The sequence below is a fragment of the Myotis yumanensis genome, unplaced genomic scaffold, assembly GCF_028538775.1.
Source record: "Myotis yumanensis isolate MYYU_CA2020_CCGP unplaced genomic scaffold, mMyoYum1.0.hap1 SCAF_8, whole genome shotgun sequence".
Lineage (NCBI taxonomy): Eukaryota > Metazoa > Chordata > Mammalia > Chiroptera > Vespertilionidae > Myotis > Myotis yumanensis.
This window is the reverse complement of record NW_027223759.1, coordinates 13,133,675-13,277,853: the sequence shown is the minus strand read 5'-3', so window position 1 is coordinate 13,277,853 and position 144,179 is coordinate 13,133,675. Positions and strand designations below refer to the sequence as shown.

At 40.9% G+C, this 144,179-nt stretch overlaps 3 protein-coding genes, 1 long non-coding RNA gene, 2 other non-coding genes and 1 pseudogene across 9 annotated transcripts; 3 read left to right on the top strand and 4 right to left on the bottom strand.

The window, feature by feature from the left end:
• Positions 1-562: 562 nt before the first annotated feature.
• On the top strand, positions 563-1,494 carry LOC139015443 (small ribosomal subunit protein uS2B-like; annotated as a pseudogene).
• A 23,411-nt stretch (positions 1,495-24,905) lies between these two features.
• On the top strand, positions 24,906-76,021 carry CMKLR2 (chemerin chemokine-like receptor 2). Of its 4 annotated transcripts, none has more exons than XM_070421947.1 (4): positions 24,906-25,118; positions 45,185-45,276; positions 60,120-60,207; positions 70,829-76,021. In XM_070421947.1, exon 4 carries the CDS (start codon positions 70,832-70,834, stop codon positions 71,894-71,896), a length of 1,065 nt encoding a protein of 354 aa, XP_070278048.1. In that variant the 5' UTR covers positions 24,906-25,118; positions 45,185-45,276; positions 60,120-60,207; positions 70,829-70,831; the 3' UTR covers positions 71,897-76,021. The 4 variants fall into 4 exon arrangements, with proteins under 4 accessions (XP_070278048.1, XP_070278051.1, XP_070278049.1 ...); XM_070421948.1 differs by lacking the exon at positions 24,906-25,118 and adding an exon at positions 32,807-33,003; XM_070421949.1 differs by lacking the exon at positions 24,906-25,118 and adding an exon at positions 33,039-33,506.
• Positions 76,022-80,978: 4,957 nt separating this feature from the next.
• On the bottom strand, positions 80,979-84,124 carry EEF1B2 (eukaryotic translation elongation factor 1 beta 2). Its single transcript, XM_070421946.1, has 6 exons — positions 83,945-84,124; positions 83,403-83,525; positions 82,332-82,461; positions 81,985-82,051; positions 81,285-81,410; positions 80,979-81,178 (listed from the first exon to the last, which is right to left on the bottom strand). The coding sequence occupies exons 1-6, from the start codon at positions 84,022-84,024 to the stop codon at positions 81,024-81,026; spliced, it is 681 nt and encodes a 226-aa protein (XP_070278047.1). The 5' UTR covers positions 84,025-84,124; the 3' UTR covers positions 80,979-81,023.
• Positions 81,730-81,862, bottom strand: LOC139015891 (small nucleolar RNA SNORA41). Its single transcript, XR_011472541.1, has one exon. It is a non-coding gene; the product is annotated as a small nucleolar RNA SNORA41 (small nucleolar RNA).
• LOC139015886 (small nucleolar RNA SNORD51) lies at positions 82,132-82,217 on the bottom strand. The gene has a single exon (XR_011472536.1). It is a non-coding gene; the product is annotated as a small nucleolar RNA SNORD51 (small nucleolar RNA).
• Positions 84,125-84,576: 452 nt separating the features above from the next.
• Positions 84,577-110,286, top strand: NDUFS1 (NADH:ubiquinone oxidoreductase core subunit S1). The gene is made up of 19 exons (XM_070421945.1): positions 84,577-84,689; positions 87,352-87,416; positions 87,930-88,021; positions 90,351-90,458; positions 91,149-91,225; positions 91,618-91,699; positions 91,791-91,921; positions 92,559-92,744; positions 94,422-94,556; positions 95,411-95,525; positions 96,294-96,439; positions 96,814-96,942; positions 98,389-98,518; positions 102,389-102,549; positions 104,446-104,600; positions 106,382-106,557; positions 107,412-107,546; positions 107,647-107,719; positions 108,870-110,286. The coding sequence occupies exons 2-19, from the start codon at positions 87,356-87,358 to the stop codon at positions 108,959-108,961; spliced, it is 2,184 nt and encodes a 727-aa protein (XP_070278046.1). The 5' UTR covers positions 84,577-84,689; positions 87,352-87,355; the 3' UTR covers positions 108,962-110,286.
• A 2,633-nt stretch (positions 110,287-112,919) lies between these two features.
• LOC139014954 (uncharacterized) lies at positions 112,920-136,535 on the bottom strand. The gene is made up of 3 exons (XR_011472384.1): positions 135,678-136,535; positions 135,308-135,460; positions 112,920-114,174 (listed from the first exon to the last, which is right to left on the bottom strand). It is a non-coding gene; the product is annotated as an uncharacterized lncRNA (long non-coding RNA).
• Positions 136,536-144,179: the final 7,644 nt, after the last annotated feature.

The following is a 144,179-nucleotide window of genomic DNA, read 5'->3' as shown; positions in this document are numbered from 1 at the left end:
AGAAAATGTATCAGGAATAAAGAATGGCATTAGGGGTCAATTCTCCAAGAAGACATAACAACCCTTAACATGTATGCACATAATAACAGACTGTCAAACTATGTGAAGCAAAAACTAATAGAACTGCAAGGAGAAACAGATGAATCCACTATCATAAGTGTAGACTTCAACACCCCTCTATCACAAATGGACAGATCCAGCAGGCAGAAAATCAATAGAGACATAATTGAACTCAACAACACCATCTATCAACTGGATATAACTGACATCAATAGACTGCTTCATCCAACCACAGCAGCATACACATTCTCCTCCAGCTCACATGGAGTTCTGACCAAGAGAGAACACATTCTGGGCTGTAAAACACACCTTTACAAATTTTTAAAAATAGAAATCATTTGATGTCTGCTCTCAGATCACAGTGGAATTGAACTAGAAATCAATGACAGAAAGATAGCTAAAAATTACAGTTATACACATGTAGCCTTTCTGTGCTACCCAGAGAGGTGTCCATGTGGTGGTGTTCTGTGTTCCTATCATAATATAAAGGGGAACTTCCACAATGTTTGGAGTCTTTGATATTCCACAGATGAAGGAGGAGGATATCCTCCAATTCCTTGCAGCAGGAACCCACTTAGGTGGCATCAACCTGGTCTTCCAAACGGAACATGCATCTACAGAAGGAAAAGTGATGGCATCTTCACCATAAATCTGAAGAGACCCTGAGAGAAGCTTCTCCTGACATTTTATGCCATTGAAATACTGTCTGGTGTCCGTGTCATATGCTTCAGGAATAATGGCCAACGGGCTGTGCTGAAGTTTGCTGCTGCCTTTGGAGCCACTTCTTTTGCTGGCACTTTACTACTGGAATCTTTGCTGACCAGGTCCAGACAGCCTTCTGGAAGCCACAACTTCTGGTGGTTATTGATCCCAGGGTTGAAGGCCAGCCTTTCACTGAGGTGTCTTATGTTAACCCACCTACCAGTGCCCGGTGTAACACACACTCTCCTCTACACTGTGTGGACATTGCCATCAAGTACAACAAAGGAGATCACCCAGTGACTCTAATGTGATGGACACTGGTCAGGGAAGTTCTGTGCATGCTTGGCACCATCTCTCTGCAGGAGGTCATGCCGGATCTCTATTTCCAAAGATATCCTGTAGAGACTAAAAAGGATGATCAGGCCACTGCTAAAAAAAAAAAAATGGCTGTGGCCAAAGAGAAATTTCAAGGTGAATGGACTGCTCCCGCTCCCAAGTTCACTGCTGCTCAGCCCGAGGTTGCAGACTGATCTGAAGATACAGGTGCCCTCTGTGCCTGTTCAGCCATTTCCCACTGAAGCCTGTGGAGCTCAGCCTGCCACAGAAGACCGGCCTGCAGCCCCCACCACGCAGGCCACTGAATGAGTAGGAACAACCACTGAGTGGTCTGAAGCTATTCTTCCACAGACTCTTAAACAGAAAATGGCAATAATGTTGATGGGAAATAAATAGTATCTCAAAAGAAAGAAAGAAGAAAGAAAGAAAGAAAGAAAGAAAGAAAGAAAGAAAGAAAGAAAGAAGGAAGGAAGGAAGGAAGGAAGGAAGGAAGGAAGGAAGGAAGGAAGGAAGAAAAGGAAGGGAAGGGAAGGGAAGGGAAGGAAAGGGAAGGGGAGAGAATGAGAGAGAGAGAGAAAGAGAGAGAGAGAGCCGCACTACTAAATAACGCATGGGTCAAAGAAGAAATCTCAAGAGAAATTTAAAAATATTTTTAACTAAGTGAGAATGAAAACACAACTTACCAAAATGTGAGGAATGCAGTAAAAGCAATTTTTAGAAGGAAATTTATACTATTGAATGCATATATTAGAAAAAGAGATCTGAAATCAGCAATCTGAGTTTCCACCTTAAGAAATTAGAAAAAAAGTGCAAACTAAATCCAAAGTAAGCAGAAAAAAGAAATAATAAGAATTAGAGCAACAACAACAACAAAAATCAATAAAATTGTAAACAGATAATCAGTAGAGTTGGAGTCCAAATCTAGGTGTAAATGTCTTTGAAAGTGCCCAACTCTGTATCTCAATTAAGGAGGTCAAGTTCAGGACTTGTGGTTGTCGTCAATTTTGAAGGCTAGATGCTTTACTAACACAGCAGAAACTACCTTCTGAGACTCATCAGTGCACTTCTGGCCTGATTCATACATGCCTGTGCACATCTGGAAAACCATAGGGTACTTCTTGCCAAAAAATGTAAGCATGAGTCAATGAAGAGGCTCCTGGGAGAAAATTGATCCTAATGGAGAAAGAAGCAGAGATGATGAGCTTTGTCCTATTCAACACAGTACTGGAAGTCCTAGCCAGAGCAATTAGGCAAAAAGAAAGGAAGACATAAAATTGACTCTGTTTACAGATGACATATAAAAAAAACCCTAAAGTACCACCAAAACACTGTAAGAACAAATCAACAAATTAAGTAAAATGGCAAGGTACAGTTTTGTTTCTGAATGAAAAATAAACAATTCCATTACACAGAATAAAAAATAATAATAAAACACAAAAAAATGTAACCTAGGAGATGAAAGATCTGTACACTGAAAATAGTGAGATATGAATGAAAGAAATTGAGGAAGATGAACATAAGTGGAAAGATATCCCATGTTCGTGGATGAGAAGTAATATTGTTAAAATGCCCATAATACCCAAAGTCATTTATAGATTCAATGCAATTCCTACCAAAATTCCAATGTCATTTTTCAAAGAATATTTTTTTTAAATCTTAAAATTTGTATGGATCCCTAACCAGTTTGGCTCAGTGGCTAGAGCGTCGGCCTGTGGACTGAAGAGTCCCAAGTTTGATTCCGGTCAATGGCATGTACCTTGGTTGCGGGCACATCCCCAGTGGAGGGTGTGCAGGAGGCAGCTGATAGATGTTTCTCTCTCATGGATGTTTCTAACTCTCTATCCCTCTCCCTTCCTCTCTGTGAAAGATCAATAGAATATATTTTTTTTAAAAAAAATTTGTATGGAACCACAAAAACTATGCAAAACAAACAGGAAGAGCCAAAACAATATTGAGAAAGAAAAACAAAGCTGGAGGCACCATACTTCCTGATTTCAAACTATACCACAAAGCTGTAGTAATCAAAATGTTACAGGACAGGAAAGGGACTCATCTCCCCCAGTTGCTTTTGGAAGTGGGATTCTTGGGATCCTGCTGGAATAAGAATTTCCAGAAGCGCTAATGGGAGGAAGAGATATCATAGAAAGCCTTATTTCTGTGGAATTACCCCTGGATTTCCAAAGTCCCATACTTAGTCATAGAAGAAGTGTAGCTGGGGGTTCAGCAAAGCGAAAATCAGAGCCAGTGTCCAGAATTTCCTTTCCATGTTGGAGCTGAGTCCAGCATCAGGCTAGCTTAGCTTGTGTTTTCCACTCACTCCGTTAGGACATAGCGTGTGGAGTCTGCATGGTTACAGGCCATCGGTACGAATGTAAGAGAGCCAAGCACAAGCCACAAGCCAAGAGAGCAGCAAGAGTCTGAAGAGAGCCCTGAAATAAACCTAGACACATACCATTGACTAATATTTGATAAGGAAGCCAAGACCACTGAATGGGGAAAAGATAGTCTTTTCAATAAATGGTGCTGGGAAAACTGGATGTTCACATGCAAAAGAATAAAATTGCACTCCTATCTTAACACCATTTGTAAAAATTAACTCAAAATGGATTAAAGACTTGAATGTCAGACCTGAAACCAAAACTCCTGAAGGAAAATGGGGGGAAAGTTCTTTGACATTGGACTTGGCAACAATTTTTTGGATATGGTAATAAAAGCATAAGCAACAAATTTTTAAAAACGAACAAGTGGGACTATATCAAACTGAAACCTTCTGCACAGCAAAGAAGCAACCAACAGAATGAAAAGGCAACCCACTGAATAGGAGAAAATATTTGCAAAGCATATATTAGATAACGGATTTATATCCAAAATATATAAGGAACTTATACAACTGAAGTGCAAAAAAAACCCCAAATAATCCAATTTAAAAATGGACAGAGGTTCCAAATAGTCATTTTTCCAAAGAAGACACAAATAGCCAACAGACATATGAAAAGATGTCCAATATCACTAATCCTCAGGGAAAGCAACTCAAAACCACATTGAGGTACACTTCACCCCTATGAGAATAGCTGTATAAAAAAGACAAGATATAAGTGTGCTTTTGCTCCCGTCAATAAATTCTTACTTGCTTTTCTAAAAAGAGAGAGAGAGAGAGAGAGAAGACATAAGTGTCAGTGAGGATGTATTGAGAAGGAAAGTGTACTAGAAGTGCACTGTTGGTAAGAATGTAAATTAATACAACCACTACAGAAAACAGTATAGAGCAGTGGTTCTCAACCTTCCTATTGCTGCGACCCTTTAATACAGTTCCTCATGTTGTAGTGACCCCCAATTTCATTGTTACAAATTGAACATAATTAAAGCATAGTGATTAATCACAAAACAATATGTAATTATATATGTGTTTTCCAATGGTCTTAGGCGACCCCTGTGAAAGGGTCATTCGACCCCAAAGGGGTTGCGACCCACAGGTTGAGAATCGCTGGTATAGAGGTTCCTCAAAAGATGCAAAATAGCCCTAACCGGTTTGGTTCAGTGGATAGAGCATCGGCCTGCCAACTGAAGGGTCCCAGGTTCGATTCCGGTCAAGGGCATGTACCTTGGTTGCAGGCACATCCCCAGTAGGGGGTGTGCAGGAGGCAGCTGATCAATATTTCTCACTCATTGATGTTTCTAACTTTCTATGCTTCTCCCTTCCTCTCTGTAGAAAAATCAATGAAAATATATCTTTAAAAAATACAAAATAGAGCTACTGTATGATCCAGTAACCCCACTTCGGGATCTAAATATGAAGGCTATGAAATCATTCTCTTGAAGAGTTATCTGTATCTGTCTGCATGTTCATTGCAGCATTATTCACAACAGCCAAAACATGTGTGGACACAAAAGGAGCCACATACTAAACCTGACAAGTTAAGGGGGGGCCTGGGAGGCGGCCTTTCAAACTCAGAGACCTAAAATAACCACAAAGGATGGTCTGAAATCAAAACTTTTTAACTAAAAGCAGTTTACAGTTGGTAGTCATGTCCTACGCCAGAAATATTCCCTGACAACGGTCAATTTTCACTTTAACTAAGCCTGTTAGTTGTCCTTCTGCATCTATGATAACATGCCTTTGGAATGTCAAAGTAAATTTCTTTTTCCAGGCACTACTCTGCAAAGGCCACAAGTCCCCTCGTTGTTATTGAGTTAACTGTTGACTATTACCTATCCTATACTCACCTATGTAAAATAAATATGTGTCTATCATTTTACTTTTTATCCAATCCCAAAGGTTCCCCCTCCCTTGCTTTCTCCCACCTCCCTAATCTATCACCAATGGATTTCATGTAACCCACTTATGTCTTCTCTTTTAATTGTAATGTATAAAATAAGGTGCAAAACTTCCTTTCTCTGGAGCATTATTTCAATCCATTGAGATTTTGCTTTCTGGATAAAAAAAAAAATGTGGAAAACAATTCAGCCATAAATCCTGCCGTTTGTAACAGCATGAATGGACCTTAAGGGCATTATTCTAAATGAAATAAGTCAGACAGAGAACAAATACTGTATGATCTCACTTCTATGTAGAATATGTATTTTAAAGCCAAACCCATAGCAACAGAAAGTAGAATAATGGTTGCCTGGACCCAGAGGGTCCTCACTGCCTCTTTTACATACAGATGCTGATTGAAGAGACGGGGAGGGGGGGGCAGGGGGGGGGGAAGAAGACTGGAATGTTAAAGACACAGCTCCTCTGTGTTGCTAGCCTGTGTATTGAAAAGTAGATGGTCCATTGTTTCAGCAGAGATATTAATGAGATGTCAGCTATAAGAAGAAAGGCCTGAAGAACGAAGAGAGGGTAGAGAATTTAAATTGGTGGCAAGGCAGGGGATAGAGACTGGTCTTGGTTTAGATTTTCCCAAAAAGCAGCCCCTGAGGAGGGGCGTGGGTGCAAGCAGGCTGTTTGGAAGGTGTTACCCGGAAGGAAGCTAACGTATAGGGGTGAATAGTGAGTCACAGGGAAGAGACCGAAGCCTGGGAAAGATATGTTAATGAGGGGATTACAGGTGGACCCCGTGAGGAACATGCCCCCAGCGTTTCACTGCAGGATTGGAAAGCTGGGGTGTTTATCTCTCTGCCTCAGTCGCATCAGTTGAGGGTGGCAGTGGTGCATTAGCCCTGGGCCTGAGGAGGCTCCCCGCTGCCTGACAAAGCCATTAGGCAGTGACCATGTGAGGCCTCTGGGTGAGGAGTGTCAGCGTGCTTGATTGCTAGCCACCCAAGTGGCAGGCGGCCTCAGAGTGGGCAGGGGTGTCTGCAGCAAGGTGGGAAAAAGCTCTCTTGGGGAGGGGGGGGTTAAGCAATATGTTGATGTGATATAATTTCTGGGCTCTAACCATTCAGTCAAATCTGCCACATATATAAACACCTTACATAAGGGTATCTTTGGAAAAAGACCAGAGAAAGAATCATGAGAAAGTCTCTGAGTTCCAAATCTGGGTCCGTGGAGAAGGGAGTGCAGGGGGGCAGGGGGCAGAGTGCAAGGGGAGCAGGAGCCAGAGGTGACCATGGGAACAGCCCACAGGACATGGGAAGAGCAGTGTGCTCTCTGATGAGTCTTCAGAGGAAGGTCTAGCCCTTCTCAGGTTATAAGTGGAATAGCCTTTTCCATTTTCACTTGTTTATTACAGCTCCTTTCCCTTCTCCCAGGACTCAGCCAGGCAGCAGGCAATCTGAGTGACAGACAGCCACCATGCTGTCCTCAGCATCCCCCGCCCCCCACTACTTAACCCTCTCACTGTCTTTGAACCAAATCAAAGGAAGTGGATTTCAACTTTTTCTTCCCTTAAGATGATTCCTTTTCCATGAGGCTCCTTATGCAAAAGAGACCAATCCCTTGTCACCCATCAGCCTTCCAGATCTTGCTACGGCAAGTCTGAATCCTGGACGAACCCAACTGAGGCTGCTGAGGAGGGACCCCGGCTGCATTAGCAAACCTGCCTGAAGGGTAAATGGGTTCAGGCTTCACAGCAGCTAGCCAGGGCGGCCTCGCTGAAACAAACCGCTCTATCAGCAGTTTCATCAGCGCTCTTAGGAACAGACCCTGCAGTGAGCAGAAAGAGCTGTTTTTCTATCTACTGGAAAATATTTCTAAGACAAAGCCTGGTCCTCTGAAGCATTAGCTAGGATTTGATGCCTTAGGCAAATTAATCACATTCCTGCTCAGTGGGGCGCCACAGACAAAAAAAAAAAAAAGGAGAGTTGCTAAGTTACCACTGCAGTGCCTCAGTGATGGTTTCAAGATTAAGGCAGGTAACAAAGTCCAGAAATTGCCTGAAGATGCGGAAGCAGTTCCTAATATTCCGTCATGCTGGGTTCTCAGAGTTTTCAGGCCTGGATTTGGTTGGATTTTCCAACCGTTTTATTTTATTTAATCATGTTGTTTGAATGCTTACCACGTTCTCTACAGACTTCCTAAAGGTTGGAGTGTCTCACCCTGCAATTGCTTCTATTCCTGTGAAAAGATACACAAAAAGCCTTCTCTGAGCCCAGCTGGCTTGCCTCAGTGGTTGAACATCGAACCTATGAAGCAAGAGGTCACCAGTTTGATTCCTGGTCAGGAAACATGCCTGGGTTGTGGGAGCGATCCTCTGTGGGGGGTGTGCAGGAGGCAGCCAATCAATGATTCGCTACTCATTGATGTTTCTATCTCTTCCTCTCTGAAGTTAATAAAAATACTTTTTTTTAAAAAAAGCTTTCTCTGAAAACATAGAAGAACAGAGGTGCAGGTACTGAACAAATGCAGCTATTCCTGGAGTTAGCAAACAAAAGTCAACAATTACTTTCAACCCTTCCTGCCACAGGAGACACAGAGAACTGTGGGACACAGATATAGAAGTCACACTGATGACGTATTTCTCCCTTAGTCACATTGGGAAGGTGTTATCATCAATGTCTCGCTGAGTGGAAGCCACTATCAGAATCCGTTACACATCCTTTATATTTCATTATATTAAAAAGTACCTCTTGGCTGTCATAAAAAATCAACAAGTAACAAGGATGGGCAAAATGGAGAAAAGGTAACACTCATGCACTATTGGTGGAATTTTAAATTGGTACAGCCACTATGGAAAACAATGTGGAAATTCCTCAAAAAATTAAAACGTTATATGACCCAGCAATTCCACTTCTGAGTATTTATCCAAAGGGAAAAAAAAAACACTCATGCAAAAAGATATGTGCACCCCTATGTTTATTGCAGCATTATTTACAATAGTCAAGATATGGACCTAGGTGTCAGCCATAGATGAATATATAGCGAAGACATGAATATATACATATATCAAAAAAGGGGCCACATACTAAACCTGACAAGCTCAGGGGAGGCCTGAGTGGCAGCCTTACAAACTCAGAGACCTAAAGTAACCACAAAGGATGATCTGAAATGAAAGCTTCCTAACTAAAAATGAGTCATGGTGCGTAGTCATATCCTAAGCCGATATCTTCCCTGACAAAAGTCAGCCTTCACCTGAACTGAGCCTGTATGTTGTCTTTTTTGCATCTATGGTAACACACCTTTGGAATGTCAGGGTCATTTTCTCCCCCCCCCCCCCTCCCCCCCACCTCTCACTACACCAGAGGAGAGACCACAAAACCTCTCATTGTTATTGCAATCCTGTTCATTGTTAACTGTTAATTATCCTGTACCCACCTATGTAAAAGAAGTATGTTTCCATTTCTTTTACTTTTTATCCAATCCCAGAGATTTCTCCACTTTGCTTCCTCCGACCTCCCTAGTGTATCACCAATGGATATCATGTAATCCACTTTCGCCTCTTTTGATTGTAATACATGAATTAAGGTGCAAAACTACCATTCTCTGGAGCATTTTCTCAATCTGTTGAGATTTTGCTTCCCAGCAATTGTCATCAGTTTGGTTCAAATAAAACTCACAAAAATTCTCTACAGGTTTAAACATCTCTTATGTTGACAACACACACACACACGCACACACACGCACATACACGCACATACACAAATGGAATATTACTCAGCAATAAAAAAGAATGAAATCTTGCCATTTGGAACAACATGGATGGATATAGAGGATATTTGTTAAGTGAAATAAATCAGATAGAGAAAGACAAATACCATTTGATTTCACTTACATGTGGAATAAAAAAACAAACCAAATGAATGAAAGCAAAACAGAAACAGACCTATACATACAGAGAACAAGCTGATGGTTGCCAAAGGAGAGGGGGTAAGGAAATGGGGGGAGGGAGGGAAGATGATAAATAAAAAAAATACTTTTTAAAAAAGTATCCTTAAGTCAGATGGGCTGAAGTATACTATAATAACAAACAACCCCAAAATGTCAGTGGCTTAAAACAACAAGGGTTTATTCTTGCTTTCACTGTACAGCCATTATACTATGGCTGGAAGCTTTGCTCCAAGTTTCCTCACTCCAGGACCCAGGGGAAGGAGCATACACTCTCTGGATTGCCTCTCAGTCAGAGGAAAAGAGAGAGCATGCTGTTATGGACTGAATTGTGAAAGAAAGTAAAAGAAAGAGGAATCTCATTTACCTCCCTACAGAATCACCACCTTTATTTATTTATTTATTTTAATTTATTTTTATTGATTTCAGAGAGGAAGGGAGAGGGACAGAGAGACAGAAACATCAATGATGTGAGAGAATCATTGATCGGCTGCCTCCTGCACGCCCCCCATTGGGGACCAAGCCCGCAACCTGGGCATGTGGCCTTGACTGGAATTGAACCTGGGACCCTTTAGTCTGCAGGTCGATGCTCTATCCACTGAGCCAAATCCGCCAGGGCTGCAGAATCACCACATTAAAAAAAAGAAAAAAGTCAGCAAACTAACATTTCTCAAATCCCTCTAGTCACTATTACTATTACAATTGCTATTATTATTATTATTTCTACTAGTATTTCGCCAGCCCTTTAAAAATAAAATCTCACTGTCCACTCGCAAACCCCTCCCTCTCTAAACACCAAACCATTCTGTCTAGCTCTCCTATGAACCAGAGGTGACGGTTCAATTCCTGGTTGGGAAAGGATTCTTTCTCATCATTGATATTTCTATCTCCCTCTCCTTCCACTCTGGAATCAATAAAAATATGTTTTTAAAAAAATTATTTGGTCTACCTCTTCTTAAGGTTGCTAATGACTTCCTTTTGCTTAAACCAAAAACACTTTTCCCATTCTGCTCTACTAGTCATCTCTGAAGCATTTCCATCTAATGGCCATACTCTTCTTTTAATCTGTTTGTTTAGTGTTAGGACACTAGAGTATTTTTTTAAAAATATGTTTATATTGGTTTGAGAGAGAGAGGAAGGGAAAAAGGAGAGAGAGAGAGAGAGAGAGAGAGAGAGATAGAAACATTGATGAGCAAGAAACATGGATCAGCTGCCTCTCACATACACCCCACTGGGGAATGAGCCCAAGACCTGACTGGGAATCAAACCAGCGACCTCTTGGTGGATGGGACGGTGCTCAATCCATTGAGCCACACCAGCCAGGCGAAGACACTAGAGTATTTTAAAAACCCATATGTCATATGATGGAATCCATAAATATTTCTGGATGCATTGTTAGCTAATACATTTTTTTTTAGCATGACCACCTTTCCATTGCCATACCTGATAAAATTAATGATTTCTTCACTTGTCTCATCTACTACCCAATGCATATTAAAATTTATCTGATTGTCACAAAGGAAATCAGGATTCAAATAAAGTAGACACATTTATTTTCTTACGTTATCCTTTAAATCTCTTATTTTATACTACCTCTCTTTAACTCTTTCTTCCTACACCATATATTTGTTGGAGAATCATTTATCTTTTAGAATGTTCCACATTTTGAATGTGGCTGATTGCTTTTTCATAATGTCATCTAAATTTTCTCCATCTTCTACATTTCCTGTAAAAGAGGTGTGATTAGGTTCAGTTCAATTTATTTTAAGAAAGAATATTCCGTATGTGAGGCTGTACCAATATCTCTACTAACAGTAACTATCAACTGCAATTTAAAACTTCTTTGCAGCTCTTTTTCCTTAAATTACATCCCACGGGGATGTGCAGGCAAAATATTGTATTTTAAAGTCTTTTGAAGTACTTTTTTTTCCTTGTATGGATATGCTACCAACTTGATATGTAGTTAGGTTCTTTAGCTTCAGTTTGTTTTCAATTCTTAAGGATTGTTCTTGAAGGAAACCAGAGTATGCCACACCAAAATATGCCTTTGACATGTTGATTACTTAAAGGCATGTAAGAAACAGCTGGGACAAGAAGGACACTCTGACCCCGTGTCCAAAAAGCAAAAGATAAATCTCCCATGTACAAAGTGCCCTCCCCATAGCAGGAGGAGGCAAGACAGTCTTATCACCAGAGACAAGAAATTTGGAGCCTCGAAATCTGTCCAAACAAGCCTTGTTAAACTAACTCTTATCTTCCTAGTTGCTTCATCATTACTACCCGGAGTCCAAACCCCTCTGAGGCTTTGCCAGTTTTTCACAAACTTCTTGTTACTTTGTCTAAAGGTACAATAGCTTCCTGCTCTGGTCACTTCTTTGAATCTTCATTCTCTTGTGAAGGCTCCCGTGAACATGTAAACATTTAATAAAATTTTGTGCTTTTCCCGTGTTAATCTGTCATGATTACATCAGTTTACATTTTAGGCCCAGCTGGGGACCCAAAGAGAGTAGAGGAGAATTTATCTTCCCCTTATTTTCTCTTCACTCGATTATACTGTGTTCTTTTAAATATTTAAAACAAACATGGTTGCCCTAGCCGGTTTGGCTCAGTGGATAGAGCATTGGCCTGCGAAACTCCTCGCATCATTGATGTTTCTATCTTTCTCTCCCTCTCCCTTCCTCTCTGAAATCAATATAAATATATTTAACATAAAAAATAAATAAATAAAAATATATCAAAAACAATGCAACCATATACATAACATTTATAAAAATAAAATGAAACAAATATGGTTACCGACAAAGAGTCTTTGACCACTTTAGTCAGGCTTCTGAACCTGATCTAGGCCCATCTATGCACATCCACAAAAATCTGGTATTAGCAAAAACCCTGCTAAGTCAGTTTAGCTAGAGTCCCCCATCCTCCATGGGAAGGGTCCAAACCTCCATTTGTCTAATATTTCCCTCAATTCATCCTTTCCATGGGGAGTCATGCTGTGAAAACCATACACAATGACTGGAGAGAGAGACTTAGGAGCCACCAAGCAGCCATCCTGGTGTTTCCAGAGTCCATCTACCTGGATTAAACTTTTTTCCCAAAATCCAACTCTTCCTGAATCTGAAGCTGTTATTGGACCATGCAATTCTCTTATGATTTCCTGAGGTGTTAGCCCAAAGAAGTTCTCTCCCTCAAGGGAGGGTACATAAACCCACGAGGGGTCTAAGGGACCGAGTGGGACCGAGTGGGACCAAGTGGGACCGAGTGGCATAGTCCCAAGGAAACTGCTTGGATTTCTTGAGTGGTTGGGGAAGAGATTGCCGCTTTAGCAAATTTACCAGCTAGTGATCACTATGGGGAATTCTTCTAAATGACTTAGCAGGATTCTTGCTAAAACTAGATTCTGCAAGGAAACGTCCTTGTTGAGGAGAGGGTGCAGGGGAGAATGAGCAAAGTTTGGTCAAGCAAAAAATTTTTGTCAGCCCTGGCCGGTGTGGCTCAGTGGATAGAGCGTCAGCCTGCGGACTGAAGGGTCCCGGGTTCGATTCCAGTCAAGGGCACATGCCTGGGTTGCAGGCTCAATCCCCACTGGAGGGCTTGCAGGAGGCAACTGGTCCATGATTCTCTCTCATCATGATGTTTCTATCTCTCTCTCCCTCTCCCTTCCTCTCTGAAATCAATAAAAAAATTTAAAAAAAATCTTTGTCAACATAAACACATATACAAACATACATACACACATCCCCTCAAAAGGTAGTATACTATAACACAGCTGGATATCTTACCTAATAATAGACAAACATGTAAATTAAGTGTCCCTCCGCTATGCTCATCAGCCAATCAGGAGAGTATGCAAATTAACCCAACAAAGATGGCGGTTAACTTGCATACATAGGGGCGAAGCTGCGGAGCGAAGACTGAAGGCTCCGTCTGGAGCGAAGGCCCGGGTCCTGGGTGCTGGAGGAAAACCGGTGCCAGCAGCCAGGGGAAGGGAAGACCTACTGCACGAATCTCCTCATGCAACAGGTCTCTAGTATATATATATTAACAAAGTATGTGTATATATATATATATATATATATATATATATATACACATATATACACATACTTTGTTAATCCTTGCCTGTGTGTATTTTTCCATTGATTTTTAGAGAGAATGGAAGGGAAGGGGGAGACACACACAGAGAGAAACATGAATGTAGAGAGAAACATCAGTGTGAGAGAGAAACATTGATTGGCTGCCTCCCACACATACCCCAACTGGGCCAGGGATAAGCCTGCAACCGAAGTGCATGCCCTTGATCAGAATTGAACCCAGGGACCCTCAGTCCATGGGCCAATGTTCTGTCCACTGAGCCAAACCAGCTAGGGTGCTGGACCCAAATTTTTTTTACTAAAATATATCTTGTTGAACACTCCACATCAGTATGTAGATATAATCTTTATTCCTTTTTCATCTGCAGAAGACTCCATTATATGGAGGTACCATAATTTGTTTGATTTAGGTGTGTCTCTCATATATATCATAAAATCTAGTTAGCTTATTTTTTTCATGTCATAAAATGATTTATAATTTTAGAATGTAGTTACCAATTCTACACTATATATGTATGACATTTATAAATGGCTGCCATAGAAAAATGTTTTCTTCCATTTAAATTAGGTCATAGTTTGGATAAGCAGGGAGGAATACTGGGAAAGCAGTCATCTTATCTTTTATGTGTTTTGCACATCGTTTTGGACACTGTAGCTGTACAGTAAGATGTCGCAAGATACTGCCAACAATTTTGAGATTAGCCTCTCCCCTAAATCCAGTGAGAATAAACTTAAGATGAGATAAACATACGTTGCCTGAGAGCTGTCCCTGACATTTTTTTGCTCTTTTACAGCTTAATTAAAAGCCGTGTGATGCTAAAACAGACTAAGCCAATAAAAAAAATTCTCCTCAGCATGTGAATTGTGACTTCACTCAGGACATTTGTCAATGACTGTCCATGTGACAGTTTCAGAGCCACCCATTTGTCACATGGATCACCACAGGTTGGGATGAAGTTCCTTGTAGACGTTTCCATCACTTAAAAACTTCACATAGGGCCACTGAGTTCATTCCTATTCCGGGTTGTGGTATATTGGTTTATCACCTGCAAATAAGAGTAGCGAGTCAGGAAATCATGAGTTGAGCTCTCAGGACTAGGGACGGCTGCAATTTTTCTTCTTCTTTTTTGTTTTAATATATTTTTATTGATTTCAGGGAGGAAGGGAGAAGGAGAGAGAGAGAGAAATATCAAAGATGAGAGAGAATCATTGATCGGCTGTCTCCTGCACGCCCCCCACTGGGGATCGAACCTGCCACCCGGGCATGTGCCCTTGACCGGAATGGAACCCGGGACCCTTTAGTCTGCAGGCAGAGGCTCTATCCACTGAGCCAAACCGGCTAGGTCCAGCTGCATTTTTCTGAGTGTACTAGTACATCTCACCTGCACATTGAACTTGGAACTTAGAGTTCCTTCGTATCCCAGAAACACAACATCAGGAGATTGCAAATTGTTGCCTGCCATTCTCTCTTTGAGCTGAAGGCCACTCCTTTTGTGCTTCCAGTTTCGTGAGGTTTATTGACTTTCCTTTATGCCTTGCCTTCTCAAGCACTTTTGAGCTGAAATCCTCTTGAGTAATGCATTCATCAGTGAGTTTAGGAAAATAATAATAATACAGAATGTCAATGGTAAGCTATAAAAACGATTGTCCCTGGTTTCTATTCCAAGGACAAGACAAGGCTTTCTCCAGCTTGATTCTCTTTGTGATAGTCTCATAATGTTAGTCATTGTAAAGCAAAAAATCATTACATGCTGGGGACTGTATTAGGCAAGTTGGATATGTGCTTTCTCTCTTTTCATTCCATCCTCATAGCAACACTGTGAGGTAGAGTCCCAGTCAGTTTTTTTGTTTGTTTCAAAATAAATTTACCCAGGTTGCCACACATAATGAGACAGTATTATAAAGATACATTGAATAATGAAGTTGTCATTATTTTTCAAGGATGTTAATATGGTGTGGTGTGTGTGAGCTATAATTTGGTTGGGCAACGTATGATAACAACAGACTCAAAGTAACAGCAATCTAAACACAGAAAGGCCCATCTCTCTCAAGAAACAGTATGCTGGGTTGCTCAGTTGGTTAGAGCATTGTCCTGTGCACCAAAAGGTTGCAGGTTCAATTCCCCAGCAGGGCACATGCCTAGGTTATAGGTTCCATACCTGGTGGGGGCACATACGGGAGGCAACCAATCGATGTTTCGCTCTCCCTCCTTTCTCTTTCAAATCAATAACAACATATCCTCAGGCGAGGATTTAAAAAAAAAAGAAACAGTAAATTAGAGGTAGAAGGTTGTTGACATTACTTCAGTGACAAGAGTTTCAAGGCTGAGGTCGCTAGGATTCTGTTTTGTAACTTCTCCATGTAGTCCCAAAAGAGCTGCTGAAATTTCTGTTGTCATGTCACCCTCCAAGGCATACCACCCAGGCATAGCCAGCTTTCCTTGAAGTGTGGTTCTGATGATGTGAAAGAAGAAAGGAATAGATTCTAAGGAGGCAATTGTTGTCCCTGCGGCAAAGTGAAAAGGTAATACTGTGGTTGGTGGAAGTGTAGTTCTTGCGATGTCGTGAGGAAAAGAATTTCCTGAGACTCACGTGGTAAGATGAGGAATGTTTACTAGTGTGGAGATAATAAACCCCTGAGAAGTCCAATCTTGTCTCCAGCAGGGCCAGAGTAAAGGCCACTGCCCATAGTTTCTGCTCCGTATTAAAGTTCAGTCCAGCCCCGACCAGCATCGTGCAGGTGGAGCCTGCATGGCCGTGAGCCATGTGGACGTAAGGCCATGTGGACACGCAAACACAGGGGCGAGTGTGGGCCACAGAGCAAAAGAGAGTAAGAGAGGGATCTCTTTGTCTGGGGATTTTAACCAGGCGCTTCTTCAAACTGACCAATTAACCTCCCAGGGTTTCTGATGGGGTCCACCGCCTAGCGAATCCATTGTTCCCCAGGCTAGTCTGACAGGCCAGCACCTCCCCTGCACCACCCTGACTTCTACTTTACTGTGCATGTGCCAATCTCCCTCTTCTCCCCCAACAATCCAGCACCAGATGGGGGAAGGGAGGGTGCTAATCCCCTTGGAGGAGCAATACTGTGTGAGGCTGTAGCTTCCTGGGGAGGCTTCCCAGATGACCATGCTTACAACGTCTGCGTTCCCTTTGCTCTCTTCCCTTTATGAATATTAACTAGCTAATCATGACAATAGCAGCACGAGTTCTTCATTAATAGATAGGACAACTGGAAAGCACCTGGGTGAACCATGGCAAGTGATCATAACGTAATTATTGATCGAGACCTTACTCTTTATGTGTTTTACATATACTGTCTCTTTTCTTTTTCTTTTTATACCGTCTTACTGATACCTCACAACAACACTATGCTGTAGGCAAAGTGATTATCCCCATTCTCCAGATAAGAAAACCTGGACTTGGAGCATTTCAGAAATGTATTTAAAGTCGTTCAGAAAAACAGTGGGGGAGCAGCTGGAATCAGAGTCCCGGTTCTCCTAAAGCCAAGACTTTGCCGTCAGAATGTGTGATTTCCCCTCTGAAACAACTGACTAGTCACAACATTGCGGGTCTCTGTTCTAGAGAGGGAAGACCGCTCCTGGAAAGATGTGTGGTCAGGGCCTTTCTCAGGCCTTGGGCCCTTTACCGTATGTGCAAGTGCGATGCTAATCAATCCGACTCTGCTTTTCCTCCCAATGAGTAACTTCTTCAGCGCCATTTCCATTTTCTGTTGTTTGCATTTATCATCCTTATGAGCATTGGTACCATAATGACTTGGGTGTTGTGTGTGAGTGTGTGTGTGTGTGTGTGTGTGTGTGTGTGTTTCAGGTAAATTTCCAAGTGTGACATTTATTACAATGTTTTGATAGCTGAAATTACAGGAAAGAAAATAAAATATTAAGTATGCTCTTTTTATTATGCCTTAAAATGCCATAAATTTGTGTCCCTTGGAGAGGGCTGGTGGACTATAACTGAAGCTATAAACTCGCAACTCTGTTGCTAACTGATCTGGAGGATGCAAGCGAAGCTTTCATTTTCCCATTTCAATATGTTTATCATGCAACAAACATTTCTCCTCACTTTGCTTCCTGGGCCTCATAAAATGGAAATGGAAAATATAAAATGGCTTAATAGCTGAGCAACACCAAAAAGCATGCTTGGCATGACTTGACATTTTTAAAATACAGAGTCTCATTATTTTAAATATGTCTCATTATTGTAATTATGCTGCTACAAATGTAGTGGATAACACATCATATCATTACTTAATTTTATGGAAAAGCTTTCTAAGTTGTTTGTTGACAGATAATGCCACGTTCTGGTTCTATTTGCCTAAATGGCAGCCTGTGCTAGGGTTTTATGTTTCACTTTAACATTTCTTAAAAAATGTGCTTATCTCTGCGATCCAGCCTGATAATGCTTTATTTCTGTAGAAGATGTTCCAGGAATTGTTTTTGAAAACAGGTGTGACCGCACTGCACTTTTGTGTTCTAGGATAGCAAGAAGGTCGCTGCTTCTTAAAATGCCTCAAAGAACAGCTGGAGATTGTGATTTTATGCAGTCATTAAAAACATGTTTTTGAATAATATATAATGACATGGAAAATTGCTCATGGTTTAAGCAAAACCGGCAAGTTACGAAATTGCGACTACAACTGAATCTCGCACAAATATTCTTAAAATATAGAAATATGCCAAAAAGCCAAAGGATTTGGTTGCTCAATATGGCCGAGTTCAGGGTGGTTTTAATTCTCATTTTATGCGCTTTGGTATTTTCTGAATATTCTAGGATCAAAATCATATTTTTTAATTGGGAAAAAAAGTTATTTTAAAGTTACTTTGAATGTGCGGGTGGAAGATATGATGGCATGGCATTGACTTGGGAGCAACAAAGCCTAAACAAACAGCTGACGCCTCATTCCATGGAGAGTTTCAGTGCTAGGATGCCAAGCGTCTCTAAGGACTGGTAAAAATAGTGGCCTGGGCCCCTCTCTAGCCTCTGCAGGAACTCCACCTGGACTTGTGCCATCCTGGCAAGTCGGGCTGCCCCTGTCAGGCCCAGCTGGTACTGTCCTTTCTACCCACCGTGCAGTTGGTCCCCTTCCTCCTCATGCTGGATACTTAGCTTAGTGTCCTCCCTCGACTAACCTGCCAGTTGACATTCCCTTTAAAAATTCGGTACAAGAGTGGGAGTTCTTGTCTAACGGGTGTAGAGTTGCACATTTAGAAGATTAAAAAGTTCTGGAAATCTATTTTATGACAATATAAATATTGAACTACTGAACTATATACTTAAAAATGGTGAACATGATAAATTGTATATGTGATTGTTGTTGTTTTTATCACAATTTAGAAAAAAAGAAAGAAAGAAAATTAAGAATTCAGTACAGAGGGCTCCAACCCAGCAGAAGAAGCCCAGTGGACATAAACATATCTTGCTGAGTTCAGGAGGTTACTCAAGGGAATCAGAATGTGCCACCCAAAAGATGTATATTTGGCATAAGGATTATTTTGAGCTGAAGGTAATTTAAAGAAAAGGCAGACATAGGAGGAACTCTCTGCCCTCCTTTTTGGGGGTTAGGATATAACATGGGAATTAGGAAGGAACACACACATTCAGACCACAGTGGTACCGTAATAACAACCTGGTTACTAAATAACAGTAAAGAAATAAAGGGAAGACTAAATAGTAGAGGCAGGCCGTTTATACAGCTTTGCCAGAAAGCTGCAGTTAACATTCTCCAAGCCCTAACCGGTTTGGCTCAGTGGATAGAGCATCAGCCTGCAGACTGAAGGGTCCCAGGTTCAATTCCGGTCAAGGGCATGTACCTTGGTTGCGGGCATATCCCCAGTAGGGGGTGTGCAAGAAGCAGCTGATAGATGTTTCTCTCTCATGGATGTTTCTAACTCTCTATCTCTCTCCCTTCCTCTCTGTAAAAAAATCAATACAATATATTTAAAAAAAATTCTCCAAGTCTGTCCCCCACAAATCGCTGTGAGATGGGACTGGACAATAGACGCATGTCCAGTAAGGTCTGCGTGATGTGGGAAGGTGCTTACTTGTCAGTCACATCTGGGAGCGAGTCATTGGCCAGAATAGGTGTGATCGCTACAAAGGTGCAAAATCTAAGATACCTCTTGAACAAAGGAGCCTCTCTCTTTCTTGCTGCTCCTACCTGATTCCTGTTGCAGGGGGCGCACTCCCCCGAGCTCACGTGGCTCATGGCCATGTGGACGCCACACAATGGCCTGATGGACTGTGATTAGCTAATGTTGTACTGGATTCAGTTCCACCATGGCACAGGCACTCAGGACCCTGGCCCTTCTCTTAGCTCTGCTGGAGCCCCAGCTACGCTTTTAGCAGGACTGAGTTAAGAGGTATGGGACTTTACAACCCAAGAAATCCATGTAATTCCACGCCAATAGAAACCATTCACTCTCCCCAGCGAGTCTTAGGAAATTCATTTTCTCAAGATATCCCAAGAGCCACCCCATTCCCACTAATGTCAGAGAAAGGGGACCCACTGCTTTCTCTTGCAACCATATCACCTACTAAAAATTTGTGTGTACCATGCATTTCCTAGTTGTTAGTTTCCCACAATATATCATCCCTAGAAGCACAGCCACCACTTTTGTCTAGTCACTTCTCCACGATTTATTGTCCTTTGTCAACATTGTTTGTAAGCTCCCAGACCTAACTGCTTCTTTGGATTTTAACTTCTTTTTGTGTGAAATTGCTGTGTACATGAGAAATAAGCCTTTCCTTCTGTTTACCTTTTTCCAGTTGAATTCACAGGTCCCAGCTACAGAATCTAAGACAGTGGAGGGAAAGTTGTTCCTCTCCTGCATTACCTTGACGGTCCCTGTGTACCCTGGCAGTGGTACACCAGTATATTGACATCTGGAACAGATCAACTTTTAGTATCTCCCCTCCTTAATGTGACCCAATTATTTCCAGTACTATCATGAAATGAAACAAAAAGAAATGCGGTTGATGAGCTTTTTTTTTAATTGACTGAGCCTTTGTCTATATAATTACGCCAGGAAACAAAATGAAAAAGAACTAAATAATATAGCACAGAAAGAGGAACATGAACAACTATTTTTTTCAACAATTTTTTATATCAAACAATGTGACTGTAGATCCCTTGGTTGCAGTCTGTTATAATATTTTATGCAAATATGTGTCCAGGGACAGGGCTCAAGACACACTACCCCAAAATATGGCACCTTGGCATAGTGAGTATTTTAAGCCGAAGGAATCTGAGAAGCAGCAGGTGCAGGCGGAACCTGCTGCCCTTCTCCTGAAGCAGATGCCTTGCTGTCATGTGAGAGGCGCCCTACCTATGCCGAGGCAAGCACCGTCTTTATCTCCAAGACACCAAGAGGAATTTGAACGAACAGGCCTTCCTGTTTCCCCCAGTTTACTATCCTGAGCTCAACCCCTTTTTTGTCCTATCACAGTTTCTCATGACTTGCCACGCACCATCAAACCTAGCACAGCGACACTCAGGTTTAACTCTTTCCTCGGGTCTTCATTTCCTTAGGAAGGCTCCTGTGTCATGTAAAATGTACATTAAATAAATTTGTATGCTACTCTCTTGTTCATCTGTATTTTTGTTTTAGGGCCCCTGCTTAGATGGACGGGGGAAGAGATCCTTTTCCCCTTCTACGTCAAAAATCAATAACTGAATTTTCATTAAAACTGATATGTCTGCAGAATATACAATGTAGGCAACTCTTTTTTTTTTAAAATATATTTTATTGATTTTTTACAGAGAGGAAGGGAGAAAGATAGAAAGTTAGAAACATCGATGAGAGAGAAACATCGATCAGCTGCCTCCTGCACATCTCCCACTGGGGATGTGCCCGCAACCCAGGTACATGCCCTTGACCGGAATCGAACCCGGGACCCCTCAGTCCGCAGGCCGACGCTCTATCCACTGAGCCAAACCAGTTTCGGCAATGTAGGCAACTCTTAAAACACATCGTTGCTACAATGCTTTTACTTCTTGAATTTGTCTTTCATTGTAAAACAATTTTTAAATGAAGTTTAATTTTTTAAAATATTATCCACATTCAGTTTTTAAAAGTTTGTAGACTAAATGTACATTTGCCAAAGCAAGGACAGAACACCTTGCAGCTCCCCCTTGGTTTCACCATTTTCATTTTAAGTATAAAGAGGTTGAAAGGCCTTAAGTTCTGTTTCTTTTGTTTGTTTTGTTTGTAGGTGTGTGTTTTGTTAATCCTCACCTGAGATTATATATATATATATATATATATATATAATTTTTAAAAAACATTCTTTTTAATTTTATTTTTATTTATTTACTTATTTTTCCATTGATTTTTTAGGGACTGTGGAAGAGAGAGGGAAAGACAGAGAAACATCGATGTGAGAGAAATACATCGATTGGTTGCCTCCTGCATGAGCCCTGACCAGGGCCCAGGCCGGGGAGGAGCTTGCAACCAAGGAAGGTACCCTTGGCCGGAATCGAACCCAGGATCCTTTGGTCCACAGGCCAAAGCTCTATCCACTGAACCAAACTGGCTAGAGTCCAAGGATATTTTTTTCCATTGATGTTTTTAGAGAGAATAGAAGGGAGAGGGAGAGACAGAGAGAGAGAAACATGGACTGGTTGCCTCCCACACAGGCTAGGGATTGAGCCTGCAACCAAAGTACATGCCCTTGACTGGAATTGAACCCTCAACCCTTCAATCCATAGGGTGATACTCTAACCATTGAGCAAAACTGGCTAGGGCCAGTTCTGTTTTTTCATCTCTACCATGATTGTGCTATCAGTCTGTATTTCAAATCTATCATTTAAATGTAGGGCAACACAAACTGCACCAATAACTTGGAACCATTACCAACTTAATCTCAAAAGAAAGATTAACTGAGTCCATGTGAGGCATGGGGGTGACTCTATAAATGGTAGTTTTTTTCAGTGACCTTCCATGTAAAACACATTGTTTATTAAAAAATATTGTTTATTAAAACATTAAAATAAGAATAAGGAATTAACTTTTATGTAATCCACATTGTCTATTAAAAATATAAGTATATATATGATTAAAATGCATCATTATCATGGCAAATATTTTTATCTTATTATTTTTTAAAATATATTTTTATTGATTTCAGAGAGGAAGGAAGAGGGAGAGAGAGAGATAGAAACATCAATGATGAGAGAGAATCATCCATTGGCGGTTGCCTCTTCCATGCCCCACACTGGGGATCAAGCCCGAAATCAGAGCATAGGCCCTGACTGGGAATCAAATCTTGACCTCCTGGTGGATAATTCAACACTCAATCACTGAGTGACACCGGCCAGACACAGCAATATTTTTAGAATTTAAGCCAACAACAACAACAACAACAACAACAACAAAAATATATATATATACATACATATATATATATATATATTAGAGAGAGAAACATATATATATACATATATATATTAGAGAGAGAAACATCAACCTGTTATTCCACTTATTTATGCATTCATTGGTTGATTACTATATGTGCCTTGACTAGGGATCGAACCCACACCCTTGGTGTATGAGGACAATACTCTAATCAACTGAACCACCTGGCTAACTGTTATGCCCAGATTTCAAGATTCCCAAGAAGCCACCAGGGAGCCACCCAATCCGATGCAAAAGCAAAGAGTCTTTTATTTTAAGCCCGGGCTTAGCTCCTCTACCTTCCTTACTGACGCAGCAGCAGGTGGCAAAGAGAGAGCAGTCTGCTCGAACCAGGGGTTTCATAGAGGGTTGGAGTAGGGGCGGGAGAGGGGGCTGTGCCCCCCGCCGATTGGCCAGGTGCGAGCTGGTGACCCATTACACAGGATGTGGTCATAGCGATGGCGTGCACTTCCCTTGATTACCATTGGTTAGTCCAGAGAAATGGTGGGTGTGGCTAGCAGAGGCTCCTTCCGAGGGGGAAGGAGCCTTCGCTGAGCACATGGTTCCATACAAAATGGAGGTCCCTTAATGGATGGGAAGCCAGCCACTCGGCTCCCATGCAAGGCCTGCTGCCGTGGGCGTCACCGGGAGGCGGGCCGCCCACCACCCCACCTGGCCCTTGGGTCGCCCGCTGCTCGGCCGGAAAGTGACTCGGAGGCCGAGGAGGGCGGCCCGGGTCCTTCTGGGCGTCCGCGGGCCTGCGCCTATCTGGTCAGGCGCTGCCTCGGCCATGGCTGCCCGTCATCCTCCCTGCCGGATGCCTGCGGGGCCACGTGCCCCGCCGGCCCTTTCACTAACAGAAGACTTTTTTTTTTTTTTAATATATTTTATTGATTTTTTACAGAGAGGAAGGGAGAGAGATAGAGAGTTAGAAACATCGATGAGAGAGAAACATCGATCAGCCGCCTCCTGCACATCTCCTATTGGGGATGTGCCCGCAACCCAGGTACATGCCCTCAACCGGAATCGAACCTGGGACCTTTCAGTCCGCAGGCCGACGCTCTATCCACTGAGCCAAACCGGTTTCGGCAACAGAAGACTTTTTGAGGGGAGGAGTATTTCATCACTGACCTTGTTTAGAATTGCTGACACATAAACGCAGAAAGGCCCTGCTTTTTATTACTGTTTTTAAATTCCCTACAGGCGGTGCACTTCTTTATTGCTGGCAGCGGGCAGACCACTACCCATTGCACCTGCATTGGCACACTGCTGTTCCACAGTTAAGCTGGTTAAGTTGGTTTTGTCAATTTCCTCATATTGTATAATGCATTCAGATTTTACTAGGGGATTCATATTTTTTAAATGAGCAAACATAAAATTCCTTATGCATTAAAAATGAGTGCTTGATGACTTAGCTTTCTGTGTGCTCAATTTTCCTAAATTGAAAAAAACTCAACAGGAAAATAATTAAAAAGGGACACAAGGGTTGAAGGTGCAGGATCCCGGAGGGTCCAGATGGATGTTGTGGGTGAGTGACGGGGGTAGGGGAGAAAGGTGAGGAAGTGGAGGTCACACCTGCCAGAGCTGGTCAGGCAGCACTGGGAGCCGCCAGTACTCAGCCTCCTCCAACTGTATCCTTGTGAGATGCAGGCCTGTGGTTACCAGATCTGGCCGTGTTTCGTTTTTTTTCAGGAGCTGATAATCTGGATCTCCTGATTTTTAAATGATGGAAATTAATTCAAACACTAAAAAACACTGCACAGCACAAACAGAACACATCAGCAGCTGCAGGATGCCCCAGGCAACCACTTTCCTAATGAAAAATGCAAGCAGTGCTTGAACCAGTTAAAGAAGTCAAGCAAATGCGCTTTCTTCTCCAAACCTTTTTCTAGCCCAAAATGTGACATTTTAGGAAGATCCAGATACACTTACATCATAACCATAATGTGCAGTTTAACAAGAGAAGTAGCATAATTAGAGTAAATAGTTGGGAGCGGCCTGAACTCCCAGAGCAATCCTTTCTCTTGAGTCAGGGCCAAGGGTGGTTCACCCAGATGCCTGTCGACTAAGTGATACACACCAGATTTATTTAACCACTGGCAAACTGCATTTCTTTTTCTAGAGCAGTAAATTAAGAGATTATTGGCCTCCCTTGGTTACAAAAAGAGGAAACAATTTTTCCAAGACTCAGGGTAGCCGCAACCAGTTCTCCCAGAGAAATTATTAACCACCAAGATTCAGAGAACAGAGCTCTCGGCTTCTGCCCACGACCCTCCCGGCGGCTGCCGCCACAGGCACCTTTCCAGAGGTGAGTGTTTTCTTTGCCTTCCAAAAGCTTCCGGGCCTTGAGCATCTGAGGTTTAGTTAAGAAAACCAGGCTAAATCCTCCTATTTGGACCTCATTTGATTTGGCATTTGGCATATTAAAAGGGAAGGTTTATTCAAATTAGAGATAACAATGGACGCTGTTCCCGGCATTTCTGCAGGTAATTAGAGCTTTGTGTATCTTAATTAAAAAGATGTAGAGCTAAATCCCCTAGCATATTTACTCAGCATCCTCAAGGCTCAGTTCCTGCAGGGGCCATACAGAATTAAAAGCAAGAATGTGCAAAAGGCTTTGTCCTCAGTGGCCTTTAAGAAGTCTCTGGTTTAAAAGGCATGAATGCTGCCCTTTATGGCCAGGTTGGCATGGCTCCTCCATGTGACCTCCCAGGGCCACTGAGTCTGCGCTTGGGCGTCCTGTTTCAGTGCCGAGGAAAAGCTTTGCTTGGTTGGGTCCAGCCTCGCTGTTCAACCCAATCAAGGCCCCAAAGTCTAATCTCCATCCCTGCTTACCCCGAAGAAACAGGCCTGAGAAAGGCACGTACGCAAGGAGACAGTCACCTCCTTGCATGACAAGAGGTAACACATGGAAAGCAGGGAAGTCTTTCCACTTCTCACACATCGGTCTCTTTTATTTAAAAACTGTCCATTTGTATACTATCTCTTTCCAGTGGTTATGTTCTGGGATGATTTTCTTTTCTTTTTTGTACAAACAACAACAAAAGGGTTAGAAATGACCATTAACAAAAATAAATATGTTGACGCAAGACACATCCAAACCTCAGAGGCAAATTCTCAGTGGATTGAGAAAATGCATCAGAGAATGTCAGTTTTGCAGCTTATTTTATACATTAGAATAAAAAGAGGGGACCTAAGGAGGGTTACATGAAGTCCATTGGTGGCAGTGAAACCAAAATGTGGGGTTTAGGTCTGTGTTCTTTGTCTCGCAAAATCGATGAATGAATTTGTAGACAAAAACAGTTAGCAGAAGCAAAGTCTATTGAGAGAAGCCAGTCCTGGAAAAGGTGCAGCTGGGATTCCAAAAGCAGATCCGTGTCCAGAGCTTCCATTTTATGTTGCAGCCTGGATTGGGGGGGGTGCGGAGGGGGGGGGCGGTGGGAGTGCGAGCGAGCGCACTTTTTTGTCTAGGGGCAGACACATGTCTTGCTAGCTCCTGATTGGTTCTTTCTTTCTAAGAATTTTGCCTTAGTAACATTCTTGGGATTGGTTATACGCCTCACTGCCTTGTGATTAGTTATCTCCGTAAACTGCTTGTCTTAGCAACATCCAGACATTTTAAAGTTTATGTCTCCTGTGTGCCCTTCTTTCCCTGCCCAGCTGGGTTGCCTTAGTAACTCTCCCCAGTTGGTTCCTGGGTTCTACTTCCTCTCCCCCATGGCTCGTCCCTGTCTACCTAGTTTCCTTCTGTCTCCTCAGTAGATTAAAGGGGCAGGAGAAAGAAAGGGTAGGGTCTCTAGGTCTGGACACAAAGAGACGCGTACTTATTTTGCATGGTGGGTACAGAGTAGGTAATAATGTACAGCACAGAGAGGTGGTATTCGGGGAACAAGGTGACAATGAGGGGTTCTGTGTGGTCTGAGCCTCCGGTGCAGTGGGTGTGCCCTGAGCATTCTGGGAAATGAGATTACTCTGACGTTTCAAATGTCTGTTATCTTAGATGCAAAAAGACAACAGACAGGTTTGACTTTTCCCTCTAAGGTTATGCTCTTACCCCATCCTAGTGGTCCCCCATTTCAGCAAGACAAATGATGACACTAAGACTTCCAGGAATGCAACCTGAATTCCCTGACCTTATTGCTGAGTTTCTACAGTCACAGAAAACCACACATGAGACAGATAAATCAGAAGTGCGTAAGCGAGCGCGCACACATACACACACACACACACACACACACACACACACACAATCACCTGATTCTGATTCTGAAGCTAAGGGAGAGGAGAGCAAATCAAAGAAGAAGAAAGAAGTGTCATTACAGCCAGGAGGCTTTCCCCAGGGTTTGGAATGGAGCAGATTACTGGAGAGACAGGCTCCATTGGAGAACTCATGTTCCTGATGAAATGGAAAATCTCTAAGGAGGTTGACCTAGGCCAGTGATGGCGAACCTACGTCACCTCTGACACGCGAACTCATTTTTTTGGTTGATTTTTCTTTGATAAATGGCATTTAAATATATAAAATAAATATCAAAAATATAAGTCTTTGTTTTACTATGGTTGCAAATATCAACAAATTTCTATATGTGACACGGCACCAGAGTTAAGTTAGGGTTTTTTAAAATGCTGACACCCCGAGCTCAAAAGGTTCGCCATCACTGACCTAGGTCCTGCAAAGGAAGCCAATGTCAGGTGCCCCTAGGTTGTCATATCCTCTACGGGGAAAGGTTGACGTGGCATTCCTACCCCTCAGAGGATGTGACAAGAATTAATTCTCCCGAGTACCTGCCCCTGTCACATCTGACTGTGGGTTTCAAGTGGGGAGGAGAAGGGAGTTCTACTTGACACAAAGGGGTGGCTTGAGAAGATGTCCTTTAAAGAGCCAGTATAGTTTCTGTGCCCTACAGCAGGCCCGGTGCTTTAAAGCCTTTCCATGCTGTACAGTTTGCACACCAATCCCAGGGGAGGGGGAGGTATGTTTCAAGGCAAACCTTTCTGTACTTTTGCTGAGAAAAGCAAAGGGCCTTCTATGAGGGACACAACTTGCAGAATAGATGTGTGGGAGAGCAAGAAGACACTGTTGATCAAGCAAGTCAAACTCAAAGGCTAACACGGGCCAAAGAAAGAAGGTTTTAGTTTATGTGGGCCGCAAAAAAACAAAAGCTTCAATTTTCATAGAAATGTAGGTTTATTTTGATAGACACATGCTGAATACAAAGGGCTGAAATAAATGAGTCATCGTTAACATAAAATAATAGAACATTTTAATAAACATTAATATTTTTCTTTTCTTTTTTATTTATTTTTATTTTTTTTATAATTTTTATTTCTTGAAGTTTTACAAAGAGTATTACATATGTCTCCTTTTTCCCCCCCTTGACATTCCCCCGACCCCTACCCCCTAGTGTCTTGTGTCCGTTGGTTATTCTTATATGCATGCATATAAGTCCTTTGGTTGATCTCTTAACCCCCCCCCCCCCCCCCCCACAAACCCTCCTCAGGCTTCCCACTGTAGTTTGACAGTCTGTTCAATGTTGCTCTGCCTCTGCATCTACCCCTGTTCATCAGTCTATACTGGTCCCCATTATCTGTCCCAACCTCACTGGAGCAGTCCCAACCTCACCGGAGCCGTCTCGGCCTCACCGGGGCCATTTCAACCTCACCGGGGCCGTCCCTACCTCACCGGGGCTGTCCCTACCTCACCGGGGCCATCCCGACCTCACCGGGGCCATTTCAACCTCACCAAGGCCATCCCGACCTCACTGGGGCTGTTTCAACCTCACTGGGGCCGTCCCTACCTCACCGGAGCCGTTTCAACCTCACCGGGGGGCGTCCCAACCTCATCGGGGCCGTTTCAACCTCACCAGGGCGTCCCGACCAAAATTAATATTTTTCTTGAACATTAACTTATCAGACACTGAACAACTGCACAAATTAATAAGCATAACGCAAATAAACCTATTTTTCTTGTTCTCTGAAAGTGAAATATTTTCTGTTGTGCACACCAAACAAGTCAGTTCAAGACTAATGATGTGGCAATTGGCTACTAAAATATTCGCTGCTAGTATTAGTGGGGAGAAATGGTGCGCCTGTGCGTAACTGTGTGTAAAGCGTGTAAGGTTCTCAACCTTCCTAATGCTGCAACCCTTTAATACAGTTCCTCATGTTGTGGTGACCCCCAATTTCATTGTTACAAATTGAACATAATTAAAGCATAGTGATTAATCACAAAACAATATGTAATTATATGTGTTTTCCAATGGTCTTAGGCGACCCCTGTGAAAAGGTTGTTAGACCCCCAAAGGGGTCGCGACCCACAGGTTGAGAACCGCTGGTATAAGGGAAATGAATGCAACAGGATTATAGTAATCAGTCATTAGTGAACATTGTAGTTCGTTATTAATAATTATGTATAACAGAATATTGTAAAAATTAAGTTATGGAATTTTTATCAAAACGTTTCTTATATACCGTTATATTGGCTGGGCCTCATGCAGGCCACAGGCCACTAGTTTGACATGCTTGTTGTAGATCTTCAGCGAGCATCTCCTTCCCAATAGAGTTAACTGCATTTCTGCAACATAGCAAGTGTGTACTTTTGGGCTATTACTGGCATATCATTTGGGTGTGGGAGGGATGAGGTGGACAGGAAGGGAAATGGGTAGGATAGTTTTTATTAAAATTTTGGGCCTGTTTGGGGAAATGGTGAAACAATGGAAGGAACAAACAACTAATGAAGGCAGGGGGCGGGGGGGGGCGGGGGGGGTGGGGGGGGGGGCGGGGCGGGGGGGAGAAACTTTCCAAGAATAAGCCTTCCTAGTACTGTGGGACCATATTATCCAATCAAGAGGGTTGGATGTTAATGCATCCTTTGAATTGATTTATGACCAAAAGGGGGCAGTGGGGATGAAAAGGGACCACATACTAAATCTGACAAGTTCAGGGGGAGCCAGTGTGGTGGGCCACACAAATGCAGAGACTGAAAGTAACCAACCACACAGGAGCATCTGAACATTATTATTATTATTATTATTATTATTATTATTATTATACAGATACTGTATCTTTTTTAAAAATTGATTTCAGAGAGGAAGGGAGAGGGAGAGAGAGATAGAAACATCAATAATAAGAGAGAATCATTGATTGTCTGCCTCCTGTATGCCTCCTACTGGGGATCATCGACCCCACAACCCCTAATCAGGAATAAAACCATAACTACCTGGTTTATAAGTCAATGCTCAACCTCTGAGCCACACCAGACGAGCTGAACATAATTTTTAACTAAAAGTGAGTTATGGCGATAGTCAAGTCTCATCCCAGACCTTGACAAAGGTCAATCTCTACCTTAAGGGAGCCTGTCTATTGCCTTTTTTTGTATCCAAGATAACATCACATTTGAAATGTCAGCGTAATCTCCTTTACTGGACCCCTCGGGGCACACCCACTGCACCAGAGCACAAGATCATCCAGGACCCCTTTTTGTTATCTTGTTCCCTGAATAGCATCTCTATGTACTATAAATGTGGTGTGTAGAGTCAGTGCCTGGGACTGAACTCCAACTCTGCAACAGACAGTAGAGGCCATCTTACTAGATCTCCAATGAGCTGTCTCACCAGCTTAACCAATGCACCACCCAACATCCTGGCTGATATCCACTGCACTCACTGCACGAAGGGTGGCATTTCAGCTTCAACTATTTTTGAATAATGGACCAACTGTAAGGCATATCTTAAGGGAGCTCCTCAAATGTGCAGCTGAGACATTTGATTTACTGTTCCTGAGTTTTTTGGACCAATTTTTATTTATTTTTTATTTTATTTATTTATTTTTATTGATTTTGTTTTTACAGAGAGGAAGGGAGAGGGATAGAGAGTTAGAAACATCAATGAGAGAGAAACATTCATCAGCTGCCTCCTGCACACCCCCTACTAGGGATGTGCCCGCAACCAAGGTACATGCCCTTGACCGGAATCAAACCTGGGACCCTTCAGTCTGTGCAGGTAGACGCTCTATCCACTGAGCCAAACCGGTTAGGGCATTTGGACCAATTTTAAAGGTAAGTAATCATATGATTCAACTCTATTGTTTTAGGTGGTAGCGAAACATAAAAATGTGTACACTTTCCTGAGTTTCGGTGTGTACTGTGCTTAAACTATGCTTGGCACCTAGTAACTGTTTGCCAAATGTCATTTCTCATCCTTCTCTATCCTTTGCTCCTCAATGCTTGCCGCTCTACCACCAAAAAATAAACTCGAAACCGTGTAAAGTAACAAACACTTAAAATTCTTCTCAAAAATGTCTTTTGTGGGTGAAATTGTGCTTTTGTGTGGCGACAGAAGGTAGCATATAACTAGTAGTAAATGCTCACATTGCTGAAGCAAAGCAGTGGGAGCTGGTGCCTAAGCAGAGTGCTCTACTACTTGCTACTCCTTCAACCAGCACATCTGTGCTGGGGTCATACTGAAAAGAGGTAGGCCAGGATTATTACTGGTGGTTACTTCTGTGGAATCAAGGGATTGGGACCTGAGGGAAAATGTGAGGGAGCACATCCTCATAGGCAGGGGGAAATTGGTAGTTTGAAAAAGCATCCCCCAGGGTCATTCCCATTTGCTCCCACTCCACCCTTACCCACTGCTCAGAGGATCCTGCTTTAAATCTTCTAGACTTGGTCTTGGAGGGGAGGAAAGAGCATTTTCCCTCTACCTTTCATTGTTCGTGGCTAAGACCCCGTGTAAAAAGACACGAACAGGAGGAGGGGGGGGCAAACACAAAACAACTTTAATTACGTGCACTCAGGAGACCCACAAAGATACCAGCCTCAAATGGTGGCCAGAAGATTGAGGATTATATAGGATCCTGAGCTAAGGAAAAGGATAGGGGTCTGGGATTTAAAGGAGGGGAAGGTAATTCACAGGAAGGTGAGAAGAGGAAATGTTTGGGAAACAAAGGTTGCCCTGACAGGCAGATAAGCCTCTGGGATGAAAAAATGATCTCCAGTAGTAGCTCTCCTCCTGATACAGGCCCCCTTTCTAATGTAAATGTCTCTTATAAATGTAGATTTCCCCTCACAAAAGGGTAACTACTGCCTGCTTTCCAAGCTTCTTCCGGGTCTGCAGTCTCTTCAAAAATAATCAGCTCAAAATAAGCCTTACGCCAAAGAGGCACACTTGGGGTGGCACCCGGTGCTCCCGGCAGCCTCGCACAGCAGTCAGACACAAAGCCGTGTGCTCCTCAAGCCATGTTCAATTAGGTGGCCCACCCATGTTTCAGGACCTAATAACATTCGATTTCCAATATCACATGGTCAAGCTGATGTTAGACCTTCCCCAAATAATCACGTTAGCCCTGCAGAGGGAAGCTAACCACATCAAGGCCTGCTCACCTTCACCCCCCGCCACCCCCCCGCCCCCCAAGCTCGCCCTGCGAATTTCTGAATTATGAGTCCTGTTTCAGATACACAGACGAGCCCGTATCTGCCAGGCCCACGAGGGAGATGAGAGATAAAAATCCAACCTTTAATTTCCTCAGAGCCTGGCAAGCTGTCTCTCAACCTGCCTCAGTAAAACACACACACACACACACACACACACACACACACACACACCACAGCTAAAATGCTCGCCTAACTGACAATGTGATTCCAATTCTCTTCCCTCTCAGAAATACACTGAAACCCAGGGCATTTGAAGAGCTCTCCTTTGACATTTCTAAGGTTCTTTTCATTCCATTGTTGAAATGAGATTTAATTTGACTTTTCCTAGGCTCAAGCCCACCCAAACAAAGGAGGCATGGGTGCCTCCCCCACCCCTAGTTCCTCAGCCTGTGGCACTGCAGCCAATGGCAATGATTTCCATTCAAGAAAACAAATCTCAGTTACACACACACACACACACACACACACAGGCCGAGCAAAAGAATTAATTGGGGCAGTATGCTCCTTGCTTACTTTCCTCCAGGAAAGCAGGGTGAATTTTTATGGAGGGTGGAGGAGGAAGGGAAGAGCCACATTTAGAGGAAACCCAGCATCATTCTCCTCTACAGTGTCATTTCAAACAGCCAGATAAAAGCCAAAGGAGGAAGCAGGGAAAGAGTACACACGTAGCAGTTCTGAAAACCACCCTGCGTTCCAGTCTGCAGCAGGGAGGTCACACCCAGGCACCACAATAGCGCCTCTGCTTTCAGAAAATTAACTGGTAAGTGCTTCTTGTTTGTTTTTCAAGGGACGCATTTGCAGCTGACCAGATGAGGATTCCTGCAGACAATGTATGTCTAAAGCAGTATTTGGATTAACTACCAGCTGGCAATAAAAATAAAATAAAAAAAAGAAAGAAAAGAAGAGAAAAGGAAAGAAAAGAAAAGAAAGGGAGAAAAAGGGACTCCTGATAGTTTATGAGACACTTTAGGTGAAGGTTCATATTCTTGGTCCTGATAGAAGTGTTGAGGGAAGATCATAACAGGCGTTGCTACAGCTGCTGATTAGATCTAAACTCCTGAAAGAGAGAGAACATAAGGGCACAGAGAACTTGCTGTAATTTCCTCAGCTTTTACCTAGGAAATGGTTCATAAATGTGGATTTTAAGTAGTTGTGACTCAGAAATAATCAAGCATCATTTCTGGAAAGCCCACTGTAGAGAAATCTAATAGGAGAAAATGGGGCTCTGAGATGAAAATTGATTTTCCCTCCTTAGATCACAAGGTAAGAAAAAGTTCTAAATTGAGTTGTAATGTAGTTTGGTTGTGTGTGTGTGTTTCCCCCTCTCTTTGCAGAGATGAATAGCTTGTGGTTCTTCACAACAAACTTTTCTTTGTTGTTGCTACTTGAAATCTCCTAATCGATTGCCTGTTCGAATGGCTGGTACCTGGGCCCTCCTAATGGAGGACTAATGGCTAAATGCAGAGAAGTAGCTGGGGGGAAAGGTTCAGCTAACTCGATTGTTCCTATGGTGGTCAGATAACTGCGAGCAGCAATTGCTTTCTGCCTAATGGTTTATCATTTTCTTCAAATGAAAGCTAATGAAAACCAAATGAAGGTTTGATAATGGAACTTTCATCAGCAATAACTCTTAAATTGGCCCTTTTCACTTAAAACAAACTCATTCACCCAATCTTCCATAAACTTGTTGCTAAATTAATCCACTATTATTATTTTTTGTTTGTTTTGTGGGAACAATGGCCAAGGGACCTTTTTCTGGGTTTCAAATTACCTAGTCCAAGTACTGCCTTTTACTGGATAATTCTCGTCATGTTTGCACATCTTCCAGACACAAAATGGTTTTTGTTTTTTTCCGTGGCCCTTCTTTATGAGTTTATCTGAGACATAGTTAGTTTATAAAAGAATGTCCTACATTTCCTTTGTTACTTTACCGCTAATTGCCATTTTCCTGAGATAAATACTTAACCCAACATTCCATTTTCAAAGGCCACAGCACTGGGAGCTAACTTATAGAATAATGGAAAGCTTTATGTTCAAAATTTTTTCCCCAAGTTGTTTATAACTTTAAAAAATTAGAAGCAACCTAAATATCCAACAGTAGAAGGCTAGTTAAGGAACTTTTTATGTATAATCTCAATGAAGTATGTTGCAGTCATTAGGAAGTCATAATTTGAAGGGTTATGTGGCATTGTGGACGGGTGCTTATATTGTAATGTTAACGATGATTATAATGATGTAAAAAGTAAACACAGTTGAAAGAATTGTAGGAAATAAGCAAAATTGAAAATAGTTGTGTTGAACTGATGTTGTGTCAGGAAGGAAAACTTTCCCTCTATCCTCTTAGGTGCAGTTCCTGAGGTCTTGTGAATTAAACTGACAAAAGACAGATTTGTAAGAGAAAACACAAATTTAATCACATAGTTTTATATTTTTATTTATTTTAATTTTTAATTGTCTAAAGTTTTACATAAGTCTCCATTTTCCCCAATTGATCCCCCCCCCATTTGTCTCTGGATCTATTCTTGTTCATCTAATTATATTCATCATTATATCCCACATATGAGTGAGATCATGTCATATTTATCTTTCTCCGACTGGCTTATTTCACTTAGCATAATGCTCTCCAGTTCCATCCATGCTGTTGCAAATAGTAAAAGTTCCTTCTTTTTTATAGCAGCATAGTATTCCATTGTGTAGATGTTCCAAAGTTTTTTAATTCACGCATCTGCTGTTGGGCACTCAGGCTGTTTCCAAATCTTAGCTATTGTAAATTGTGCTGCTATGAACATAGGGGTGCATAGTTTTATTAATGTACATAGATGAGTTCACATAAAAATGTGACTATAAAGGGAGGGTTAGAATTCGGGGCTTATAAACCATCTTAATAGCAGAAAAGAAAGGGGGAAAAGGCACTTACAGGAATACAAGTGACTTCTTAAAAAGAAAAGGGGAGGGGGAGAAAGAGTATTTATGGGGAAACAAAACTCCAGAGCTCTGACTTTTTAATGAAAATTAAATGAATCCTTAGGGGAATAGGTGGGCAAGTTTTTGTGACATGCCTGTTTAGGTGAGGTATGTCTTATCTCTGGTGATCAGAGCCAAACTTCTTCCCTGGTTACTCCCAGGGAAGAGATTTATGACAGTTGAGTTCCTCTGAGACCTCAAATGCTTTCTGCTCAAAATAATTTTAATGCCACAGTGGTATATGCTGGACCCCTTCGGGTGATACATCCCCCCCCCAAACTTTCTCTAATAGTCCATTACTTCTATAAATTAGAAACTTTCTAATATTAAAAATTTCTATCTATTATTTCTCTTCAGGTCTCAGTTTTCATATATACCACATAAAGTTAAATCTTTCAATCTGGTCTGGACTCCAGTTCTAATTCACCTGGTTTCTTTGGTGATGTTAACGTTAGTAAAGGTTTCTACCTCAAATAAAACTTCTAATGAAATTAATAAAAGCCAAGACAACAATAAAAGCTGATAGTATAAAAATTTTAAAGGTTAAAAAAAAAAGACTAGTTAAATGAAGATTACTAACATAACATTCTTTGATACTGGACAGTTTCCAACTATGTCTCCAATCTAGGTTGCACAATATTTTAAAATTGCTGTTTTGATTTTATCTGTCTCCAGAGCTCTGATTCAACTCTGTCTCTAACTTGTTTCATGCCTTAAGGAAGAACAAATTCTCGGGACCTCAGTTTCCTTTCCTCTAAAAGAAATCCGGTAGGTTAGGTTTCTTCCAGCTTTTTATTCCCCCTACCGCTTATTTTAATCGCTGCTTATTAAGTCATTGCTCAATGTGAAATACATAGTGGGTACTTAGCAAATACAGTAGGTACCTAATGCATGTTTAGTGAGATACACTTTTATTCAGACTTTATTTTTTTATATCCAATTATCATAGTATGCTCTGATTATGCCACTGCTGCTGAAAAAAAAAATCTCTTCATTGTTGAAGAAAATGGTGCAGTAGGAACAAACTGCACATGATTCGGGCACCACATTTTACTGGAAATTATGCAGTCTTCCTTTCAGGCAAGAGAATATTATTGGTCAATGATTAATTTGAGGGTGGAAGGGTAGGGGTTAAATGAGGCCTGGCTTTGCCTGTGGAAGGGTTTCTTGTTGTGTGAAGCAAACTGACCCCGGGGGGAGCCAACATCCAGCCTTGGTCACAGTGGCCCCTTGTTCAGCAAACACAATCAACCGGCCCATGTAAACCTGCATGTGAGAAACCCTGCATTCGTCCAGCGATTTTCTGCAGGACGAATGCACCTAAAGACTTGGTTTGTGGGAAGGGGCTTCCTGCAATCAAATAAATAAGGCCTATTAGAGCATTTGTATGGTTGACATTTCGATTTGTTCTGTTTTACATATCTCAGTGTTCACCTCCACGTTTAAGCAAAGGAAGAGGGACGCTGGGATATGTGGTTCCTTGTTTGGAAGTCTGTTCTTTTCCATGTTTGGAGGGAAGAGAGGTTGTTTCTCATTAACTAAGAGAAGCCATCTTTATGTGTCACATTCAGTCAAGCAAATATTGACTGAACCCTCAGCCGGTGTGGTGGAAGAAGACGGGAGGGTTTTAATGGGAGATTCTTGTCCTAAGTGAGCTTAGAGTTGTGCTGTGTGGAGGACAGAATTAAGCTATTACACTGAAAAGATTTAAAAGCGTGCATTTCCTACAGGATATGGAGTTCAGAAAAGGGGGGACAGAAGTGTGCAAGTTAGCAGTTCCTGGAGGAGGTGAGACAGGGAGAGAGGTGTGTGTTGGTGTCCCATCGTAAGTCAAGTGAGATGAAAAGATCTGGACTTGACTGAGCAACTGATAGGGTGTACCCAGGAGAAGTCCTTGGCCTGAGGAGCCCACAACAGCCTTTGGCCTCTGCTAGGAGAGAGGGTGTGAGAACAGCATGCAAGTGCAAATGTAAAGCATTGCTTTCCCTAAAACATCAGGGCAAAAACAGCCCTTTATTTTGGGTCTTCCATAACAAAGAAAATCATAATAAGAGAGTTCTCCAGCCCACTATCCTCACTTCATCCCAAAGTTCTACCCAGCTTCAAGGCAAGTGGCCAGTGCTCTGGCATACACCGTATGGTCTTGGTGCCCAAGAGGAGCAAACTTATAATTCACCTTCACCTCCTAGAGCAGCGGTTCTCAACCTGTGGGTCGAGACCCCTTTGGGGGCGTTGAATGACTCTTTCACAGCGGTCGCCTAAGACCATCGGAAAACACATATATAATTACATATTGTTTTTGTGATTAATCACGATGCTTTAATTATGTTCAATTTGTAACAATGAAATTGGGGGTCACCACAACATGAGGAACTGTATTAAAGGGTTGCGGCATTAGGAAGGTTGAGAATCACTGTCCTAGAGGCTCCAGAAATACTTTTTACTGAACATATATTTTTTTAAGGGGGCGGGGGGCGGGGGTGAGGCTGGGGGAGGGAGGGCTTCATGGAGAAGGACTTTGAAAGGAGGTGTATGCAACTTGGCAGCCTGAAAGAGAGAATCCAAGCCAAGGCTAATATGTGTGGGGTTGAATTTTCATAGGACCAAATTATCTCCACTGTGATAAATACATGAAAAATAATTTGTATATAAAGTTAGGCCATTGGACCTAGAAGAAAGTTCTTATAGATATGACGTCTTTAATTCTCACAAAGAAGTTTTCTTTGGTGGTTTATAATGACGTACCTCTATTTGAGTCGGAAAAATCTGGTAGTGGACCATCCTGCCTAATTATACCACTAAGAGTTGACATAAATTTTTTTTTCACTAGCTTGTACCATATAAAACGGATATTATTTGACCTTCACCATTTTTGACCTAATAGAATGGGAATTTCTTATGCTTTAACATAAAACATAGATTACCAATTTAATAAAAGTAGTGAGATATGTTCATATATAATTGTTTTATTATGTAAATATTTGTTTGATGTGTGTATTTTGTTTGTACACATTGTATAGTTAACTATATTTAACATTAAACTATAGCAAGCATATAGTTCTGATATTGAGAAAGCACTTCCTCCTTCATGCACTACAATTTTATTGAGCATCTATTGCAATAAAGTAGTTGAGATATGACGGTGAGTAAAACATAGCCCCTGCCTTTGAGGCTTTCACAGTTTAGCAAGGGAGATAAACACATTAACAGAGAGGTTGTGAACAAGGGTTAAGAAAGAAGTGTCTGAAGTCAGACAGCCCCAGAAGCCATGTCTGGACTTTACCACTTTTGCTAATTGCCCAACCACTCTCACCCTCATAGAAATATAATAGTAAATAATAGTACCTCACAGGATTGTTTTGAGAATTAACTGTGAAAAATGCATGTAAAGTTGCTTAGACACTTAACAAGTCCTCAGGAAATGTTAGGTGTTACCATAATGTGTTAAATGATATTATGTAATTAGGTGTGCATGGTATTTGCTTACTTTTTAACGTAGATAGGTGAACTGGTTTTAATTATAAGCAATACATGATTAGACAACCATGTGGTTTACAGGAAACTAGTTTGCCCTTAATAGCAATTTGAAGAAAATTCTCCATCATCTTCCCTGTCAATCAAAAATCCTGGTCTAATGAAGTGGCTGAACAAATTTAACACCTCTCAGGAGTGAGACTAGCTTTCCTAGGTAATCAGCATTCTTTTAACACCTTTCATAAGAAGAGGTTCTGAGCACAGGAATGAATGGAGTTGATGATAATTACGAACTTCTCAAACTCACCTTTGCCTTCTCAGACAAAATGAAATATTGGTTATTGTTGAGATGCCCATCAGCATGAATGCCTTTTATCAAAACCCACTGTACTGTCTTTCCACCAGTCAGTGGATATTATTGAGGTCCGCTCTTCGCCAGAAACTGTGGTAGGCTCTGGAGTATAGAAGTAAGCTAAACTGCAGCCTGGTGGTGTTACAGGACATAAGAGGGACTCATCTTCCCTGGTTGCATGTGGAAGTGGGGTTATTGGGGTACCGTTGGATAAGCATTTCTGGAGGCCCCCATGGGAGGATGAGATATGGTAGAAAGCTTTATTTCATGGAATTATGCCCCCGGTTTCCAAGTCCCATTTCCCTTAGTCCACTCATAGAAGAAATGTAGCTAGGGCTTCAGTAGAGCTAAAATCAGAGCTAATATCCAGTTTCCTTTCCATGTTGGAGCCGGGTCCAGTCCAGCACCAGGCTAGCTTAGCTTGTGTTTCCCATTTGTAGTCCATTAGTCCACTGCATGTGGGGGTCCACAGGGCTATGGGCCATAGGGGTGAATGCAAAGAAGCAGGAGCAAAAGGACCCCACAAGCCAAGAGTAAAGTGCAACAAGAGCCCAACTTCTTTGTTTAGGGGATTATGTATTCCCAAATGTTTGAGCACTTGCAGTGGCTACACCCATTCTGGCCAACCATCCCTGACCCCAGGTGTGATTTGCAAGCAAGTGCCTTTCCTGTGTCACCCCGACTTTACTGGGCATATGTCTATCTTCCCTTTGTTGGACCCCTTCTCCCCCATCCTCCCATGATCTGCTGGAAATGGGCCAGGATCTCCTGGGAGTGTGAAATTGCAGCTTCCTGGTGGAGCTGCCCAAATGACATGGCTATCATGTCTGGCCTTCCTGTTGCTCCTTTCCTTTTATTAATAACTAGCTCATTACAATGGGATCAGTGGGAGAGAGACATTTAGCAAATAAGCATTTAAGTATATAACTAGGAATTATAAGTGAAGAGTATAGGGATCCAGATTTAAAATGTGGGATAGGCTTGTGGAGGTTAGGAAAGTAACATGTAAAAACACAGCTTACCCTTTAGGATTGTTGGTGATTTTCTCCTTAATTCCAAAACCACTAGAAAATTCAGAAAATTAAAGCGTAGTCAAATCAGTTGTTTGGTTACCTTATGGAAAATACTAAGTTGATATAAATTACGCATTATGTTGCCCAGGTGCAAAGATAATATTAAACAAGACTCTGCTGCTTGATTGTCATTCTCCCTCCTACGAGCTTTCATTTCATTAACTCTATTCAAAATAAAACCAGTCGCCTCTGGAATGATTTTACATAATCAACACACAAAACATATACTTAATTACAGTTGCTTACATGCTCTGACCAAGAAGATGGGGGAAATGTAGTAAAATGGCTAAGCTCTTCCTACCTTGTCAGGGAGGGATGCCTAGCTCTGGAACGATATTTCATGTATAAATATGGCATTTCTCTATTGTTTGCCTTTTGTTCTGAGAGACTGCATGGGGAAGGGGAATGTCAGCACACACATGAAATTGCTTGTCTGAGAGGTTATAATGCACCACTCTATGAAAGTGGTATTTTCGGATTTTCTCAGAAATGGATTACATCTCCCCGAATACAGAAAGGGGGAAAAGCGATTGTAGAGAGTATTTCTCCATTTTAATTTTACATTGGGCTATTTACAGAAACATTCAGTCATTTGTTTCAACCTTAAATAAACAGAAGTTTGGTTGAAAACAAATCAGCTCTCTTTTCTAGCCATGGCAAATGGAACCTGCTTGAAACCTCTGGCTGCCGTTCAGTGATTTCTTTAAAAATGACCATTTTCCTCTTTTTATGTTTTTCTCAAGCCATCGGTAAATAATTTATTTATCAAATTTAAGAGAATGCCCCAACGGAAAAATTTTTTGGAAGAGCTGATGTTTTTCTTGCTAAGGCAGACAATCGATGTGTTCTCTGGCTAGCTGGGTTAGCCGGCAGGGAGATGACAGCAAGGAGCCCAGCCATGTTGTACTGATCTTCCTCACAAGAAATGAACTCATCGACACAAATCATTTGATGCAAAAACAAATAAACTCCTTTAGTAGAACATTATCACAGGATCAGAATGTCCTACGTTTGGACAGGAAGCAATGAGCACAGTTCAGCTTTACCGTAACAGCAGGAAACCACTAGTTTGCTGCTCACCGTGGTGTCTTTTCTGCTGATGTTTTCTCTTAGGATGAAACATAAATCCAAAATGTTATCTGAAGTAATCACAAATAATATCATCAAACGAACTCTCTGACTAGAGCCATTGGTCATTAAATTAGCTAGAAACCCAAGAATTTGCTACCTTTCAACAAAGTCATATGTTAGTTATGTGAGTTATTTCACAATCCACCCTAACAAAAAGACTGATAAAGTGAGGTAACAGCAAACAGCATCTCACACTTCTTCAGGCCTTAGTCTGAGCCGGGCACTGTCAATGGTTTGCTGATGGATTTTCTCCCCAGATCATTGATGAGAAAACTAAATCGATTGTAATAATAATTTTAAAAAGGCCCTAACCAGTTTGGCTCAGTGGATAGAGCGTTGGCCTATGGACTGAAGGGTCCCGGGTTGGATTCCGGTCAAGGGCATTTGCCTTAGTTGCGGTCACATCCCCAGTAGGGGGTGTGCAGGAGGCAGCTGGTGGATGTTTCTCTCTCATTGATGTTTCTAACTCTCTATCCCTCTCCCTTCCTCTAAAAAATCAATAAAATATATTTTTAAAAAATGATGCAGTACATGTGACCACTGCCTTTGCTTTTCCTCCTCTCCTTCTGAATTCTCAGCCAGAGCTCCTGTAACAAAAGGCAGATTAACAGATTTAATTTTTATTTATTTATATTAACTATAAACCATTAAATGCATACAAATTACATACTACAAATATAATTCTATATAAAGTTTATATTAATTTTTACATAAAAGACAGAAAAGCATCCACAATTAATATTAGTGGTAAATGACCCGAGAGCCTTCCAAAAGAAGGCTTTATAATGAAGGCCCGAAGAAACGGTTAAAGGTGAGTGTTTTCATGCGTGTTTGATGAAAAGTTGAGAGTCATGGAAAAATGTGGTGGGACCAAAGGGTTATGAGCTGAGGGTAGTATGCGGGGGAAATGTAGCAAGGCCTGTTTTTTCAGATTCCTGGTCCCTCGGCTTCTGAGATGAGCACACTCCTTTCCTCTGGCTATGGGAGAGGCACCTCTCTCATGCGGGTTTTATGACCTGCTTCAGGGGAAATCCAAAGGCCTCTCTTGACCCACTGTTTTCTCAGATTCCTTCAGCATAAAATACTTAACAGGCCAAGGTGCCTTATTTTGGGCACCTGAAACCTGGTAGTACCTATGTCGGATGGAGGGGAAAGCTGTGAACCTACACGTAAGAAAATGGGAAGTAGAAGAACCCTACAAATAGAAGTAAAACAGGAAATCGGAGACAGAGATGGAAATTGCAGTCGTAACAGATGACTGCATCAAGCCGGGAGCTTCACTTAATTGCCTCATTTCATCCTCGCAGCTGCCCAATAAAGTAGATAGTATTATCCCTATTTTAAAGATGGAGAAATTGACGCTTGGAGCTTTTAACTCAGTTCCCGAGGCCACACAGGTGAAAAAAATGGCACTGCAATTAGAAAGCAAGGTCTGGGTGACTCCAGACCCTAGTTCCTAACTGCTGTAAACTACTGCCCGGAAATGCTTGTGATCGTTCACATCCAAACACTTTGGTGAGAAGGGACTGGTGGGAAAGAGGGAGGTCGAACAACTGGAGAGACCAGGCAACAGAAGAAAAAGAAGACCGACTGCAGAGGGCTATGTAGAAATAAGCCTCAAGTCTACATATCTACATAAACACCCTGGAAATATTTAGATACCCCAAGGGAGAGATGAGGCAAGGACGGTCACAGATTAGATATAACTGCACATTCTTTGGGGCTGCTGTGAATTCTCTGTATCCCACGGTGCTGAGGCAGATAGTATCCTCAGGCCAAGGAGGCATTCTGTGTTCTCAGATTGCACTCAGGCAAAGCAGCACGTCTAACCAATTATTTTGTTGTTTGGGGCTGGCTGGAACATTGGTTTAGCTCCCTTCCTCTGTTTGAGAAGCTGCAGCAGGGATTAAAGTGGCCTCAGTCTAACTGAAGAGAGAGAGAGAGAGAGAGAGAGAGAGAGAGAGAGAGAGAGGAGGAAAGCTGAATATATTTGAGTGCTGCGTTAAATATTCTAACTATGCAAAACAACTACATTAATCTTGCTTATGCGTCCTCAGTTTTTTCCCCAGTGACAAAAGATAATTTTAAACAGGTAAATCATGACTCATACAAATACGAAATTAATATGTTTCAAAGGTTTTAATTAACTCATTAGTAAATGAGAGAATCAGTAAAAATATTACATGAATTAAAAGGCGAATTCAAAGTATCACACATACATAGGCCACCAAGAATGTTGAAGTGAATTTATAAACAGTTGCAAAACTGGCCAATACTCACAAGGCAATAATCAATTGCGTTCTACTAGATACAATTCATTTGTATTTCTGTGGACAAAGATCATTTGCAGAAATATCAACTTATACAACTATAAATACCTCAGAGACAATGACAGGCAGAGAGAAACTGAAAAGACACACCAGCTAGGGTGCCCAGGGAGCTTTTTGCACATTGTGAAGTCCTTTACAGTATTTACTGACAGACCCTAAATATACTGGAAAAACAGTTATCCTTCTGCATATGTAATTCAGTATAAAAAAATACTAAACCAAAACTCACAAATTTCATAATGAAAGTAAAAATAGCTCCTTTCCAGAATTTCTTATTGCATACTTTTAGATGAATCCCTGGAAGCTAATGTTTAACTGCTTCTGCTTTACTGTACTAACTTAGTCTGCTTTTGGAATAATACTACTCCCCAGCCCTCAACTTAGCTGTTGGCCACACTGGTGACATCTGTAATAAAGTTCTCTTAGAGGCCAAACCTTAGTACAGGCCAACAGCTGAGTATTAATGAAATAATTCTAAGAAGAAAATGGAGAAACATTATATAGTACTCTCACTATAAATGGGGAAAATATCTGAAATAAAACCCAACCATTAATCATATTTCTCAGAGCACCTGCATATCATAAATCATGTCTTACAGTGTAAGACCACGGTACTGATTTTAGTTCTAATATTTCACTACAATGTGTCAAAAATTTGGGCAATGTGGTCCTTTTTAAGCAGTTTAAGATGCCACCTTAAAAACACTTCAGATGTTTGCTGGGTGTGTTAGTTAAAGAGATAATTGTTATTATTCCATGCAAAATAACTAACTATAAATCTAAACAAATTATTTTAAATAACAGTTGCCTAGGGAGCAAGCAGCTCTCTAGATTTGAAAATGAGGTGAGCCCTAGCCGGTTTGGCTCAGTGGATAGAGCTTCAGCAGGCAGACTGAAGGGTCCTGGGTTCAATTCTGGTCAAGGGCACATGTCCAGGTTGTGGGCTCAATCCCCAGTGTGGGGTGTGCAGGAGGCAGCTGATCAATGATTCTCTCTCATTGGTGTTTCTATCTCTCTTTCCTTCTCTTCCTGTCTGAAATCAATAAAAATATATTTTTTTAAAAAAATGAGGTGAGGGCCAGACAAGAGGATAAACATGAAAAATTGAAGGCCTCATGCCCTGGCCGGTTTGGCTCAGTGGATAGAGCATTGGCCTGAAGGTTCTGGGTTTGATTCCTGTCTAGGGCACATGCTCAGGTTGCAGGCTCGATCCCCCAGTGTGTGTGTGTTGGGGGGGGGGGGGGGGGAGGCATGCAGGAGGCAGCTTTCTCATCATTAATGTTTCTATCTCTCCCTCTTCCTCTCTGAAATGAATAAAAATATATTTTAAAAAATTGAAGGCCTCTTGGTTATGCTTTGTTCAGCTTCCTCTGATTCTGAGCTGGAAGTAGAAGTAATGAGTAGAAAGGTAGAATATAAAGGATGGCCTGAAATAACAGCAGAGTGTGTCTTAGGATGACACTTGCCATTAGGACTGAGACCTATCAGCCACCAGCACCATCAGCAAGCCCCCAGTGTTTGCCAGGAGGTCAGGATCCTGGGAAGGCTGCTGTTTTGTGGTTAAAACACACATCCATTAGGTCGAAACTAATGCATCCTATTTCCACATCTATTTAGGTTCCTCTCGGTTCTTGCTCCAATTCTGATTTCTGCATTCTGACTCCTGGCTCATCGTCTCCTGCAGCTGGACTGATTTCCAGGCCCCTTGAGTGAGTATTGACACTTGGCTAATAAATATGCGATGCTTTCTGACACATGGCTTCATACAGCCTTACGATCTCTTTTCTTCAAGTGTGGTAGAGCCTGGGTTCTCCTGCTTTCAAGTTAGCTTGGTTCTGTGTGGTAAGACCTCCCCTCCCAGGCCCTCAGCTGCAGCCGCACGTCTTTCCTCAAGGTCACACTATACCTAAGTGCCCTGAAGGGCTAGCATTCAAAAGCTCTCTGCCGCTCCCTCCTGGAGCCCAGCAGTGCTATCTCCAACTACTTCCTGGCTCAGGTCCATCCAAATTAACAACTTGATTGCTAAAATAATTCTAGAATTCATATTCTCCCAATTTGTGGTAAGAAAGAGAGAGCAAGCAAAAAGTCAAATCAAATTTAATTTTGGTCATAATGGTAGGCGTTGATGTTTAGTAGGTAAAATTATTAACTTATACCCAAATCATATTTATTTTAACTCTTCCTCACGTGTTCTTTATTTTATTTTCTCACTTGTTGTTTTAATAGATATTTATTGAGCAAATTCCATGGTCTAGGAATTGTTCTAGCAAATAAGGATTCAGCAGTAAATAAAAAAGAGAGAAAGTTTTGGAACTTAAGAGTTTACACTGTACATCTAATTGGGTTTCTTATAATGAGGAAGTAAATAATTAATGACTTAAAAGAGGGCTACTTTATAGAGGGGAAAACTTTAAGAGTCTAATTGATATGCTAATCTATGTTCTCTCAGTTAATCACAGACAGAGTAACCATTAAACATGGGGCAGCAACTTGAAATAAAGACATAGTGCTCCAGAAGGTATAGTCTTGCATAACAAACATCCTGGCCCCTATTTCCCCCCTCCCTCCCCCCCTCCCCCCCCCCCCCCCGCAACTTTTCTTATGAACAAATTCAAACATTCAAAGAAGTTGACAGAATAGTGCAGAGAACAACCATTTCCCTATCATCTAGATCAGTTGTTAACATTTTGCTATATCTGGTTGATCTGTAATTCTTTATATGTAATATATAAATATACATTTCTTATTTGAAAATAATTTCAAGATGACAGAAAAGTTGCAAGTAAAATACAAAGAATTCTCTCATATCCCCTCTACTTAGACTCACCAATTGTTAAAATTTTGCCCCATTTGCTTTTTTACAGTCTCTCTGTATATAGTTTCTCAGAACCATTTCAGAGGAAGTTGAAAATATTATGCTCCTTTCCCTTGTATATTTCAGTGTCTAGTTGTTAAAACAAGGACATTCTTTTACATAACCACTGTACACTTATCAATTACAGGAAATTTAAAATTGATTCAATATTTTTTATCTAAACTACAATCCATATTCCAATTTTGTCAACTGATCCAATAATGCTCTTTGGGCATTTAATTTGTCTCCAGTACAGGATGCAGTCCAGCATCATATGTTGCATTTAGTTGTCATGTCTCTTTAGTTTATTTTAATCTGGGACATTTCCCCAGCCTTTCTTTGTGACATTGGCATTTTTCAGGGAAACAAAACTTTAAAAAACAAATTCTTCATTTGGAGGTTATTTGATGTCCATCCGTGTTACAGGTTGAGTTATCCTAGAAGACTCTGGGACAGAGTTTAATGATCAAATATTTATTAGATATTGCCCTTAGGGTCTATATCTATGTGTGAAAGGAAGGTGGGTGGGTGGGTGGGTGGGGGACAACTGGGCAGGGGGAGAAATTGAGCTGCAGGGTAGGATTGACAGCCATAGCCAATTCTAAAGCTAAAATTGACCCATCAGAATTGTCTCCCATTGGGCAAAAATGGCCAGGCCTTTGTACTTCCATTTCAATAGTCATTGAAGAGCATGACCTTGGACAAAGGTGGGGCACTATATGTAGTAGCAGCAGTCCCATGAGATCTGCTAGCTAGAGGCTGCTCTTGACTGCTCTCCCAGCACCTAGGGCAATAAGTTTTTCCTTGAAGGAGGAAATATATTACTATTCACCACATTTCATGATAAAAATCAGGTTATACATTCCCAGCTTGACAACTATGATATGTATATTTTTTCTGAATCTTTTGAAAGCAAGTTGTAGACCCAGCCCTAAAAACTTCAGCATACACTTTCCAAAAAAGAATGTTCTACAAAACAATATCATTAACACTCCTAAGAAAATACTTAAAAATTTTTTGTTTATTGATTTTTGAGAGAGGGAGGGAGAGAGAGGGGGGAGAGAGAGAGAGAGAGACAGAGAGAGAGAGAGAGAGAGAGAGAGAAAGGGAGAAACAGAGAGAGGGGAAGGGAGAAACACCAATTTTCTTGTCCCACTCATTGCTTTCTTCTTGTATGTACAACCAGAAATCAGACTCTTAACTGAGCTACTTCGCCAGAGCTGAAAAATACATTTTTTCTTAGAGAGAGAGAAACAAACATTGATGTGAGAGAGAAACTTATCGATCAGTTGCCTCCTGTATGCTCCCTGACTGTGATTGAACCTGCAACGTAGGTATGTGCCCTGATCAGGAATCAAACCTGCAACCTTTTGGTATAGGGGACAGCACTCCAACCAAGAGAGCCACCTGGCCAGGGCTGAAAAATATGTTCTTAACGATATCCAACTCATATCAAATTTCCACAATTATTCTCAAAATATCTTTCATAAATTTTAAAAATTAGTGTCTAATCAGTGGTTACATATTACATTCCGTTTTTGTATCTTTTCTCTTTTAATCCGGAATAACCCCTCTATTTGTGTTTCTGTGACAAAGATTTTCTAAAGAGACCAGGCCTTATGTCTTGAAGACCCTTCCTACTTTTCCGAGTGTTTTCCAAATTGGAAAGTCATATGATGATGTCATAAGAACTGAGAGAAATACCATTTGCCTTTTCTTAGATGATGTTAAGTACTTAATGAAGATACACCAATTTTAAAAGATGTAGGCTATGTTTGCTAGCGTACTAATTGAAGTCCTGCTTTTATATTCATTATTAATTAAATAGAATCATTAGAGAAGTAAGGATATAAAATGATTTATTATAACAATTTATTGCATAAAATTGAGTTAACTCAGTGTGTGTGTGTGTGTGTGTGTGTGTGTGTGTGTAACCAGGTTCTATTTCATCTTCACATCTTCTGACAAAGAATGAAACAAAATTAAAAGCCACTTAGCATTTTGTTTTGTAATTTGCTTGTAAGAACAAGAAATGGAAGAATCACGTTATCTTATCCCATCATATTATATTGTATTACAATCATATTATATTGTTCCTAAAGCTTCCTTAGTCCTTTAAATGTAGCACTCTCATTATAAGCAGCTTTAATCCTCTTAAAATATTATGACTCATTCATTATAACAAATTAAGAAAGACACAACAATCTTTTTGGATCCTTTCCAAATAGGCTTCTTTAACTACTGTCCTTCAATTGAGCTAGTTAAGAGTTTTCTGATGGAAAATAATTATATCTCTGCTGCATATTAGTCAAAATACTTTTGCAATTTGCCAGTGGCCAACACCTTGACACCTGGCAAGAATATCTTCTTTCCTTCCTCCTTTCTTCTGTCCCTCCTGGTTCCTTTGTTCCTTTCTTGTATGGAAAAAATTTACTGTTAAAACTATATTACAGGACTCATTTTCTACCCAAACTAAGATATACCCCATAAAAATTAAGTGGGAAGCATTCATGATAAAAGATTATACAATTTTATATGGGATAAATATAAAACTGGAGGTTTAATGTTATGAGCAGGATAAGATATAATAGAGAAGAGAAAATTTTTGCCTATTTTGAGCCAATCTATTTTGATTCAGCACCATTCCTGGAGTGCCCTTTCTCTGTAAATCCCTCTACTAGACGTTTTAGTGAGCCACAAATGCAGTTGATTTATTGGCCCATGCATTCATTCGTTCATTCGTTCATTCATTTTTATAGTCTCCAGACTTAAAGCAAGTTTAGGAAGGAGAAGGAAGTGGTAGAACAATGTACATTTTCCACAGGAGTTTAACTATTAGGTGGGCTCTATTCCTCTTCTTAAATTTCATAAGCCTAATTTTTTTAAAGAATACCATGCTGCCCTAGGAGGTTTGTCTCAGTGGATAGAGCATTGGCCTGCAGACTGAAGGGTCCCAGGTTCGATTCTGGTCAAGGCCACATGCTTGGTCCTCAGTGTGGGGCATGCAGGAAGCAAGCTGATCAATGATTCTCTCTCATCATTGATGTTTTATCTCTCTTTCCCTCTCCCTTCCCCTCTGAAATCAATAAAAATATTTAAAAATAAAAAGCACCATGCTATTTGGGCTGAGTGGTTTCCAGATACATAAAGTATGCCTATTCAAACTCCCTATCGAGGTGACATTAGTGAAAAGAGCAAAGTAAGGACCTCAAAAAAAAATCTTTCCTCCACAAAAGCAACAAGAAACTGGCAAAACAATCAGAATCAGCTTTTTCAGAACTCTGGAAATTACCCACAAGCTAGCAACAATTGAGGAGTGTTAATTTAAAAAGCGAGAGAAGGATGGAAGGAAGGAAGGAAGGAAGGAAGGAAGGAAGGAAGGAAGGAAGGAAGGAAGGAAGGAAAGAGAGAGAGAGAGAAACATCAATGATGAGAGATGTGGGGCCTCCTGCATGCCCCACAATGGGGTTCGAGCCTACAACCCAGGCATGTGCCCTGACCGGGAATCGAACTGTGACCTCCTGGTTCATAGGTCAGCAATCAAGCACTGAGCCATGCTGGCCGGGCTGCTTTGGGATATTCTTTAAAACTAACAGCCTGCATTCTAGGTGACAACCAGCAGCCTGGCAGCCACTGAAAACAGGAGCTAGAGCTCCATCAAAGCTTCATTTCCAGAGAAATATTATATGACCTGTCTGGTGGCTCCCTGAAAAACCTCACTTGCAAGCTGTCTATATTTGACCTAACTCAGAGCTTAACCAGTGTGAAAAGCTTTTTAGCCATAAGCATTTGTCAAAAATAATTACAGGCAATTACTTAACTTTGCAGCTGCCTGAGGTGACGGATACCAGTTGGGGCAAGGCATTAAACTAACCAAAAGCTTTGAAAGAAAAATTGGAGAATGAGACATACAGAGGGGCTTTGAAAAGCTCTGACATATACCCTGGAATCAAGGCCACATTCATGTATAGTGGTGTGCTCACGTCGAGGACTCTGTGCATTGCTGAAACCCGAAAAGGCCCTAACCCAGCTGTGGGCAAACTACGGCCCGTGGGCCGGATCCGGCCGTTTGAAATGAATAAAACTAAAAAAAAAAAAAAAAAAAAAAAAGACCGTACCCTTTTATGTAATGATGTTTACTTTGAATTTATATTAGTTCACACAAACACTCCATCCATGCTTTTGTTCCGGCCCTCCGGTCCAGTTTAAGAACCCATTGTGGCCCTCGAGTCAAAAAGTTTGCCCACCCCTGCCCTAACCCCTCCCTCATCTCTGGGTAACTTGTGACTCTGTGCAAGTAGAAAGTGATGTCTAAGGCCGAGTTGAAATTGGGACCCTAACATGCACATGAGCCCTTCACCAAACGCCTGGAGAGTTACTGGTTTGAAGCATTTCAGGAAATGTCCAGGTCCAACATTTTACCTTCTGCACTTTGCATGGTGGTAACAACAAAGGAAAGGCCACATGGGCCCTAGGACAGCCAACGGCTTTGGTATTTCTCTGGATTCTTGCTCCCCTTTCAGTTCAGGCCATTAAGGATTTTACTTCCTTTCTTGCTAGGTCAGGTATACATTTAAAAAGATGGTTTTACCTCCTTTCCACTGCTATTAGAGTTTTTAGAGCATATCTAGATAACCATATTGTAAGAAATGTAACTTCACCCAGCTTTTGAGCTACTACTTTCCTATCCTAGCCTTTAGGAAGGATCTACCTGTACTCTCATTTGATACTTGAATATAGTAAGGAGCAGAGTTGTGCAGACTGCAGTGACTGTACAGTTGGGGAATCCCACTTGTCTCTTTCTATTCAGCCTCAGAGCAGGCTTCGACCGGCTTCCATTGTCTTCTTATCCTGGAGGGGACCCAGGAATTCGAGACACTTCCCTCTCCCTCAGAAGCTGACTCTCCTACCCACTTCTCTAGTCACAAATCTTTCTGACCTCTATATTCTTTTTTTTTTTTTTACTCCTTACCTGAGGATATTTTTTCCATTGATTTTTAGAGAGAGTGGAAGTGAGAGGGAGAGACAGAGAGAAACGCCAATGTGAGAGAGACAAAGCGATTGGTTGCCTGCTGCACGGCCCGACCAAGGCTAGGAGCCTGCAACTAAGGTACATGCCCTTGACCAGAATCGAACCCGGGACCCTTCAGTCCACAGATTGACGCTCTATCCACTTAGCCAAACCGGCTAGTGTCCAACTTCCATATTCTTTGCTCCACAAATATTTATTTTTATCTTAAGGACTTTACTATAAATCATTAGGGAAGAGTCAATAATGGAAACATGATCAATATGAGACATTTACAAGCATTTCATAATTCTGCACAAGGTCTCATAACCATGGTCATGATTTCATTCTAAGATGAGTTCCATCTTCCAATTTTATTCTGTTATGGTGTTAGTTGCTCCATATTTAGGTGAAGACCAGAGGGACCCCGTTTTCAAGATGACCGTTCTTCCCAAACCAAAGATGTGACCACGTCTCTGGGTGCTATTGAGACATAACAGTGTGCCCTTCTGAACTCCAGAGGACATTTTGACACATCTGAGAATTACCAGATTGAATGAAACCCAAATCAGTCGTCGTTCTCTGTCTTGATCAGGAATATTATGGGCATTGTTTCATAACTAGAGGCCCAGCTTCTGATTGTGAACTCATTTTAACCACCTGGTAACCAAGGCTTTATCCCCTTTTGAAGTTTTGGTTTGATTTGCTATGTTAGACTTTCTTATTTTCTACTCCTCAATTTTTAGCTTTTACTTTCTTTCATATTTTCTATATCATTGTCTCTCTGTGTTACACTTTGGGTAACTTCTTCAGATAAATCTTCTAGTTTACATTCTTGTAGGGAGTGGCTCTGGAGTTAAGCCTCAGACTGACCTGTGGCAGAGTCACAAACAAGTCCCAGCTTAGAGGGCAGAGCCCTCTTAGCATAATTAAGCTTGACCTTATGGCTGCCCCCTAGTTCCTTCCTAGGCAACTAATGGGCTGTGGGAGGTGCAGCAAGTGCTGCCAAAACAAGTGAAACTCACAAGAACATGGTAACTATGTTGACCACTACCTTGTTTTTCTCTAACTATAAAATAAAGCCTCAGCGTGCTAGCTGGATCCTTCTCAGAGGCCTCATCTAGGCACAGGAGATCCATCGAGCCCCAGCTGTATTCTCTTTGTCTGTCTTTTCTTTAATCCTTCACTACCCTTCCTCAGGCTCACTGAACCCTTGGCTGTGCTGGCACGGCATACGTTCTCTCTTCATCTGGGTCTAAGCTACTATTTTGTACATCCATTAAATTAAATTTCAATATTAACTTTGCAATTTCTAAAAGTTCTACTTCATTCTGTATAAAAGTTTGCTGTTCCAAAGTAGATATTCTGCCTAAAATACCAGTTGTTATTAGTGCTTCTATCTTTAGTATTCAGGTCTTTTAAAGTGTTTGCTGACTTTTTGTTTTCTCATGTATCTTCAACATCTCATCCAGTTAAACAGACCATGAATCTATGATATTTAGCTATGCTGAGTCCACCCTCTTTCAAAGAGAGAACTCACATTCCCCAACTAATAATGGCAAGTTCAAGAAAAAGAATAAAAGCAACCCTGGCCAGGTGACTCAGTTGGTTGGAGCATCATCCCAATGTACTAAGATTGAAGGGTTGACCTCCAGTCAGGGCACATGCAAGAAGTAACCAGTGAATGTATAAATAGGTGGAACAACAAATCGATGTTTCTCTCCCTCTCTCTCTCTCTCTCTCTTCCTCTATCTTTCTAAAAATCAATAAATAAAATTTAAAAAAAGAATTACAATGAAAAGAAAAAGAATAACAGTAACAGAAATGGCAACCAGTTCTTTGGGGATAAATATTGGACATGAGGAAAATTGTTTTCCTTCTCTGTTCATTACATATGGAAGAAATTTTCTAGTGTCCCTCTCTTTACCCTCCATGCCACCCAATCTCTCTAAGAAACTTAGCAGAGGCATCGCTGTGTTATATGCATTGATTGATAGAAGACTGGCTAAGCCACATAACAGAACTGTACATCCTGACCAATAGCCAGGAGAGCCATCAAACTTTATCACTGTAACATTCGAGTAACCACAACATAATTTCAGGGTTGGCAGAACTTTAGATATCATCAAGTCCAGTCATGTTTAATTCCTCATTTCCTTTTTCAAAATCCTCAATTTCTAGTTGCCTCTTTAAACATCTCCAGTTATAAGAAATGTGCGATTAGCTGACAGTTTTGTCTGAGAATGAAAACTCTATGGGTTCTTTTCGCTGCTACTCACTACTATATCTCTAGGGCCTAGAACACATAGTAGATGCTCAGTAAATATTTATTAAATGAATAAATGCCCATTTAAAACAACTATAATCTTTAGAAAGTTTTGCCTTATATTGAGCTAAAGGTTTCTTTAGTTTTACACTCTGGCAGATAAAACCCTCTTCTCTATGCTCGCCCTTGAAACATTTGAAGAAGTGACCCTGCCCTTTCTTTTCCAAGGTAAATAGCTTCCACCAGTTCATTCAACGCTCCCCACATGACATAGTTTAAAGTTTTCTCTCCATCATGTTCCCTCTCTTCTGGACATGCTCCAGTTTATCATTGTTCCTCTCACATTATAATTCCCAGAAAAGAATACAATACCCCCAGGTGCAGTCTTACCAGTTCCAGGAGAGTTGGAGAAATACTCCCCCATTTCTGTTAAAAAGCTCAAGGAAAATTTACTTTTTTCTTTAAATCCTCACCCGAGGATATTTTTTCCATTGATTTTTAGAGAGTGTGGAATGGAGGGAGGAGGGGAAGAGAGAGAAGCATTCAAGTGAGAAACACATCGATTGATTGATTGCCTCTCATATGCGCCATGACTGGGTTGGGGATCGAACCTGCACCCAGGGTACCTGCCCTTAACCAGGAATCAAACCCTCCGCCCTTCGATCCTCGGGCCGAGAAAAACCAGCCAGGGCTAAATTTACTTTTGATTATGATTATGATTTAAGCTGTCACATCTCTTTCTTGACTCACATTGAACTCATTCATGGTCAAGGAGAAAGCTTGTATTTGGGCAGAAATTTAGCATGTCTTATGGCAGAACAGGTCACCAAAGACACTAATCTTTGCCTTCCATGAGTAGTAGTGTACATCCCATGGAAATGCAAGTGAAGGCGGTTGATTGGCACGCTTCCCGGGCAAATCACATTGACTTCCTTCTCATGCATGGATGGTTAAAAGGCACTGAATAAGCCATTAGTCCTTATTACGGATCTCTTTAATATAGGCCTACCAAATCCATTTTAGCAAAATAATTCAGGGCCTGTAACTGTTGCTTAAGCATATCATCAGCTAGGAAAACCTGTCGGAGAAGATGATGTGCTTAGTGCTGTAACTGGCATAGAGTTCAGTGCAAGTGTTGCTTAACAAGTGACTTTTGAAGTGGCCGAAGACAGGTAGTTTCTGAAGAATCCTCTGGACACTGCCTTCCCATCCCATTCTCCAGGTCAGTACGGGAAAATTGGATTTTTTTTTAGAAGTCTTAGACTGGCCATTGTGAACTTCTCTTTTCAGAACCTTCAAAACATTATCTTGAAAGCAAGCTAAACTAAAGTGTCTTCAATTTAAGATGTCTGTGTTTACTATTAATCTGACTCTTCTTAGGTGGTTTTAAAGATGAGCTTAGAATTGCCAAGCTTTTTTGCTTTTTAATAACTAGTCTGAAGTTACTGAACACCGTTTCGGGGAGTCAGACTTTAGATTAAAATGGTTTGTCTGACTTTGCCTTGTTAAGAGAAAAATCCGTGAAAGGCAGAAAAGCTATAGGAACTTTAAAAGTAGAATTTTTAAAAAGAAATTTTATTGTATCGAGTGGATTGTCACTGAGTTCCTTCCAAGTGTCCTATCAGGAACGAGACTGCTTGCAACTGTGCTTCAGTGAAGGAATATTGTATTACTTGCACAGGTGCCAAGATATTTTCTGATTACTTTCTTGGACTTGAATACCTGGAGAAACCCTTGGCTTTGACTTATTCAAAATACTGAGACCATCGGGACAATACAGATACAAGCCTACATCCATTCTTTCTTATAAACCACCACACTTTAGTGACCTTTAGAAGTCACTTTTCTTTTCCTCAAGTACCAGACCTCTATTTCTGAGACAAGGTCACATGGTATCAAATATGAAACAGAGATATTAAATAAATTAACATTATTTACTGCAAATGTACTGTGTCCAGAACCAATTTGCAAAATAATATAGTTAAGGGGTCTCAGAAGTGGTTCTTTCCTTGAATTTCTACCTCTGGTCAGAGTAAGTAAATGGAAAAGATGGCAAAAGTGAAAATGAGCTTACAGTATAAAGAAAAGAGCTCTTAAAATACAGTCATGTGTTTCACCATGGAACCAGTATCTTTTGCTCCCTCCCTTCCTTCTTCCTTTTCTTTCTCCCTCCTTTTACTCTCTTCCTCCCCACCTCCCTTTCTTTGATAGTCAAGAAAGGAAGAGGAGAAAATAAAAGGGGTTTGAGCTATATGCACAAATGTCCTCTCCCCCTACTTTCTAGTTATGCAGACTTCAGTAAGAATAACTAGTTAAGAAGTGGAGATTCTGTTGCTTCTGCAGCTCTACAGCTGTTTTTTGGGCACTGCTGCATGTTTATAACCTTTTCTCACAGATGTTACATTTTATGAAATGTGACTCATTAGGGTGGTACTGGTATCTTTAAATGAAAAGAAATCCCAGAGGACTGAGTGATTACACAAGTCCGGTTCGCTCATAACCTGAAGTATCTGAATAGAATATATTCGCGGGGGGGGGGCGGGGGGGAGCAGCCATACTTAAATGAATTAGATAGAGCAATGACCTAAAATTCATTCCTTTCTCAGGGAGGAATGAGGGAGGGACAATATTCTTGTTTGGGGAGGTTTTGTTTTCATTTGCAGAATGTTTTTAATCTGTGTAGGCCTTTTGTTTTGGACCTTGGTCCATATTTTGGATCCAATGTGCAAAAAATAATTATTAATACTAGAAGACATTTTTTGAATGCCCACTCTGTGCAAAGTACTGGATTTAGTGCTACTGGGAGGCACAGAGAGTAGTAAAAGAGCTAGAATACATTGACCTGTCACACTTGAGCTTCTCATAAATGCTTAAAACTGCACATCAATCTGTCTTTTCCAGATGAGGCACCCGGGGTCCCACATGGGAAGGTGACTCATCCAAAGTCATGCAGCTAATGGCATTCAGAGCTAAAACTTAGAACCATCTCTCCTGAGGTCCAATGTCCTTTCAACAGACCAGGCTACTTAGTACCCATGGACTTAAATGTGTCAAGTGTCATGGCAGGTCGAGAACTAGGGTGAGGTGATCAAGGCAACATTTTCACAGGTGCCCAAACGCTTAGTAATCACACTTAATGCAAAAGAAATCCATGCTGAACAATAGATCAAAATCTTCAATGAAGTCAGAATCAGACTATTTGCATGACCCAACCTCACTTGCCTCACCCTAATCTTGGTCCTATGTCATGCAATCTGAACTTTTGGGTGGACCAAGGGGGAAACTAACAAGAAAATATTCCCACGGCTGGGAAAATTGTAAAGGAATTCCTGAATGTATAGAGTGAGGTGCTCAGATTTTCAGAGATGGACCACAAACTACCCACAGTAGTATCCTGAGATAAAATAGCTCATTTTGTTTTGTTCTTAAATTTTTATTTATTGATTTGAGAGAGAGAAAAGGAGAGAGAGAGAGAAGCATCAATTTGTTGTTCCACCCATTTATGCACTTATTGGTGCCTCCTGTATGTGCCCTGACCTGGGATTGAACCCATAACCTTGGCGCATTGGGACGAAGCTCTAGCAATTGGGCTACCTGACCAGGGCTCATTTACTTTATTTTAATAAGAAACTGAGACTGAAGAGCATGGGGGAAATCTCAAGATGTGACAGTGGGTCATGCCAACCACTAAAGGTCACTTTTCCCATAATGAACCCAGAGTCCTGAGGGCCTCACAGTGGGGTTTGATTGGAGGGCTTTGACCGAAACTAGAAACTGAGTTACAAGTTTTCTTTCACTTCTTTTATTTTCTTCACTCTCATGCGTGTCCTGTGCCTGAAGTGTTAAGCCAGGACCTGGATATTATACACTATTTGAAAGTACCCTTGCCCTTCAAAGGCCAAGAAGAAGTCACAGTGGGTTCCGGGAGGAAAGGAGAGGTGGTTGGGCAAATGCAGGCCTGGAGGTTCATATTCGGTCGAGTTCATCATGAGACCAAAAGGAGACTTGCGGTTTAACCTGCTGTGGAGCAGTAAAGACTATGCATGCGCCTGAACATCTTCAGCTTCCAGCTCTTGTGGGCAAGATGGAAATTGGTTCAGGTCCCTGGCCTGGCAATGTGGTTCTTCACTTCCCCACATTTTGCAGTGACTTTAGCAGGAGAGTCAGAGCCAGCCCCAGGGATAGCAGAGATTCGGGTGAGCGTGGGCCTCTGACACAGGTGTGACAGGAGCACAACGTCCAAAACTGTTCTCCAACGCTGGCTCCACTGGGCCTGGAGGTGAAGAGTGGTGAGGAAGAGTCAAAGAAAGAACCACGTAGCTTTCTCTTTTCTAGATGATTCTCAGCTTTCTCCTATCTAGTCATCCTCATTTGCAGGGAAGAGTGGTTCATTTTTTTTGTTTCAGGTTTTTCTTCATTAAGCCATAGGGACAGCTCTAGGGGGAAAATACACAGTAGAAATATTCTCTTAATCAGCATCCGAGAGGATTTCTGTGCTTTGGGTGCTTAAAACAGTTAAGAACCTGAGCATTGAGAAATTTGGATAAGAATTCTAAACATGTCAACTTGCCAACTAAGTGGCCTTTGCAAGTTCTTTAATTTTCCTCACCTTCAGTTTTCTAATCAGTAGAGAATAACGGCTCAAAAATAATATCTGTTGTCACAGATTCTTGTCCCTAAAGGATGACGTTAAAGGTCCCGTTCACACATGCATCAATGCCTTCTGTAGTATTCAGCAACCATTCAGTGCCTGAACCCCCGTAGAGCCCACGCAATGCAATCTGTCTGTTTGGTTTGTTGTGCTGTAGATTTTTAACATTCTCTAATTTGATCAGTTCTTGCTTCTAATAAGCCAACATTTTCCTGGGTATTAGGCCAACATTTTTGGCCCTAGCTCCAACACTGGAAAAACACAGAATAAACACCTTACTTTTTCCTTATCTTCAAGTGTCTGAAAATGGCTATCAGACTCCTCAAGTCTTCCTTTTTCACTGATTTCTTCCACCATTCCAACAAAGCCATCATCTCAAGTCCCTGCAGTCTCTCTACTCCTGTCTTTTTCACTGCGTTAGTTTTCCAGTGCTCTTCTCAAAATCAGTTTTGCAGAACTCAACAAGCTAGTCCAAATATAGACTGACCGTGACAAAGTGGAGGGCTGAGGTGGCTCCCTTTGTTTTCCTTACCATAAAATAACTAAAAGTGTTAATGATGACTGTCTTCTAAACTATCACAGTGATAATTCTCGGGCCCAATTGTTTGATTGTTACTTTTCGACTTGGTTTAACTTTATTTTTCACGTCTACATTTCATCCTGTACTCCCTCCTATCTCCTCCTAAGGGAGAAAAAAGGCAACGATATTTTCAGGCACAATCTTGTATGAATGGGAGGAAGTTTTAGAAATGTTGCTTTTCCCTCCTCCCTCCACTTTTTTTTTTTTTTTGCTGTCCTGTTGAATAAACATTACTGTTGCTATCAAAACAAGTTTCCCATCTGCCCCCTCACCAAGTTCACTTACTACTTCTTTGAATGATGAACAGTATTGTTTTGTGAAGTACCTATAACTTCAATATGATCTGTAAGTTCCTTGACTATTGTTCCTTTTCCTTTAGAACAAGAGCCTTCTCTTTAAGAAAGGAAATACCTTGCCCCGAGACTTCTGTAAATGTCACTGACAATGTGTGATTGAGAACCAAAACATCTTTAGTGCCAAGTAATGATGAAATAGAAAACAAAGGTATATTGTGATAGAGGCACAAACTTCCACTCTGTGCCCCTGACTTTTCTGAAGCATATCTGACTGCAGAGATTTCAGGTCATGGTAAGGATTCTAGACTTACACAAACATAGTCATGGTCAACTTTTAAAACAATGTTTAAGCCATGGTGGTATCTATCTATGAGATGTTTTGTGAACTGTTAGGGACCCTGTTGTGTCTGCTGCTTCCAAAATCAGTTCTTCAGGAGTCATAACACTGCCCAGAGCCATTGAAAAGGATTAACTCTTTAATTCTGATTGTCTGAATGAAAAGATCAAAAATATAAATTGAGATCTCTAGTAGCTATCAAGTCATGCCCCATAAAAATAAAGGCCCAGAAGTCCTGTGCCATCAAGGTTTTCAGATTCAGTGCCCACATTCTTCCTGCTAAAAAATTACCCATCACATAGAAATCCTTTTTCAAGGAAATACTGATTTGGGGGTTTCTTGTTGCGATAAACAAGGCTTTGAAATGTATCATCCATGATGGTGGTTCTTCCCCAGACTTTGGAGAGGAGTGAGCTAATGACCTAGATTATATCCTTTATTTATTTTTTTAAAGATGAAATTACCTTTTCATTTATTGATTTGAGGGAGAGAGAGAGATCAATTTGTTGTTTCACTTATTTATGCATTCATTGGTTGATTCTTTATGTGCCCTGACCTAGGATTAAACCCGAAACCTTGGTGTACTGGGACAACGCTCCAACCAACTGAACTACCTGGACAAGGTTAGACTATATCCTTTAGTCCAAGGTGAGTAAATTGCTCTTTTAAAAGAGAGAACTAGTCCTAGCCAGTTTGGCTCAGTGGATAGAGCGTCAGCCTGTGGACTGAAGGGTCCCGGTTCAATTCCAGTCTAAGGGGACATGCCTGGGTTGTGGGTTTGATCCCCAGTGGAGGGCATGCAGAAGGCAGCCAATTAATGATTCTTTCTCATCATTGATGTCTCTCCCTCTCCTTTCCTCTCTGAAATCAATAGAAAATATATTTTTAAAAAATAGGAAGATGCTGTAGATTCCCGGGGGGGGGGGGGTGGGGGGGTGGGGGGGGTGGGGAATAAATAAAAGAGAGAAGTAAGAGAAATATAATGCAGTATTCTTTTTTTTTTTTTTTTTTTTTTTTTTTTTAAATATATTTTATTGATTTTTCACAGAGAGGAAGGGAGAGAGATAGAGAGTTAGAAACATCGATGAGAGAGAAACATCGACCAGCTGCCTCCTGCACATCTCCCACTGGGGATATGCCGGCAACCAAGGTACATGCCCTTGACCGGAATCGAACCTGGGACCCCTCAGTCCGCAGGCCGACGCTCTATCCACTGAGCCAAACCGGTTTCGGCCAGTATTCTTTTTTCTCACCAGTCTTGGGCAGATATGGGAATAATAACGGCATTTGGGGGCTAGGCACAGGGTCCCCCAACTCAAACACCTTCAGAAGGCAGGCATTTTTTATTATTATTATTGATTTTAGAGAGAGGGAGGAAGAGAAACATCAATCTGAGAGAAACATCAATTAGCTGCCTCCTGTACACCCCTCCTGGGGATCGAACCAGCCTGTGCCCTGACTGGGAACCGAACCCGTGACCTTTCAGTGCCTGGGACAATGCTTAACCAACTGAGCCACACCGACCAGGGCAGTAGCTGCAATTATTGAGCATACTTTATTTACCCGATACTGAGCTGACCACCATTTTTTGAGGACTTCCTTATGTGATCGTCATAGTAACTCTATGACTTAGTACTATTACTATTCCCATATTTACAGTAGTAATAGTACTATTACTATTTTCAGGAAACGGAGATTTTGAGGTAGTAAGTGGTTTGTCTAAGATTCTACAGCCAGGAAGAGTAGAAGACTGGGATTTGAAGGCAAGCATTCTGATTCCAGAGTCCATATACCACTTTATTCCCTGATATTTAAATTATACCTGTGTTTATTATCTTATAGTCTTGAAAAGGAATAAAGCCTAAAAATTTCTCCCTGGCCCAAGGTTAATCATTCACTCTGTTTTCTCCCAGCAATCAACAGTCATCCCAATTGTACAAGTGGGGACACTAACATCTGGGTGGAGCATTAGTACAGCTGGAACTTAACTAGGCATTGACTCTTCAAATACATGCTGTGTCTTCTTAAACTGTCCAAGTGAAGCATGGTCAGCCTTCAAGTGCCTTTTATGAAAAGACCTTGATCCCAGTAGAGTGAAAATAGGTATCATTTCATTTCCACTGGATTCAGTTGTTCTCACTTTTTATTCGTAAAGGAAAAACTCCCAACCTCGCTGCCTTTAAAAGTGAATAAAACTATTGTATGTCTAAAATTAATTAGCTTTTCTATTTGAGGTTGATTTTCAATGCCAACCCAATAAAGAAGTTATTGTGAGGGATATACTTCGTTCAGCTAAGCTTCCTGAAAACTTCTGTTAATTTCCTAAGCGAATGTCTCTCAAATATCCCTCATTTCCATTCTCACTCTCACTGCCTAGGGCCCTTCCATCTTTGACTTCAGTGGTGACAACATCCTCCCAAACTGCTACCAGATGATATTTACAAAAACAAAGATTGATGATGTCACTCCCTCCTACAAACCTTTTTATTTGCTCCCAATTGGCAATGGAGTAAAATCCAAATGCTGAAGCATGATATTCAAAGGATTCTTTACCAGAACACTCCCCTTTCTTGTTGGCTCTTTTCCAGCCAAACCAAAAAGTTTCCATTCATCCTAATATGCCAAAGAATATTGTCATTTGTTTTAATGTCTGACATTAAGCAATAAAGGACATGGGAGCTACAGTTAGGCAACATTCTTCTCTATTAAAGAATAGGCTATGCCTTGGCTTGGGGTTAGAGCAGGGGTGGGCAAACTTTTTGACTCGAGGGCCACCATGGGTTCTTAAACTGGACCGGAGGGCCGGAACAAAAGCATGGATGGAGTGTTTGTGTGAACTAATATAAATTCAAAGTAAACGTCTTTTTTTTTTTTATTCATTTCAAACGGGCCGGATCCGGCCCGCGGGCCGTAGTTTGCCCACGGCTGGGTCAGAGGGTACAATCTATAATCACTGTTCTCTACCTCTTACGAACCAGCAATAGCTGTCAGTATCACACCCAACCTCCAGTTTCCATTTAAACCTCCTTGGCTTCCCTTGGCATCTTTATAAAACACTGCTATGCCTCAACACCTTCCAAGCTGAGATTGTTCACCCAGAGGACCGCCAAACATTCTACTGGTGCCAAACATACTGAGTGCAATCTGGAGTGTGGTATACAGTTTATATTTGATAGCTAGTGGAAAACACTGAACAATGCCTCAAAAATAACCCTTATGCCATATATATATATATATATATATATATATATATATATATATATATTCTTTTCAAAAAATGTCTCTTCCCTAAAAAGACAGCCCTTGAGAAATTAAGTTTGCTTACCACATATGTTTTCTGGGTCATGGATCTGTGGTTTTCACCAGAGAGTTTCTCTCTCATGTCCACTGATTCATTCAACTCGTTCCTGTCATCAATCAGAAGCAAAATACATGTTCCCTCAAGGACCCTTATGGTTTTCACAGGAAACACATTCAGCTCTTGAGTTCTTTTTTTTTTTTTTTTTTAACCAGGGTGTCTAGGGGGAACCCTACACAGGCAATCCACATACCCAAAGGTCAATCACATTGAATCCTTCTCTGTTCAAAGTAGATTAAAGCCTAAATTTTCTTAAGATTCTGTTAGGCATACATTTTAGCAATGGTCCCTGGAAACCTATCTGACTCAACATTATGGAACTAAATTAAACCTCTCTGCACTCACCAAATGTTCTGCCAGAAGGCATCTTTGTGTTCGTCAAGGTAGATAAACAAAATGCCTCCCTCTAAAGCCAAGCCTCGTTTAAAACCACATCGAAAAGTTTAATGATACACATTTCTACCAGATGTCCTTTCCCCAAGTCATCTGGATTTCTTAGACTATTTATCACTACACTTTCTGCCAGAACTCTTGCACGGAAATCTATTTACTCAGAAAAGAGTTTCAGCTTTACCATCCAGTAAATCGGAATGGATCCGAAACCAATTTGTTTAATTCAATAAGCAATTCTGTGCTCCAGAACTAGACATTTGCCACTTGAGCATCTGGGTAAATGCTGCCCAGGAAAGTGAAAACTTGGGTCCTCACTGCAGCCGAATCCCTGCAGTAAATATGCCTCTTCGCATTCTTGGGAAGCCAAAACCACAGATTTCAGGGATGCTTCTCTGAACTTTGCTCCACCCCAAGCATGTCTTACACATTCCTAACAGTCTTGGGCGGATCTGCTTATATTCATGTCCACATTGCAGCCTGCCACTTACTGAAGTGGCCACTCAAAAGCTTTTATGACCATGTAGACCTTTATTAGTCTTTATTTCTGTCAGAATTATTTATTTGCCTTTCAGCAGCACATATGGTTTAAGACAAATACGGTAGCTATTTTCTCTTTTTAGTCAAGTCTAAAAACTGCATCCTGGCATTGTTACTGTGTTTCTCCACGTGCTTCCAAATTGATAAAACCATACAATATCTCAAGGGAAAGTCACTGCCAGCCAACACGGTTTGACTGTTTAGTAAATGACAATGGGCCTAGCTGGTGTGGGTCAGTGGTTGAATGTCGACCCATGAGCCAAGAGTTCGTAGGTTCGACTCCCGGTTAGGACGTACGCCCGGATTGCAGGCTCAATCCCTGAAGGGGGCATGTAGGAAGCAGCTGATTGATCTCTCTCTCTCTCTCTATTCTTCTCCCTCTCTTTCTAAAATCTTTTAAAAACATATTTTAAATAAATATCTTAAATAAATAAATGACAATGTTTCCTTCAAGTCTGCATTTAAAGACCTACCTACTTTGGCTGCTGTCCATCCTCCTTCCAGTTACTACCCAACAAAGCTCCTTTCCATTGCCCAGAAATCCCCCCAGTTTCACCTGAGTCTGTACTCACATCCCCCCATCACTTCTCCAAAACACATATGCATGTGCCACATGGTTAAACTGAATAGATTTCCCCCATATTTTCTTTCTGTACCTCTTTTTGCCCTTTCTTATCTCACCAAGAATGAACAGGTAAGTATAACATGACATGATTGATGATACAGCAAAATATCAATTTTTAAAAGTTTGAAAACAAATCTCTTTCAGTTTAGGCCTTAAATTTAAATTGGCAGAAATGCACAAGGTAGTAAGTTTTTTTGTAGATCATATTTTTACTTTGAGGTTGCAGATATTATTTTGAGATTTCATTTTCACACCATTTGCATTCTCATATGTATTGTGTTATTTTTTAATCCTCACAAGAGGATATTATTTTTAAAAAATATATATTTTATTGATTTTTCACAGAGAGGAAGGGAGAGGGATAGAGAGTTAGAAACATCAACGAGAGAGAAACATTGACCAGCTGCCTCCTGCACACCCTCCACTGGGGATGTGCCGGCAACCAAGGTACATGCCCTTGACTGGAATCGAACCCGGGACCCTTCAATCCGCAGGCTGATGCTCTATCTACTGAGCCAAACCGGTCAGGGCTCCAGAGGATATTTTTATTTAAGAGAGAGAGAGAGAGAGAGAGAGAGAGAAACAAACATTGGCCGAAACCGGTTTGGCTCAGTGGATAGAGCGTCGGCCTGCGGACTGAAGGGTCCCAGATTCGATTCCGGTCAAGGGCATGTACCTGGGTTGCGGGCACATCCCCAGTGGGAGATGTGCAGGAGGCAGCTGATCGATGTTTCTCTCTCATCGATGTTTCTAACTCTCTATCTCTCTCCCTTCCTCTCTGTAAAAAATCAATAAAATACATTAAAAAAAAAGAGAGAGAGACAAACATTGAGTTGTTGTCACATTTATTCATGCAATCACTGGTTGATTCTTCTATGTGCCCTAACTGGGCATCAAACTGTAACCTTGGTGTATCAGAGTGACACTCTAACCAACTGAGCTACTCGGTGGGGGCTACTTCTGTTTTAATGTGTAGATTTCCCCTTCACAAAGCTCAAAACTTTTACAAATTTGCCTGCCCCAAGGGTCACAAACTTGCAGCTGGACTGAATGTGGCCCATAGCTATTTTGTTTAAAACAGTAATTTAGAATTTGGAAACTTTTCACATTAAAAATATAAATATTCAGCGAGTCTTCAAAAACTCTGGCAACACTAAATGCTCATTTTCCACATGGAAACAGTTGGCTAGAACTGAGAAGCTGCTGTTCACTGAAAGCAAGTCCGCTGCTCTTCGGTTCACCCAAACCCCATTATCTCCGGATCTGGACTACTGCGCCCATTACAGCCACCACCTGCTCCTGGGACATTCAGATGATGAAATAAAGGGCAGAGGACCTTCACTCTGCCAACACAGTATAGCTCCACTATCATCACAACTCAAGACCTGCCCCTCCTTTTCTTATACAGCAGGAGACATACCAGCCAACCATAGTCAATTGCAAAAACTCCCATATTCAGTCTCATTGGTTAAAAGAGTGTTCCTGAAATGCACTGGCTGTTTCCTCTGCCTTGAAAACTTGCCTGAAAATATCCACATGACTAGCCCCCTCACCTGGGTAGGACAGGTGTTAAATTCTGCCTTACTTTGCACTTTTCTCCATCTCACCCCTACCTTTAGCATCACCTCCACACAAAAACATCTGCTCTAAGTCGTGGGGGAACGCCAAGCTTATATTTCCCATGAACAATTCAGCTGGGCAGCACTCAGCTCCCCTTGAAGATCTTTCCCCTCGCCTAAACTGGTCTGGGCACCTAGTCAGCTTATCTGCCTTCCGGAAGATTAAGAACCTTTCTCGTACAGTTTTTTATTTGAAGAGATTCTGTTCAGATAGATCCCTCATCCTCAAGGTACTGCCTCACCCCAAGAGAATTGTGAGGGTGTCCTTCATCAGGCCCTGTGATCATTTGGATCAGTAATGACATTGGAAGTGGGAGGCTCCTGGATTATGGTGAGAATAGTGGTTGTGTGCAATTAGGGGTTTTCCACGGGCTTGTCCATGCCTGGGGAATGAGGTTTCTTCTACTCCATGCTTGGGGTTTGATAAGGTGATTTAGTCCACCACCTGGGCCATTTGGTGTAGAATTGCTAATAGCCTAAATACAGGTCCTAAGCACCAGAAGGTAAGGGTGTCCTAACATACAGGCAGAAAGACAGGACACGTACGTGAAGGAAAGAACTTAATGTTAAGGAACAGCCGAGATCCTGGGGATAGAGCTGTGGATCACAGCCAGAGAGATTCTGGCAGCAACGTTGTGAGGTGAACTCACAAACTCTTTTTTTTTTTTTTTTTTTTTAAATTAAATCTTTATTGTTCAGATTATTACATTTGTTCCTCTTTTTTCCCCCCATAACTCCCCTCCTTCCAGCTCCCACCCCACCCTCCACCCTCACTCCCCACCCACTGTGTTCATCCATAGGTGCATGATTTTTGTCCAGTCACTTCCCGCATCTCCCACACCCCTTTTTCCCCCAAGAATAGTCAGTCTATTCCCTTTCTATGTCCCTGATTCTATTATAATCACCAGTTCATTCTGTACATCAGGTTATTTATTCACTTGATTCTTAGATTCATTTGTTGATAGATGCATGTTTGTTGTTCATAATTTGTATCTTTACCTTTTTCTTCTTCTTCCTCTTCTTAAAGGATACCTTTCAGCATTTCATATAATACTGGTTTGGCGGTGATGAACTCCTTTAGCTTTTCCTTATCTGTGAAGCTCTTTATCTGACCTTCAATTCTGAATGATAGCTTTGCTGGATAAAGTAATCTTGGTTGTAGGTTCTTGGTATTCAGCACTTTGAATATTTCTTGCCATTCCCTTCTGGCCTGCAAAGTTTCTGTTGAGAAATCAGCTGACAGTCGTATGGGTATTCCCTTGTAGGTAATTGAGCCTCTTTCTCTTGCTGCTTTTAAGATTCTCTCTTTGTCTTTTGCTCTTGGCATTTTAATGATGATGTGTCTTGGTGTGGTCCTCTTTGGATTCCTTTTGTTTGGGGTTCTCTGCGCTTCTTGGACCTGTAAGTCCATTTCTTTCACCAGGTGGGGGAAGTTTTCTGCCATTATTTCTTGAAATAGGTTTTCAATATCTTGCTGTCTCTCATCTTCTGGCACTCCAATGACTCTGATATTAGTCCGCTTAAAGCTGTCCCAGAGGCTCCTTACACTATCTTCACACTTTCGGATTCTTTTTTCATTTTGCTTTTCCAATTGGGTGTTTTTTGTCGAATCTTTGGTTTGATTATTGTACTCCTCTGGTCTGCTATTGGGTGTAATATTCTTTATTTCAGTCCGTGTATGCTTACTTTCTAATTTCTTTATCGTAGCATCGAGGGTCTCATTAGTTTTCGTGAGGCTCTGCACAAATTTATGGCAAGCCCTCAAAATTGCGATTCTTAGCTCCATATCCTCCATTTCTGTCATGTTTTTTTGTCTCCGCATCTTTTATGCTTTCTTGGTGCACCCCCTTGTGGTCTCTGTGCGCAGTCTTGTTCTAGCCAAGCCTTAATTGTTGTAGTTAACACTAGAGGGGTTTGACCACCAGGCCGGCTGGCTGTGGAAATCAGCTGTGTGGAAAACGTCTGCCTTCTGGGGAGGTGCTAATCCAGCCTTTGCCTGAGGCAATCGGCAAATGGCTGTGCGCAGGTTTTGGGCGGGGCGGGATCAACAGGGCGGGCGGAGGGAGCAGTTATGGCCACGCTCAGTCCCGTTCCCAAAGGCTCTGCTTCTCAGAACCCCGGCAGCCACTGCAAACCTCGGAGAGAAAGCTGCCCTCAGGTCCCAACTGATGCCGGATAATCCCGCTTCTCCCGTTTGAGTCTGGGTCCCTAGAGACTCGCCCGGATCTGGAGCTCAGAGTCTGAGACTCACTCCCGGCAGAAAACGACAACCGCGCCCTCAGCCACCAGCCCGCTTTGCGCGCGCACCTCGGTACCTTTGTATTTTCCACACTGCGCCGCCTCTGAGCCTCGATTTGCTCTTCTCTTTCCTTCTAGTTGTAGAGTCTCTCTTCAGCCAGCCTTCCTGTGGTTCTGGGTGATGTCCGTTCAGTCTTTTAGTTGTATTTTTGAAATGGTTGTTTGCGGCAGCGGTCTCCGGTGTTTACCTACGCCGCCATCTTGGTCTCTCCTCTGAACTCACAAACTCTAACCTGAGTCTTTAAAATTCCATTGGTTCTAAACAGGATTTATAGAGAGCCAATTATGTGTTAAGCACATGTTAAGCACCTGTGATATGTGAAGACTTTTATTAGGCACTGTGGGGTTATAGAGATGGCATTGTTTCCAAGGGGTTCACAGTTTGGTAGGGCAAAAATTAAAGTTAAGTAAATTATAATAGTGTATCAAATATGTTAAGAATAGGATGACAGGGAAGGGAATATTGTAGTGGTTAAGAGCTTGGGCTCTGGGTTCAACAGATCTGAGTTTAGATGCCGATTCTCCAATTAGAGGTTGCATGATCCTGGGCATGTCACTATGCTTCTCCTAGCTTTGGTATCCTTTCTTATAAACACAAATAATAATAGCACTTACCTCCTGTATGAGAGACTTTTGATGATCAGATTTTTTTTTTGCCTGGTACTTAGTAAATTCACAATAACATTGACTATTATTTGTAATAAAAGTTATAATTATCAGGGGGAAGCTAACATCAGAAATGTTTCCAAGAAAATGTGGCATGTGAGCTGAATATTGAAAAATAAAGAGAAGTTGGCTGGGTCTTGGTTTGGGAAGACACTAATGAATTGCATTTGTTTTTTAATTGTGCCCTGCTCAGTTCCTCGAATGATTTTAGGTAGGATGATGAATCCAGAGTTAGTCATTGAGAGAGATGCCAGTGAGCAAGCAACACAAGATGTTTTCACTCTTCATTCCTAACCCTGTTATAATCGTACATATTTGCCTCATTAATGATTGTAGCTCCATGAAATGAATACAACTATTAATTATTTTTCTACTTGATTTTGAACACTAATAGAAATAACACAAAATAAAATGGATAATGCTAAAATTGTACCCAGTAAACTTTGTTTTGATTGAAATATTGACATTTAAGTCTCAACCCAGGAAAATGGGCCTTGCAAGGAAAAAAACAAACAAAACACCTTTACTTTGGGCAAGATTACAATAGATAAAATTTGGTATGGACAAAAAGAAACAAAATAAAACCAATTAATAGATCAAATCTTTGTTGTAAATGTAGAAAGGAATTAATTGAAATTCATTGAAAACAAAGGAATTTTAGTCAAATAAAAATTTAGTAAAGCCAAAATTGTACTCTATAGGCAATTAATGGAGAAATTAAATGTCCAGAGACAAGTTTACTCCAAAAGACTCCCTTTGGTTGAAAAGCTTTCCATACTGATATGATGCTGATGAACATGTTTGCATCCACAAACATAAGATCCATGGGTGCAACATAGTGGTTAAAAGTCTCCAGTGCTTGTTTATGCACCCGGATGGAAGGGTTGAGAAAGCAGTTGAAACTCTGTCTAGAACTTAAGAAGTCATGTTACTAATAGGGATTTTGAAGTCATCACCACGTAAGTATTAATCTAGTTTTTGGGGGGGATTTTTTTTTGCATCTTCCATAAATAATACATGCCTAGGAATCCTAATATACAAAGAGCCAGGGTCTGTAACATCCAAAACGACCAAATGGATGACTGAACGCCAGGCTAGGCATGCAGCAGCAGTCCTGGGTCCCAGCCGCCGCCACGGGCACCGCGGAGATCCAGCACTGACTACCACCGCTGCAGGCACCGCGGCAACTAAGCACTGACTGCCACCGCCAAGGCAGGTGCAATGCGATTGGTCGGGGGGGGGGGGGGGGGCCCCGCCATTGCCCTGCAGGAGGCCCAGGCTACCCAGACGGCGGTGGTGGGCAGGGCCTCCCTCTGTGGGGTGATCAATCACGGGGCTCCCAGACTGCGAGAGGGCACAGGCCAGGCTGAAGGACACTCTGCCCCCCAGTGCACGAATTTCGTGCACCGGGCCTCTAGTAACCTAATAAATGTCTTGAATGTCAGCCCCACAAGCATTATGAACAGAGGATTTGCACCTGTACAGTCATTTTAACTTAGCCCTTACTGAATACCTTATAAAAAAACGAACTCTCAGAGCTTTGAGAATAATCAGAGTGAAGCTGAGGTCCACCAACACTTGGACATCTAGATATAATCACAAATACTGCTAAGAAATACACTCACTCCAGTTCATAGATGAAATATTTTTATCCGTATGTTCCTATTCACTGAACATGGCTTGTTCTTTTAAAAATTGTTTTGTGTGTGTGTGTGTGTGTGTGTTTTTCTTTTAATTTGCTGCTATTGATTTCCTCATTCTCCACTTTTCGAGGTCATGGAAGATCTGGAGGAAACATTTGAAGAACTTGAGAACTACTCCTATTCCTTGGACTATTCCTCCCCAGCGTCTCCTTTGGAAGAGAAAGCTCCCCTGGAGGTTGCTCACTGGGTCTCCCTGGTGTTGTACTGCTTAGCATTTGTTCTGGGCATTCCAGGAAATGCCACTGTCATTTGGTTCACGGGTTTCAAGTGGAAGAAGACAGTCACCACTTTCTGGTTCCTCAATCTGGCTGTGGCGGATTTCATTTTTCTTCTCTTCCTGCCCCTCTATATCTCCTATGTGGCCATGAATTTCCACTGGCCCTTTGGCCTCTGGTTGTGCAAGGCCAATTCCTTCATTGCCCAGTTGAACATGTTTGCCAGTGTTTTCTTCCTGACGGTGATCAGCCTGGACCGCTACATCCAGTTGGTCCATCCTGTCGTAGCTCATCGGCACCGAACGCTAAGGAACTCCCAGATTGTTACTGCGCTTGTTTGGCTTTTGGCTTCTCTAATCGGTGGTCCTTCCCTATACTTCCGGGAGACTATGGAGGTGAATAACCACATTTTTTGCTATCACAATTTCCACGAGCATGATTCTGACCTCGCTTTGAAGAGGCACCATGTTCTGACCTGGGTGAAATTTGTTAATGGGTACCTTACCCCTTTACTCACAATGAGCATTTGCTATTTGTGTCTCATCTTAAAGGTGAAGAAGCAAAGCATCCTGGTCTCTAATAGGTATTCCTTGACCATCCTCGCTTTGGTCCTGGCCTTTTTGATTTGCTGGACTCCTTATCACATATTTAACATTTGGGAGCTCACGATACACCACGGTGGCTACTACCACCAGGTGCTGCGGGCTGGCCTCCCCCTCTCCACCGCTCTGGCATTCCTCAATAGCTGCTTGAATCCCATCCTTTATGTTCTAATTAGTAAGAAGTTCCAAGCGCGCTTTCGAGCCTCGGTTGCTGAGATACTGAAGTACACGCTGTGGGAAGTCAGCTGCTCTGGCACGGTGGGCGAGCAGCTTAGGAGCTCTGAAACCAAGAAGTCGGGTCTCCAGGAAACAGCTCAGTGAAATCCTTCTCTCCCACAAATCAGCATAAGGCTTTCGTGTGGGTCCCCTGACAGATGCTTTCAGATTATTTGGTTCCAAGATACAGAGCTGACCATAGCTTTTCGTTGTTGTTTTTGGTCAGTTTGTTAGCATCACATTTTTGTGTGGATATAAAATGAAGGAAAGATCTCCATTTTTTTCGCCTGCAACTTATATTATGTGTCATTCTTGCTAATTATACCATAGTGGATTAATGACCACTGTGGAGGCGAGATCAGTTATTATTTTAAAAATCTTAATAACTTTCTCCAAGTCCTAAATCTTAATATTAAATATGTGATCAACTCATTTGAAAAATGGAAAATTAAATTTGCTCAAGTTCACTTTAATTTCACCTATTAGACAAATTCTTAAAATGCAACGTGTACTTCTTTATTTCATGAAACCTTTGTATATACATTTATGAATTAAACTAATAGTTGGTTATAGTAGTTTAAAACAGTCTTCCAGTTGGTTATTAATAAATTATCTTTATTGTTGAAAGTATTACAGATGTCCCCTCCCCACCCAGCCAGTGGGTTATTAATGCTTCGTAAACTGCCCCCAAATCTAGTTGCTTAATACAACAATTTAGTAGTATTACATCTCACAATTCAGAGCCAGGAATTCAAACAAAGCACAGAAGAGAGGGTCCTCTCTGCTTCACAGTGTCTGGAGCCTCAGCTGGACTGGGAATACCCAAATGGCTGAGGTTTCCAACAGCTGGAGGCTGGCTGAGCAGCTCTCTTCCCTTCCCTCTTCTCTCCCCATTCCTGCCCTCCCTTCAGCCTCTCTCCCCTCCTACCCCCACTCTCTCCTTTTTTTTCCTCCCTCTCCCTTCACACAGCTGCTCCCGCATGGCACCTCAGGGTAGCCAGACTTCTTAAATGGCAATTTAGAGCTCTGAGAAACCAAGGTGGACATTTCCAGTCTTCCTAAAAGCTGTGCCCTGCACACACACAGTATCACTTCCCTTGTACTAGTATTTTATTGGTCAAAGCAGATATAAGCCTTTTATTTCTATAATGATCTTTATATAGACACCAATAAAGCAACCTTTAAGTCAGATGAAAATCTGTTGCCTTATAGACTGTAATAATATTCTGCCCTGTTTTCATTTATTCCTTTAGCAGATAGGTGGGTATTGAAGAGATACGCAGAACCATGGTATATAGACATTGAGAATGCCAAGAATCATAAGGTACTTACAGTTTAGAGAGTGAGATTTAAGTTACATAAAAACAATCACAGAACAAGGCAGGTAGTAATAAGGGCCATAGGAGAGCCAGGAAAAGAAATGGCATCCAGGTAAAGAAACATTGGAATTCTATGTCCTTGCCTTTGAGGTTCCCTAAAGATTCTGCTCCTATCTTTTATCCCTGCTGACATCCTCGTCTTTTATGAGTATAAATTCTGCTATTCACTGCAATTTAAAAAATATGCTTAATTATATATAATTTCTCAATTCTATTTTGAAAGTTATTAGGGGAGCTATGTTATTTCTTGATTTAACACCCTTTTAAAAAACTATTAAGGTATTACTTACGTGTCCTTATCCCCCTTCACATCCTTTTTTATTTCATCTCTTCATTTTGGAAATGCTAATATCAGGTCATTTATTGGCTGTGTTCTTTATTGTTAGCCCCATGGAACAATTAGATCTGGCTTTGGAAATTATCCCACCAAAATGTGTGGCATAGCTCAGCCTGTCCTCAACTTGATCATTCCCAAACTTCATGGTTTCTGCCCTATCCAGTGTGGGTTAAGGAAAGGCCGGGAGAGAAAGGCTCTTTGTGCAGCCTTTACCCTTGACCCAGCCGTGGGCAAACTACGGCCCGCGGGCCGGATCCGGCCGTTTGAAATGAATAAAACTAAAAAAAAAAAAAAAAAAAAAGGCCGTACCCTTTTATGTAATGATGTTTACTTTGAATTTATATTAGTTCACACAAACACTGCATCCATGCTTTTGTTCCGGCCCTTCGGTCCAGTTTAAGAACCCATTGTGGCCCTGAAGTCAAAAAGTTTGCCCACCCCTGGGCCCTATGACGATATTTGAGATCTTAAAAAATATTATTGGATCTAGAATACAAAAAGGAAACTGAAAAAGTAAAAATGAATACTTAATTACATGTCTATAAAATATACCTTCATGTCACTTGGTCAAAGGAAGTATTTAATAATTATCTAAAAATATATTTTACATGGATTTCAATATGTTTCAATATTTGATGTGAGGAGAGGAGCTTCCAAAAAGAAAAATGCTTTAAGGAAGGTTTACAAAGGTCTTAGAGGAATTCATTTAAGAATCTAATGAAAGTTATGGGTTCTTTCTACAGAAAAATGCTTTTAAAGAAAATATCAGGGAGGCCTTAGGCCCCAGGCTAAGAATTCCCCTATTTAGTAGCTTTTAAAATAGCTGCCAGTGGGAATGTTGATTGGGACTCACTAGGAGAAAGCAATAACCAGTACAGGTACTTTCCAGCAGAACAATTTTTTGTTCTCAGTTTGAGGGAAGATCCAAGGAGGAAAATAGAAGGACCCACACGTAGCCCGAGGACTGCGTACTCCAAACCTCCTCCCCGGTGGTTGGAATCTGGTCAATGAGGCTTACTAGGGGTCTCATAGCCAAGAGTAGGATGAATGACTAAAAAGACAGAAGTGGGAGGCTGGACAGGCACTGCGGCAATTTGGGGAGGAAGCGAGGGAGTTCAGTGCCTAGTTGGCAGGAGGGTAAAGAATCCCAGGCAGCTCAGGGGCTTGAGCACAGACTTATTGAGACAGACCTGCCTCCTCCTCAGTGATAGGAAGCTCTTAGGAATAGCTCTAGGGCAAGTCCCAAGGCCTCCGGAAGCTGAATATCTAGATTTGGATTATGGCTCCAACACATCCTAGCACTGGGAGCTTGGCTAAAGTAATTCATACTTCTAGACCTCAGTTTTCCCTATCTGTGAAATGGGTATAACAATAGTATCTGCCACATAAGGCTATTGGGAAAATTAAATGAGTTGGTGCAGGTATTTACAGGGCGTCACCTAAAAGCACTTACAATGGTATTTAGCCCTATAAATTCCTGATAAAAAATTAGCTAGATTAGCTAGTATTATCCTTACTCAGTGAGATTCGTGGCATGTTCTGACATTGGAACTGCTTAGGAAATGCTAGATCCCTTCCTCCTCTCCTCTTGAATGAACATCAAAATTTCATAGGAAGAATCAGGTAACTACACAGACAACTTTAAAACAAGACAGTTTATAAGTACTGCAAAAGAATAATGTGCTGGGAGGCTGCAAGGGGCAGGAAGGAACAGAATTTTTTTTAAAAAAAGACCTCTTGCAAGAGGTAGTTGAAGTGCATTTTGAAAAATGACTACCATTTGACAAAGTGCTGTGAGGAAAGAGGCTATTTTAGATGGATGGCACAGCAAGAGCAAATGTGCAGAGATTGGAAAACACGGGCTGTGTTCAGAAAAGACAATAGTCCCATTTTATAGGGACAAAGTGAAGATGGGAGATTTGGAATTGATGTCAGGCGTGAAGAGCAATCCATAGTTCTTCACTATGCTTACATATGGGCAATGAATATTTATAAGTCTATGGACACTTCCTTTGATTTTTACTTTCCTGAAAACTATTCGGGCCAATGAAATTCCAAACGATAGACTCATTTGGGATATTTCCTGAATGCAACTATTATCACACAGGGCATGCAGTGAGAGGATGTCTGTTTACCAGTCTCCATTTCCAATTTAAGTTTACCCTTAAGTGATATCTCCTCACTCTCCATGAGGGTATGAAGCAAGGGTTACACTGATGAAATGGGATTAAATTGTATAAAAGCAGGAATGAAGAACTTTCCCCATTCTATTACCAACACATTAGTGGACTCTGAAGACCTCTCACTAGATGAGTAATCAGGCAAGTCGTCTCTCAGTACTCCCTCTAACCTATAAATGGTGATAACAGTGTCTGCCTTGTTTATCTCCTCGGCTTATTATGAAGTTCAAATTAGACAATGTATATGAGGCGTGTATTTTTTTTTTAACCTTTTTATCCTAAGGACAATAATTGCCATTGCTAAATTGTATTTGTCTTTTTTTTTTTTTTTTTGTGGGGGCGGCGGGGAGGGGGGGAGGCGGGGGGGGGGGCGGAGATTATACATATGTCTCAAAACACAAATGCAACTCTTTGTATTTGGGTCTTTGTCTATAAGCTTATCTTTGATAAAAATAGTCAATGAAAAATCCAGCATTTTCCATGTTGCTATAGTGTCCATTATTTTTAAAAGTAATTCTATTAAGCTTATAGAATATTTCACTGAGTATATATGCCACATGCAGTCATTTCCATTTATGTTAGGATTATAACAGTCCTTTTATGTATCTGCTTCCATCCACACCATGTCCAGATCAGAGCTCTGCCTTTATTCTGTCATTCTCTGGCTCCCCGTGAATGAGCCAGCGTCTAATACAAATGCCTCTACAACCTGGCCCCACCCTATATAATTCCACACACTGCAAAACACAGCCAAACTGGTTGAATTGCCTCCCAGATGTCTATCTATCATTCTGCCTTTCACACCCTCCTGGAACATTCTCTCTCTCTGGAACATTCTTCCTCTTTTTTCACAAACTGATCAAAGTCTATCCAGTTTAAGCCCCAATTTCTCTAAAAATGTTTTCTTAATTCTAGCTTTCCCTGACTTTCTGAACTTTTGGATTGCTTGCTTAAATCACAAAATGACTTTTATACTTTTTAAAATTGTTATGTGTTTGAACCACCTCCCCATAGTAATTTTCTTCAATTCTTTGTATTTTTATAGCAGCTTAACAGTGATGCTGAGTGAATCATGTTTAATTCCCTCCCACACTGTACCCAGCCCTGCGCTGGGGATGCTGATCACAATTACACGATTTGTTATTGTGATCACCTATGGGGCATGCAAAAAGAGGTGACCTCTAATTTTTCCTGTCTTCCACTCCAAAGACAAACAGGAAAAAAAAAAAATCTCTTTGTCTACATATACTTAGGCCCTCTGAAATAATGGGTTCAAAAACAGTTCATTCAGTATCCTGGCTCACATGCAAATGTGAGCATTGCTCATAAATATCAAAAAAATGGAAAGCAATTTAAAAATCTAATAAATAGCCTGGTTACATAAGATATGAAACAATGGGTTATGTAACTTAAAAATGGAGATGATTTTTATGTACTGACATGAATATCCAAGATACAGATGAACTCCAAGATACCTATTTCTATGGACAAAATGCAAAGTGCACACGGTTTGGGTTGTACGTCGCAGTTAGTCCATGAGTTTGCCTAGCCTAGCTCTGGAAAGAACTAAGAACCTGGTGATGTTGGTTGCTTTTATGGAAGTGAACGGGAGGCCTAGAAGATGGGCAATTTCATATTTAACCTCTTGAATTTTGAACTATGTTAATGTATTATCTATTTTGTGAAACATGAAATTAAAAGACACTATTAAATATATTTCTCATTCAAGGCTATGGAGTCAGATTTTGGTCACATTTCATCCGTTATCTTTTTAAGATTTACAAGACAGCTGTGGCTTCAACTCACTATTCTAAATTTTTAAACTCCTTTTACTTTTAACCAAATTTTCCATCATTAGTTTATCATTAATATTTGTTGAAACTTAATGTTTTGGTCAAGCTATTTAGTACCAATCCCTTGAATATGTCAATGACTAAATTGTTTTTTGGCTGCTATTCACTAGTTACTAGTGCATCTCTCCATGGCAGCATTTCCAGGATCCATAGGATGTCTCCAGAAAATGAAAGACTGCCCTCTGCTGGCTCTCATGATACTGACAACCTGAAAATGTGTCCAGTGATTTTATTTTTTTAAATCTATACAAACATAATCCCCCAATTGGAAATAATCTGAATGTCCATTAATAGGCAAGTTACATACATGTGACATGGTCACACAGGAACCTACTACTCAGAAAGAAAAAGTAATAAACTATTAACACATACAGGACTATGAATTAGGTTCATTATGTTGAACAAAAGAAGCCGACTCAAGTACATGCTGGTTGATTCCGCCCACACGGAGCAATCAGAAGTATGTGTCTGTCTTCACCCAGTGGTTGTCTTGGGTAAAGGGGTGCGAATATTGACTAGGCAAGAGCTGGTTTGTGGGGAAACTCGGTGCCTTTGGAGGAGGTTTGAAGACAAAGCCTCGGGGAATGTGAGGTGGTTTGATCCCCGCCAGCACTGAAGCCCACTTGGAATTTAATTCACGAATTGAGAGCGATTCTGGTGGCGTAAGTGGCTGTGCTTCCCCAAGTTCAGCTGCATAAGTGCACGTATGCAGCAGACAGAAAAGTGGATTTAACTAGGGTGTGGTTTTGCCAACTTAGATGAAGGGAGATGTGCAAGGAAGTTTAAGTTCCTTACACCAAATAGATTCCTAATCCCATCACCAAAGGTGCAAAATAGACCCCAAATGATCCTCCCTCCCACTGCTCCATCAGTTCTAACTCCAACGGGCTCCCCCAGGGGTCTCCCAGGAGCCTGGGGCTCTGTGCAATTGCAGCCTTGGGAATTTTCCACACACACCACCTCCTTGAAGACAGCTTATCACTGCATTAAAGGCACCTCCCACCACACCTGCAGAATAGAGCACAAGATTAAACTAAACTAAACCCCAGTGCCATTCTCCAGCCCAAATACCCTCTCAGGTATGATCAGATTCCCCAGAAAATGGTACAAGCAGTTCACTCTTGAGCACTGGAGGTAGGCAGGGAAAAGGACTGGGGCAAAAAAAAAATGGAAGGGTGAAGAGAATACAATCTAGGCTTCAGCTTCTTATCTTTATTGTTTAAAGTATTACAGATGTCCCCCTTCTCCTCCCATTAATCCCCTCCCCTACTCCCCCCAAGCCTTCACTGACTGTGTCCATGGTTTCTTTGGTTAATCTCTTCCCATCCCCTTGCCTGCCCCGTGATTTTAGAGTGGGTCTGTTGGACTTAATTGCTTAGTGAAGATGATTTCAATCATCAGTATGTACATGGCCAATTAAATAATTTTTCTCTAGAACTTAAACAATTTTCCACACTCAAGTTAGTCACACATAAAACCAGATGGAGAGACGCCAAAACCGGTTTGGCTCAGTGGATAGAGCGTTGGCCTGCGGACTGAAGGGTCCCGGGTTCGATTCCGGTCAAGGGCATGTACTTGGGTTGCAGGCACATCCCCAGTGGGAGCTGTGCAGGAGGCAGCTGATCGATGTTTCTCTCTCATCGATGTTTCTAACTCTCTATTTCTCTCCCTTCCTCTCTGTAAAAAATCAATAAAAATATAAAAAAAAAAAAACAGATGGAGAGGGAGGAGAAGAACAGCATTGTCTGGGTCTGCTAGGAAACTTTCGACCTCAAATCATTTAATCTCTTTGGTCTACAGTGGTTCTCAACCTTGGCTGCACATTAGAATCACCAGGGAATTTTTAAAATCCTGATTTCTGGGCCTCATCCTCCAGAAATTCTGTTTCTTTGTTATGGGGTGGGGCCACAACATTAGTAACAAAGAAACAGAATTTCCGGAGGATGAGGCCCAGAAATCAGGATTTTAAAAATTCCCTGGTGATTCTAATGTGCAGCTAAGGTTGAGAACCACTGGTCTACAGGGACTTTAGAGGTCAGCAATTTCCAAGCTCTACTTTTAAAAACTGTAAAAAAAAAAAAAAAATCAAATGTTACACACATCCCAAATTAACTAAGATGGAACTGTTACCAGAATTGGACAATCACCTAACATAATGCCTTCATCTCAGTACATTCCCTGCAGCACTAACCTGAGTATGAAGTCCTAGCCCAATAGGTTCAATCAGATTTCCAAAAAATAAACCTCCTTAGTCACTACCCACCGCAACCCCCAAGCCAGACTTTTGAACAAACCACAGCCTAGGGAGAGACCGAGAGAAACATCGATTTGATGAACTCACCCTGGAGGTAAGGGGATCTAGCCTGCAACTGAGGTTTGTGCCCTTGACCAGAATCAGACTCTGGACAAGGGCCGACGTTCTCACCACTGAGCCAAATTGGCTAGGGCTGGGGCTAATTTTTCTTTTTTAAAAAAAATATTTAATTCAGAGAGGAAGGGAGGAGAGATCAATGATGAGAGAAAATCATTCATTGGCTGCCTCCTGCACGCCCATCTGGGGATTGAGCCTGCAACCTGGGCATGTGCCCTGACCGTTATCAAACCAGGACCTCCTGGTTCATTTTTCATAGCTGAACCACTGAGCCACGCCGACCTGGCTGGGGCTAATTTCTTAACCCAAAATTTCCACAACTGAAATTTTTAGCTCCCGATTTCTCTTAAAAATAAAGCAAATATGAAAACTTAAGCCATCACTAATGATTCTCTTAAAAATAAAGCAAATATGAAAACTTAAGCCATCACTAATGAGTACAGAAATTATACTGAGATTAAGTCCATTTAAATCAGTTTATAAAAATCTACGCAACACCTACCTATATAGTGTATGTAACAGGTAGTTTCTTTTTTTGACTAATGCTGATCCAAATTTATATTATGAATTACAGTCACTGAATTTCTCAAAATGGAATGAATATAGTGACCCGTAAACATGAGCTTGAACTGTGTGGGTCCACTTAGGTGCAGAATCTAAAAGTCTTCTGTACCTCTGGGTTTTGCACCTGTGGATACAGGAGGCCAAAAGCATGCCTTGTCTGACATCATTTTATAAGGAACTTAAGTATTAAGAACATTAGCCCTGGCCGGTGTGGCTTAGTGAGTTGAGCATTGTTCGATTCCAGGTCAGGGCACATACCTGGATCGTGGGATCCATCCCATCAGAGTGAGTGTGGGGCAGCTGATCAATGTTTCTCTTTCATGTTGATGTTTCTCTCTCTAAAATCAACAAAAACATAATTATATACATATAAAAATGAAAAAAATTTAAGAAAAAAAATAAAGAACAAAGTTAAACTCAAACTTCCGGCAGCATGGGGGCTCAGCATCCCAGACTCATAAGGGACAACCGTACCACCCTCCTATTAGAGTCAAGACCAAGGGTTCTCTTTCAAGCTTTTATTTAAGGGCACAGATTCAGGATGGATTTTAGATCTTGTTGAAAGCAGCCACGTCCATGGACTGCACATAGTCCTCAAAAGCAGTGATCTGCTCCTCCAGCATGTCTGTTCCAACTTTATCGTCTTCCACTACACACTGTATTTGAAGCTTTTTAATTCCATACCCCACTGGAACCAGTTTAGCTGAAAAGAACATTAAGAAAAATCTTAGAGAAGTTCTGTTCGTCGGCAAAGGTTGAAATTATGTAAATTTCTGATGCCAATTTCAATTAAGAAAGGTTGAACTCACAAGAGCCCCAGACCAAGCCATCTGCTTGAATGCTCCTGACACATTCCTCTAGTTTTGCCATGTCTGTCTCATCATCCCAAGGTTTCACATCTAATAAGATGGAAGACTTGGCAACAAGTGCAGGTTCTAAAAAAAATAAGAAACAGCATTAATTATGTCTTTTTTACCCTAGTCCAGACACAAATCTCTTTTATTTATTTCAGAGGAAGGGAGAGGGAGAGAGAGGTAGAAACATCCATGAGAGAGAACCATTGATCGGCTGCCTCCTGCACGTCCCACACTGGGGATCGAGCCTGCAACCTGGGCATATGCCCTGACTGGGAATCAAATCATGACCTCCTGGTTCAGAGGTCAATGCTCAACCACGGAGCCACGCCGGCTGGACAACAATAAATCTTGATTTTCAAAATGATCTCCTTAGCCACACAAAACTATGGGATACATCTCATGTTTGTCACACATATGCCCCCTTTCTGTTTTGCTAAGAAAGAGGTGTTTAATCGTGTAACAATTTCTTTCCCACAGAGGAATGCCACAACTGCCACCATGAGAACAGCTGCAGACCAGTAGCTGTGGAAGTTCTACAGAAAGTTCTGCAATACTGACCTAGTCAGTAAACGAGGAAATTACTTTGGGGATTAATCTTTGAAGAAGTTTATTCACACTATTATGAAATGAAGACAATTATAAAATGACCTACTTTTGGCTTTCTTTGATTCATACTGTGCAAGGCGTTCTTCTCTTAGCCTCTTTGCTTCTTCGCTTTCCTGTAAAGAAAAAATGTAATATATTTCACAAAGTTGGTTGTTCCTCAGGTTAGAGATAGGGAGGTCATCACAACAAATACCAGCTTTATCAGAAAAAAAGCAAATCCATCATGAGCTTAAGTTCAGCCGAAAGATGGTGATTTGATTTTATTCATCACGTAACCAGTGAGAATTTTGTAAAAGCCAGCGATACAGTGAAGCCAGAATTCGAACCCAGGCAACGAGGCTACAGAGCCTGCGCTTCAGCATGAGGATGCACTCACACCCACTGGTGCCATACCTCCTCGTCGTCAGACCCAAAGAGGTCAATGTCATCGTCGTCGTCTTTGCTGTCAGCAGCTCCGCTTCCCGTGGTGTCTTCCACGTTGGCAGGGCCATACTTGCCCAAAGCTTTCTTCACTCCAGGCAGGCTTAAAAAAAAAAAAAAAAAATTAAATGTAACTATATGTGGGGGATACAACTTCTTTCTTCAGAAAACACAGGAGGCCTTGTTTTCATCATTATTTACCAGCAGGACCGACTGAACGCTCCCAGGTAAGTGCTTCCCTGAGCTGTAACTCCTCGCCCACAAACACTGGTAGCGTGTGAGGCCGCACATCCCGTACTCACTAGCGTTTACCCAGTGGTTCTCAACCTTCCTGATGCCGCGACCCTTTAATACAGTTCCTCATGTTGTGGTGACCCCCAACCATAAAATTATTTTCATTGCTACTTCATAACTGTTAATTTTGCTACTCTTATGAATCGTCATGTAAATATCTGATATGCGGGATGTATTTTCATGTTACATATTGAACATAATTAAAGCATAGTGATTAATCACAAAAACAATATGTAATTATACATGTTTTTCTGACGGTCTCAGGCGACCCCTGTGAGACGGTCGTTCGACCCCCAAGGGGGTCGCGACCCACAGGTTGAGAACCGATGGTTTACGCTTTCAGGACGAGTGTTTCTGTTTTGAGATTCCATTAAATGTGCTCAGTTCATGTCCCCAAACTTCCACCCTGGCCGGCAGAGGTTCACATGTAACCTCTTGAATTCAGACAGGAAGGGAGAGTGGGAGAATGTCACAAGAATGGCCCAGGCCCGACCCCGGAGCCACCCTCTCACCCCAGAGAGGGTCCCCCCCACCCCCGGGGCGGGGGCACCTGGGCAGGGCGGCGTGGGGGGAGTTGAACTGCTGCCGTCCACGGGCTACCTGGGCTGCGGGAACACCGACGGCTGCAGCCTCTTCCTGAAGTCGCAGAGGAAGTGAGCTTACAACACCCCAGCACACCCACAGGCGCCTGGGTCCGGTCCCGCCCCGTGAACACCGTAAAGCTCCAGGTACACACACCGGCGGCTTTACCTGGCCTTCTCCTTCTCGTAGGACTTGATGTGGTTGTACCAGCGCAGCGCATGGCACAGGTCGGCGGGCGGCGGGCCGGACACGGCTTCGAACACGGCCACGTCTGCCTGGGACGGCACATACCTGCCGAGGGCACAGAGCGGTGACACACAGCTCCCCGGGCCCAGCCCGTCCAGCTCATCGGGGCATCTCCCCCCGTCACCGGGCCGCCTGAGCGGCGTCGGAGTTGTAGGCAAACGGGCTCTTTAAGGGAAGGAACCACCTGTTCTGCTGGAGCCTGGGGAATGCCTGACACTTGTTAGACCTCAGAGGCTGCGGTCTTTATGATAGACCGACGGGCTTCCATTTACTGAGCAAAGACGCGGAAAAAGCTGGGTCATCCAGCAAGGGCTAGGAAATAAAAAAATAAAAGCAGCTTTTGGACCCTCTTCCCCCTGAGCCCCTCCCCGAGGAGGGCCGCGGCCCGGCTGCCTGTCCCCGGCGGCGGGGAGGCCGCGCCACGTGGTCCCGGGCGCACCCGGCCCGCCCCGCGCTCCGCTCACCCCTCGATGTAGCTCTTGTCCGCCAGGTAGTTGTTGAGCACCTGGAGGCCGGACGGGCTTCTGAGGTCTCCAAAGCCCATGGCGTCGGCTGACCCGGGAGCTGGGCGGCAGCAGAGGGAAGCGGGAAGCGGGCCGCGAGCTACGGCCGGCGAGCGCTAAGAGGGGAAAAAGGGCCGCCAAAAGCCGGAAAACTCCTTATATAGAGACGGAGGCGTTTCCCTCCGCCGCCAAGGTTAAAGGTCAAAGTACGTTAACCTCGTTCCTCAACATAAAAACCGGGGCTCTGGCTTAAACGGCCCACAAACTTTCCGGGGGGTCTTTCTTTGTGTTGGGATATAAACTAATAGAAAGGGCATTTCTTAAATGAGTCCCTCGGCGCCCCCCCCTCCCTGAAGACCACAGGAACCGCCCCTTGAACCACCGGAGATGACCGAAGAGGGTCGGCCTCAGCCTCCCGGGCACTTCCGGCGGAACTGCAGGTCCAGGCCTCCAATCCCCGCCTCCTCCTGGCAGGCCACGCCCTTCGCCCTGCTTTCTGTCAAATCGACGGAAATTGCCGAACTGAACCTGAGCGCGGGGGAAATTGGCGCAGCTGAGGTTTCTAGTCCCTCCTGGCTTTCCGTTCTCCAGGCCCGGCTGACGGAGGTCGCCGAGGCCGCCATATTGAATAAGCCTCCGGGCGTCTAAGGGGGTCGGTGCGGTGCAGACAGTTCTGCCGAGTGCCCTCGGCGGCTCCAGACAGAAGGTGAGGACGTGTTTGGGTGCGAAGGTTGAGGTGCCATGGCCTCAGGAGGTTATTTCTTGACAAAACTTTGCTTTAGCCCAGGAGACTCATTTCCCCCTTGTCCTTGACTGGGCGCTGCGTCCCACCCCGCCTCCCCGGGAGCCCCCGAGGGCCGGCCGGTGAGGTGTGCCGGCCCTGGTCTCTGGTCTGCTGGAGCAGGAAAGAAGCAGGCCCTGGGGAGCACTGGCCCGAACGCAGGCTTAGGGTGACCTTCGCTCCGCAGGGGAAATGCAGGACGTGCCCCTGTCTGGAGGGGAGGCCGTTTTGTTCCCTGGACGGTGACTTGTGTCAAGTGACTTCAGCCTACGGACGGAGCATTTTCTCCCCCGTCAGTACTGAGCTGGTCCAGTGCGTACGGTATTGCCTTAGCAACCGTCCACGCCTCTGACTGTTGGTTTGTTTTTGGTTTTGTCCATTGTGCGCGTTGGGTAGCGCTTTTTGGTCCTTTCGCCGGTGGGGAAACTGGAGGAGAAGACATGAAAAGTTAGAGCCCAAGGTCGCGCTGCGAGCAGCAATGCCGCCCTGTTGGAAGGTCTTGGGCTCCCGAGCCCGACTGCAAGGTGGTGGGTCGGACACAGCCCTGCTCCGAAGCGAAAAACACATCCTGCATATCAGATATTTACATGACGATTCATAAGGGTAGCAACATTACAGTTATGAAGTAGCAACGAAAACAATTTTATGGTTGGGGGTCACCACAACATGAGGAACTGTATTCAAGGGTCGCGGCATTAGGAAGGTTGAGAACCACTGTGAGAACTACAGTGTAGTGAACTGTTTCTGATGACTCAACATCAAGAGTTTTTTTGTTGTTTAATGTTCTCCCCCCCCCCCAATGTGTGTGTGCGTCGTTGCTGTGTGATTTTTGAATCTGTCATTACTCTGAATTCAGCCAATTCAGGTTTACCTCGACATCCGTAGGTTTTAATGGGTCAGATGCTACTCATTCTGGAAGTGGGTGATTTGCCCAGTTTGATGGGTTTTTAACCCCAGGGACCTGGTGTTAAGTCTTCAGAAGAAGGAAGTGACCAAAGGGCATTATTTCTTGTGGAGGAGCCTACAGTTAGTTGCTAACCTGCAGTTTACTATGTGGAATGAAGATGTGTATGCAGTGTGGGCCGAGAGTGTGAGCAAGAGCACGAAAGAGCACTTTTAAAAACCGCTTGTAAGCGGCCAGTCCTGCCTAAATGCACTTCCCCTTGAACTGACATTTATTCGGCTCCAACCTATAGCACAGCCTCGGAAGTACTGTTTTCTGCTCTTTAGATGGGCAGAAACTCATTCACCAAAAGCCACTCGCGAGTAGGTGACAGACCTGATGTCTGCAAATCCAGTATCACAGGTTCAGAACTGATGAATTTTATGAATTATTGAAATCTGACTCACTGAAATTCCCTATTATATATCATCTGTAACGGGTGTGTGAAACTTGATGCTTAAAACTTAGGTATACTAGGTACACAGGGTGCCCCAAAATACGTATACACGCTTGAACAGCAAGTAGCTGTTAAATGAAAATGAAATGTATCTTAGTAAACTGCCTTTAAAATTATATTCAAAGTGTGTATACGTTTTTCGGGACGCTCTGTACATTATTTTCCACTCTCTTTACCTTTGAAATTCTTTATGTTGATATATTCTGATCACATAACTTGCATTTTTAAAAATTCCAAAGTGAAAAATTATAATTTGGATACTTAGCCCATCTGATCAAGTGAATGGACCAAAACCTCTAAAAGTTCAGCTAACTTTTTTGTTTGCTCATGTATATGTCTTTAATCGTTGTTTACGTAATCCACTTCTGTGTATTTCAGTAATTCAGCATACCTTTCAGAGCAGGGTTTTTCAACTTGCAGCACTCGACACTTCGGATAACTCTTAGGGGGACTGCCCTGTGCATTGCAGGATGTTTAGCGTGCCCTGGCCTTGCCGCTAGATGCCTGTAGCTTTTCCCCAGTTGTGACAACAGTGTGTCCAGGCATTGCCAAATGTTCTCTGGGAAGCAAAATTCTTCCTGGTTGAGAACCAGTGTTTTAGATCCTACTGTGTCAGCCTTGGGGCTAGGCATTGAAGATAAGTTCATAATGCAGTGGGAGTAGAACAGATAATTGCAAATTTGTAAGTTCAGTGTACTACTGAACACAGAAAATGGCACTCCAGACACTTGTGAGCTAGCTCAGAATATCTCAGGAGCATTTAGTATGTAATTGCTAAGAATATTAAAAGGCATATTGTTAGGAAATGAAGGTAGAAAGGTAGGCTTTACTTTACATAGATATTAATGATAAGCTGTTATTCTTGAAATTTGTTTTACTGTATAATAGTATTTTAAGTGTGATAATTTGTTAATAGTTAAAAACAACAAATTTGCCCTTTACATAGAATTAGAAGGCCCAAATTTACATACCAGCTGCTGCTTCTTAGCTCCTTGACATGGTATAAGTCAGTAATCTCTTTGAGACTGAATATTCTCATCTATAGAATTTGAGGGAAAATATCAGGATTTGTCAATGTTCAAAAAAATAATGTATGTGGAATGTTTTAAAACCATAAAATATTACCAAAAAGTTTATAATTAGGGTTCTTCCTACAATAATATAACTCTTCTTTGTTTCATTCTTAGCAATATGTTAAGGATACCTGTGAGAAGGGCCTTAATAGGCCTTTCTAAGTCTCCTAAAGAATATGGTGAGTTGTTTTTTTAAATTTTCATTTGTTTGTACTCAACTTTCTATTTTTATAAATTCATAGATCTGTGGAATGTTTATTGAAAGACCCTAAACTCTTAAATGTTTGAAATAAAAATAGAAACAAATGACCCAAGTCAAGTAGGATAATTTGGGAATTGTAACTTTACCTTAAACAGTTTATAGAAATCATCATGGAATATAAATTAACTGGAACTGCCCATCAGTGCTGCAAATGAAAAGAAACAGTCATTCTGCTTTTGAAAAGTGGTCTTTCCATGAACATATTTTTAGTGGTATTAAAAGTTTTAACTTAAATTGCTATTAAAAGTAGACAACTATATTCTGTTTGGTATTCAAGATTAAAAAGCTTTTTGGGTAATTCATTAATTTAAAAGTCTGAATCTATAGAAATTTTAGGCTTGTATGTTAGAGTTAGTTAATCCATTATCCTCTGCTATAATGAATTCAACTATATTAATCTATTTTTCACTTCAATATTTTTGATGGTCAGTTCGAACGACAGCCACAGCAGCAAGCAACTTAATTGAAGTATTTGTTGACGGCCAGTCTGTCATGGTGGAACCGGGAACTACCGTCCTCCAAGTAGGCATATGTCCTAATTCTCTACTTTTGTGTATGTTCTGTTTTTTAGAAAAATACCAGTTTATTTCTTTATACTGTTTATTTATCTCTAAAATTTTTAAGATTCCTTGATAAATACTCATAAAAGCACTATAGGTACATGAAAATAAGTTTGATTTGAAATCTTTGAAATCTTCCAAAGTGAGCTGTCATTTATGTTTCTGACTTTCTTTTATTTAAAATTTATGTTATTGATTAAAGAGGTAAACATAGATTGGTTGTTCCACTTACTTATGCATTCATTTCTTTTACGTGCCCTGACTGGGGATCGAACCTGAAACCTTGGCATATCAGATCGACACTAACTAACTGAGCTTCCCAGCCAGGGCTGATTCTCACTTTCTTAGTGAACGATGGCAATTCTTTTGTTTCACTTCTGCCTTCCAAATAAATGCTCATTAAGAAATTTGAAGTTACTTAAAATTATTAGTTAATATAGGTAAGTTTGGGGGGAAAGTAACCTCTGTTTGTTGTGAGCCTGCTTGATGTTTTGACTTTCATGTAACCTTTCTATTTTCAGTATATTGCTAGGAATATAATCTACAAAACAGATAAGTGAAGGCCAGTACATTCTTGAATATTTAGTTTCTCCAAATTTCTCCAGAACTAAGAAAATTGTTCATGCAGAAGTGATGCATTGTTGCATCTGCAAGTTATCACAGAGCCAAATGCTGTGTATTCATTTTAGCCACCATTTCTGGACTGTCTGCCAGGTATAGACATGTAAACAATAAATACATAACAGAAATATGTTCAAGGTACAGTGCAGAGTATTTTGGCAGGTATAGGAGGTGGTAGAAAGAGATGTGAGGAGCATCTCGGGTGATTCCTGAGGAGATTTGAAAGGATATAGACAAGGTTTGCATTGATGGAACATAAGGTATATGTAGAAGATGAGATAACAGGAAATCAAGTTATTCTGTAGGGAAGGTCCAGTCATGAAAGAAGATATAAGCCATGTTAAAGAGCTTGTATTTTCACCCATCAGGAGTTTTTGTGGCTATTGAGCAATATGTCAGTGACAGTAGGATGATGGCTTGGGAGAAAAACAAGACTGGACTGAGAGATAAGGAAAGAGTTTCTTGCATTAGTGGAGCAGGAAATGAAAAGGCCTAAAATAGATGGTAGTAATGGGAATGAAAACAAGATATTAGAGTTAAAGGAGAGTGAGAGGTAGATAGGCCTTTAGGAATGATGAAGAGCAGAGGAATTTTTGTGGATTCTTTGTTGGCTTATTTGGGGTGAATTATTAGGGGACAGAAATAGGTTGAATTTTAACTCTTTGGAGCATACACTTGCATAAATGCCTTTTTAAGTCTAAAGCTTGGAGAAGAGAGAACTCTGGGCTGCAGAAGAAGAATGTGAGATATTACAAAGGCTGCGATAATATCATTTACTGCATCTAGCAAGTAGGAAGACTATACATTTTGCTAAGTAGTTAAAACATTGGACATTGCTTTAGAGCAGCGGTTCTCAACCTGTGGGTCACGACCCCTTTGGGGTTCAAACGACCCTTTCACAGGAGTCGCCTAAGACCATTGGAAAACACATATATAATTACATATTTTTGTGATTAATCACTATGCTTTAATTATGTTCAATTTGTAACAATGAAATTGGGGGTCACCACAACATGAGGAACTGTATTAAAGGGTCGCGGCATTAGGAAGGTTGCGAACCACTGCTTTAGAGTGAGGGCTAACTCTAGAGGAAATTTGAATATATTTATTGTAGGCTCAGAGAAGGAGCAGTGCTACTTGGTAGATAGAACTAATCCCTCTTACTAGGCAAACAGGAACTGGGAAGAGCTTCAGTCACAGTGGGGGTGTCAGCCCTGGGTTGGGTATTTGGAGTCAAAGCTAGAACCAGATCATAGCCAGCGAGTCTGTGTGAAGTGGAGTCTCTAATCTAAAGGAGGAGGCAAAGATGTCCATGTATGAAACCACTGGGATAGAGTTTGAATGGGAGTCGTGAACAGTGGTTCAGAGTGGAAATGGGGAATCGAGCCTTCAGTCTGAAGCTGCTTCATTTAGTTTCTTCCATGTAAAGTGTAGACATGGCTGTGGATCCTTAAAGAGGCAGCTTCAGAGCAGACTGAGGTTGGAATCAAGAGCAAATAAAGGAAATCTCTTCAGGAATGAAGAAAGAATGAATGAAAATACAGATATTTATAAATAGGACTAATAAGATAGGTAGGAGGATGGCCTCACCCTCCCTCTCATGTTTTAGGCACAGCTAGAATGAGGTCAGGTTATTCTAATGCAAAACTTTTTTACTTGTTGTCTTCTAGGCTTGTGAGAAGGTTGGCATGCAGATCCCTCGATTCTGTTACCATGAAAGGCTGTCAATTGCTGGAAACTGCAGGATGTGCCTTGTTGAAATTGAGAAAGCTCCTAAGGTACTTGATACCTAAAATTCCACTCCATGCTGTGGAAGGTAGAAAACTTTAAATCTCACAGCAAACTGTATTTAGAATCACTATTATAGTGGAGAATCTAGCCCTGTTTACTTCTTTCTATAAATTAATTTTGTGGATGATTGATTCTCTTCAAAAGTGGAAACACATTGATGGAAGTGCTTTGTAAACACAAGGGCTATAAAATTCTAACAAATTTAGAAATTAAAGGTGTCTTTTTACAGCTGTCAGTATTTCCAAATGGCTATATGACACACAACTGGGATGTGGAGTTGCTAAGCAGTACATCAGAAGTGCTTATGTTGTGCCGTTTTCAGTAGAGAAAAGGGTAGCAGCGAAGAGCTTCACTTTGAGTTTAATTTCATTTTGGCCTATGCAGTTTTAATTCATTAGTGCCCGCTAATCAAAAAGCAGCTTTGTGATGTTCTGTTTCAGACCCTTATAGAAAATCGCATTGGTAGAATAAAATTAAGATGTAGGATGTCTTATTTGTTTCTAAAAGAAATGTAAAGTGTCAGATGATCATATTATGAATATGAAAGTTAAAAAATTCAGTCTTCAAAAATACTCTCTTTTTTGCTTATTTTCAGAAGTCTAATGTTTTTATATGTTGGGTTACTTATAATTACAAATAAATACAAATACTTACAGATGTTTCTATTGAAATTTCAGGTTGTAGCTGCTTGTGCCATGCCAGTAATGAAAGGTTGGAATATCTTGACAAACTCAGAGAAATCTAAGAAAGCCAGGTACTTACTGTTACTTGACTTAGTAACTTTTCTTAGAGCAGAAAATTATTGAACTGAGATTATTGCAGTGATATATTACTTTACTGGTCCTGATTTGCTTTGCATTTGTGTGTTTGTTTTTGTTTCAATTAATATGAATATTTTTTGAGGACCGTTCAGCAACTTCCGGTAATTTTGTGTTGTTATAAGTCATAATTTTTTAGATTCTCTAATGATACTTTATCCTAGGCTTCTGTAAGCATTTTTTAGGTTGTTTTTAATACTACTTGGATAATGGTTACATTGACATTTCTGATAATAACTGTAAAATTAATACTATATGATAGCATACATCTGTGAAGGTTATTTAAATAGTATATGAAAACCGTTTTATATATTAACTTTTCATACAGGGAAGGTGTGATGGAGTTCTTATTAGCAAATCACCCATTGGACTGCCCTATTTGTGATCAGGGAGGCGAATGTGATCTGCAGGTATGTAGGCTAATCTTACGAATCTATTTGGTTGTCTCAAGTTTTAATTTTATCACCAGCATTAGATTAACTCTCTTGTGATCTATTTAAGGACCAGTCCATGATGTTTGGAAGTGATAGGAGCCGGTTTTTAGAGGGGAAACGTGCTGTGGAGGACAAGAATATTGGGCCGTTGGTAAAGACCATTATGACTAGATGTATACAGTGTACTCGCTGCATCAGGTAATTCCCCACCCCCCCTTTCTGGAATATCATTTGTATACTTATTTAATATTCATAAAATTTGGTGGAATAACAACACTTTCATTTGGTGGGAGAAGAGGAATGTTTTTAATGTTTTTTTTGCATCAGCCAATAAAATGAATAAGTTGGTCACTTTTGGTTAATATCAATGTCAGTTGGATTTAAAAACCAAATCTATAAGCATTAACTCTGTGGTAATTTGCTGAGCTATATACATGTAATTGGTGCAATTTTATGTATGTGTGCGATGCCTCAAATGCAAACATTGAATTTTTGTTTTTTAAAAAATATATTTTTTTATTGATTTCTGAGAGGAAGGGAGAGGTCAGAGATAGAAACCTCAGTGATGAGAGAGAATCATTGATCACTTGCCTTCTGCATGAACTGGGGATTGAGCTTGCAACCCAGGCATGTGCCCTGACCAGGAATCAAACTGACTTCCTGACAGTCAACCATTGAGCCACATCGGCTGGGCTGTAGAATTACATTTTATCTAGGGAGTATGCTCACCATTGAAAATATACTCAACATCTTTTTTAGTGCTTGAAAATCATTGTAGGAAAGGAGATTAATTTTGCTGGATTTGACCATTTTATGGTATATTTTTGTCTTGCAGGTTTGCAAGTGAGATTGCAGGAGTAGATGATTTGGGAACAACAGGCAGAGGAAATGATATGCAAGTTGGCACATACATTGAAAAGATGTTTATGTCTGAACTGTCTGGGAATATCATTGATATCTGTCCTGTAGGTGCCCTGACCTCTAAGCCCTATGCCTTCACTGCCCGGCCTTGGGAAACAAGGTACTCATCATTGTATTTTTTGATAATTTCTGCCCTTTGCTACTACTAAAAACTTTTTAAAGAATTTTCTTTCTGAGTCCTAAGTACCTTGGTCTGCTAAGTTATTATTTGTTTGCATTAAGTAAAATCATCTTATATTGATTTCAGAGAGGATGGGAGAGGGAGATATAAATATCAGTGATGAGAGAGAATCTTTGATTGACTGCCTCCAGCACACCCCACATTGGGGATCGAGCCCACAACCGAGGCATATGCCCTGACTGGGAATCAAACCATGACCTCCTGGTTCATTGGTTGACGTTCAACCACTGAGCCATGCCAGCTGGGCAAATAAAATCCTTTTGCTGGAAAGTAAGTAGTTATAGATTGTAGGATAGAATGAAACTGCAAATTTAAAATTTATGGTCTGTTTTCATTGTATATTAAGTTTTTAACTACGTGAATATATCGTACTTTAACCAATTCCTATGATTAGACATTTTGTTTCTATTTTTTATAATTACAAATCTATGATAAACATTCATAAATTTTCTTGTATATCTCTGGTTCTTCTGATTAAACCAAGAAATGGAGTTGGTAGTACAACAAATTTGAATATTTTTAAGGTTTTAGAAACATATAATCAAATTCCCCTCCACTTTTAAACTTCCACCAGAGTTTATGGAGTTTCTTAAAATCCCAGGTATCAAACATTGTATTTATGTGTGCAAAAGGATTGGGGGGTGGAGAACAGTACAAAACAGATGTTTAATTAGAGAGTTTGTTCCCTTCTCCTCAGCCAATAAGGCTTCCATACTCAGCCAGTAGATCTGTGTGTGGATAGAGGAGCACGTTCAAAGTTCAGGCTGTTTTCAAGTTGGCCCAATGTGTTTCCACGGGATACTTTGAATCTCAGTGTCGTCTAGGAGTGTGAATAGCTTGGGGCCCTCTCTGGTCTCAGCTGCACATATATGAACAGCCTTTGCTAGGAGTGCTTGCCCCAACTATGACTACAGCCTCTAGTACGTTTGGCTCTCCTCAGCTCAAGGATCTCCATGATATCACTTCCCCAGGCAACTTTCCTCATTGCTCCAAATTGAGTGATTGTTCATCTGCACGAAAGAAGCTCCCATCTTCACAGCCTGCCCTATCCTGGCAAACCTCCAGTTCAAGGTGGTGGGAGGAGGCCTAAGAACTGCCCTAAGCCAGAATACCGCTGATTTCCACTCTTGTTAAAGTTAAGCTGTTTTTCCAGGCATAAGAGTTTCTATGAGTTTCCCTTCGGTAGAGTTCCAGAGTGTTGAATTGGTTGTTTTTAATTTTGTTTAATTTTATTTTTGTTTTTTGGGGGGGAAGGAATTGTCTAGCTCTTAAATAACCAAGCCAGAAATCTCTCCCTTCTTGTTAGTTATTTTGATACTCAAATTGTTTCAGATTTGCCCATTTAGAGCCCTTCCAGTTGGCTTCTATATCAGAACAATTTTAAAGTCTTCATTTTTGCATTAGGAATTTATGTGATATGTTCAAATATGAGGGTTTTTAAAATTTTTTAAAAGCATTTTCTCTGAGTTCCATTATTTTTAGAAATTCATAAAGGAAAGTAATTACACAGTTTTTTGTTTGGGGTAAACCAGATAGCAGAAACTTTATTCTTATTCATAAAATGAACATAGCAAATATATGTATATATTTTCTCAGAAAGACAGAATCCATTGATGTAATGGATGCAGTTGGAAGTAATATTGTGGTAAGCACAAGAACTGGAGAGGTGATGAGGATTTTGCCAAGAATGCATGAGGACATTAACGAAGAGTGGATCTCTGATAAAACCAGGTATATGCTATATTGCTCTCCTTTTGCAATTGATTTAAAGGAAATTTTATAATAATTTTAAAGAACTATCTTTTGTATAGTTGCAAATTAATGAATATAGGCTATTAAATTCTGTACTATTAATATAGAGAATTGGACAAAACTAACAATAGTTTTAGATATGTCACTGGTTTTCATATTAACTTTGAGATACATCTTTTTTCCTTCTAAACCAACGGTTCTCAACCTGTGGGTCGTGACCCCTTTGGCGGTCGAGTGACCCTTTCACAGGGGTCGCCTAAGACCATCCTGCATATCAGATATTTACATTACGATTCATTCATAACAGTAGCAACATTACAGTTATGAGGTAGCAATGAAAATAATTTTATGGTTGGGTCACAACATGAGGAACTGTATTTAAAGGGCCAGAAGGTTGAGAACCACTGGTCTAAACGGAGAAATTGAAGTAGATGAAGATATGTAAGTTTGTTTATTGGAGAAAATAAGCAAAATATCAGTTAGAGTTTATGCAACATAATTTTTTGATAAAATATCTAGAGGCACTCAAGTTTTACAAATAAAAATGATTTAGCTTTTTCAGCTCTCATATTGTTTGTGTAATTTTAAGATTATTCAGGTAGCTAAAAATAAGTTATAAGAATTCAAGCTTTATAGGTGATATTTTAGTTTTTACCTGATATTCGTAAAATATTTATTAGTTTACCTCTAAGAAAACCTAGAATAATTACTTGTCAGGTATTTATTAACTTACTTGGTAATGAATTTAACATTTTTTTTAGATTTTAAATTTGGAAATTATAGTTGCCTCTTTATCAAGATTCCACAAATGGTGTAATTTCTGTTTAATCTAGATTTGCCTATGATGGGCTAAAACGTCAAAGACTTACCGAGCCGATGGTCAGAAATGAAAAAGGGCTTTTAACCTATACCTCCTGGGAGGATGCACTCTCTCGTGTAGCTGGAATGGTAAAACGTGGACATATAAAATAAATAGTATTTGTGATTTTTCAGTGACATCTTTGTAGTGAAGAAGAGATATATATTTCTTCACTTCTTTCCCTTTGCAAAGATTATTAACAAACATTTATTGAGAACTGTATGCCAGATGTAATGCTAGGTGCAGGGATATAGAAATCACTAACACATCTCTCACAGTCTTGTAGGGAAAGATACCTAATTAGGCAATTATCATATGCTGCTATGGGTAGTTGTGCAGGAAATGATATATGACATACAAATGATATATGAGTGGTGCCTAACCAGGGCTAGCATATCAAGGCTGCCTTCCTAGATAAGGTGACTCCTTAGGCAAAATTTAAGAATAATGAATACTAGTTTGCCAAAGCAAAAATAGAGGGAATGCCTTTCAACATGCAGGGCTTGAGGGAATGACAGATACTTGAGAAAAAGTTGTATTTAACTATAACTCCTAGTCTTCATCCTCCAGACCTCATTTTGAGGCCCTTTTGTTCCTAATTTAAAACAAACAGCTTCCTTCCAGGCTAGTGTTATTAGGGTTGGCCCCACATATACCTCTGCATCTCACAGATTAATTAATCATTGGTGTGAAACTTTTTATTAGAAGTTTGTTGCTTTTTTTCTACTTGAAAATGATTTTTTTTTCATTTTATTTTTCAGTTACAGTTGAAAATGATTCTTTTGTTCTCTGAACTGTTCATTGTGGTCTTTGCTGAATGAAAACTCCTTAGTGATACCTTTTGCGTTCATTTCCAGTTGCAGAGTTTTCAAGGCAAAGATGTGGCAGCAATTGCAGGTGGCTTGGTGGATGCTGAAGCCCTAGTAGCTCTCAAAGATTTGCTTAATAGAGTGGACTCTGACACCCTATGCACTGAAGAGGTCTTCCCCACTGCAGGAGCTGGGTGAGAATTATAAAGCTAGGATCTAGGTTTCCTTCCTTCATTCCTGCCTTCCCTCTCCACCTCCCTCCCTACTTTCCTCCTTTCCTTCCTGTGTATAAGTCAACACATCTATAGTATCTATGACTGAAATGAGACAACTTGGATTCTCTAACATGCCCACCAATTTATTTTCACATATAGACCAGCATTAAATCAGGAGGTATTGCAGAATCCAATTATAAATAAGTTCCTGAAACTTTGATGTAATTTAGGAATACTTCATAAAAATGCTTTGTCTGGGATTGCCATGGGTTTGTTGACACGAAGATATTCCGTGGATTGTCAGTGTATATTAGTTTTAAAGTAAACTTGTATTTTTAATTTTGTATTTCTAGCACAGATTTGCGATCCAATTATCTTCTTAATACTACAATTGCTGGTGTGGAAGAGGCAGATGTTGTCCTTCTGGTTGGTACAAATCCACGTTTTGAGGCACCACTATTTAATGCTAGAATTCGAAAGAGGTTAGTAATAGTATTCAGGTTTTAAATATATTTATGTGATAATTTGTTTTATATATGAAAAATTATTATTTTAGCTGACTTCTAAGTATTAGTAGGAGGGAAACTTCAAAATACTATTGGAGGATAGTTTCTAACAGGTCTACCCCCCTCTCCTCCCAATGATCTTTTATTTATCTTATTTTTAAATAATTTAAGATGCTTGAAATGATCTTTGTATACACTGTTTTGTAATACTGTTTCCCCAGATTAACCAATGTTAACATTTTGTCATATTTGTTTTATTATTCTTGTTCCATGTAGATATGTGAGAATGTAATTTTCTGAATTATTTGAAATTAAATTTTAAACATGATGCCCTTTTACTCCTAAATACTTCTATGTGGGTTTCCTAAGAACAAGGGACATTCTCTTAAATAATCAAGTATTTAGTATTGATACAGTATTATTTATTCCACAGTTTATGTTCAGATTTTACCAATTTTCCCATAATTGTTTTAGAGTAATTTTTTTCCTGCCAGAATCTAGTCTAGAGTCACACATTGTAATTAGTGTCATGACTCCTCAGTCCCTTTTTTGGGGCATTTTTTTGAAAAACACAGGGCAGTTATTTTGTAGAATGCCTGTCCATCTTTTTGTATCTTAGAGATCTGTGGATAGGTCAATCATATAATTTATTTTCTAAACTGGGACACTGTTGAGAGTGAAATGGGGAGGTGTTAATTACTCCAGGATAACAGGTTTCAGTCAGCACTGTCTCAGACAAATCAGAATATGTGTTCACCGTGTTTATAACTATTTTTGGAGGAACTGGATCCATACTTTCATGTCAGAGAGAGTAAATATGAATGAGGTAGTTTGTTTTCATGAAATATATATATATATAGTAATCCTCACTCAAGGATATGTTTATTGATTTTTAGAGAGAGAAAGGGAGAGAGAGTGAGAGAGAAATAGTGGTGTGAGAGAGAAACATGGATTGGTTGCCTCCCATATGTGTCCTAACTGGGGATCAAACCTGCAACCTAGGTATATGCCCTGACTGGGAATTGAACATGCAACCTTTTAGGTGTACCAGATGATGCCACCCGGCAGGGCTTTCATGAACTATATTTAAATGGCTTTAGTGGATAATTAGGAGATAATTCTGTTGTGTAAATATGGCAAAATAAAAACTACAGATCGTTTATTCTAAAATTAGTCTTTGTTTATAGCTGGTTTATACAGATAGCATTCTTACACAGAAAATTAATTGACTACTTTTGTGTGTATTTTTACAACACTTTATTTTTGAAAGGTACACAATAAATTATATCTGTTAAGGTTAAATGTTCTGCTAGTGTTTTTGTGCGTTTAACATTTTGTAATATAAATAACATGTAACACTAGCATTAATGAGACCAATAGCTCAGTAATTTAGCCCTAAAAACTTCGCTGTTTTTATTTCAGCTGGCTTCATAATGACTTAAAAGTGGCCCTTATAGGCAGCCAAGTGGATCTCACTTACAGATATGACCATCTGGGAGATTCTCCCAAAATTCTTCAAGACATTGCTTCAGGTACCCATCCATTCAGCCAGGTACTCTCAAGTTATATGTATTTACACTTACTGATTTTTAAGTATTGTTAAAATTTCTTGTTTTTGTAATATTATGTGATTAGTGTTAAAATTACAGCGATATAGAAAAGATCATGGAAGAAAGTAAAAAATTCAAAATCCTACCACCCCAAACAAGTATTGGTAATACATTATTATCATCTCTGTTCATATATAGAGCAAGATAGACGAATAACAGGCAAACAAACAAAAATGAAGTGATACCATACGTGCTGTTTTTATTTACTGGAGTTTAATTTTATTTGAAATTATCAGAAAAGACATTGAAGTGAAACTAAAAGGATTAAACCTTAACCTTCAATGAATTCTTTCTTATTCTTTCTTTGTTTTAATCTTTACCCAAAGATATCTTTCCATTGATCTTTAGAGAGAGAAATTGGGAGGGAAAGCGGCGGGGGGAGGGGAGAGAGAGAGAAACTTCCATGTAAGAGAGATACATTGACTGGTTGCCTCCCGCATGCGCCCTGACTGGAGGTATGTGCCCTTGACCAGGAATCAAACCCATGGTCTGCAGGCTGATGCTCTAACTACTGAGTAAACTGGCTAGGGCAATGAAGTCTTTCTTTATTGCAAGTTATTATTCCTAAAAGAAATTTCACCAGTTCTTTTACATGACCTTTTTCATTACTGGAGTCTTCATGAATATTATTTCCTTGCTGTCTGTAGATTATAGTTGTTCATTTCTTATTTTTTAAAGAGAGTCTCATAGGTGCACTATCCCTTGAGTTCTTGCTTGCTTGAAAATGTCTAGTATTCCTGAAGAGAGCCTTAGCGGATATAAAGTTCTAGGGTCACACTTTTTTTCTTCTCTAAACTTCATAAACACTTGTTATTGTGGAGAAGTCGGACATCAGCTGTTTTCTCCCAGCCCTGTCCTATTTTTTTTTTTTCCTGTCTAGATACTTTTTCTTGAAAGTTAAGAACTTCACCAGAAAGTGTCTTAATGGTGGTTCTCTATCACTTTTTATCTGAGGAGTTGTGCTTTTCAGTCTGAAGATTCAAGGTTCTCTTTATTTTAGAATTTGTGTGTGTGTGTGATTATTTTAAAAGTGGGAGGGGTTTTTATTTCTCATAATGGTTCTGGAGGTAGGTAGTTTGACAGATGATACAGGTTTCCCAAAATGTCGTCAAGGAAGGGGCCTTCTTGCTTTGCTATCCTCGCTGCATTTGCTCACTCATGTGTTTGTGTGAGCCTCCTCTCATAGTTCAAGATGATTGCTTCATTTATAGCCTCAAATGTAAATAAGAAGACAGTCGGGTCAGAGGGACAAAGCAGCCAAGCCCTATTTGTTTAAAGAGGAAAAACATTACCATGATTACAATGATCAAAAATACTAAAAAATATTAAGTAGTCCTCTTTTATCTCTAGTTCTCATCCTCATGCCCCAGGAGATGATTCAGTGTTCTTCAGGAAAATTTGCTTCTATAATAGATTTCAATGTATGTTTTCTATTATATAACTAGAGGCCTGGTGCACAAAATTTGTGCACTGGTGGTGGGGGGGGGGGGGGGGAGGGGGCGGCATGGCCGGCAGGGATTGGCCCACTGTGGGAGCAGCTGCTCGTCCTGGTTAGCCAAGCAGTGCTCCCACTGTGGTAGTGCACTGACCACCAGGGTCAGCTCTGGCGTTGAGCGTCTGCCCCTGGTGGTCAGTGCACGTCATAGCAACTGGTCGACCAGTCGTTCTGGTCGTTCCGCCATTCAGTCTCTGGGCTTTTATTATATAGGATTAGTTATTTTCTCTCTCTTTTTTTAAACGTGTGCCTTTTAAAAATATATTTTTTTATTGATTTCAGAGAGGAAGGGAAAGGAAGTGATAGAAACATCAATGATGAGTCCTAGCTGATTTGGCTCAGTGGATAGAGTGTTGGCCTGAAGACTGAAGGGTCTCGGGTTCTATTCCAGTCAAGGACACATGCCGGGGTTGTGGGCTCGATCCATCCCTAGTAGTGGGTGTGTAGGAGGCAGCCAATCAGTGATTCTTTCTTGTCATTTATGTTTCTACTAGAAGCCCGGTGCACAAAAAATTTGTGCACTGGCAGTGCGGGGGGGTGGGTTTCTCAGCCCAACCTGTGCCCTCTCACAGTCTGGGACCCCTCGGGAGATAACCACCTGCTGGCTTAGGCCCGCTCCCCTGGTGGCAGATGGCACGCCCAATTCCGCGGTGACTGCCCCGTCTTCCCCGGTCGCACACGGCAGGCCCGGATCCTGCACTGGGGCGGGCAGTGGCTGGGGATCGCGCTGCCGCCTGCGCAGGGCGGTGCAGCGGGATCTGCCTGCAGTATGCAAATTTAACGGCCATCTTTGTTGGGTTAATTTGCATACTCTTCTGATTGGCTAGTGAGCGTAGTGAAGGTATGGTCAATTAGCATCTTTGTCTTTTATTAGTGTAGATCTCTTTCTCCCTTTCCCTTCCTCTTTGAAATCAATTAAAATATATATATACATATATTTTTCTTTTTTTTTTTTTTTTAAAGAAACATCAGTGATGAGAGAGAATTATTGATCAGATGCCTCTGCATGTCCCTTACTGGGAATCGAGCCTGCCACACCTGCCTGGCAATTCTATTTTCTTCATCAAGAACTCTTAACCATGCAGATATTGGATCTCCTTTTCTATCTTTTCTGTCATTTTTTCCTTAGTTCTTTTGTTCTTTTTCAGTTTGTTTTATATAATTTTTTATAGCCTTTCTTGTTCCTGTATTTACAGTCATGTTTTATTTTGTTTATTTTATTGTTTCTGGAATGGTGTTCATATCTAATTTCTCTTCCAGTTCTCTCCTTAGTTCTGATATGAAAATCTATTGTATTATACCCTCTATTATGTCACTTATTTGAACTCTTTTTTTGTTTGTTTTTACTGATTTTTTTGGGGGGGAGGAGGGATATGAAGGGAAAGGGAGAGATAGAAACATTGATGAGAGAGAAACATCAGCATTGATTGACTGCTTTCTGCATGGTCTCCACTGAGGATTGATCCAGAAACCAGGGCATGTACCCTGACTGAGAATGGAACCAGTGACCTCTTGGTGCATGGGTCAATTGATGCTCAACCACTGAGCCACACACCACAAGCCAGGCTGAAATCTTATTTTTTTAAGTGCGATAAAAGTGTGTTTTTCATTTTTTGAGGCTATTGAAACTTTCTCCGAACTCTTCACATTTCCTTGGGAAATTCCTCTTGCAATGAATATCCTCCTCTTTGTAGTATCTAGGTATAATTCTCATGCTGATTCTTTGATTAGGGCTAGCTGTCTGTTGAAGAATGAAACAGAGGGATGGGCAGGAGAGTGAGCTATGTAGTCTACAGCTTTACTTCTAATTTTTTTCATCTTCTACCAAAGCTGTAGTTTCCTTTGCTCTTGGCATGCACTCCCCCCTTAGTCTTTGGCATTCAGGAAGTTGCTATGTTTGAAAGCAAACTGCATTGGGATCTAGCGATCATTGCTTTCCCTACCACCTCCTCCCTGTCTGGGACCTGGTGAGTAGACAGAAGACAGTAGACATGGTACCTTAGCATGGTTTCTCCTGTTACACAGTACCATTGGAATCTCAGTCGGGAACATTCCCCAATCAATCCCTCTGACTCAGTCGTCTTGACCAAAGTTGTTTGGCTTGGATTTTGATTCCCAATGCTTACTTTTAGAAAATCTGTTTTATCTCGTGGTACTTGTTTAATCATTTCACATAGCATTGGCAATGTGATTAATTGTGGCTGTATGTATGTCTATATGTTGACTAAACTTGGGGACAACATATTGTAGATTCAGATTTGGTTAAGTTTAGTTTTCATGTGTTTTTCATAAAAGTTACAAAATTTTTTTTTAATAGGTCTTAAAGGAAGCTAAAAAACCTATGGTGGTTTTAGGTAGTTCTGCGCTCCAAAGAAATGATGGGGCAGCGATTCTTGCAGCTGTTTCCAGCATTGCTCAAAAGATTCGGATGAGCAGTGGTGTTGCTGGTGATTGGAAAGTTATGAATATCCTACATAGGTATGTTGAGTATTGTTTTACATAATATAAAATTCAAGTAATTTTGTGTATAAGTGTCTTACATTGTCACATTTAGATTTACAAACAACTTAATATTTAACAACATTATCTTAGCTGGTATGAAATAGAAACCTTTACTTTCTTTGTGAGAAAAACCCAAGATAATAAAAAATAATTTAAAATATCCAAATTTGCAGTTAAGTGCTGAGAAATCTTGAAAATCTGAATCAGTATAACTTGTTGCAAAAATTGCAATGTCTTTGACTAAATGATGAAAATGTAAGCTAACGTACTGAGAATATATCTGAAGTTTTTTGGTGAGTATATTAACAATGCAAGTTTAAGACAGTTTTGAAAGAGAAAAAAGAGTATGAAGTAAAAGTTTTCTTTATTCCACTATCTGTAGATAATTACTATTGCTATTTTGGTGTACTCTTGTCTGGTCTTTTATTTCCTGTGTAAAATAATATAGTTGAAATCATACTGTGCATACAATTTTGTGTCCTCATTTTGATAGATTCTTATTACCAAATAAAAATTTCTTCCTGTTATTAGAAATAATTTAAAAAATATATTTGTATTGATTTCAGAGAGGAAGAGAGAGAGAGAAACATCAGTGATTAGAGAGAATCATTGATTGCCTCCACACTTCACACTGGGGTTTGAGCCCACACCTGGGCATGTGTCCTGATCAGTAATCAAACCGTGACCTCCTGGTTCATAGGTCAACACTCAACCACTGAGCCACGCTGGCTGGGCACAACTTGCATTTTTAAGATCGGTTTGGCTATTCTGGGTCTTTTGCAGTCCTTATGAATTTTAGGATCAGTTGGTCAGTTTCTGCAAAGGATTCAGCTATGAATTTTTTTAATCCTCACCAGAGAATATGTTTCCATAGATTGGAGAGAGAGAGAATTGGGAGAGGGAGAAAGAGAAACATCAGTGTGAGAGAGAAACATCTATCTTTTTTAAAAGATTATTTTCTGCTTATAAAAGTTATATATGTTCACAGAAAAAAATTCCATAAAGACATACACCATTGTATTCATTATAGTTTTCTCTGAATTACAGTTTTATGAGTGTATTTAAATTTATCCCTTTTGGCTTTCAATATCACCCATTTTTCTCTAATTTACTGTGTTTGGCTTATCATGTGTTTTATGGCTTAACTGTATTGAATAAGAATCAACTTAAAACAATTGCAATTGGCAGAAAGCTTCCAAAATTATTTCATTAAATATTAGCTAAGGAAGAAACACAGTGTCCTAGACATCTTGTTTGTTTGTTTGTTTTTTAGCCATTCTTAAAAGTAAAAGACTATTGTTTCTGCTTTTGACATCTGTTTTAAATGGATAAAAAAGGTGAGGGATGGTTTAGGTATCACATTAAAATTTTTTTTTAAACCTGAGGATATTTTCATTGATTTTCAGAGAGAGAGGAAGGGGGAGAGAGAGTGCAAAGCATCAATGTGAGAAAGAAATATCGATCAGTTGTCTTCCGTTAACACCCTGACCAGCTGAGGATAGAAACGGCAACCTAGGAATGGAAGCCTTGACCTTTGACCTTTCAGTGTATGGAACAGTGCTCCTACCAACTGAGCCACACCGGCCAGGGCTCATTTAATTTTATTTTATTTTATTTTATTTATTTTTGCTAAAAGTATTACAAAGGGTATTACATAAGTGCCCTTTTTATCCCCCCCACCCTTGACAAACCCCTGCCCTCCCTTACCCCCCAGTGTCTTATGTCCATTAGTTATGCTTATATAGATGCATACAAGTCCTTCGGTTGATCTCTTACTCCCCTCCCTCCTGTCCCCCAACCCTCCCTGGCCTTCCTCATTTAATTTTTTATAGTGAAACATGGTACTTATGCTAAAAATTCCTGATTCTACAGGATTGCAAGCCAAGTAGCTGCTTTAGACCTTGGGTATAAGCCTGGGGTGGAAGCAATTCGAAAGAACCCTCCCAAAGTGTTATTTCTCCTGGGAGCAGATGGAGGTTGTATCACTCGACAGGATTTGCCAAAGGATTGTTTCATTATTTATCAAGGTAAGTAGCATGTGACACCAGAAACAGAAGAGAATGGTACACTGTGTATTGTAGAAACTGTTTGGCAATATATTCAGTGGATTGAATATTTTCCATTCAGGAGTTCCCCACACACACCCTCCCAGTATTTTTAAAACCAAGTTATAGGTTTTATTTGTTAAGAGGCCTGTGCACGAAATTCGTGCACGGGGGTGGGGGGAGGGAGAAGGGGTGTCCCCCAGCCCAGCCTGCACCCTCTCCAATCCGGGATCCCTCTTGCAATCCAGAACCACTGGCTCCTAATTGCTTACCTGCTTGCTTGCCTATTGCCCCTAACTGCTCCTCTGCCAGCCTGATGGCCCTAACTGCTCTCCCCTCCTGGCCTGATCCCCCTAACTGCCTATCTGCTTTCCCTTCCTCTCCACACCCTTCAGAACCCCAGCGCAGGCGTGCTGAGAGCTCTCCGCAGTGGCCCTGCCCCTGCCCACGTGCTGATTGGTTGTTATGTGAAGGTGTCGTGGAAAATTTGCATATTCCTCTATTAGTATAGATAATTGGTACTATTATTAAGAATTATTACTTGATGTGATTTAATAACAGAATTAAACCTAAATGCTCCTAGTAATAGGAATGGTTAAATTCTGGTTTATTTATACAATGGGATATTATATAACATTAAAATTCAGCTTTTCAAAGAAACCATGTAAAAACGTTAAAAATCATGAGTCCTGTATTACAGGACTTTAATGCATCATATTTAATAGTGCTCTTTGGGCTTTTTTAAATATTTGACTCATTTTCTTGAACTCTCATTCATTGTATGAAATGAAATCAAGTCTCCCTGGAATAGATGGAGTTCAGAGTTTTCTTGATATTTTACAGAGAAAAGTATTACATAATTTTCCACTTCATTTTCCACATAAACACCATAAATTTACAATAGGCTTTTCATGGAAGTAGTTTGTATCTTTAGTTTGATAAAGTTAAACCAAAATGCATAAACTCAAATTCTAGTTCTATCCAGAGATAATTATTGATTGTGGTTTGTTGTTAAGTAATTTATTTTTTAATTTTTATTATTTTGAGAGAGAGATTTGCTGCTCTACTTATTTATGCATTCATTGGCTGATTCTTGTATGTGCCCTGACCAGGCTCAAACCCACAACCTTGGCATATGGGAATGACGCTCCAACCAACTGAGCTACCCGGCCAGGGTGATTGTGGTTTTGATCTGCATGCTTCATACATTTTCCTGTGCATATACAAGCATTTACACAAATGAGATCAAAGTTTATATGTTGTGCTATAATTCTTCATTTAATTTCTTCCCCCCCCAACAGTTTGTTAAACTATTAGTGATTCATTATACTATTTTTTATAATTCTCTGTATATACCCTTTTCAGTGTTATTACTGTCTTATTCTTGTTGTACACTTTTTGTTTCTCCACCATTTCAGTCTACTTTACCAAATTTCACTAACATTCATCTGAGCATTTTCACTTTATAATCATCAAGAGAAATAATATACCTAGTTGTCACTATATATGTGTATGAGATACATATTTGTGTATTTGCAAACAATAATCTGGGAAGATACATATCAAGTACTTTAACAGTAATTTTCTTTGGGAAGGAAGTTGAATTGTGGGCAAGGTTGGTTTTAATCTTTATTCCAGTGTTTCAGTATTGTTTTTATTTTTAAAACACTTTTATAATTTTAAAAATGTTTACTATGTTCATGTAATAGTACCTAATCAGTTTTTTACTAAAATGTTGTTTGCCTTTTTCCATCTTTTCACAGGACATCACGGTGATGTTGGAGCTCCTATAGCTGATGTTATTCTCCCAGGCGCAGCTTACACCGAGAAGTCTGCTACTTATGTCAATACTGAGGGCCGAGCTCAGCAGACTAAAGTAGCAGTGACCCCTCCTGGCTTGGCGAGAGAAGACTGGAAAATTTTAAGAGCCCTCTCGGAGGTATTTATTTTTGGTTGCTTGACATGTTAGTTTGTCAGAATGGTTTTCAAAGTCAAGGAAGACCCAAGTCTGTAATGCAAAGATGATTTGAATTATCTCTACAGGGAAAATGTGTTTAAAAAATGGAAATTTGAAATTGGTATTTTAATTTTTGACTTATCTTATATTTCTTTTAACTCTTTTTACTATAAAAAGAATCATGAGATTTAAAATAATGTACAGTTGTTTATAAGCTGTATATGATCAATAACAAGCAGTCACCTTAGCATAGCATTATCTCTTCATTTATTTCATAATGTCTATTTTCTAAAGATAAATTACTAATGTACTGACAGCTATTTATGGATTACCAGTGTTTTTTACAATTGTGTTCCCCTCTTACCCCCTTGCTTAATATACACACTAATGGACACCAGTAGATTTTCAGTAGTACTGTACATTTCACCATAGTCGCAGTTACATACAGGGATGAGCAAAAATAGGTTTACAGTTGTATGTGCAACACAGCATATATTCTAGGCCCAGGGCACGAAATTCGTGAATGGGTAGGGTCTCTAGGCCTGGCCGGCGATCAGGGCTGATTGGGGCCTTCCAGCTGCCTGCGAGGCCTTCCTTTGTTCCATGCCGCCCCCTGGTGGTCAGCACACGTCATAGTGAGCAATAGAACTCCCAGTCAAACTCCTGAGGGGACACTTTGCATATTAGCATTATATATAGAGAGAGAGATTATTATTTATTCATTATTGTATTTTTCATATAAACAGTTGTGAACCTACTTTTGTCCACCCATATATTATTTGAAAATTTTAAGTATTAAAGCTTTATGTCAATTTTTGGGTCCTGATATGTTATAGATAGCAGGCATAACTCTTCCATATGATACTCTGGATCAAGTAAGGAACAGATTGGAAGAAGTCTCTCCTAATCTTGTTCGATATGATGATGTTGAAGGAGCTAATTATTTCCAGCAAGCAAGTGAGCTCTCCAAGGTAAAAACTTACCTATATGCTGTTTTCATAATAGTGTATCCTTCAGTGTAACAGTAGTACTTTTTAATACTATTATTGATCTCTTACTCCTCTTTTGCAGCTAGTGAACCAGCAACTACTTGCTGATCCTCTTGTTCCACCTCAGCTAACAATAAAAGACTTCTATATGACAGGTATGCAATTGTCAACATGACTGGCAAGTATGAAAGGTGGTAAGGAATAATTCAGCATTGTGATTACAACCTGTTAGTATTTAATATTTTTAATTTTTGAAGATTTTAAAACATCAGAACTGGTATAATTCATATTTTCTGATTTTACTGTAATTCCCTTTTCTAAAATGTAAGCAGAGTTTGAAAATGCAGGAAAAGTTAACAGATTTTAAATATAAAATTTTACTGTTGTATTTAGTATCACTGTGTAGCAATTTAGGGAGAGTTTTTCTGTGAAAGTTTTCCTGAGAATTACAGTAGAAGAATTAAAATACTTCAGTGGTGAAACATGTTAAATGGTGCTTCTGATGGAAGGGGTTAGGAATGTTTTTAAGGAATGCAGACTAACTGAAACTTGTTTACTGCACATCTTACAACACTTGATATAACATCTAGGTTATGAGGTACTTGATAAGATGATTTAAACATTTTTTTATATCTAAAAGCAGGTAGGAGTATATTTTAATTTTTTTGGTACAATTTATATCTAAGATTATTTTTAATAGGATGTTTAGTTATGTTATAAAAGTTGTATTCATTGTAGAATATATGCCTAAGTTAAAAATAGCAAGAAAAACTCACTATGACCCCACTACTCAGAAATAACTATATTTATTTTTAACATTTTGACCAATCACTTGGGGATATATACATATATTATTCTAACAAAAACAGATTATTCAGTTACTATGGGTTTTTTGTTTGCTTTTTATAGCTGTTGAAATGTAATTCATATACCATGAAATTTACCCATAAAGTGTACAATTGAATGCATTTTAATACACATTGTTGTGTGACCTTTTTTTCAATTACAGTATATATTCACATATTTTTCCAGTCTTTAATGCTTTTCTATAATATGTTTAATTGTTGTATACTGGCACATTGTTTGCTATATGTAATTATTTAATCACACCTAGGAATACTTATTAAAAGCATTTAGCTAATAAGGGGCTTATCCTCTGAATTTGTTGGTTGATCTCAAAATTTACACATAGTTGTATAATTTTATATAGCCTTTTTTTTTGTTCCTGAATATGTGAAACAGAGTTTTACTATGTGCTTTTACAAGTTGTATTATCAAAGTCCAACTTTTAAAAATCTCTTTCAGATTCAATTAGCAGAGCCTCACAGACAATGGCCAAATGTGTTAAAGCTGTCACAGAGGGTGCCCAGGCAGTAGAGGAACCATCCATATGCTGAAACATCTACCAGTTTTGCTACAGATACTTAATGGACAACTATGTTGGAGTGATCTCTTAGAGGTTTCTCTCTTTAAAAAATAATGTGAATGATGTAATATTTAAGGTTCTATCATGCTTATTTGAAAACAATATTGCAATCATCAGAGAACTTGGAGCTTCCAAGAATGTTTATGTATTGTGTGTAAACATTAAATAGTTTAATAAACATGTACACTGATGCTTTTTCATGTAAAAGCATTAATAGTCTTTGTGATGAATACAAAGAAAATCCTTAAAATATGAATTTTTGTTTATCTTTATAGGTCATTTATGTTTGTAAATGGGTTAAAGAAACAAAGCTTCCATTAGGACCCCTTTTTAAATTTGTTTTGTTTTTTTGTTAATCCTCACCTGTTTTTTCCATTTATTTTTAGAGAGAGTGGAAGAGAAGGAGGGAGGAAGGGAGGGAGGAATATTGATGTAAGACAGACACATCAATTGGTTGCCTTTGCACGAGCCCCAACTGGAGCCAGAATCGAACTTGTAACCCAGGTTTGTGCCCTTGACCGAGAATCAAACTCGTAACCCTTCCGTGTGCAGGCTGAACTCTAACCACTGAGCACACTGGTGAGGGCAGGACCCCCTTTTTTATTGTTAAAATAAAGATTTAAGCATTCTGTCAGGGTGGGTACATAGAAAAAATACATAATCATATACTGTATGTATCCTGGAAAATTATAATAATGGTAGCTAATGGTTATTCAACTTTTTCTGTGTGCTAAGTAACCACTAAGCTTACATGTATTACCTTGTTTTGTCCTTGCTCTGACCCTATGAGGTAGTAGTATCTCATTTTACAGGTGAAGAACCTGAAGCCCAGGTATATTAGGTAGCTTGCTCAAGGCCACAACAAAAAGGTCAGACTCAAGCTGAGTTCTGTCTGACTCCAAAATGTATTGTTCTTAACTGCTACACATAATTCCCTGCCATTGATGCATAGTCTAAGAATTGGTATTGAGGAGCTTAATGGGTAACACATTTTTCTGTATTCTCTTGTACCTGTTTATATGTCATGGTGGTTATGTGACATTTTTCTTTGGATAATAGATTACACGTACATACACCCACCAGGAATGAGGGAGGTCTGAAGAGATCTATAATGTAGGTCTTCATTGATGTTTCATATTCATTATATTAGTACCATGTATAATATTAAGTCAGATAAATTTCCAGTAATAGAAAATAAACTAATAGCTTTCATAATTTTTAATTGTCAAAACAAAAAGGAAAAATTTTACAACTAATCTTGGAGGTAATCTAAAGCTATATTAAATTTTTTCAAAATTCACGTTCAGAATCCTTTTGTTTTATTATTCCTTTCTGCTTTCCTGATTGTTCCTTTCTGCTTTTCTGATATAAACTCAATTCCATTGATTGTAAGGGAAAGTCATGTCTAATATAAGCTCCAGATTGTATCTCTTTTTTTTAAAATATATTTTATTGATTTTTTACAGAGAGGAAGGGAGAGAGATAGAGAGTCAGAAACATCGATGAGAGAGAAACATTGATCAGCCACCTCCTGCACATCCCCCACCGGGGATGTGCCCGCAACCCAAGTACATGCCCTTGACCGGAATCGAACCTGGGACCCTTGGCTATATCACCTGAGCCAAACCGGTTTCGGCCAGATTGTATCTCTTAAAAGAAAAAACATTTCTTCACTAAAGCTCAGAGTAATTAAGTAACTTGGTCAAGGTCAACCCAGTCTGTGAAATACTGCTACTGCAGTATCTCACCAGGGTTGTGAAAATTAATTGTACAGAATTCTGCTTATTTTTAATAATGGATGGAATCTTTACCAGTCATTGTAAAATTTACTGTTTGTTGGATTCTAACTCTTAAAAAAGAGCAAAGCATAAAATGGTGCTGTCAGAAGAGGGAAGACTATGTGCTAGTGATAGAAAAGGTAGTGAAGGAGATTAGAACTGTTGATGTGCATGGAAGTGGATGAGTGGATTCTTTTGCCAACATAAAGCTTTGGCTAATATAAACTGTCAGCCTTACTGCTGCCCAAACAAATTACCCTACCACTATTCAAGCTCCCAAGGACAGAGGAACTAAAGTTAATATTTAAATGTTAACATTGTCATTCATGACTACTGTTAAAATGTCATTAGCAAAGTCACCCATTACCAATGGTGTGGCTAAAAATTATGATTCATGCAGAAGTTAATGCTATACATAAATATGACACACTATTTTTTAGGTCACTTTATAAGGCTTATCTTCTCTTAGCATGGCTAGACCTTATGTTTGTGATTGACAACTTTTGGAAACAAGTAGACATGAAAAAGATATAAGGATCTGTTGGAACAAAAAATTGTGTATATACATATATAGTGACATTTTATAAAAATATGAAGATAGCTGATAATTCCCTAATAATTTTTAATAACCAGTATTTCAAACTATCTTAACAATTGCATAGTACTCTAGTCAGTTTGCTTATTTAATTTAGCCCAAGAGACAAAAATGTTAGAAAACTGTGACTATACTTAGGGTCCATATTTTAAGAAAACAAGGATCTCAGAACCAAATACTCATTGCTTAATGTGTTTTCTTTGGTTTTATACCACTGAAAAATTTTGAAGATTAAAGATAGAGACCTACCTATGACTGATTTGTCAAAATAACTTAAACTGAAAAGCAATACATTGGTATTGAAAAATATGGCAAAAAACAAACAAACAATACAAAAAGAAAAATATGGCAAATGTATGGTCTAGGATTAGATTATAATATTTAATTTGAAATTGGTATGTAAAGAGATCAGAAGATAACATTAATTTACTTCTCAGAATCATATAATTTTGGATCTGAAAAGGACTAGAAAAATCTAGTCTTATACATGTATTTTATAATTGTGAAAATGAAGACCAGAGAGAATAAGGGTCAAATTGGAGGCAGGTTTTGTGGTTTGAACCAGCTCCTCTGATTTCTCAAAGCCTTAAATTCAACTCTGACATTTATTAAACATTTGCAGAGTATCTACTGTGTGGCAAGTATGATAGTAAGTACTAGACTACAAAAAGAAATGCAGTTAAGTTTGTGCTTCAAGGAGCTAACCCTGTAATAAAAGGTATGTAAACATCAATTACACTAATGTCGTAACAGTCTAATACAGGTATGTACATAATTCAGTGTTGGCCATGGCTGGACCTGACAAAATTTTTAAATTTACGATACTCAGTGTTAGCCATTATTTAGAGACACACACAGTCATACACTGTATACCCATCAAAATTTTAAATGTGCAGCCCTAACCGGTTTGGCTCGGATAGAGTGTCGGCCTGCGGACTGAAGGGTCCCAGGTTCGATTCTGGTCAAAGGCATATACCTTAGTTGCAGGCACATCCCCAGTAGGGAGTGTGCAGGAGGCAGCTGATCGATGTTTCTCTCTCATCGATGTTTCTAACTCTCCCTCTCCCCTCCTCTCTGTAAAAAATCAATAAAATATATTTTAAAAAGAATTTTAAATGTGCATTTCTTAGGCCCAGGAATTCTACTTCCCAGGAATTAATCCTAAAGTTACACCAGCATGAGTTTGCAAAGACACATGGGTAAGAATGTACATTTGCATCTTTTGCTAGATGAATAAAAAATTTAAATGTCTATCAATAGGAGACTGCTTAATGTATTTTTAATATAATCATGAAATGAAATATTCCAATGTTAAAAAGAATGACCCAGATCTTTACATGGTGATATGAAAAGAGCTCCAAGATATATTAAGAACATTAAATGCACAGTACTATGTGTATGTATATGTAAAGTTTCTCAGCAGATTAATAAAACTTAATTGTGGATACCTCTCTGGGTTCTTCAACTAATAGGAAAGCATAAAAAAAAGTTTTACAGATGTATCATTTACACATTTGAAATTTTTTACAAGAATATTGCTTTCAGCAGGGAGGGGGATTAAATACTGCTTTCATAATTTTTAAAAACATTTTTTTAATGAAGAACATGTAGCAAAACAAAACATTTAAGTTGATGAAAACTGAAAAAGGCAGGATACAAAATTGTGTGCGTGCTGTGCGTGGTAGGCAGCCTCTGAGCCTGCCCCCATGTCCCTGGCGGCTGGGATTCCATCCTTATGTAACCCCTCTCCTTGAGTACGGGCTGGTCTGACTGTGGCTTCTGTCTTGGACTCTCTCTGATTCTCTCCTCCCAGATCACCAACTGCATGTTGTGAGAACACTTAGGCAGCCTGAGGAGAAAGGCCATGGTAAGGAAGAGCCCTGTCAGCAACCAAGTGAGTGAACTGAGTCCTTTGGTCCCCAGTTGAGTTGAGATGACTGAAGAAGCCTCAGCCAACAGCTTAACTGCAACCCTGTACATTTCTGAATTCTTTACACACAGAAACTGTAAGATGATAAATGTTGGTTTTAGCCACTATGTTTTGGGTTAGTTATTCACTAATTATAACTTAACAAAAGCATAGGACAGGATGACCCATATCCAATGACTGATACATGTGGGAGTATAAAGGCCATTTAGACCCAATGGGGGACAATTCTGAAGGGCTGTTTTAGCTCCTGAGCTCTCTGGGGGGTTGGCTGAGGCTGTCACTGGATCTGCATTGCAACCCAGCTTTTAACTTTGCCACTCCTGCTTTCTTCCCCTCCCTTTAGGTGTTGATCCCTGGGAAACTCCTTTTAAATATTCTGAACTCTAAACTCTGCTGAGTCCGCTGCCTGGGGAAGCTAATCTGTGACAGCCAAACGCAATGTCTATGGATCCCAGGTAGCTGCTCCAGTTGTCACTGTCTCAGCCAAAAGAAGTGGAAGAGGGAGAGGAAGTGTGCCACTTAATGTTTTATTGACTTTATTGCATCATTTCCACTCACATCTCACAGGCAAGGCTTATAACCACATTCCCCTGCACGAGAGGAGGTTAGGAAATACAGCCTCTAACTAGCCAGCCATCTACCTAAAACACACAGAGATTCTAAAGGTGTTTTAGTTATCTTTTGCTGTGTAACAAACCACCCCAAAACTTAGTGGTGTAAAACAACAACCGTCTTATTATCTTCATGAGGTTCCCTGGGTTCAAAATACAGAAAGCACAGCAGAGATGTTTGGGGATGAGTAATAGCTGAGAACTGGAACAGCTGTGGGTGGAGGACTCGGTCTCCAGATAGCATCTTCACTCCCATGTTTGGCTCCTGGGCTGGAATGTTGGGAAGACAGGTTCAGATGGGATTATCTTCCAGAGCATTTACTCGTGACCTCAGGATAGTTGTATTGACAGGGTGGTTTAGGGCTTCAGGAACAAGAGATTCCTAGAGACCTAGGAGAATGCTAAAGGCTTTTTATGACTGAACCTCAGAAGTTACATAAATAGCATCACTTCCTCTGTACTTTATTGGTCAGAGCCCACCCATATTCAAGGGGAGGAAACACACATCCCATCTTTTGATGGGAGGAGGGTCAAAGAATTAAACCACTACAAGGATAGATATCGGGGGACAATTACTTCCTGCCAGAGGCCCTGTGTGATATGTACTGCAGTAATGAAGAGGAAGATACAGAGGGAAAAAAATAGACCATAATTATAAAATGAAATTAATAGTTAATCTATAACTATTTTCTGATTTACTTACCACATAACCCAACTCTCTTGCTTTTATATCCAATATAGAGTTGGTAACTCCCCTATCATATATAGATAGAGCTAGGCCCTGGCTAGGTAGTGCAGTTAGTTAGACCATCATCCAATACACCAAGCTTATGGATTCAATCCCCAGTCAGGGCTAATACAAGAATCAACCAATGAATGCATAAATAAGTGGAACAACAAATTGATGTTTCTCTCCTTTCCGCTCTCTTAAAAAAAAACAACCAAAAAACAAAAACAAGCTTTGAGGCCCTTCACTTTGTCTCAAATTCTTTAAGCTTCTAAATATAGCTCAAGAACCTTGGCACATTGGAACTGAAATGCTCTTCATGGTATTAGGGCTATATATAGGAGGAAATTAAATTAGTCTTTGTTAGGTTGCTTATAGATTATCCATCTTAGGTTGTTGTAGGTGGGTTAAGTACCAGGTCCAAATGAAGTAGTCTTCTTCATGTAACATATTTAGTATCACAGTTTGATTACAGTAGTGGAGCCCAATGTCTTCTATTCCACTTCCACTTTACAGGATTTACCATCTTCTTCAGCAGGACAAATAACCTCCCTGCCAGATAGTGTACTATACATTATTAATATAAATTATTTTCTAAATTAAAAAAAGAATGTGATAAGCCACAAGATCAAAGTAGGACAGGAAACAACCTACTGAGGTCTTTACATTCTTCCAAGCCTTGGGTTTTCCTCATGTTCTTAGGGGTAAGGTGACCTTGGCCCATTGTTCTAGAACAGAAGCATCTACTTTGCTGCTGGGAAATCCTGGGATAACTTTGGAAGTCTAAAAGGAGCAGTAAAGCATGACTAAATTCCATTAACCTCAACTTCCCCTGCCAAGAAGAATAAAGGCCAACATTTTTTGCCTTTTTTTTTTCTTCTAAGACTGGAAGCAACCAGGTTTTAAAATTTATTTTATTATTTTTTTAATCCTCACCCAAGGATATATTTTCATTGATTTTCAGAGAGAGTGGAAGAGAGGGAAAGATAGGCAGAAATATTAGTGTGAGAGAAACACATCGATTGGTTGCCTCCTGTATGTGCCCTGACCAGGAGCCTGCAACCGAAGTACATGCCCTTGACTGGAATCGAATCCAGGAACCTTTGGTCTGCAGGCCCATGCTCTATCCACTGAGTCAAACTGGCTAGGGCGCAACCAGGTTTTTATCTGAGGTGTAGTGTTGCACGTGTAAAGTTAATAATAGAATAGATGCCTCCCCATAGTTCCCAAAACCCAAACTTCAATTCCCATAAAGCATGAAGTGGATGTTTACTGTTTGCTTAGTAGAAGGAACCAAACAGCCACACCCTTTCATGGGATGGGGCTTGTTTTGTACTTGCAAACCTGGAGAGAGTGAGGAGGTGTATCCCTGAGCAATAGCATTCCCTTGGGAAATTAGAATTATTCGAAAAACTCCTGTGTGTAGCCATACTCTGACCTATGACCTCCTTGTTTATCCTACACTTCACTAGCCACCTGTGTGTGTCCATCTGTCTTCAAACCTTTTGATGGGATGTGTTCCTTACTCCTTCCGCTCTATATCTCTATGGTTTGCCTCTAATGTTCTGTCATTTTCCTTTCACATCATTCCCATGTATACATAAGGTACATTCTCAACAGGTTCAAGTTTGTCATTGTCATCTCATATTCTGCATCTCTCCTTCATTGTGACTCAGTTTATAAAATATATTGCCCTTTGATAAAACTGGAGTTATTTTCATCCAAATCTAGAATATTAGGACAAGTAACTTGAAAGGGAGTGATTTTAGGGAAGTGTGCCTACCCTGTAGAAATCTATTGATTGCCAGAAAAGATACCTAACCATTTTTAATAATATATTTGAGTCTTGAGAGTCTATATCTTATTCCACTGTGATCTTTTTTATTGGAATTGTTTCTTCTGTTCATGTTTTGTGGTTTAATTCATTAAGTCCCTATGCAAGAAAAGCAATTTTCAGAAGGAAAATGAAAAACCACCCTAAAGGGGGCCAGAAAACTTTCTGCTAAGCGAGCCACCAAACAGACTATTAGGAGCTTCTATGCTTCCAATACAGTGACCTGTTATTTTCCTTAACGAGTTACAATTAAGGCTGCAAATTGAGGGCTGTGCCTAGTCTATTCTCCCTGGGCAATGCCCAACGTGCTCTTAAATTTGAACATTCTGATGTTAACTGGAATTAGGCCTGATCCTCAAGGTTGAGTAGAGCAAGCCAACCGCTCACCCTGGGAATAAGTTAATTTTTCTCAGGCACCAAGCTACTGATTAGGGCACTGGGCAAGGAATTTTCCTAAATTGGCCTGGCTGCCCAGGAAGAGGTCATTCCTTTTCCCTCCCAGAGAGCAGGGCTGACTCACCCTCTGACTCAGCATGATTGCACACAATATGCGGTGGAGAAATCAGTCTCTGCTAGAGTTCCTGGTGTAGTAAGGCAGATCTCAATTTCCTATCGGGCCCATAATTCTTTCCCTGGTCCCTTTTCTCCCCTGAACCCACCACCAAACATACATCAAAAGTATTGGCTACTCTTTTCTCTCCTCACAGTTCATGTTGCTCCAGAGCTCAAAAAAGGTGTGTGTGTGTGTGTATTTAGCTCCTCTCTAGCTAAGTTTTTTCTTGGGCATTGGAGAGAGATAAACTGAGGTAGCATCTGGTTAAGTAGAGTACATAGAGCTCTCTTTTTAAAATAGTTGCCTAGTATTCTATTGTGTGCCTCTACCAAAATGTGTCCTAATCCCCCTAAAAAATGATTACCAAAATGTATTGAACATATACAATGGATTAGGCACTGTTCAAAATACTATCACAAGCCAATGAAGTAGACCCTGTTTTTAACTCCACTTTACAGATGGGTAGCTAAAAGCACAGTGAGATAATTTGTCCATAATCACACGTCTAGTGAACTGTGGAGATGGGATTTTAATCCAGGCAATTCTTAACCACTGTGCTATATACCGCTTCCCTATTGGTGGGATATTTAGGGCTTTCTCTAAATTTTTTTTTTTACTCTTACAGATAATGCAATAATAAATATCCTTGTACATAAATATTTGCATATTTTTCTAAGTATATCTGTAAGGACAAATTCCTTGAAATGACATTGTAGGGTCAGAGAGCAGCACATTTTTCTTGGGACAGAAAAGTTTCTTCTAATTTATCATTTGTTTTGAGGAGGTAGCATTTTATCAGAGGCAACAAACTATATTTTGACATATTTAAAATTTTACTAGCAAAACTACTAGAAAGCCATCTTAGTCCTTTACCAGATGAATAATTATCTAAGTGCCCTTTCCTCGTGTCATTTCTGTTATTTGATTAGGAGTAGACAGGTAAACTGGAAGCAAAAGGGACCTGGGTCATGATAGTCCAGTGATTGATTTAAATAATTCTATGTTTTTTTTTTCATCAGCAAAGTACAGATTTTAAATACTATCTACTTTATTTACCACCAGTGGCTTTATAGGCACAAATATGAATGTATATACATTATTCATATGTATCATTAAGAACACTTAACATGGCCCTGGCTGGTGTGGCGCAGTGGTTGAGTGTTACTCCATGCACCAAAAGGTTGTAGGTTCAATTATTGGTCAGGGCACATACCCAGGTTGTGGGTTTGATTCCTAGTTAGGGTGTGTATAGGAGGCAACCAATCAATGTTTCTCACATCAATGTTTCTCTCTTTCCCTCTCTCTCTAGTCTTAGTGCACTTTCAGCAGGTAGGCTCATTATAGTAAATATTTTATAAATAAATTAATGAACAAAGTTTTCAAGGCCACTTATTAATTTTACAAAGCTAAGACTATTGTTCTCTCTGAAAAAAGGAAAATAATTTTTAGCACCTTGTCTTATCCCTAAATATTTATTATTTATACTAGGGGCCCAGTGCACGAATTCATGCACCTAGAAAGGAACTGTGAGCCTGCCATGTCTGCGCTCTTTCGCCTGCTGCCAATGCCCGCCATGATTGGCGCATGCCCCCTGGTGGTCAGTGCACATCATAGTGACCAATTGTTCTGCTGTTTGATCTATTTGCATATTAGCCTTTTATTATATAGGATATTTATTAGTGTATTATCTTTCGAACTATGTTTATACCACAGTTTAAAGGTCTTAAAATTTGATCTCAGACAAGTTCATAACTAAATCATCCAGAGCAAAGAATGTAAGGTTATTTAGTTTGTCAAATGTTGAGTAACTGTTTCCCTATAAATTTGGAAAATACAGAAATGTAGAAAAATAATCTATTTATTGACTAGAAAACCTTTTCTAATACTATAGGGGCTTGGCAAAAGTAGGTTTACAGTTCATATAGAAAAAGTCATGCAGGTTATGATTATTATAATAGTTTTATTAACTGTTTCCCATACTCATAACTGTAAACCAACTTTTGCCAAATCCTATATAATTTATTGGTCATTCAGGACATTTATCTCCTATTTCTTTGAAGTTATTGATAAACAGCCTTCTTTATGAAAATAATATCTAAGTGATGAACAATTCAGTAGAAATCAGTCACATGTAGTCATATGTATGCTGACAAAACTTACTTTCAAATTATAATATAAACTTATTTTGAATATACTTGTATTTTATTGGACTATATAAATCACATTTCTATTTTATCCCCAACTTTCAATTACCTTGAATAATGCTCCTTCTTGTTGATGGCCATATTTCAGACTTGTACAAATGTGGACATAAATTGAATTCATTTTTCCTCTTTCTAACTTATCTAGATTCATAAATTTTTTAAACTGAGTTGGGAAATATCTACGAACTTCAACATGAAAATAACTTAGACTTGGGTGTCCTAGAATAGAAAAAGTTATTTTTCCTTTTTTTAAAATATATTTTTTTATTGATTTCAGAGAGGAAGGGAGAGGGAGAGATGGAAGCATCAAAGATGAGAGTGAATCATCAATTGGCTGTCTCCTGTATGCCCCCTACTGTGGATTGAGCCCGCAACCTGAGCATGTGCTTGGACGGGGAATCAAACCATGACCTCCTGGTTCATAGGTACCACTGAGCAACACCAGCCAGGCAACTCACTCATTTACATGAATGAAACATGTAAGCACTCAAATGTACAAATAAAGCAAACATAAAAAACATTTTTTGTGATTAGTTATGAGTAAATGTATTTTCAAGAATCTGTCACCAGCCAGCCTAAATTTATTTACCCAAGAGTTTCCTTCCAGAATTTTTCTAAGAACTGGAAAAATAATACCGTTTTAGTCTGTTTGGGCTGCTATAACAAAATGCCAGTTGGCTTATAAACTGCAGAAATTTATACATACAGTGAACAGAACTTTTACAAACAGCCTAAATACTGCACAGATTAGTAAATAAAAATCCTTTTTTTAAAAAAATTCTATTTTCACAGTTATGGGATTTCAAGCTCGTGGTGCCAGCATAGTCCGGTTCTGGTGAAGGCCCTCTTCTGGATTGTAGACGGCCATCTTTTTGTGTGTCTTCACTTGGTGGAAGGACCAGGGATCTCTAGGATCTCTTTCATAAAAATACTAATCCCATTCATGACAGCTCCACCCTCATGACTTAAGCACCTCCCAGAGACCCTACCTCTTAATACAATCATATTGGACATTAGGACTTCAATGTATGAATTTTGACAGGACACAAACTTTCAAATCATAGCAAATACCTAAATTGACAGCAGTCTTCAATTATGAGAAAATAATTGTCCATGGCAAAACAGATATGAGTAAAATAGTTCAACCTTGTTCTGAATAATTTTGCTGAGAGCTATATTCGCCAAGTTGTGCCATCAAAATTAAAGAGCTGATTTCAACAATGGCAATGGTGAACTTGAGACTGCAATGTCTTGGGCTCTAGTTATTGTTATGTGCAATCAAAAGGACTTTGAACCGTGGCTAGATGGCTCAGATGGTTGGATAGTTGTCCTATACACCACATGGTTGCAGGTTCAATTCCCTGCCAGGGCACATACCTAGGATGCAGGTTTGATCTCCAATTAAGGTGCATACGGAAGGCAACCAATGGATGTTTCTCTCTCACTATCTCCCTTCCTCTCTTTAAAAAAGAAAATCAATAAAAACATACCCTCGGGTGAGAATTTTTTTAAAAAAGGACTTTTATTTACTAATCTGTGCAGTATTTAGGCTGTTTGTAAAAGTTCTGTTCACTGTATGTATCAATCCATTGAGACTGTAGTTTTTCAGCTATATTCCAAAGTTGGGAAAAATTTGGGGCAATCATTATATCCCACACTATTTACTGAGTGTCAACACTGTGTGACATTGTACACACTGATTTGTGTGTTAAGGGAGAAAGCTCTGGAATCAGTTCTCCAGACTTAAATCCTGACTACCACTTACCAACTATATCATCTCTATTACTGTTACCTATTGAAATGGGGATGATGATGATAGTAACACCTGCCTCATCCTATATAATAAAAGGCTAATATGCAAATAGACCTAACAGCGGAACAACCCAAACAACCAATTGCTATGACATGCTCTGACCACCAAGGGGCGTGTGCAGAACATGGCAGGTGTCTGGGTGCAGCGGGATGGTGGAGCAGGTGAGCGGGGGCGCCAGACGAAGGCAGGGCGCCAGTCGCTGTCATTGAGGCAAGCCTCTGGTGGTTACTGAAAATTCTCTGCTCCTGTGCACCACAGTCTCACCTGGTGCTCGCATCTGCTGCCAGTACTGGCCCTGCTGGTGCCGGAGCCGCTGCTCGCACCCGCAGCCAGCGCCAGAGCCGCTGCTCCCACCCGCTGCTGGCACCCGGCGCCAGTCCCGATCACTCTGCGCCATCAGCGGTTGCGAGCGGTGGCTGCCAGCCCTGATCACTCCTGAGGGCTTCTCTGCTTCCCCCTGCTCCTGAGGGGCAATCGGGGCAGCAGCTGCCGCTTGCACCCGCTGATGGTGCCGGCCCCAATCGCTCCGCACTGTCAGTGGGTGCAAGTGGGGCTGGCACCGTCAGCGCGTAGGAGCGGCAGCAGCGGGAGCAGGGCTGCTGGCAGAGAGGGGACTGGGGATCACTGCAGAAGGGGCTGGGATCCACCCCTGTGCCACCACAGCCTCGTGGCCCATGGTTCCTTTCAAGGTGCACAAATTCGTGCACTGGGCCCCTAGTAGAGTAAATTAACTTGTGTAAAGCACTGGGCATGTAGTAACTGCTTAATATGTGTTGTTATTTCATCCTTCAAAAAGAAAGAGTGAAAATACAGACTTAGAAGCCCATTATTTACTGTGCAACCAATCTATAGGTTAGTACTAGAATAGAAAGCGTTAGCTTTTAATACTTTACATCACAATTTTATTTCTAGTTAGTTAAAAGTAATAAGAATGGGGAGACCTTGGTTTTAGAAACAACCTCCCAGACAGAAAGTAAGTATTTAATATTAGATACCTGAATTACTCCCTGAAGTTAAGCTACTAAAAGCAATATTCCCATATTTTGAATCATGACTTATTATATATCTTACTGGTCATCACCACTACCTATTGCAGTGTCTTGCACAGATACTCAATAAACATTTGCTCAATAAATAAATGAATAAAAAGTACATGTACAATTGTAGCCAAGAGAAAGAACATTTTATATATATTGGCTTTGGCAATGTAATTCCCAACCAGCAAAGTGAATACAGGTTATATAAACTGAGCTGTTTGGACAGCAAAGTAATGCATCATGGGAAATTACAATCATTGCTTTTATAACTGGGCATGATCCTGTAAAATATGTGCTGTTGGTGACAAACAAAATGAAGGAGGAGGACAGACAGATGGATCAACAGAAGTTCTTCACTGTTTCTGGAGGACAATCAAAATCAATGTTCTACTAAGACATGATTACTGACATTTACTTTTATGAAGGATTTAGACAAATGAGCAAATAGATTGCAATTTTTTAAAAAGTGACTTACTGGGCTAAGAAAAAGTGAAGAGACCCACTATTAATGGACTATTTCCAAATATATTCACATGGTAGGTAGAATAATGGCCCCGAAACATGTCCATGTCCTAATCCCTTGAACCTGTGAATATGTTACTTCACAAGGCAAAAGGATTTTGTAGACACAATTAAGTTAATGATCTTGAGATAAGGAGATTATTCCGGATTATCTGTGTGGTACAATGTAATCAGGAAGATTCTAATAAGACCGAGTCAGGACAAGAGTCAGAGGAAATTAGCTGCTTGCTTTAAAGAGAGTAGGAAGGGATCATGAGTCAAAAAGGCAGATAACTTCTAAAGGCTGGAAAAGACTAGAAACAGATTATGCCCTGGAGCCTCCAGTAGGAAAGCAGACCTGCTGATACCTTAATTTCAGTCCAGCAAAACCCATTTCAGATTTATCTGCAGAACTATAAGATAAAAATTTGTGTTTTAGACCACTAAATTTGTGGTACTTCGTAGGACAAGTCGAAATGAATACATTCATTAATCTGTACCTAACCTACAGAGACACGAATTTGTAGCCAATACAAACTGAAATTTACTTCTAGTTTTCTGGGATTAAAACGAGTTATCCTTGGAAAAGTGATTTAGTTTGGGTTTGGGTCAGGAAAAAATACAAATGACTCTAGAGCAGTGGTTCTCAACCTTGGCTGCACATTAGAATCACCTGGGAATCTTTTTAAAATCCTGATTTCTGGGCCCCATTCTCTGGAAAATCTGTTTCTTTGTTATGGGGTGGGGCCACAACATTAGTAACAAAGAAACAATTTCCGGAGGATGAAGCCCAGAAATCAGGACTTTAAAAAGATTCCCAGGTGATTCTAATGTGCAGCCAAGGTTGAGAACCACTGCTCTAGAGCAATGCAAATAACCAGGCCAAATTGAAACTGGACTTAATATAGCAAATAAATTGACCTTAATTTGGATCTTTAATAAAACTTGAGGGTGATTTTAGGGGGGTAACTGTGTTTCAATAGACTCTATAATACACAATTGTGAATATTAGACTCTAATTAATTGTCTTCAAAGTTTTATTTTTCACCTATACATTGAACTGGATCCTGAATTTATCGACTTTTCCTAAATATTTGGCTACAACCCTCCAAACTAATGTTTCATTTTTCTCCCGTCCTTTGCCTTGGAATTTTTAAGAACTAAAACTTTTTCCTTGCACCCGGACCATTTGTCCTAATTCTAACACCCAGTGCTGTTCCACCACCTACAACAGTTCAGTGTGGGGAAAGGCATGTAGTGTACTCACAGGTCATTAATGTCCAGGCATGAGGATGGCACCTGGAGCACAAGAGGGAGGGAGGTTCAACATGATGGAACTGCTGAGATGGTCAAAGAATGCATGCAAGAACAAAAAAAAAGGGGAAAAGGGTACTTGGGAGGAACTATACTTAGAGGCAGATTAAAGAGAGCTCAGGTGCCACAACAATAATGGAAACCAACAGGAAGGAAAAGATTTGAGGAATAGGAAAAGGGAAATAAATGCAAGGGCTGGGTTTGTAAATCACGTAAACACACAAAGTAAACAGCAGCATGAGCTCAACTGGGGAAGTACAATTTAACCTAAGGAACAGAAAGCATGAACCTTATACCTCTGAAAACAAACAACACACGAGTGAATCTAGAGCATCTTATGATGTCAGAAAGTGAAGTGCTCAAAAAGGATGGGGCATGTCAAAAGGGCACAGAAGCTAACCTGAAAGAACTCACACTGGCCAGAGCTAATGATAGCATTGGATTGTAACCTCCCAAATAAAATATACTGTATACCTATGAGTTTGCAATGAATTAATCAAACAATAAATAAGTGGACAGTGGACAGTTCCATTGATGAAAGTTAAAATTAGTATAGGAAAGTTTGAGGAGAAATAGAACATTTGCATAGTTCAAATTATCTCCACATATGTATCTCTCCATATATGTACTGTTTTTTGTTTGTTTTTTAGAGAAAGGAAGGAAAAGGGAGAGAGGGAAGGAGAGAGAGAAATATATGAGAGAAACATTGAGTGTTTATCTCGGACCGCAACTGGGAATCAAACCCAAAACCTGGGTACGTGCCCTGACTGGGAATCGAACCTGCCACCTTTCGGTGCACAGGATGATGCTCCAACCAACCAAGACACACCAGCCAGGGCTCTGCCCCAATATATTTTAAAATTATAAATGGAAAACCACAACTTCACTGAGAGTAAACCCAGAAGACACCAGCTTAATCAATCAGGTTAGTATCACTAGTGTGGAAGGCAGAGCTCCATGATGACTGCTCCCTCCCCCTTTTGTCCCCACTTTGCTATATGTGCCTTTCATAATCATCCAGTGAGCATGATGGATTTCAAGCCTGTAATTAGGTACAGTAGGTGACACAGCTGACTTTGAGAAAGATAACTGGTTTGGGCTGACCTAATCATACGAGCCTTTTAAAATCTGGGTCTAGAAGTCAGAGATTAAAACTGTGAGAGGGATTATACAGAATTCTCCCGCTGCCCTTGGAGATGAAGGGGCCACAGGGCAAGACCTGGAGAGTGGCTCTAGGAACTGAGAGTGATCTCCAGCTGCCAACCAGCAAAACTGTTCGGTCTTATAACCAAGAAACTGCACTTTGCCAACAACCTGAATGAGCTGGGGAGAGGAAGACCAGATAAGGTGCAGCCGTCCGACACCTTGATTTTGGCCTTGTGAGACCCTGAACAGATAGCCCAGCCATACTTTGCCTGGACTTCTCACCTCCAGAAACTGTAAGTGGGTATTTATGGTGCCGGGTCTGTAGTGGTTCGTTATGGCAGAAGTAGAAAACTACTCAACTCGTCATAACACATCTACATCACGTCCTCCCTGATAGGGTGCTCTGAAAAGGACACATCACATCTGAAATTTCCTTGCCAAAAATAGAGCACCTCACCTAATCATGAGAAAATATCAGCCAAATCTGAATTGAGAGACAGTCTATAAAATAACTGACCAGAACTCTTCAAAGGGATGGAGGGCATACAGATAGGAAAGACAGTGCCTGAAGCAGAAAAGGGACATTAGTGGTAAGCTGGTGAAACCCGAGTCTGTAGTTGAGTTAACAAGAACAAAAATTACAACAAAACACACCTCAAGTTACTTCTCTCTAAAATTGGGCTCGTCTATGTAATCTTGAGCAATTCACTTGCTAGAACTTGTTTTTCCAATTGTTAGGTAACACGAAAAGTATGTAATATGTTTTAAGAGTCTTTGCTGAAATAGTAAGTTACGCTGCTTACTGTTTGTCTTTTAATTCCAATTTTTTTTCCCTTTAAGATAGCTTAATTTTGGAAGAGGTGGAGTATTTTAGAAGACTTGGTTGCTTCACAATTGTAATCATTTTGATGCAATAGTATAAATTAATGAAAATAAATACTATTGATGGATGCAATCCAAAAATGAAAATTTGGACAATTTACTACATTCTGGGAAGTTTTTGTGGTTGTTGCTTTGATGTTTGCATTTTTTAAAAAAATCCTCATTCGAGGATGTGTTTTATTGTTTTTTTAGAGAGAGGGAAGGGAGAGAGAAAGATCAGTGTGAGAGAGAAACATGGATTGTTTGCCTTTGGTACGCACCCTGATCGCAGATGGGAATCTGAAACCCAGGTATGTGCCCTGACTGGGAATAAAACCTGAAACTTTCTGGTGTACAGGATTATGCTTCAACCAACTGAGCCACCCAGCCAATGCAGATGTTTGCTTTTTACTTTTATTTAAAACTAGAGGCCCGGTGCACAAATTCGTGCACGGGTGGGGTCCGGCCAGCCTGCCCCAATCGGGGCCAATCAGGCCAGGCCAGCTGGGGGGAGGGGATGCAGGAAGTTGGCCGGCTCTGCCCCCGATTGGGGTCGGGGGGACCAATTGGGGGCAGGGGGGAGGGGCTGCGGGCGGTTGGCCGGCCAGCCCCACGCCCTGGTCAGACTCCTAGTCGAACTCTTGGTAGAGGGGACAATTTGCATATTAGGCTTTTATTATATAGGATTAAGGAGTTAGCATGTGAAACTATAAATATACAAAATCAACAGCTTGAAAGAATAAACATTTCAGAAGTTTTCTGAACTGAAGTCAAGATAGAAGCAAAAATGAACTCAGTAACACACTATTTGAACAGATTGATTCAGACAAGACAAACTCCCTTCCATTAGGTAAAAAGGATAAAGGGCCTGCCTGGATTTACATGAGCTAAGAATCCTATATAATAAAAGCCTAATATGCAAACTGTCCCCTCAGGTGGTCATGTGACCAGGAGTTCAACTGCTTGCTATGACATGTGCTGGTCACCAGGGGGTGGTGTGGAACATGACGGGCATCCGCAACATGGCGCTGGCAGCGGGAGGCAGTGGAGGCACTGCTGGCCCCGATGGGCCCCGATGAGAGCGGGACCACAGCAGGATGGCTGAGCAGGTGAGCGGGTGGTGTCAGGCCACAGCGGGGTGACAGGCAGGGCCGCAGAGCTCCAAGGCTGGGGCATGAGCTGGGGCTGTGAACCTGGGGGCACAAGCTGGGGCCCAATCACCACAGGCCACCACGAGTGGCCCCACCTGTGCACGAATTCGTGCACCAGGCCTTTAGTGGTATCATAAGTCTCTTTCACTATAATATTTTTCTTAGCTTCATTTCAGAGAAATAGACACATACCATAGGGAATGAATAATAATATATTGCATCATCAGTGATTATTGTATGAAATACTCTGACTTGCTACTCGTACATTTGGGTAACAATTCTTCTCTCCTTGTACCATAGAGAAACACAGTGCTTGCCATCCAGCTCAAGGCTGGCATAACGGCCTCCTTTGAGGTTAATGTTAACATCATTCTGGACAGAGCAACAGGAAGCATCTGTGTAGCTTACCACAAACCGAGAGGGTCCATTCTTTCCCCATTTAAAGTAGAAATTCTGTTGGTATTAAATTACTTAATTGCTCTTGCTTTATACATTTAAACATTTAAATACATAAAACACCACTGTAGTAATCTCTGAGAAAACAGAAATGATTGATGACTATTTAAATACTTACTTAGTTCTTCCCAGTTGGTCAATATTGATTCTCCCTCCCCCCACCTCTATAACTGAAAGAAACTTGTACTATGAAAGCTATTCCTGCACATCTTATGTTCTATGTTCTAGAACCATCTACAATGACAGCAAAACTCAGGGAACAATGTTAGTCAATTAACAGCTGCCAAGTTACCTTGAAGAGCAGATGGTATAATTGATCATGTCCAACAAAATGGGGGGGATAATTAAATAGGAGAGGATGCTTTTTGAATAATTAAATAGCAGAAGATCCTTTTTGCTTAAGTACAAATAATGGTTCTTTATTGCTGTTATATCTGTTTGAACTTTTTGGCTTGGCTTTCAAAGTCCTCTTAATTGGTCCTTACCCTACTTCCTTAGTTCCTACTATTTCTGAACAAACAACCCCTGTTGTACTGTAGAGAAGGCATGCTCACTCCTGCTTTACCTTATGGTATATCCTCTACCCAGATAAATAAAAGTCCTCCCCATTTAGATACTGGCATAGTATCTCCTATGTGCCAAGACTATACTAGAGATTTTCATGCATTTTCTTGAATCTACACAAGCACTCTCACCGGTTTTTAAGAGCAAAAGAAACTTAGAGCTCTGAGAGCAACCCATAGTCACTCGGTTAACAAGTTGGGTGGGGCCTTGGTCTCCTACAACCCACAGCAACCTTCTCTCCTCTCTCTGCCCTTCTTTTCCCTACTATGATCCCTTGCTTCTTCTTCAAGGGCTTCCTGATGTTATTTATCTTTGCAACTAGATGGTAAGCTCCTTGTGCACAACTGTGTAATATATATATATATATATATATATATATATAAATTTTTTTTATTTTCATTTTTTTATTTCCCTACCTCACAGAGCCTAACTCAATACTGTGCCCAGGGAGCACTCAAGAAATACTTCACTGAGAGAAGGCTAACCACTTTGGGCCGAGTCTCCTATTTTCAACTTTGCAACATAATTCTGTCTTTGAATTAAGTTCTATATGGTCAGAACTTGTTGTGTGAAAAAATACTTTCTTTTAGTCTTAAATACCTCACTTGAGATTCAAGTTATCTTTGACTTACAGGTCAATTTAATTCATGTTCAGCTGATCTGCTTCCTTAGTTGACTTTAATCACAACCCCGTTGATTTTATTTTTCCAAGCAGAGAAGTCCTATGTTTTCTTTCATTCTTTTGACCACACAATGGCTCCTTCGTGTCTCTGAGATTTGGCAAGCTAAATTGCATGGACACGCTGCATTTTGATGAGATAACTTATCCAGTGTCACATGTTATCATCAGCCAACAAATATGCTACAGACATGTTTAGTTTGGCCAGCAATTAAAAAAAAGAAAAGAAAAAAAGGAAACAATATTTTTAAGCCCAATGCTCTCAAGTTCCTCTCTGCCCCCATCATTTTTATGGTCATCAGCCAGGCCAGTTCAGACCTTTATCTTATGCCTAGACTGGAAATCCAATGAGGACAGGGAATGTCTTATTGACTACTTAACCACCGCAAGATGCTACAAATTTCAGCCTTATAACATATAGTGAAGCATTCACATTTTTTGTCCCAACACACCAAAATATACATATACACATACGGAACTGGGAAGGGCTGTTTCATGAAATAATGCTTTGACCACAACTTTGGATATTTTCTATTCTACATCATTCTATTCTTTTAAATTTTTTATTGATTGATTTGAGGGAAATACTGATTTGTTGTTCCACTTATTTATGCATTCAATGGTTGATTCTTGTATGTGCTCTGGCCAGGGATCAAACCTGCAACCTTGGCTGTTGGGACTATGCTCCAACCAACTGAACTACCTGGCCAGGGCCCTATTCTTTTTACTAGGTCATAAGCTGCTAAATTGATTTCTTAAGTTCCCTGTTTCAAACACACTATGACACAGAGTTCAGGTAAGGTCTTTTGCTATTGTATCACCTCGTACCCTGGATAAGAAGACACCTGTAATCATTTTGTTAGAGCCAAGTGCTAGGGAAATGCCTAGCAGTCTGGCACACATGTCAGTGAATAAATGCTTGTGGTTTTGTTAGCTGAGCCTGTTCTTACTGTGAAAATATGTAGTTCAATTGTATTTTTAAAAGTTACGTTTTCATGTACTCAAGAGCACCAATAACTTTAATCAAAAAGAGAAATATCACATAAATCATGCAAGAAAATAGTAAATATGTAGGTAGAGTTCTAATTAATTTGATATTTGTTCTTCAGTACTTTAGTAATTGATCCTATAGCAAGGCCCTTTTCAGTTTTCTAATTAAAGTCCTACTTTGATCCCAAGCATTCTTTGATTCAGTGAAGAAAGAAATAGAAATTGACAGTTATGGAGTGACTGTTATATATCAGATATTATACTACATATGGTCCTATAAATCATCTTATTCAAGCAATTGTATTAAGAATGGGGGCAATGAGGTTTGAGAAGGCTGGGGAACTTGCCCATTTGTACAGCTAGTAAATAAATATTAGCTCTGAGATATACACGTGGTTTCCTGATCTAAGCCCCACACTTTGTTTACTACCTGACACTGCATTTTAAAACAATAAACTAGTATCTGTCCTATAATGTTAGTTGGAAGTATTACACATGTCAATAATCTACTATTCCCTTTGTGGGACGACTCTTTTTGGAGATTTTTGATAACTCTTTATATGCCTGGTCAAAAAAAGTCTTCTTTAATACCTCATATTGAAATTTAAATGCATTTCCTTCTTTAGAATGGCTAATGAAGGAGGCCTTAACTGGTCCCAATATTCTCCTGTTGTGTGTTCTGTACATACTCTTCCTGTACCTTCACTTTATATTTTTTAAGACTGTGATTGAATCTGAATCAGGATATCAAAAGCTCAACTACACTTAAAATTCTTTGTTGCAGACTTTCAATTATCTGGATATTAAAAAATATCTGGGGGGAAAATCAGTAGCCTGTTTCTGTTTTAATGAAAATATTTGTTATGCCATAATCATAGTCTTTCACCTTTTTCTATGTTGAATTCAACTTGTGACTAATACTTAGTCCACTGTCTTGGTACTGTTTAAAAACAAAACAAAACAATACTCCCTGACCTTGAGCCATACTGCCTGTAAGGTATTTATTGGCAGTCAACCAAAGAGAGCAGCTGGAGATCCTGCCTTGTGCCTTAAATGCACTATGCTGTTTAATCCTCACAACAACCCAATGAGATCTGTACTATTATTATTCCTGTTTTTACAAATGAGGAAACTAAGAGGTTAAGTAGCTGGCCCAGGGTCATGGTACCAAGAAAAATGGTGGAGCCAAGTTTCTAAACCAGATGGCCTTGACTGGAGATTGAGCTCTTAACCACTGTGCCTCTCTTGCATAAGAGGAACACAGGGAAGCAATGCCCCCGGCCCCACAAAACAACGCAAGGTATTAAAGTAAGAATAAGGTCACTAGAATCAGGTTGGCATCAGAATGCTTCAGGGACAAGATTTTGAGCAAGGCATCAAAGCAGGGTGGGATTTAATTGGCCCAGCTGAGTGCTGGGGCATCATGATAGACAAGAATGGCCAGGGCTTGTTGAGTGGGTAAGAAACAGCATCAGCCTAATGGACAAGGGTGGGTAATTTTTAATAGATTCTTATCTACTTCAGTCTCCTCATTTCCTTCTGGTTTTTCTTAAGAATAAAACAGCCTGGCCAGTGTGGCTCAGTGGTTGAGCATCGACCTATGAACCAGGAGGTCACGGTTCAATTCCCAGTCAGGACAAAGGCCGATGTTGTGGGCTCCATCCCCAGTAGGGGGTGTGCAGGAGGCAGCCAATTAATGATTCTCTCTCATCACTGATGTTTCTATCTCTCTTTCTCTTCCCTCTTCTCCGAAATCAATAAAAATATATTTTTAAAAAAGATTAAACAAAATGCAAATACCAACTGTAATATAATATAGCAACCAGATATGCATAAAATAGAAACATCACTGTATTCAATTAAGGTAAATAATACAATTTTTAGTTGCTGACTGAGGTCTTTTTCTCCTTCCTGGTGTACTATAACTGGCCTCCCCATTTTATATCTGATAATTTTCCTTACCTGAATTTAAATCAAACTGTTTGAATTGTGTTAATAGTTACTCCTTATTTTGATTGAATGAGAAGATTTTCTCCTCTTTTTCCCAACCTTACTATTGAATTCTGGAAGTCTGTAACGAATATATGGCAAATACGTTATAGTACAGGAAGTCCAAACTTATTAATGGGCTGTGTTCCAGTAAATTAGTTGTTTGGAAACTGGAATTTATTTTCCCATGGAAATAGTGGTTAAGTTCCCGGAGGACCTATAAAAGCTTGCTTCACCAGGAATGTGACAGAAATGAACGCTGTCACCTTTCTGTTGAACTCTGCCTATTATTCTGGGGCTCTATGGATTTCTCTTCTTACTACAATGTGTTAGCTAACCATCTCTTGGGACACAGATTTTTTCATTATAAATTATGGAAAAAGCTATCACTTATAATTCTACCCAGATCCAATCTTTAATACTGCTTCGGGGTGTTTCTTTCCACTAATCATTACTTAAAACATGACTTCAGGTGGAAAGTTGTTTTCCTTAGCCGACGGTCAGGAGTCAGAAGAGTGACCCAAGAATGCTCATAGCCTAGGCCAGTGGTCGGCAAACTGCGGCTCGAGAGCCCCTTGAGTGTGGCTCTTCCACAAAATACCGACTTCTGTGCATGGGCCATGAAGTTTCAATCTCACTGTACATGCGCGCCCGCACGTGGTATTTTGTGGAAGAGCCATACTCAAGGGGCCAAAGAGCCGCATGTGGCTCTCGAGCCGCAGTTTGCCGACCACTAGCTAGGCTATGACATCACCTTCTCTGCCTGCACCAGGAGGAGAAGGCAGTGAAATGGCACCAGGGACATGTCTTGCCCCTGTTGCTGCCCGTGACCAATCTGGTTCCTAGGGGTATCTTTTGGCCCATGTGGGGATTTAAAAATAAAAGACTTTCTTGGTTTCTAACTTGGCATCAGGTAATAGTCCCCAGGTTTTAGTGCCTGCCCCATGTTAGAACTTGGGGGATTACCCGATCATGTGTGTTTTTACTATAGTTGAATCCATATTACAGAAAACTCACACTTAAATAATCTGAAGCTATGATGTGGATATCTCCCAAATACGCTTGTCTCAGAAGCATTTCCTTGCTGGGCACAGTAACCACAATAAAACCAAAATCTTTGTTTTAGATAGAAACATTACCAGCAAATGTTTCCAAAACAGAAATACTTAAAGTGAAAAAAAAATTGTGTCTATGACCATCGTAACAGTGTGGTTTTTAAAAACTTTAGCTTCTACACATTTCACTTCTACCTTTTTTACCTCCTTGGAAATTTTTTTACACTAGCGAGGGATTCTTTTCATGACTTTTGAGTCTGCCTTTAGAAATGTCAGAAAAAGCATTTGTATAACTAGGGAAGGTTTATATTTACAACCCTAGTCCTCCAAAAGACAAGCAAAACCCCCACTGAATTTGTATAACCATGTCTGCTGTCAGTGTCTTTTTTAAACACTTGGTGATGTGTCAGTAAACATTTGCCATAAAGACAGTGCATTTCAATTGAAAAATACATTTTTTTTTGCATCCTCAAAACAATGGGTAGACTTAGATATTAGACTTCACAAAGATGAAATAGGCCATTGGTTGGGACTAAGGAACGAAGAGGGCTCCAGCTGCTGGGTGCTCAAAGCTTGTTTTTGGCAAAGAACACATGGCAGGAAGTTAGCATTTCCAGGCACCTTGGAAAGTCTAGAGCAGGAGGAAGTTTTGAAATCTTACTGGAAAGCTTTAGAGCCAAGTAGGTCTACACTACTTGAAAGTGAAGACAGTTATTTCAACTGTATTTAAAAGGAGAAAGAGAAAGGAGGAGGAAAGAAAGAAAAAATAATACTCTTGGGGGAATCAAATGAGAGCGCATGCATAAAAGTGCCCAGTGAGGTTACCAAGATGCATTAGCTCCTCAATAACGTTAGCCAAATTTGAGCACTGGGAATTTTATTGGGCAAACAGAATTATTTAAGCTCAGTTATGTCAGTAGTTTTGTTAGCACCTGCAGCTTCTAGGAATTATAGAGACATCGTACCTGCAATAAGTTCAATTACCAACTGAAATATACACTGACCAATCAAATTCACCAATCCTATATAATAAAGAGCTAATATGCTAATTAGACCGGTAGGCGAACCACCTTCTGACCAGTGGGGGGAGGAGGGGCCTGCAGCAGCTGGAGGCGCTAGGAGGGCTGAGCCCCTTGCATGAATTTCGTGCATTGGGCCTCTAGTATTGCAAATGAAGTGGGATTTCTTTCTCGGTTGGGTTATAATTCCTCAAGTCTGGGCTACTTAGCTCAGCTGGTGGATAAACATTATGGACTACAACCATGTACAAGTCAAGCTTTATAAAGAGAAAGACATTGAAACGCTAAGATTATGCACCATATCCCTATCCCCAGATACACATCATATAAACAAGTTTATTGGTCACTAGACGGATTGCATAAATGGGTGCAGCCAGCACAAACACATGTTAATTCCTTAAAAAATTCAAAGCATTATCTATAAAGTCACGTCATGTTCAAGGAACAAGTTGTTCAAAACACGTTTTTCAAGTCCCTTAAAATTCTACGTTAAGAGAAGTAATTTCCTTGTTATGACAAATGTGTTTGATCTCCAAATGCTTAAAAGATTTGTAAGTTGAACAGAACTTCACAACCCAAGTTTCCAAGATGATAAAAATCAGTTAATTTTAATTACTTTAGATTTTTCTACCAGAGAAAGAAAAACCCCCACAAAAGAACACCTCAGCTATTCAGCTACACTGGCATTTGGGGGGAAAACTTAGATGATAAAGATGGGGGTCAGCATGAATATACCACGATACATGCATTACCTGAACTTACTTTAAAATTCTAAATTTGTGAGCTCAAAACATAAACATGCTGAAGTGGAGTCATCAGTTATCTCTTAATGCATTGTAATAAATTTAAAATGCAAGAGATTCAAGGCAGTCAGATTACAAATCAATTCCCATTAGGTTAGCCAACATGTGTCAGAAAAATAACTAAGTATAAGACTCCCCATGACCTGTAGAACAAACAAAATGATCCTCTGGTTATTTTCTAAGATTCTCCTCTTTCTCACAAACATAGCAAAGTATCTCTGCAATTCACTCCGCCCCCCCCCGCCCCCCCCCCCGCCCCCCCCCCCCCCCCTCAGAGTTCTATGGGAAGTGTTGCAAGTGGGCATCACCTTCCTCTCTCACCACTGCGCTAGCTATACCTCGGCTCCCAGTCGGAAACTCGGATGCCATTTATCTACTAAGCTTTGCTAATTAAAAAAAAAGATTGATGACATCCACCATCCACCGCAACACATTAAAAGTAATTTATACAGCCCGGCAGCACACTGGAAGTCCTGAGCAGACAACATTTCAACTCCAACAAAAAGACACCACTCGCTTCTGTGACACAACAGAAAGTGGACAGCAACATGTGTCATGCACCGAAGACTTACGCCTTACCAAAAAAAAAAAAAATCTAAATAAATTTAAAAATTTTTTAAATGCCTGGAGATAATGAATTCTTCTTAAGTCATTCTACTTAAAACCTAAAGCTGGTCATCAAAATCTATTTCCAGTTTTACAGTCACCTTTCTTCCCGGCAAGACCATAACGGAATGAGGTTTCCAGGAACGTGGTCAGTTACACCACAGCTGCATCTGACCGCTGGTGATCTCTGCCTTGGTGTGCACGTGGGGTTTGCACATCTGGATCCTGCCTTCCTGGACCATCCGTCAGGTTGGCTTTGGGAAAAGGAAACAAAAGACACCCCTTTGCAATCGCCTTTTCGGCAATCCCAGTTTTGGAGGAAGCTATAGACAGCACAACATTTTCCATATCACACCGAGAAACAACTTTCTCTCCATAAAAACATATAAATACACAGACAGACAAATAGAGACCAAGTGGCCACGAAGTCCCTTGAAGTACCCATGTATCGACGGACCACCAGACACTGACCTTAGATCTGTAACGGAGGGGGAAGAAAAAAAAAATCATGATGAGCCTGAAAAAAATAAAAATAAAAAAATGTAACCTACCACCGTCACTGACACGGAAAACAGAACACAATCACCACCGGGAACCCGGGGTCCTGTCAAGATCTCTCTCCACCAGAAGATGCAGGCGCACTGCCCCCCGGGTGCCCAGGAGCGCGTCTCTCGAGCAGCAGCTCCCCCCGTCGCGGCCCGCTCTGCCCCCGGGCGCCGGCGTGGACGGCCGGGGGGCGCCTTCCCCCCGAGATGAGGAGTCGGGATCGGTGCTCTCCCGGGCGCGGGTGCGGGTGCGCTCGTCCCCCCGGCCCCCCTTCCCCGGCCGCCAAGATGGTAGGAAAGTTGTCGTTTCGGGGGCCGGGAGCGCGGTCTGGTGCTATGTCCTCGCGGTGCCGATAGTGGTGCTGTAGGAGGCTGCCGCCTCTCGGAGCGCAGCCGGCAGCCCTGCCTCCTGGCTGGAGAGGACATTCAGGGATTTCCCCTCATAATCGCCGGCCCCGGGAGCACTTTTCAGTTTCCAAAATAAAAATATGATCCTCGCCCCTCTCGCCTGACAGGGACAGGCTCGCGCCGGAGCCCAGTGGGGAGCGGCAGCAGCGCCGCCGAGCTTCCGCGTCCATCGCCAGCGCCTCGCACTCGCATCCGTCAGCCGGGCCGAGGAAACGGGGGGGAAGGAGGGGGGAAAAAAGCAGCTGAAAGGTAAGCAGAGGCGGCCCCAGGCCCGGCCCACATCCCCGGGCTCCCGTAGGGCGGCGGGCTGGGCCGCGCGGGCAGGGCGGGCGGCGAGCGCGCGTACGTGAGGCCGGGGCTTGGCCGGCCCGCGCCGGGCCCGGGACGGAGAATGAAAGGGTGAGGGGGGCCGGCGCCGGGGCGGCGGGGCCGGGGGCCGGGGGGTCTGGGGGGGGTGCCCGCGGGCGGGGACGGCGGGGGGCGGACCGGGTCCCGCGGGGGCCGGAGCGGAGCGAGCGGCGCGGCCTGCGGGCCGGGGTGGGGTGCGGGGCGGGGGTGCCGGCTAGGCCTCGGGCCGGCGGGCCCGGCGGCGACCGCGCCCTGCCCCGCACCCGGGCTCCCCGCGCCCCGGCGGGTCCCCGCGGCCTCCGGGCGGGACGGCGGCGCTGTGGGGCCGGGACCGGCGCCGGCCGGAGCCCCCCGCGGGCGGCTAGGCCCGGGCGGCCGGGACGGGGCGCCGGGGCCTAGGAGTGGGGAGCGGCGCCCCCCCTCCCCCGGCCCCCCGCCGGCGCCCCCGCCCCCACCCGGGGAGCGCGCGGTGTGCTCGGCCCCCTCCTCCGCGCCCGCGGCCTGGCGGGGCGGGGCGGGCGGCCTGGCGGGCGTGGGGTGGGGTGGCGGGGCGGCGAGGAGTCAGGTGCAGCCGCGGCCCGGAAAGTTTCCTTTTAGGCCCGAATGGGGGGCGGCCCTCCTCGCGGGGAGCCCTGGCGCTAGCGCTCGCGACCCCCGCGGGCGCGGGGAGAGCTCGCGGCGATTTGGAAACTCTGGGCCAGTTCCCGTCGGTGAAGGTACTGCGCCCCGCGCCCCACCCCGCGCCCCGCGCGCCCCGCCGGGCGGCCTCCAGCCCAGCCCCGGGCGCCGGGCGCGTGAGGGCCTCGCCGCCCCGTTTGGAAAAGTTTCCCGAGGATTTTTCCGGCTCCGTCGTGAGCGCCGGGGCCAGGGCGCCGGGGCGGGAGGCGGTGAGTTCAGGTGGGCTTGCTGTGGGCGCGGGCGTGACCCCGGACACCCGGGCGGGTACTTGGCGATCTGGCAGCTCCCCCCTCCCCGCACACACACCCCCTTGCACCCCGGATTCCTGCGGGTCTGCGGCCCCGCGGGAGGGCGTGGGCGGCGAGGACCCCGTCGGGGAGCGGGGCTGGGTTTCTGCCGCCGCCCCCGGAGGTGGGAGTTTCCCGTCCTGTGTGGTCACTGTCCGGGGAGCCGAACACGTGAACAGCCCCGGGGGGGGGGGGGGGACCCTGGTTGTCAGCGCGCGTGGGAGCAGAAATGGGGAGGTAGGGGAGGTGGGCAGGGCACCTCCTGCAACCCGGCGCGGGGATCCGCAGGGGGTTTATTCGGAGAACTGTTTGCATTCAGGGGATCCCTTCTGTTCGACCCCAGCGATAGGAAAGTGGGGGTTTTTAAGGGCGTTTGCGATCGCTGCGGCTCACAGGGGTCTGCGGGAGAGCCCTCGGGGAACGGAGCCTCGCTGATACCGGGTTTTCTCTTCTTTCTTCCTGTTTAAACGGGTTCAGTGTTAGCTGTATTTTGGTGCCCTGAGCTTTGCAAGGGTTTTTTTGTTGTTGTTGTTTGTTTGTTGTTTTGTTTTTTAGTTGAAAACTTAAATTCCCAAATCGAGATGTCCCGGTTTTCAGGGATGGGATGCTTCCTGTGGCTGCACTTAGCCTCCTTCTGGGGGTTCTTTGGTATGGAAGTTGGGATGCTAATGACCCTGCCCCCCTCGGCCCGCCTCCGGGATGGGCAGGTGGGGAGAGGTGCTTTTTACTCTTTTCGTTTGTTCCTCCCCCCTCCATCCCCACCTCCTGCCCTTTGTGGTGGACCCAGGGCAGGATGCTGGGTGGGTGTGCGTGTGCTTCCTGCCGGGTGGCCGGCTGGATTTGGCTGGCAGGGGTGTGCCACCTTCTGACCACCCGCCCCCAGAGCACTGGTACCCGGGAGAGGGGGGCCGTGCGGAGCAGGGGATGGATGACCCAGGACCTGGGCAGGCGGACTCCTGTCAGGATGGAAGTGTGAGGCTCCTCCTGTGAGTCCTACTGTGCCTTTTCCTTTTGTCTGCCTAGAATAAAACTACTTCTGTTTTTTCCACAGCGATACATATCCAGCCATTTAGCATTGTTCTTAAGAAAGGCGTGATATTTGAGATGATATGGATTGCGTACAAGACATGCAAATTACATTTAATGGTTGTTTAACTTTATTGATTAATTGAAATTGCTTATTGACTTGGACGTTTTTATGTACTTGTGTACCCAAAATGGTTACTTCGGTTGTAGTTTGGCATTTTTAGAGCATATTGGTTGGAAGAAATCACTCAATGAGTCTCTTTGCACAACATTTTAAGGTTTTAAAAAAAGTCCCTTTGCCTCATAATTCAATGTTTGAAAGATATAGGTTTAACTTCACATTCCTAAGCTTTAAAAAAACTATATGGACAAATCCCAAAAGTTTTGTACTTTTTCTACCCTGTTCCAAAATATGTTAATTTCTTAATTGCCTCAAGGACTATTTTATTCCTGAAGAAATGGTGGGGTTTTATTTTCAAAAGCTACATTTTATTTGAAACAAATAAGAGACTTCAGGGCAAATACGGAATTAATTTTAAATTGCTAAGGTGAGATACTTTTTTACTCTTAAATATTTAGTTCCAAAAATAAATATTTATTTTGATTTATAAATCTGAAAGGATCAATTTTTCTTTCCTCTGAAAGATTGTAGAAGGAAATTTGAATGCCACACCCCCAACTATTTTTCTCAGCAAATCATGTCACTGCTGTTCTTAGAGAAATTAAATTTTGATTTTGATGGATTTTAAAAGTTCTAAGTCAGAGCACCCAGAATTAAACAAGTCATTAAAAAAAAAAAATGCTGATCCATTCATTCTTATCTGAGATGTTCCCCCAGGGTGAGCAGCTTTCACTATCCAGGTTTGGAACAATAGTTATGGATATTGAGAGGCCATTTATTTCTAGATACAATTAACAGTCCCTTGGTCTTGTAACCCAGTCTCCCCTCACACACTTAGTAACTTGTAAGCAATAGGTAGAGAGGTGAGAATGGGTTGGAAGCAGCAAATTGTCCCCAAAAGCAGATACTCCACTGCATATACAATGGAGTCACATCCAAGCCCATTTAATTTATGCTAATGTAACTCTGTTTGTCCCAGAGCTCTGACTGTAATGCTGATTTTAGACAATACTTCTGGCTATTTTGAGACACGTGTAAAGATACTTTGCACTAAAACTTCAAATTAAATTCTACAGCCTCTCTTTTCCCTCGTTGCACTAAAGATGCCAGGCTACTAGGTTCTGATGGCTTTTAAGACAGCTCTTCAGTTCAAAAAATTTTTCTTCAGTTCATTTTTATTTGTAGCATGACTTCCTACCGTCAGACAGAAATTTGGACTGGGCTTTGGGTTCTCATTGCAGCTCTTCCAGTGGTTGGGTTTCTTCATCTTTGGTTTGTTCATCTGTAAAATAGAAATACCTTTTTTTGAGGTAAGGATTAGATGAGATAGCCCATGTGCTTGGCTCTTAGCTGGTGCTCCTTAAATATTAATTCCCCGAGCCCACCTTACCTTTCTGTTAGCGCCATCTAAAAACCGTTTCTCTTATTTGTTTGCTTTTTTTCTGGCTAAAAGTAGTAAATTCTCATATTCATTCCACTCAGATTTAGCCCAGGAGATAACCATTGTTAACATGTTGCGTTTTGTTTTGTGTGATTGTGTGTGCATACAACATAAACATAATCTTGGGATTTTCCATTTAACAGTGTTGTGTAGTTTTTTGTTGGTTAAAGCTTGGGCTCTGGAGTTAAACTGGCCTTGAATCCTACCTTTGTGATTTGGACAAATGACTTAATCTCATTCTCAGTTTTTTCATCTGTGAGAGAAGGTGATGATAATACCTTCTTTGTAGGGTTGCTGTGATGATTAAATGAGGAATTGCACAGAAAGCCCTTCGAGTGGTGCCTGGTGCAGGACCTTTGGCTAGTGTTTTCCTCTAAAGAGTTTCAATACTTTCCATGTGATTTTTTTTCCCAATCTGAGTGAGTTCTTGATTCAGTATATATACTAATAATACTAGTGCGTGTTGAGTGCAGATGGAATGTTATCATTACCTTCATGGGGCAAATAAATGTTTTTGTGCCAGGAGAAAATTAGCAGTATATTCATAGAACCTTTCCGCCGCTTGATGTTAGTGTAGTCTGCTTTTGAATTCTAAGAGTTGCCAAGAAGGTGGGTTTACTTTTACTTCCAGCTCTTCCTCTAAAATTCTTGAAGTTATCTGCCTGCTGTCTGGGTGTGTGTGGCCTCACCTTGGGAGGGTGGGGTGTTGAGGTGGTGGTAGGGGTTGTTGGAGGCCCCGCTGTTTCATTCATTTAACTGTAATAGTGGGCCCTGTAATACAAAGACACATTCTCTGCCCTTGAGGAGTTTTTAGTCTAGTGGAGAAGGAAAAAAACGCTGACTTATACAACCTTGGATGATAAGGGATAGGTTCTCCCGGAGGCCTGGAGGCAGGAAAGCTATTTATTCTGGCTGCCCTGGGGCAACCCTTAAAGTAAAGACTTTCCAGGGGTGTTTCTGTGCTAAGCAAATGGGAAGTTTTAGGAAGGCACTTCTGAGGGTGGGACCTGAAAGTATGAATAAATGCCGGAGGACACAAAAGTATTCAGTGTTGCAAATTGTAGGAAGAGCAATAAATAGTGCAAGAGGGAGAAGTCAGCCTGGCCGGATCCTAAGGAGTTGATGTTTGAATTCCTTTTACAATTATAAGCAGACCTTGAAGCCTTTGGCTAAATAAATTATTTGAGTTGTACAAAGGGTGGAATAAATGAGGGCAAGACTGGAATTAGACCCAGCGCTGCTGAGAAGAGATTGAAGGTTTGAACTATGGCGGTGGCAATGGCACCAGAGATGGAGAGAAGTGGAGAGGTTACCAAGGTAAAGTGGCTGCCGAGGTTGAACCGGATGTAGATTTGGGAATCACCCTTGTATAGATAACAGCTGGAGTGTAGAAGTAGAAAAATTTGGCTTAGTCAGTGGTTCATAGTCTTTTTTGAGAATCTGATGAACTTTACAGACTCTTGTCCAGAAAAATGCATTTATTTGCATTAACAGTTTTGTATATTTGGTTTGAAATCTGGGATAATAATGTAATCTTGGTAGATGTAGAGTAGAAATGAAAATGAAAGCTTGTACAAGTGTCTTGTTTGACTCACTCTTCTTGTGTGTTTGTGTGACTTTATCACTGCCATTTCATAGATAAGGGGACAGATTTATAAAATAAATTTCTCAAGGTAATACTGTTGTAGGTGGCAGGAATGGCACAGGGTGTTGACCTATGGGGTCAGACTGGACCTGGGTTCAGCTACCTTGGTACTTGAGTTCTTAGCAACAAAAAGCCAAGACATCCCAGATGTAGAAAAAGTGATCCCTAGAAGAAATGGGCTTAGGAAACAGGTTATAGAGGTAAAGGAAGGGCCCTTGGAGCTTAAGGGTGGAGATTTTAGGGGAAGTCCCAGGAGGAGATCTCAATAGAATATTCAGCAGCTTTCCAGGTGTGTCCTTTCTGGGATGTGGTCTCCACGGCACCAGGGCAGGCACCAGGGCAGAGACTCAGTCGGTGCAGCTGTCCTGATATCAGCTGTGGCTGGTTTTGTTGCTTTTCTGGGCCTGGAGCTGAAATACACCTGAGGCCTAGGTGTTATCTTTAATAGGGAGGAAAGGTCAGGGGGTCCAAACCCGCATGACCAGCAATTTGCTAGGGGAGGAAAGGTCACCCTGAGGGCAAGGTCCCACCCTACAGTTTGTCCTTTGCTAGGCACCCAGGGCTTTTCACCCTGGTGACATGGCCCATGGTCCTTGCTCTGCTCAGGTCTGTCTAACTGCCTACCACAATACATCTTGTATTTTAACGGTTTTAATGAGCTGCTGACATGAAAAAGATTAGAGTATTTTGTGGGACTGTGGAATTTTATCTTCTTTTGGAAATTGGAAGATCTAGAAACTCTGGGCCTGCTTTTTTTTTTTAATTGCATCAGTTTACTGGAACTGGTTTGAGTCAGTCCCCTTGAGATGAGCAAAGTTTGCCACAGTCTGCCCCTGGCCCACCCTGGTGGCCCATGTAAGGTATTTCATCTTGCATCCCTATATAAAACAAGGTAAAGAGGATCTTGGGGAACATTGATGCTTGAGTGTGGGGGCAAGAGAAACTAAGTCACTGACTGAGCAGCCAGAAAGATTTTCAAGAAAAGGAAAGTGGTCAGCAGAGTCAAATGCTCCAGAGAGACAAGTAAGAGGATGGAACTGTGTATGTGGAGTGTAGCAACAAAGAGGCCATTAGTTTCAGATTTGTAGAACAAGAGAACTTTGAGAATTATAGCTACAACTTTTTCTTCTTGTCCTGAAATATAGAGTTTCCATAACAATTGAGAGTGACTGGCATGGACAGGAATTCAGAAGGCATTTGTTGTAAAGGATGATTTATTTACTGGAACTAATAATGCTGTAACCAAGTCAAGCACTGCTCTACTAGTTATTTCCATCACAAGAACAACAGTATATAGATGCTGTATAGAAGATAGACATTATTTTTAATATTAGATTTTTAATATCATAGGGAAGAATTCTCAGTGGATTCTGTTAGCATAGCCCCGAAAGGGTGGGAGGGCCTGACTTAATGGAGAGTTACACTGTACCATTCAGAAAACCACTAGCAGCTGGAGAAGGCATTTTAGCTCTGCAGATTGTAGATTAAAATGATAATACTAATAAACTACTGTTTACAGCTTCTAATAGTTAACATTAAGTGATTACTGTGTGCTTGGTACCATGCTAAGTATGGTTCATGAAATGCCTAATTTAATTCTAAACAACTCAATGACTATTGTAATCTCGCTTTACATATGAGAAAACTGAAACCTAAATTACTTGCCCAAAGTCGTAGACCTAGTAATTAGGAGAACCAGAACTGAGTGCCATCTCTGATACCCACTAGAGCCAATAAGTGCTCTCAACCTCTGCAAAAACTCTCCTTTACCTTTCTGATAAATCAGGTAAGGAACTCAACTACTGTAAAGGCCATTTAAATTTAAGTTCATAATGCAAACTTATTTGTCCAGTGCAGTTTGGCATATAATAGACATTCAATAAGCATTTATTTGATTTATTTAAAAATATTTAGTTTGGTCCTAGCTGGTTTGGCTCGGTGGATAGAGCGTCAGCCTGCAGACTGGAGGGTCCCAGGTTCGATTCTGGTCAAGGGCATGTACCTTGGTTGTGGGCACATCCCTAGTAGGGGGTGTGCAGTAGGCAGCTGATCAATGTTTCTCTCTCATCGATGTTTCTAACTTGCTATATCTCTCTTCCTTCCTCTCTGTAAAAAAATCAATAAAATATATTTTTAAAAAATAAATTAAAATATTTAGTTTGAACTTTATACTGAATATTGTTCATATTTTTGGGTGATAGGATGTTTTTCTTCCCATCAGTTGATTTTCATTATTTCTAATTTTACTGCTTTTCACATTAGTATGTGGGATGTTAGTTTTTTTTAAAAAATTATTATACTTATCTGTTTAGTATTTTATAACATTTTTTTGCTCTACAAAGTTGAATTAAAAGTTTTTATAAAAAGCTTAAAATGCGGGAGGTAGGGAAGCTTTTTTAAAGACTTGAAAGTGACTCTGGGGTAAGTAACTATTCATTTCTATTAAATATATTAAAAAAAAAAAAACATTCTGA

Bases quoted from the DNA above. Each gene is read 5' to 3' on its own strand.
- CMKLR2 (XM_070421950.1), top strand. From the start codon at position 70,832: ATGGAAGATCTGGAGGAAACATTTGAAGAACTTGAGAACTACTCCTAT.
- EEF1B2 (XM_070421946.1), bottom strand. From the start codon at position 84,024: ATGGGCTTTGGAGACCTCAGAAGCCCGTCCGGCCTCCAGGTGCTCAAC. The intron at 83,526-83,944 runs GTGAGCGGAGCG...TGCCCTCGGCAG, and splicing joins GACAAGAGCTACATCGAGGG to GTATGTGCCGTCCCAGGCAG. The intron at 82,052-82,331 runs GTATGGCACCAG...TTTTCTTTACAG, and splicing joins TTGGGTCTGACGACGAGGAG to GAAAGCGAAGAAGCAAAGAG.
- NDUFS1 (XM_070421945.1), top strand. From the start codon at position 87,356: ATGTTAAGGATACCTGTGAGAAGGGCCTTAATAGGCCTTTCTAAGTCT. The intron at 87,417-87,929 runs GTGAGTTGTTTT...TTTGATGGTCAG, and splicing joins TAAGTCTCCTAAAGAATATG to TTCGAACGACAGCCACAGCA. The intron at 88,022-90,350 runs GTAGGCATATGT...GTTGTCTTCTAG, and splicing joins CGGGAACTACCGTCCTCCAA to GCTTGTGAGAAGGTTGGCAT.